The sequence below is a fragment of the Catharus ustulatus genome, chromosome 2 (genome assembly GCF_009819885.2).
Source record: "Catharus ustulatus isolate bCatUst1 chromosome 2, bCatUst1.pri.v2, whole genome shotgun sequence".
In the NCBI taxonomy this organism is placed as follows: Eukaryota; Metazoa; Chordata; class Aves; order Passeriformes; family Turdidae; genus Catharus; species Catharus ustulatus.
The window spans coordinates 25814416-25956482 of NC_046222.1; the positions used below are offsets into that span (position 1 = coordinate 25814416).

The 142067-nt window shown below is 47.5% G+C and overlaps 2 protein-coding genes across 3 annotated transcripts; one reads left to right on the top strand and one right to left on the bottom strand.

The window, feature by feature from the left end:
* The first annotated feature begins 6759 nt into the window (after positions 1–6759).
* On the top strand, positions 6760–54606 carry VANGL1 (VANGL planar cell polarity protein 1). Of its 2 annotated transcripts, none has more exons than XM_033051863.1 (8): positions 6760–6860; positions 13430–13711; positions 15481–15607; positions 18821–19428; positions 41205–41338; positions 44629–44761; positions 45922–46156; positions 48900–54606. In XM_033051863.1, exons 2-8 carry the CDS (start codon positions 13629–13631, stop codon positions 49158–49160), a joined length of 1581 nt encoding a protein of 526 aa, XP_032907754.1. In that variant the 5' UTR covers positions 6760–6860; positions 13430–13628; the 3' UTR covers positions 49161–54606. The 2 variants fall into 2 exon arrangements, with proteins under 2 accessions (XP_032907754.1, XP_032907756.1); XM_033051865.2 differs by lacking the exon at positions 6760–6860 and adding an exon at positions 7166–7267.
* Positions 54607–72578: 17972 nt separating this feature from the next.
* On the bottom strand, positions 72579–104469 carry CASQ2 (calsequestrin 2). Its single transcript, XM_033052310.1, has 11 exons — positions 104056–104469; positions 90245–90329; positions 88714–88814; positions 87566–87677; positions 85547–85620; positions 84965–85095; positions 80909–80954; positions 78143–78197; positions 77417–77517; positions 76956–77030; positions 72579–73186 (listed from the first exon to the last, which is right to left on the bottom strand). The coding sequence occupies exons 1-11, from the start codon at positions 104287–104289 to the stop codon at positions 72974–72976; spliced, it is 1227 nt and encodes a 408-aa protein (XP_032908201.1). The 5' UTR covers positions 104290–104469; the 3' UTR covers positions 72579–72973.
* Positions 104470–142067: the final 37598 nt, after the last annotated feature.

Genomic DNA, 142067 nt, shown 5'->3' on the forward strand with positions numbered 1-142067 from the left:
TCTCTTCTTCCAAATAAGATATTTTTGCAGCAAAAGAGCTGAAAAGTGGCACCTTGTGCATTTCTGTCATTGCACATTTACTTAAACTTTTGATGTAAGTTGCTGGAGTGAGGTCAGCAGCTGAGAGCACAATCATGCACAGCTCAGACTGGCTGTACAAGCAGTTTCATCAGATAGGACCTATGAAGTGACGTCCAGTCGCAGGAAAAAACTTTGCACCCCGTGCTGGAGGCTCCAGCTGATGCTATATAAAAGCAGGCTGTAATTCCAAGTGAAATTTATACTTATGTTGGCTCAGCTCATGCTTATGTTTCTTGACACAGCACTGCCTCTGATTCTCAGGACATTATGCACACAAATTTTGTCTTTAGTGGCCTGTAACTTGAGAACAATCTTTCCTTTCTTTTCAGGAAGTAGTAAAAACAATAGCAACCTCAGAAATTAATCAGGTTTTATGGACATTGTAGATATATGATTTTGTCTCTGAATTTTGTCAGAGACAAAAATTATCTGCATATGTCATTGTGCGTTGGGGAAGGTGGAGCCTGGATTTTGAGGAAGGAGGAAGACTGGTTTCCAAGGTGATGGAGAAAATCTCAACCTCAAATGTCTTAACAAAATTCAACCTCAATGTCTTAACAAAAATATTGCCTTTGTGTATCTCCAAACAAAGCAGAATCTGACCCACAAAAGTGATCAATAGAAAAATACAAGGATAAGGAGATTGATTCATTTAAAAATAAGTGAAGCCAAGGTCCTTGGAGGAAAAAGATAAGCAAACTTTTGAGCTGGCAGGTGACTTAAAAGTGTAACATACATGTCAAGTTGTGTGAAAACTCCTACCACTTTACAATACATAATCCTGGAAGAAAAAATGTAAACCTTTATTCAGATTATTTCAGTGAATAGCAGTGTTGCTCATGCACTGTGATCAGCAAATCAAAGTGTAAGACAGAATGATTCAAAACCCTAATGGATTTGCCATAACAAAGGATAATGTCCACATTTCAGAAAGTGTTTCATCTCTTGCTGGTTTTCTGTCCAATGCATGCTTTTCACAATGAAAAGTCCAAGCCTGAGGAATGCAGTAGATGGATTAGTGGAATTACATATGAGTGTCTTCTCTAGAATGCAGATCTCTGTATAATTTTGAATTTCCTGCAAGTGTGTGTATTTCATGTTGGACTATACCATCCACCCATCTTGGCCCTAGTCATATGATGCTTTTTTGGTGGGAAAGCATGTAGACCCTTCAGAAAATGGGAGAAGACAGGAGCTGTCTGGGTCCTCATGTTTCAGGCAGGAAGAGAATGTTCCTGCTTGCACTCGTAATGTTTTCCTGTGAGTTTCTTCAAAGCTAAGGATAGAAAAAACCCCCTCAATGAGCTGTGTGAAATGAGATTGCTAATCATGTTGCTGTTGAAGAAAACAAATCAACAGAGAGTTAAGACAGAAGTTGCTTTTTGTAAAATCTGAAAAAGGCTCAGGTTTTGGTGGCTTAAGCAGAAAAGAATTCTTAACTTACTTCCTGAAATAAGTGTAGGGCATTTACCAGCCTTTCTCTGCTGCTCCCAGTGAATTTGAGGTTGCAGCATTGACATTCACATGATAAAGATTGGGGTTTTTTTCCAGAGAAGAGAGACAAATTTGGAGCAAATAAAAGGTATCTATGATCTCATAAATCTCATCAAATGACCTCAAGTCTGCTGCAGAAAGAGATTACAGTAATTTCACGAATACAAGCCGCACCAATTTGACCAAAATTTTGGTGGAAACCCGGAAGTGCGGCTAATATTCCGGGGCGGCTAATCTATTAACAAAATTCTAAAAGCTGCCAACACGGAAGTGAGAGCCCGCGGCAGCCCCAAGCCAAGCTGGAGCCCGGCCGGCCCCGGCAGAGGTGGGAAAGCCTGGCAGAGGCGGGGCCAGCAGTGTGGGGGGCGGGCGGCAGAGCCTGAGCCAGCAGGGCGGGGCAGGGGGGCGGCAGAGCCTGAGCCAGCATGGCGGGGGAGCCCGGGAGAACTGGGGCTAGCAGCGCAGGGGAGCATGGCAGAAGCAGGAAGGCCGGCGGGTGGGGCTGCCTGGCAGCGGGGGAAGCCCAGCATAATCGGGGCCAGCAGCGTGGGGGAGCCCGGCGGTGCGGGGGCCTGCAGTGCCGGCCAGGGCGAGGAAACGCGGCGGCGGTGCAGACGGGAGGGGGCGGCCCTGCCGGCGGGGCGAGCGAAAGCGGCGCTCGCGAAAGCGCCGCCGCGAGCCGCGAACCGCGAGCCGCGAAAGCGCCGCCGCGAGCCGCGAACCGCGAGCCGCGAACCACGAGCCGCGAAAGCGCCGCCGCGAGCCGCGAACCGCGAACCGCGAGCCGCGAACCGCGAGCCGCGAACCGCGAGCCGCGAAAGCGCCGCCGCGAGCCGCGAGCCGCGAGCCGCGAACCGCGAACCGCGAGCCGCGAACCGCGAACCGCGAACCGCGAAAGCGCCGCCGCGAGCCGCGAACCGCGAGCCGCGAGCCGCGAGCCGCGAACCGCGAGCCGCGAACCGCGAGCCGCGAACCGCGAGCCGCGAAAGCGCCGCCGCGAACCGCGAGCCGCGAGCCGCGAACCGCGAGCCGCGAGCCGCGAGCCGCGAACCGCGAGCCGCGAAAGCGCCGCGGGGCGGGCGCGGCGCTCGCGAGGCGCGGCGCGGGGCGAGCGAAAGCGGCAGCGGGGCGGACGGCGAGCCCGGCGGCGGCAGCCCTGCCAGCCGGGCGAGCGAACGCGGCAGCGGGGCGGTGCTGACGGGAGAGGGGGGCCAGCGAGCCCGGCGGCGGCGGCAGCACCACCCGGCCAGCCCCGCCGAGCCGTGGCGCTGAGCTGGGCCACCCGGCCCCGTCGGCAACCATGAGCGGGCCGAGCCTGCCTGGCCCCGCCCCGAGCCAGTAAAGCCCGCTATGCCGCGATCCTCTTACTAATTGGCCAATTTGTGAAAGCTGCGCACGGATTCTCGCGACGAACGAAAGTGCGGCTAATATTCGGGGTGCGGCTTATCTATTGACAAAGACAGCAACATTGTCGAGGCACTGGGGGTGCGGCTTATAATCCGTGCGGCTTGTATTCGTGAAACTACTGTAATAATCTGAAATCATAGCCCTTTCTTGTGTGCCACTTCATGAAACAGTTGGGGCCTGGCTTCACATGAGTGTCCTAGCTCCTCATCTATTTGTGTGTGCATCTAAGTTCATGCCATAAAGCAGTGCCAGACCGTATACACTATTTTCACGACCGTAAGGCACACTGGACTATAAAGTGCACATCCCGGGAGTCGGCAAATTTCACAACTTTGTAGATCATATAAGGCGCACTGGACTATAAGGCACACTTTTTTTTTGCCGCGAAGATCCGTGCCGTGCGCGACAAAGGAACTAATTAGTAACGGAATCCCGCAATCGGGGAGTTTACTGGCATGTGCTCAATTTGCAAACGTTTTTCACAGATTGGTGTAGCCTTTAAACGCAGCCCCAAGCGTCCTCCCTGTGCGCGGGGCCTGGCACTCCTGTCCATCCCCGGCTGGCAAGGCGGGGCTCGGGGCGGCCGTGGCTCAGGGCAGCCACGGCTGACACCTCGGGGTTGCTGTGGTTCAGGGCGGCTCGGGGCGGCGCGGCACTACCTGCTCCCTCTCTCCCTGTGTGGCTCCTGCTGGCCGGGGGCTGTGCCCACTCCCTCTCTCCCTGTGCGGCTGCTGCTGGCCTAAGGCTGCCTGGCGCTGCCCAGCCCATGTCGCAGGGGCTGGCCGGGGGCTGCCCACTCCCTCTCTCCCTGTGCGACTGCTGCTGGGCGGGGGCTGGCTGGTGCCTGGCCGGTGCCGCCCAGCCCGCGTGGCGGGGGCTGGCCGGGGGCTCGCCGGTGCCGCTCAGCCTGCGCGGCAGGGGCTGGCCGGGGGTGCCCGCTCCCGCCCCACCTTGCGACTCACGACTCGGCGCTCCTGCTGCACCACCCCCCATTGCAGCTCACACTTCTGGGTTGGCAATTTTTGCAACTTTGTAGATCATATCAGGCTCACCAGACTATTAGGTGCACTTCTGGGTTCGGACCAAAATTTTAGTCAGAAGGGTGCGCCTTATAGTCGTGAAATTACTGTACTTGACCACTTGCAAATCCTTCCTAAAATATCTCCTGGCCACTGTTCCACCAGGAACAGGAAAAGATGAAAGCAGAGGAGAACGGAACAGTGGAAGTGTCTTGCATTTCAAGCACGCTCTGGACCAAAGACTAACTTTGTTTGACATGGACATACTAGAGTCCACTAACATGATTCAAGAATTGGTGCATTGACACACCAGGAGCTGGAATTTTTTAGCTTTGAGAAGAAGTTTCAGAGTTGAGTTGATTGTGTAAATGTGTATATCAGTTGGAAGGGAGTAAAAAAGGTGGAGCCAGGCTTCTCAGTGGGACCTAGTGAAAGGAAAAGAAGGAACAGGTGCAAACTGAGATATACAGAATTACATTTAAATGTGAGAAAAAAGCAATTTTTACTCTGCATGTGTTAAACACTGGAACAGGTTGCTCAGGGAGCTTTTGGATTCTTTGTATTTGGAGTTGTTCAAAAAACTGCCTGGCACAGCCCCAAGCGACCTGCTTTAGTTGACTCTTTTCTGAATGGGGAAACTGGACCTCCAGAGGTCCATTCCAACTTAAACAATTCTCCTATGAGATCCATTTAGGTATCTTAAAGAAAGCCCTAATAAACTCTAATTTTACCGATTCAGTAGTGTACAGGAGCAGAGCTCTTCAGAAATTTCTGAACTATGACCCTACTACACAGGTAGTTTGACTCATACAAAACATTTCCTCATGTCTCAGAGGTTTAAACAGATGATGAGAGATAAGCATGTAACAGTATCTCAGATTCTGCCCTGGAGCCCATCTTCAGTGTATTCCTCCTTTGCCAGTCTTCTGTGTAAGACCTTGACCTAGTTAGGTGTGAGGGGCTTCACTGCTGAGTCTAACAAGTATCTGCACCAGGTCTCGGCAGGGCATGGGTGCTGGTCCTCACTGAGGTTTGTATACACCCTTAGCTTAGATCTTTTAGCAATCTCATTGCCATGGGGTACTGCAACAAGTCCTGCTGCTCGAAACCATGAAACGAGTCCTGAGAATAGATTGATTTAGCAGAGTTTCTTTGTTGCTTTGAAAGTCTAATTAAAGACCTTTGGTAAAGGCCTCTTGCCCTTGTTGATGCTTTCCTGAGTTTCCATAGCTTTTCAGGCAGGGCAGTATCTCCCCCACATGGCACGGGTAAAACCTTCCTCCTTATGCCAAGTCTCTCCCCTGCTCCAGCTGTGTGTCCTGCGTAAGCTCAAGCCTGTAGTCTTTTGTCACATTTCACCCACCTCAGAGAAGGGAGGAAGCAAGCCCATGAGCCATGGAGAGCCCTTAGCAGGCACTGAGACTGAGGCAGGCTTTCAGCAGGGTGTTAGACACTTTTCAGGATAGAGATAGTCCTGGGAATGCAGCAAAGTACTCAGGCCTTGGGCAAGTTTAGACACATGTTGATGCATAATACAAGATGGAGCCCATCAGTTGATATCAGACTCTTCCAATCAGTCACAGGGTTGAGTAAGTATGTATGCCATGCAATATAGGAGGTAGTGTAGCTACCAAATCAGAATGATATGGAAAGGTTTCTTGTCATTCCTGGTTGACTGTTTCACTGTGAAGTCATTCTGTGGGCTATGGGTGTTGAGTAGGGGGCAAGCACCACAAATAAAACTGTGGCATTATTTTGGAAAGAGGGAGTGAAGGAAAAGTGGAGGGAAAAAAAAAAAGGATACCATCCACAGAAGCCACAATAATGCAAAATATACACTAACTAATAGGAATAACTTCAGTTTCTTCTGCATTTGTTCCATTTGTGGCCTGGGTCATTCCTGAGCAGTTCAAAGTGCAGGACTGGAATCTAGGAGGTCTAGATTTTCTTCATACATTCCCAGTTGCTAGCTCATTGTATATCCTGAAAACTTAGATATTTTTAAAGGGTAAGATAACCTAAAGGTGAGATGAAATAGCAACATGTACATGTAGAAAAAGTGACTTGTGCTAACACAGGAGTCTCCTGCCCAGAGCAAGTGGTGCCAGGAATTTGGTGCCCAAGGCAGGCTTCAGGCAAACCAGGCCCTTCTCCCTGGGCAGCAAGAGGTCCCTCCTCATGGCAATTCTCTTGTCACCAGGGGAAAAGGGCGCTGCAGCTGCATGCCTTGGGTGAAGGAACAGACCAAGCCGTTCCGAAAGCGAGGCATTAGAGTGCCTGGCAATACACTCAGCCTTAGAGGAAACCCATGGATACCGTAGTCTGGGATGGGATAGCTCCAAGAGACTGATCTTCTCCTGGGGGAGACGGTGACGGCATAGGTCAGGTGGAGGAGAGCTGCAGAGCCTTGGAAGAGCTGCGGGCGCTGAGGGTGGGCACCGGGAGCAACGAGGGGGACGATGGGGAAAGCAGCGGCAGATGTGAAGGAGCGTGTGTACGCCCCGAGGTGCAGAGGAGGCTGAACTATGGCGAGAGGTTCAAGGGTCAAATCAGGCCTCGGGGCCGGAGTAGCGGGTCCTGCCGCAGAGCTCCACCAGGTCCGCTTGCAAGAGAGCCGGGCTCCGGGGAAATTTAGGGCCGGAGCCTCAGTGAGGGTGAGGGCGGCCGCTCCCCGGGCAGGGAAGCCCGCCCGGGGGCGGTGGCTCTGGCGGGGGTGGGGGGAGGGAGTGTGGGGCGGTGCTGGGCACAGGAAGCGGAAAGCGGTGGCGGCAGCAGCAGGAGCGACGACGGCCGCTGCCGGGGAAGGTGGTCGGAAGCAGCGCGGCGGCGGCAGCGGCATGGGACGGCCGTGGGAGGGAGGTGAGTCCGTCCATCTGCCCGTCCGTCTATGCGGGGCGGAGGGGCGATGCCGCCGCCCCCACCACGCCCTCCCGCCGCCGGGACCCCGGTGCTGGGGCGGTGGTGTGGCAGCCGCCGGCTCCCGCGCCTGGTCGCAGGGTCCGTGCCTGGCCAGGGAGTGCGGCTGGGAGTCCCGGTGGTACCCGCTGCGGGGCCAGCCCGCGGCGTCCCGCTGCCCTGCTTGGCGCTTTCCGGGCTGCGCGATGGTTCCCATGCCTGGGCGGAGGTGGAAGATGGGTGGCGGCCTCCCTCCTGCCGGCCGAGACTCTTCCTGCCCGTCGTGAGGCTGCTGGGGCGGCGGATCCGCGATCTCGGCATCCCGGGATGCCTTTCAGTGCCGGCAAGGGCCGTGGGCGCAGCCCCGCTCGGTAAGCAGCGCTGTGGCTGCCAAACCTCCCGAGTAACCCGTGCGCTGTTCGTGCGAGAGGCTCCACGCTGGTGTGAATGTTGTGCTGATGGTGCCTTGCGTGCCTACGCCGTTTGAAACAAACTGCTCTGTGTCTGGGCTCATCCCGCTGGACAGCACAGAAGGGGAAGCAGAAGTGACAGGAAGGAGACCTGCTGCGAAATAACGTGGCAGGGTTTTGTTTTTTTATTCAGAACGTTGTCAAGGTGGTGAACTAACTCTCTTATGCCAAGGGTTGAACTCTTTGAATTGCAGTCTGTGAAAGCGTAAGTGACTTGATGGCAGGGTTTTCGATCTGGGGAGGCAGACTGTTTGGAGCAGTGGGATTTTTTTCACCCAGGTTTGTCAGTAATGAACTGCCCACAAGATCTGTGCAGGTATAAAGAGTTAAGAAATGGAGTCACGCTGTCTGGAAGTGCAAATTAGGATGTTATAAAGTATGTTCTGTGATATCATTGCCTGTGAGCTCAGCCTGACTTCAAAGAGGAGAGTAGGGGAGAAGGGAGCTTCAGCAGTGCTTTGAAAAGCTTCGTTTGACTATGCTTGGCTCTTTTCCTCCTGGGGTTTGGCTATTTAGCTGGCCAAACGAGCTACAGGGCCAGTGTTGGCTCTGTGATCACTACAGTTGTTAATTTTGAAAAATAATTGTGAATGGAGTCTTGTAAAAAGCCTCCTTTAAAAATGTTCCCTATAGCTGAAATTTTGGAATAATCCCAGACTATACTGGAACCAGCCAGGCAGATATCTAACTGCTCACAGCCACTGACCAGCAGCTCTTGGAGTCAGCAGAGGACATCCTCCAGTGAAGCGCTTTGCAGATGGGCCCCATGTAGAGAGCTTCCAGCTGTGTAACAGGGAGGCAAGGGGCTGGGGGGGGGTTACTGTGATGGTTTTGCCTGGGTATTTCTCTTGGTTGCTGTGTCGTTGCACATTCTGATGAAACAGTGGATTGCTTCAATAAGCCAACTGGCTTTTCTTTCTGAAATATCCATGTCATGGACTAATTGTTTTCAGCTTTGGGGCTGGAAATTCCAGGGGATCTTGAAATCTTTCTGAGTAGCCTCTGAGAAGAAAAGAGAACCTATTGCTACAGGGCTTGAATTTGCTGACTACTAAACAGGGTTGGTTTTTTATGAATGACGGGCATGCAAATCAAGAGCCACCACCATGGCCTGGTTTAGTTGTATATATATTGAAGGCCAAAATTGACCTTATTTAATGACATGCAAAAATAAAGACAAGTAATTTAGAAAAACCTTGGTTCCCAAAGCTCATTGCCCATTAAAACTGCAAGTCTTGGTTCTGCGAGTAGACTAATATAGATGAACTTCTCTGATCAACTTGCTGGATTAGGGCCTGCTCAGGAAATTCAAAAACAAGAGGTTCCTGTGGCATTGCTCATAGGTCTTGCTATGGCTGCAGTTGAACATAGCAAATTATGCAACTTCTTATTTTCCTGAAGCAAATAATGGGAATGTCCTGCAGCAGTATTATGTAGCCAAGCCAATGCCAGAGTTGAAAAAGCTTCCTCACTGCTTAGCTGCCTTAATTGTTTTTACTTTTGAACCCGTAGCACCTAAGGTTCAGTGTGCTTGATTTGCGAAACTCTTCGTTTCACTAAATGATGGAAAAAAAGATTTCTCAGTGCAATAGCTCATGGGAATCCATTACCGCATAGACAGCTAGTGGTGTTTAACAAGTGAGGTCGACAGCATTTGGAGCTGAATTGTGCGCACATCCTCGTGGACACCTGTGGCTGCCTGCACTCCAGATGGCACTTCCAAATATAGATAACTTCATGAACTGACTGGTAAACCAACTCTAATTGATTGCAAGTTTTAAACAGCAAGATTGAAACTGTGTGAAGATTTCAAACACAAACTGCTCTGGAGTTATTTGCCTTAACTTCACTGGGGAAAATCCATTGGGAAAGCATGGGACGTGAAAGGGAGCTGTTGTTTGTGTTTGCCCTCTTTCATTTAAAGGTGTAACTTGCTCTTTTAAATTTCTCTTGGGCTGGGAGCCAAACTGCACTCCGTTGAAGGTGATCATAACGCAGACTTCATTGGAAATAGGATTGGGCTTCCAGTGTGGAAAAATGCAACTCAAAAGAACTCTTTTTGAGATTTATGAGTATATGAAAGGAGGGAGTTACAATGAGTTGTGTAGCTGCGTAGAAACTGTAATTACAGTGATCTCTGAGGTATTTAGGGATAACTACATTTCTTCACTGTCATGCAGTCCTTCTTGCCAGCACAGGGTCCCAAAATTTACTTTGGGGTGCGTTTCCATTGTTTTCCATCTAATGCTTGGCTTCTTTCTGTTGTCAGTAAGGGAAAGGCGAAGTGAGAGTGCTGACCCTGCTGGGAGCAAAGTTCTGGGTGTACAGTTTATACAATTGTGGAGCAGAGGAGGCATTCCCATCTCCCCTCTAGCTCTTTGCTGGTGCTGCTATTCACCCTGATGTCGGTTTTGATGTTTTGAGCTGTACTGTGAACTAGGTCACGGAAAGGATCCAAGACAAAAGCATGGCAGGGGTGAGAAAAGGGATTTTTTTGTTTTGTTTTCCAGCAGAACTGTTTGCATGCTGAGAATTGTGTTGACACAACCAAGAGTGGTGAACCGTGGTGCAGAGGTGGAAGTTACTTACACCAACTTTCTTGTCAATGCTGAAATACAGTGCAACTTTACCCTCAGCCATAAACTCTGCAAACAGACCATGCCTTCAGTGTAGTCCTTTGAGATGTAATGATCTTTTTTGCAGCCATGTCATTTGGCTGTATTGGACTCTGAATTCATGCTTTTTTGTGAAGGGATGAGGCCCCAAATGATGGGGCTGCTGCTTTAAGCAGAACGATTGTTCTTGCCCAGAGGGGTAGGAATCATCATTAACAGTGATTTAGTAGTGGAGGTGTGTTGTCAAGACTGCGTAGTTTGGATATGGTTGTGTTATGAGGATGCACATACAGCTTGTCTTCTCTAGGTTTCCACAGGCTCTAGTAGTGGGCACTCTTGGGATGGTAGCTAATCCAGGGTTGACTTCTGTCTATGCAATTGGAAGAGCTCCAACCCAGAGATGTAGTTTAGCATGTTAGTTGTCTTTTGGTACCTTCCATACCTCTTCCACAGAAGAAGCTTTTCTGGTGTTAGGCTGCCCTGCGTTCCTGCTATGAAATACACCAGGAGGTGGATAGCTGGCTTGGCATGGCTATTGAGGAGTGTGTGTTTGGGCTGTGCTTCTCCCTCCTTCACTGGGAATGTTGTCTGTCTAGCAATCCAGGCTACCCTCTGTTGGACAAGTCTAGGAAGCCTTCTTGACAATCTGTCTCAGTTGGGCACCAGGCAAAGCTAGTGGTCTTCTGCTTTTTCCAGCTGAGGTTGGGCAGATAAATCTTGTTCCTGACAGCCCTGTGAGTGCCTCAACAGGAAGATCTATTTAGCCACTGGTGTATCCTACAGTCAGGGCAAGGAGGAGATGCGGGGTCCCTGAGTTCATGGTAGTATAATTTAGGTTGGAAAATACTTCTGGGATTACTGCTTTTGATGATGATCCAGGAGACTTGATGGTTTTTGGGGACCACCTTTTTGACTTTTTACAGAACTGTGTCAAAACCATTGCTCTTGCCTGCACAGAAAAGAAAGTTGGTGTGATCCAGCCTGCCCTGATGTTGCTGTGATGGTCTTTTCTGCCTGGTTCCCAGCACTGCCTTACTTCACTCATCATCAAATGCGCACTACTTGTTCATGGGTTCTTCCCTGTGCAGCCTGTGCACTTCCACGGCAGCTTCTACCTGCAGAAATGTTCTCAGAGGCCTCCAGAGAAGTATGATCCTGTGCTTATGGGGTGAGAGAGGTCAAAAGAGGAGCTCTATTCCCTGTCCCCATCTCAACTCTGATTCTTCTGCCTGGGATATTGGAGAAAATTCTTTTAATGTGGTTAGAGGAAAAGGGTGAGAGTTTATGCTTTCCTACAGGGCTTGGAAAAATATATAACCCTTACTGATTTATGCCAGAAACTCTCCTTGCTTTTCCTATTTCTGTAATGTAGCGGTATGTACCTGTGAAGGTTATGGTTATTCTCAAAGGGACTCCAGTGACACCACAAACAGTGGTTTAAGACTACAATAACTTGTCATCTCTTGTTCAGCTGAGGGTGTTTCTGGTCTGTGGTGCCTAATGACTGCAAAGTCCTGTGCAGCCATCTCCTTATGGTGCTTTTTGAACGTAGCGGGGTCGTGGCCTCACCCCCATTTATCAGAGGAAGATAAACACAGAGAAAGGTTTTTCTGTGGTTGCCTAGCAGGACAGAAGACGTAAAAATCAGCTTTAATGAGTCACAACCTATTGCTGGAGCAATAAGGTACAGGCTGTGTGCAGATCTAGGGAGATAATGAGTCTTAACATTGCATCTTAGGCTGGGAGGTTTTTATTCTTGTTACAGCAATTATGCCATTTTCCAAACTGTGCTGTGCTTTGACTTTATTTTACTGTGTTTAAATCCATCCTCATTCCTTTCCTCCTGAAACCAGGCCTTATGGTCCCATCCTTATTTGTCCATTTTGTATACCCTGATGCCTTAAGGTTTTTCTGGAGGCACAATATGCCCTTAAAGCTTGGGAATCCTGTCCCCATACCGTTTCTGCTTTTCAAGAGCCCTGGAAAGCCCAAGTGTTGTGCAAATACCTGCAGCTCTGGATGCAGTGGGGGTGCTGCTTACTTTGTTGCAGATTGCATGACCAGCCAAGGAACCCTGTGGGGAAGAGGCTTCCTTCTTTGGCACACCTTGCATGTGGTAGAGCTCACTGCTTCTGCTATGAGCTTTTGCAGAGGTGTTAGAGGAGGAATCTTACTGCTGGCAAGAATAGTTGGCCAAACAGGATTTCTGTTGTTGTCCCTCTGTCTTTGGGGAAGGAGAGGGTTGAGAGCAGTGGTTGCCTGTTTTATTGCTAACAGCTTTGAAAATTGCTGTGTCCAGGAAATTACAGCGGGATCTAGTTTAATTTTAAAGTGGTCTTTTGCCCACTCTGAAAGCACAGCATGGCTTTAGTCCTATGTTTGCTGGAGGCAGCAGTTGCCTGGGCACAAGGCATGTGAGAGTGCTCCTTGTGCCACAGGAGTGCTGGACTCTGCCAAGATACCTCTGTCCATAACTACAATCCTTCCCCCTTCCCTATTTGCATATGTTTCCCCAAACCTATGATAACTCTTTAACTCCCCTCCTTTTTATTTCTCTTATCACCTAATGCAGGATGTGGATTTGGAAAATGGGATGATGTCTATCCTTCCTTCCACAGGGCTCAAGGGTTTTGACACATTACTGTTGGGAATTGTTCTAGTGTTTGCCCTGCTCCTGTTCCAAAAAACATGAGCCTCTTCTGCCCTTTACACTTGTGACTTCAGCTGCTGTTCCAAATGGAAGTACATTGTAAGAAGTTTTGGCCCATATAAGCTAGACGTGATCTCTAATCGACTCCCCCCAGTGTTATTAGTGTGTGTATATATAGATATGATTTTTAATAAAATTAAGTTCTTTGAGGCCTGAAGTAGCTTCTGAAGGTAAAGGTTACAAAGAGAGGAGGTTGTTCATAGTGCCATTGATTGTATAGTAACTGATGTGCCTGTATAATGGGCACTCCTTGCAGTTGTGAAAACAAAGCAGGTTCAGACACAGTGGGCTGATTCTGTCCGGCATTTTCCTAGGAAAGTTACCTCAGTCTCACCTCTTCCCCCTGTAAACTAGGCTATAATGCTGCTTTCTGAATCTGGGGTTATTTGGGCTGTGTCTCACACAGGAGAAGAGATGGTGGTGTCTAAGCCATGCATGGTCCTTTTCCTGTGGGTGAATTTTGAGGCTGCTGTGCCTTCTCCAAGTCACTGTCTCCTACCAGGTGACCTTGACAGTCTCTTTCAGATTTTTGGGTGAATGGGCTAAACTGCAAAACAGGTGCTTTGAGTTCATTTAAAACTCTTCAAATGCATATATTTCACTAGATTAAAAAAAGAGGTGTTGACTAGGACAAGCTTGATAAGTGTGATATGTGGCCAAAGTGAGGGAATTCCTGCAGGAGGAATGATGTCTTGCTCTGCGTAGAGTGCACTTCCATGCCTGTTTCTCGTTTCTTAGGTCGATCGTGAGAAGCCAAGCCACCTCCCTCCCCTCTGATCAGATGACTTTTAAGTGGAGCTCACTCAGTCTCTGAGGACCAGATCTCACTGATGACTGGGAAGCAAAGAGTACCCAGGAAAGCACTTTTACCACGGACTCCACCTCGGGAGCACCAGGAACGCATCTTCTAAATCTGTGCCCCTTCTGTGCAGACCTGATGTCTGCTGCAATGGATACAGAATCAACATATTCAGGATACTCCCACTACTCAGGTCACTCCAAAAAAGCTCACAGACAAGGGTAAGGAAATGTTTGGTTTTAATTACTTACTGCTCTAAGTTAGGACATGTCCTATGGAAATAAAACTTTAAGCCAGGATAAAATCAGTGGTCCTACGTCTCTGGAGGAGATACACGTGGGAAGTCCTCATGGGGAACACAGTGAGGAGACTTGAAGCTGATAATTCAGTGATATTCAACCTGTTTGGTTGCATGCTGGGGTTTTGTGTGGCCAAAAATATTGGGATAGTGCCAGCAGAAAGAAAAGATCACCTAACTCCCCTCTTAAAGGGTGGGGGATGAGTACAGCATCTGGGGAGAAGACTTGGTAGACTTCCTAAAGTGATAATTGCTAGTTGTCTTCTGATGCCATTTCTTTATTCTGTAATAATAAGGTTTCCTGCCTTTCCCCACCTTCCTTCAGGCTAAGTCTGTTAATGTTCTTTTTTAAACAGAATTTGAGTGGTACTTGAGTCTGCAGCAAGTCCTTTATCAGAATTGATTGGATTAGAAGTCAGGCTTTCCTGAACTTGAATAGCAAGTCCTCTCTGTTGTGGTAGTTCAGTAGCCTGAAAACCCATCTGCTCTGAAACTTATGATTGTTTGGAAATATTTTCTTTTCTTTTTTTTTCCTACACCAGCCTTAGTTTTACATGTAAAATATGTGCCACATAGTTTTTGCAACTTACTACAGAGCTGGTCCAAAATAATTTTGCAATTCGGAAGCAAATATCCTGTGTTGTTGGAAAAAGAATTCTTCCATGAAGTCTCTTAGTTCACAGTCCAGATATTGAGGAAAATATCTCATTTGCCTTTTTTCCCTTCCTTAACATCCAAACCCCAATACAGATTGCCCATTCAAACTTAGGACTGCTGCGTGGAAAGATGCCTTTAGAGTTCCAAAACCAACATAAAAATCCTAGAGCCTTAAACTGGAAAAAGTGTAATCCTGTGAAACCTTTGGGCTTTGGTAATTCCAAGAGAGAGGCAGAGCTGGGATACTCGAGAGGGTTGAGCCAGTCCCTGAGCACAGTGTGGGTTTCCAGTGCAAAGGCTGCTTTCCTGTCCATTTGAGAACAGGGAGGAAAACCATTGGGGAGCAGATTGGTAGGGCTTAATTAATCTTGAGATTTTCTCAGATGAGAAGCTCTGAGGTTTGCAAGGGTGCTCTGGAAATAAAGGCTGGCCCTGTACCATTGATGCTCTTGCTTTCTTTGTGAGAGTTTAACTTGAGGTTATTAACCAGTGGAAATATACTTCACCAATTGTCCTACAGTGTTAAGGTCAGAGATGACAAGACTCTTGTTTCGCAGGAACTAAAGCTCTGTTGATTAATTCCTTGTGTTAACTGGACATGTCCCTGCAAGTCACTTCTTGTAGGTGGAGAACTGTGTAGACCAGTAAATTCCAATGGAATTTCCAGTTGTTTGGAGAATGCTTTCCTTTGTTTTGGAAAATGCTTTGGAAAAGGCTTTCCTTTTAGGCACAGTACTAATGGAAGCTGTTTAGAGAATATGAGGTGGTGGCATGGATCCCTGTCCTTCCCTCTGCTATGACTGAGGGGGTGGTCTGTCCCCGCCTCCAGGCTTGTGTGCTTGTCTGGCAAGGTCCCTTTCTACCTCCTCCAGATCTTGTTTTGTCGCAACCTGAGTCTGTGTTGATCAACAGATGGAAAAACTTGACTGATCTAGTGCTTGGAACACCTGTTGCAGGTAGAGGTTCAGCACATTTCAGGCCCTGCTCCATAGAATAACTGGTAATATTGTTCTCCTCCTCCTCTGTTTGAAAAAGGAGTCGGGACAGACACAAATCTCCCCGAAGCAAAGATGGCAGTCGGTCTGAGAAGTCAGTCACTATCCAGACACCTCCTGCAGAGCCACTGCTTGGGAATGATGCCTCTCGGGCAGAGGAGGGCCAGGTAAGGAGGGCGTGAAAACAAACCTGGAGTGTGTCTTGTGGGACAGAGCATGTGGCTTACTGGCCCGTGAGTAGGAAGAAAGAACTGCTTGCATGCTGTTTACTAAGGAATCATGGCTTATGGGTGCCTTTTATTATACAGCCAAGGTCCCAATCACTTCTGACTTGTTCTGAGGATGTTATTTCTGACAGCACCATAACTGATGTGACAACTCCTTGGGCACTAATTTGCCTTTCTCTCTAGAGTTCATCTGCCAAGCTCTAATAGAAACATGTTTCCATCATCTCAGTGATTTACTCCAGGTAACCATGTAAAGTACATTAGAATCAGGATTCCAATAGGGAAAGGAATCACGAAATGTAGAACTAGTGTGAAATAACTGTGAAGGAGGGTGAACTCAGAGAAAGCTTTTACATAACAATGGGTTAAATAAAAAGTAGAATAGTGCTGCATTTAGATTGTACCTAGGATGCATCCAGTGCTCTGCTCTAAAAGGTGATGTGAAGGTGCATATTCATTTTCAAAGAATGACTGATGCTGCAAGACATAGAATGCAGGATGCTTCAGTACCTCCTGGGCTGGATTACAGGTTTGTTAATCCTTGGCTGTTGGGCTCCACTTCTGCCTTTACCAAAAAAAGAAAAAAAATAAAAACGCAAAAAAACCCCCCCTCAAAACAATAAAAAAACACCAAAAAACAAAAGACACACGTGCACCAAAAAAAAAAAAAACACAAACAAACAAAAACCCCCACCAAAACTGTGTGATTTCCAGCCAAACTTGTAACAGTATCATGTAGCTACTGGTGTGCTCATTTTATGTCCTGTAATTTGGTATTTTGTAATCATATGCTTGTTTTCATGAGTCCCGGCTATTATTTCAATAGTTCTAAAGGCGCTGGTGAATTCCTAAGTCCTTGTTTTCATGCAGATCTCCTCAATTAAAGCCAAAGCTAAATAAGTTGATGTGTGAGCCAGACTTCTCCTAGGGAACAGAGTGTCCTCAGTTAGTTCCAACAAACCGTGTACCACTAGAGATGTAGCCTCATATTTCTCCTCATGTGAGGAAGACTTAGGCAGGTGGGGTTGTTCAACCTGGAGAAGGCTCTGAGGTGACCTTATTTTATGGCCTTTCAGTATCTGAAAGGAGCCTACAGGAGAGCCAGAGAGTGACTTTTCACAAGAGCATGCAGTGACAGGACAAGGGAGAATGGTTTTAAACTGAAAGGGGGTAGATGTAGATTGGATATTAGGAAGAAGTTACTTGCTGTGAGGGTGGTGAGGCACTGGAACAGATTGCTCAGAGAGGTTGTGAATGCCCCATCCCTGGAAATGTTCCAAGGCTGGGTTAGATGGGGCTTTGAGCAGCCTGGTCTGGTGAAAGGTGTTCTTGCCAATAGCAAGAGGGTTGCAACTGGATGATCTTTAAAGTCCCTTCCAACGCAAAGCATTCTCTGAGTCTGTGGTTCCATATAAATCCACTGTTTTTTGCATTAGGCTGTGGTCTACTTTTTCAAGTGGAAAGAGTTGTAAGAGCTAAACTGTGACTAGGCCTGCCTATTGTCTTCTGGGATGCAGCCTTAAGTTGCTCTGCTGTTCTTGTCCTTTCTCTTTTCTGCACAATTCTGCAGCTCATCAAATGGAGGAAACGATGCAGAACTATTAAATGCATAAGCATGAAATAGTTGAAATGCTTAAATTGCAGAGACACTGTTAAAGAGGAAAATGTGGTAGGAATATGCTGCCTTTCAGGACATACTACAAGGCAGATATCTCTTCTAAGGCCTCTGCTTTGGTGAGAAATTACTCAAAAACCCCCTCATATTAATTCAAGATGATGACTCTTTGTGGTTGGTCTCAAAACCCTACTGCTGTAGGCATGGGAGGTATTCATGTCTTGGAGAAGTTTAAATCACTGGAGTTGGGAATTGTTCAAAGTAGTTGTGCTGTTTCAGTCTACTCCTTTCCTGAAGACTCTTTCCTCTAACTCTTTAAAAGAAGTGAATAAAGGTTTAAAATTATGCCTGTCTCTTTCAAATAAGCTGTTTTGCTCAGCATATGCAGTTGGAGAAGTGAGAGGAAAGTTGTAAATCCTATTAGTGACACAGGCTGCAGGAAGATATTCTCAGGAAGAAGAGCAAAAATGTGGTTCTGAATGAGCATTTTTACTACAAAAGGTGCCAGATGCCAAGCAGCAGAGCTATGTACATTGCCATTCTTTGGCATGCGTTTGTGGGAAGCATCAGGAGCCTCCATGTGCATGAGTCACTCCGTCAGCAGCTGCGAGTCAAATCTGTACATATCAGTGTAACTCTTTGGCTGTGCCAGCACCTGGAAGGAGTGACTTGAGACACTGTAGCATGGGGGAACCAACATAGACATTGTCTGATGTTAACTAGGGAAGAAATGAGACTTTCAGAACACTTAATGTAATCTGAAACTTGCCTATATGGTGACTGTATTTCAGGTAAACCTCTTTGTAAGTGGCTTCTGACAATGGCCTGGATTGTAATACCAGAGCTACTTGGCAGTCTAGGATCCTCTAAACTTAAAAACTCTGTACTGAAAATATCTTCCATGATCACCTTGCAATATGTTGGTTTAACTAAACTTTATTGGATTGTCAGCTACTGAGGGCAGTGCTACTGTAGAGGAGAATAAAAGACAATGAAGTGGAGGAACTTGCTGGAGGTGTGGTTGCTTCTGTTACGGATGGAAAAATAATGTGAGAACATGTTTTTGATTGTGTAACAACAACTGTCTTGAAACGCTGAAATGAAAATTTTCCTTCCAGGTGCTTTCGTGGTGCAGTTGCACTGCAGAATTTGTGGGCTGGAAGAATACTAGTCCTTGCCCTGGACATGGGAACTGATGATTACTACAGTTTCCAAGACTTATGTCATGTTACTCATTAAATGTCCTGGAAGAAGAATCTCTGGGGGTACAGTGAGTGGCACAGCAAGCTGAGCTACCTTGTCTGTAGTTATGGGCTTTTAGCACCTAATGTTTATAGTCACTGGTTTGGACAAGTTGCTGCTGTTTCCAAACCTTTACTAATTGTCAGGGTTGATTATTCACTATGTTTAAGGTGTTTTTGCTGTATATTTTTTCTGGAACTGAAGACTGTCATAGCAATCTTTCCAGGCAAGAAAAATAGAACATGTGGAAGGAATAGCCTGATGGTTTCAATGTTATTTCTATCTTCCTCCTTCAGGATGACAACTGGGGTGAGACCACGACGGCAATCACAGGCACCTCTGAGCACAGTATTTCCCAGGAGGACATTGCCCAGATCAGTAAAGATCTGGAAGACAGTGTTGGGTTGGACTGCAAACGTTACCTGGGCTTAACAGTGGCAGCTGTTCTTGGACTCCTAGTCTTCCTTACCCCCATTGCCTTCATTTTGTTACCCCAGATCCTGTGGCGAGATAATCTGGAGCCGTGTGGTACTGTCTGTGAGGGACTGTTCATCTCTGTGGCATTTAAACTCCTCATTCTCCTGATTGGGACCTGGGCTCTTTTCTTTCGCCAACCCAAGGCAGACCTACCAAGGGTGTTTGTGTTTCGGGCCCTTCTGCTGGTCCTCATATTCCTCTTTGTGTTTTCCTACTGGCTCTTTTATGGCGTTCGTATCTTGGACTCAAAGGACACCAACTACCAAGGCATAGTGCAGTACGCCGTGTCTCTGGTGGATGCCCTGCTCTTCATCCACTACCTGGCCATTGTGCTGCTGGAGCTACGGCAGCTGCAGCCCATGTTCACCATCAAGGTGGTTCGCTCCACAGACGGGGAGTCACGATACTACAGCTTGGGACACCTGAGGTAGGTGCAAGCCCTTGGAGTCCAGTGGTATAGATAAATGTGGATCTGCTGTGGCGTGACGCATCAGCTGCATTTGAGTATGTGTTATTGCTGGTTCCTGAATCTTCCCCCAGAAGAATTCCTAGAGTTCCTCCAAAGTTACCAAACTGAATCTCTCTGCCCCCTCTCTGAGTGTGGGAGAGGCTACATATGCCTCAGGAGTCCTGCACATTTCAGTAAATTAAAAAAGCTGATGTCATAACTTTGGGGTGGTCAGTGGGTGATGCCTGAAGACATCTTTAAGATCCTTCTCTGGGCTTCTTTACCTGTCTCCTTATTGGAGGAAAATGGAGATCTCTCTTTGTGTAGTTGGGGCTGCCTTGTGCATTTTGATTGTATGGGTCAGGCACTGCTTTGGCAGCAGCCCTTCAGGCCATGCTGAGCTTAACTACTCAGCCTCCTGACAGCAGGTCAGGCCATGTGGCAGGGGATGAAGGTTTTATGGCATGATGCTTTTTTTGCCATTAGATATGGATCAGTTTACAGGGTTGGATGTATCTGGCAGTATTTGGGAACTGTAGGCATGGCACATGCATGCTGCTTCCACCCTCCTGCTAGCATTAGTGCTTCCCTCAGCAACGGTACAAAAAAGGACAGGTATCTGAATTGCCTTAGTTCCTGTGTCCTGCGAAGCTCTCCAGAAATGCCTTGATTCCTGTGTCCTGTGAAGCTTGCAGCTGAGCTCTGGAGATGATTCCCCAGGCTGAATGTGCACTTAAACATCTGCTCAGCTTATCCTGTCCAGACCCCAATGGCATGTTTATCTGTGGAAGATGAAGAGATTAGCATCTGCTGGTTTAAATGGATGTAGGAACAGTCTCCTGCAGCCATTAGCTTAGCAGTGGAATTGCTTTGTAGCAGTTTTAGTGGTTGAAGCTGAAGTCTAGGAGTTTTCTCCTGGATAAAGAGGAACTTGAGGCCTCTTTGGTGAAGTCAGTCTGGAGTCTGCTTTTCCTCCTCTGAAAATGTGAAGGGGAGAGCCCCTCCTCTGTAATGGAGACACACCCATTGACTTAAACGTCTCTTTCAGGATTTCAAAAATGTGCTAATATCTGTTGGTTTTCTTGTGAAATCAATTTTTTGAGCTTAATTGTTCTGTAGTCAGTGATCCGGCATAACCTATGAGAGAGATGGAAAGATGGGTACTGGAGTTTCCCTCTGCTGCAGTATCATGCCTTGAGATATGATGAGGCAGTTCAATCATAAGTGAATTCTGCAGAGAAAGTTTGGTATGTGTCTGTATTTACCCATATATACACACACAGCAGATTTGGTTTGAGAGAGTTTGCTTGGTGGTAGATTGTGGATTTGTGTTCAGAGGAATTGAGATCCTACACCTGCCAAAGTCTGCATGTCTAACTTGTCATTGGAGGCAAAGAATTTGCTTGAGAATCAAGGCCAAAATATTTAATAGCGCATGTGTTAGAAGCAGTATTTTCTCCAATTCTCTTTTGCATCAGGGTTTTGAAATTTCTTGGGTAGCAAAGAGTTGTAAAGCCTGAGATCTATGAAAACTTGTAACTTCTCGTTTGTTGGCAATCTGATTTCAGTTTGGTTTGGTATGTTGAATGCAAACCATGCAGCACATGGATGCTCCAGTGTCTTGTGTAACAGAAGAGTCTCATCAAGTGTGTCTGATAATGCTAAACTAGTGTTGCTTTTTCCTTAGTTTGACAGATGAGCATAGTGTGTTTTGAAGCTTGTGTCTTTCCATATTTACTGCTGCAAAGGTAAAGCTGTGGGTTTGATTAGGGACTCTCCCAGCTAAGGAAGAGTTTGTCCTCTGTGTTACTTGTGTGCAAGTGGTAGGAGCTTCTGATCTTGATAACGAGTGTGGCTCCAATGTCACAAACTGTGTAAAAAGTGAATGTAGTTAATATATCCTTCAGCTTCTAAGGGCTTATGATTATGAGATGTTTGTGAAACATGAAAAAAGAGAGAACTTGATCATCTTCACAGCATAATTTTGCAGAGTTTTCATTACGGTAATGCTTGTTGATGAAATGTAGGTCACAAGGTGCTGCCTTCTGCCCCTGATTCTGTGGCTAAGACATGGGGCTGGAGCGGGAGGTCTGTTGATGGGAGAATGTGAAGACATGCATGGACATTCTGGATTTCAGGAAGTCTGGAGAAGCAGCCTTGTGGATGTGCTGGAGAGGTGGTTCTAACTGTGATGGAGTAGGCATATACCACTTGCTGCTGCCTTTGGGCTCTGTTTGCCACCTTGCATGCTTGCCTCATTCTAACACTTTTAAAGGAGTCCTGGAGAGGTGGTGAGCTGCCACCTGGAAAGAGCAGCTTGCTTTAGCAGGTGTAGCAATCTGTCTCCTGAAATCAAAACCTTTTATCCCTTTACGCTGTCGAATATCTTAAAAGTTTTGATCACCAACAAACCATGCAATCTGTCTCCCTCAACAGTCTAGTGTGCTCTATAGAAGCTGGTGGTGAGAAGGGACTTGAGACATCTTATATTGTTCAGTGTTGCTTCTTGGAGTAGTTCTGGGGTTTTTTTCATCACAGCAGAATTGTTGATATCACTAATTTTTAATCCAAGATGGAACATTTCCAATTATAGGTCTTATCTGGTGAGGCAGAGAGAGCTGCTATGTAAGTATGAGAGCAAAATGTTTTCTGGGGGAGAAGGAAAGAAAACAATAGCTCAGCTGCCCTTCTGGCAAACCATGTTTTTGAGAGGCAGGGTACAGACAGGATTTTCCACCCTCCTTGGCTCCAGATGCAGTAAAGAAGTTGAAAGTGCTGAGTTAGGTATTCTGCTCCACCCCTGAGAGCCCTAGGTCCAGGATGGTAAGCATATTTGGGAGTAGTTCCCCAAATTTACATTATAATCAGCATATTAATAGGCTGGCTTGGTCCCACCCCCAGCACCTTGGCTATAACTTTTCTTCTGGGAGACTTGACTGCCAAAACAAACATTCATTTTGGCATTGATTCAGGAGCTTGGAGTGGGGAGGTAAAAATTAAATAGGAGTCTTGATGAGTGTGGTGCAAGTCTCAGCTCACTGACTGCTCTGCTGCTCGTGGTTGGAAGGGTTGCTTTCCGGTCATATGTGTGGGTAAAGAGCAGGGAGCAGCAGAGATGGCAGGAATGGTAAAGCCTAGAAAAATGCAGGAGGTTGAGTGAGAATGGTGGTGAGACTTTAAAAGCAACAACAAAGGGAAACAAAGGTAGGGGGAGCACAAGAGTTGATAACTTCTCAGTTGAAAGGCCAATACATTTGTAAGTGGAGGCTTGGATTTGCAGAAACTTTGTAGGAAGGATCTTGCTGGAGAAACCCCTCCTTTTCTGTAGTTAGTGTGCTAACCATGTTGCCTTCCTATCCAGTGAATACTCTTTCCTACCCTAGAGCTTTGCTAGTCTAGACAGTTCAAGAAAGTGAATGTCTTGTAATACAGGTGGTAATTACTGATCTCTCACATAGGCAAAATATTGGGCTGAAGTGTAGTTATATAATTAGTATGGTCTTAATGAGGTTAGAAATGTTTGGGAGTGGGTCCTTCTCCCTTTTGCTTATCCTTGCAGAAGGTATATGAGGAGTGGGGCTTTGATAGTTCATCTTGTGTTGGGCTGTTTAAAGGAGTAGGAGTTTGTCTTCTGTCTGTTGTCGTTTACCCCAGCTGGCAAGTACCACACAGCTCCTCACTCACACCCTGCTCTGTATGGATGGGGGCAAGAATCAGAAAAATGGTAAAACTTTTGATGGGTTGCGATAGGAACAGGTTAATATTTTAATTAATGTAAAACATAATACTAATTATAGTGACAGTGATAATAGTAATTGTAACAAAGAGGGGAGAGAGGGAAATAAAACCTTGTGATGCTCAATAGAGTTGCTCTCCACCTGCTGACTGATGCCCAGCCCCTTCCCAGACAGTGATTGGTGGCTCCTGACCAGCTGTCCTCAGTTGATACACTGAGCATGATGTTCTGTGGTATGGAATATCCCTTTGACCAATTTGGGTTGGGTGTCCTGGCTGTACTCCCTCCCAGCCTGTGCAACTTGTCACTGAATGGCACTTCCAGGGGAAGCTGAAAAGTCCTTATGTTAGAGTAAGCAGTACTTAGCAACAACACAAACATCAGTTTACTAGGAAGAAAAGTAACACAATCCCGGAGAAAACCAGGACACTGTCCTTTCTGTCTGGTGTGGGCTTACCTTTATGAAGCAGGTTGCTAGGAAGGTGGTGGGGAAGCCTGTGTACACCTTTGGAATCAGGGTTCAAGTTTTGCAGATGGCTGTGAACTGGTCAGTGTTCTCTTGTCAATCTAATCAAGAGAAGCTTGATACTCAGGAATAGCAGTTCCGTGTGGTAAAAGTGTGCTTGAACATTCCCTGTACCCCTGTTACCCATTCCATTTGCATGGGTGTTTGCTGAACTGTGGTTTAAAAATTTAGGAAGGAAACAGCTACTTCCTCAAAATAAGCACCTGTCTCTGGAAAACCTGTACCTTCCCTGCAGGAATTAACAATACCTTACAGAGAGACCTGGTGGCTTGCACACACAAAAGAAAGGAGATGCAGACATGTTCTGTGGAAGGGGAGCGCATTCAGCCTGTCTCCTAGCTGCTTTGGGTGTTTGTTGGACCTGTTTTTTATAAAGCTGATCTCTATGTTGTCAGTATTTACTGATTAATCTGATGAGTGTTCTCTTGTCAGGCATCCCTTGGTGCCACTGATACTTTGTTCACTGCTTGAGGGAGTGTGTGGAGGGCTAAGGGGGGCTCCATATTTCAGCCTGCATTTATAAGCCTTGACATCTGATCTTGCTGCTCAAATATGCCTCCCCATATCAAGGGTGCTAATAAAGAGCACGAGATCAGGGTTTGAACTGTACAGAGTGCTTTTGTCTGGAGTTGTGTCAACACTTACGCTGTTTTAAAATCTTAGTAGTCCTCAAAAGGAAAGCTTCCATGGAATATAGACATCTTGGTTTTGTCTCTAGTGTGGTTGTAACCATGGGTTTAGGCAGTTGGATCTATTCCCTCATCAAGAACTGCTGAAATCTTGCTAGTTTCTGGTGAAGGACTGACCCCACACATACACTTCTGGGATATTTCCAGTAGGGCATTCAGAAGGGACTGCAGGACAAGTATTGGTGCACCATAGTGCAGTGCTGCACCTGCCGAGACATTGTAAATCTTGCTGGAGACATTCCAGTCTTTTCCTTCTCCTCTGCATGCAGTTGGTTTGCTGTGTGTTCCCAGGGGCTTGAGGAATTAGACAGACCCATCTTTCTCCTTGGGGTTTCTTCAACCTCACCATCTTCTGTAGTGATGCACACTGATGAAACAGATTGAGCTGGTGAGTTTTTACCTTGTTCTGTAGCAAAACATATTATTAACTGTTCTGCTGCTTTGATTGCAGGAGCTTGCTAGAACAGTATGTTACACAGAATTTGCAGACCAGCTCTGTTGCCAGAGCCTCTGGCTGTGTGAAATTAGCCTTGTTCTTGAATGCATTTTCCCTGTTCTGAAATCTCTACAGGGTGTCCTAATGCCCATTTGTGTTTTTCCTGCCCATCACCAATGAGCATAAACATTGATGAGTCTACTCTCCCACGAAGTTCTGGTATAGCCAGCTAAATGGGTGTTAATTGCATCTACAAGTGTGAAGCTCCTGGGGAAACTAAGGGGTCTACCCCAGAGCAGCTTCTTTAGTACTGAGAGGTGTCAGACTTGTGGCCCCTAAACCACTGTCTCTCCAACAGCACTTCACAAAACTGCATTTACAACCACCTCTTTGCAACTCATCTCCACAACTTCTGGCAGCTCATCTGAGCTGCTTTTCCATGCTCCCAGTCCTAAACTTGCAGAACTTTGTTCACAGTGGGCAGTTCAGCGTTAGTACCTTTCAAACACCCCATGCATGAAGTAGTCATGGAATAGGGAAGAAAGGTCTGACTTGTGGATGAACTGATAATGACTTATATGGGAAATGATTTTCAGCCACATTCTTAACCATTTTTAGTCACAGGCCATACTTTTCCCCATACTTTTCCTGTGTCTGCTGCCTTGCTTCTGGAGGATAGTGCTGCAGTGATATTGATTGCTCTAGCCAGGAGGGTACCCATGGAATTGCAGAAGGGAATTTTCCAGTAGCCTTTGGAAAAAAAAAAAGTTATGTTCCCATGCTGAGTAGGGACCTGTCTCTTTTGAAGTTCCAGCTGAGTTATGGGAATGGTACCTTGTTTTGTTTTGCACGGGTCTGTTTGGTGGTGCAAGGGGTGTGTTGTTCCAGTGAAGTTCAGCTAGGACTTACAGCATGGGTCAGAGCAACATCTCATTAAGAGCCTGCTTGTTGCAACAGAAGCGATCAGCAAGCTCCAGCAATGCCAGGTACTCCTCATGAGAGGTAAGGGGAAAGTCTAGGATGGACTGGAAGTATTGACAATATGCACAACTTGTCTGGGAGTTTCTGATGCGGTAAAATCTGTCCCTGAAGCCTTGAAGGGTGTGCTTTTCTGAAAAGAGCAGTTTTCTTGGCCTCTTACCTTTCTGCACACAGTTTCCAGATTTTACGTATGACTTTTCATATGGAACTGTTCCTCCTTTTGATAAAGGGGAGAGAGCTGGGGGAAATGAAGTGCTCACATGTTTGTACCCTGTTCTCCTCCCTTCCTTGATCTTGATCCCTGATCACCCCCAGCACCCTCTGTGCACACACCATCTCTCCTCTCCTTCTCACCCAGAGCAGTGTGACCTGAGTGCACCAGACACCAGGCCAGGTACCAGTCTTATTTGTGCTCCTGCAGATGCACCAGGCAGCAAGGGCAAGTTGTGCAGGCTCATTGTTATACCCTGGAGCAGTCTTACATTTTTGAAATACTTAATACTTTAAAAGTTTACAAGCCTACTTGCAGGTGAAGTGCCTGCTGTCAATTATTAACTCACATGGCTGGTATAGTGTTACTTGCTCCTTGGTGAGGAGCAAGCTGCTTGGCTTTGTCTTTCTGAAAGAGATGGTGTGGAGTAAATGCCATTGGGTCCATCTGTAGGGATTTCGTTTCTTGTTTGCTTGTCTTTCAAAACTGACATTGCCCAGAACTCCAAAAACAGTATGCGCTCTAGTCTGCCCTGTACTTGGGGGGTTTGTCATGGAATTTCTGTTCCACTGCTGTGTCTGCCCTGTGAAGTGCCTATGTGTACCACCCACAGAGACAGATGGCCTCCCTAAGCTGCTGAACAAATTTTGTGGCCATTGAGGTACATTTATCTTCAAATGCTGCAAAAAAAAAAATCCACCCCTTCAGGCTTTGATGTCTTTTTCTTGTGGTGGATGATGAAATACAAACATTCTGCAAAGAAGTGAGTTTTCTGCCCTTTGGGGGAAAAGAAGAGGACAAAGAATTGTGAATTTACAGTTCTCATATAGCACAGCAAGTAAAGTCCAATAAATATGGAAGCTAATTCCTGACTCTGCTGAAGAAGTAAGGAAAAGTTAATAGGGAACTGTGTGGTAGTAATATAATTTTTTTTTTAATTAATGGCAATGAAATTGAGGACAATATTTTCACTTACCACTTGATTGCCCCTCCAGTACATGCTTAAATGAACTTCAGTGCTTAAATTTCTTTTGTTCGGTGTCGGTCAAGTGGGGACATCAGCTGACAGCGTTGGGAGAGCTGTTCCCTGGCTGACAGGAAAACAGATTCCTGGCACAGCTGTAAGGACCTTGGCTGTGGTTTGAAGTTTCAGGCTGCTGACTCTGGCTTTCATTACTCTAGACCTGGTAGAGGGTTATCTGCATCCTTGCTGGGGCTGGATATTTTCTCAGCTTGGAACTGCAGGTCATGTCCCTGTGGCCCCAGTTTTGTACGTAGGGTTGCTGAGTGCTGATTATAAAATCAGGTGGCTCTTGCTTGTGCAAAGCTTGCTCTGGTGGAGCTTTGTGAGGGATACTGTGTGGTGGAGGGATGCTGTGCACGGAGGACTGTGCTGTAGTTTGAGAGCTGATACCCCTCGGTGTGCAAAGAGCTGCTAGTGGCTAACATGGATGCCGCCTCTTCAACCTGTCTGTGTAGGTTTGCAGGAGAATAATATTCCCAGTGTTTGAGAGGAATCCTAGAACAAGTAAAAGCTGCTCCGTTGACTCAAAATACACCATCTTTCAAAGTCTTGCCACATTAATCCCATCCCCACCTGGAAGTCAAAGAAGAGATGGTCCTCTTTCCGGAGAGAGCATGTGGCCAGGCAGTTGTACAATCAAGAGCTGAATGCTGATGTTTCATGGATGCAGCATCTAAATGTAAAATCCTACTACAGCACTGGAGTTCAGCTGCCAGTAGAAGCTTTGAACACTTTATTTCCTTGGAATTCAAGTTGTACTTTATAGCTTTGGCTTAAAAGAAGCACTTTAAATCAGCAACTAACCCTTTCTCCCACTCTCAAAAAATTACTAATAAAAAACCCCATCCTTAGTTACTTCAAAACTATTAATGTAGCTTGAAGAATTCCTTGGCTGAAGACTGGCCTTATTTGAAGCACGAACAGACTTTAAATTATCTCATGTAAATGCAGACTCTTACAAACTTTTTGCCGTACCTACCAGTTCCTGCATATACTTTTTTTTTCTTTTGAGCTCAGACTAATCAGAGGCATAGCATGCGTGTATGCTGGGAAGAGGAAATACATCGCTGTCATGGATTATACTGCTTCCAGGAACTGGTAATGGCAATCCAGGGTTCCATACGTTGCTGGCTTCTGCAGGGTTCCTGGGTGCTTGAGCAGGACACAAGCTTGAGCTGGAAGCTGAAGGGTGCCCTGTAGCTCAGGGCTTGGGGGTGTCTGGTATTTCATCTCTTGTGTCTGCACTAAGTGCCTGTCTCAGCTCATCCTTGCATGCAGGGTAAGCTCATGGTCTTGTTCCTACCTCCTGTGTTCAGAAGGTAAAGTACACCTTGGTATTGTTCTGTCCCCCTGACTTGTCCCTAAATCCTAAATACAACCTACAAGTCTGTAGAAACCTTTTTAAGAGGTTACACCTCCCTCAGAAATTCCTGGTACACTCCTCAGTTGCATGAATGTTTGATGATAGTTCTGCATCACTTCTTAAGCTAATGCTGCTGCAGAAAAAAATCTTGTCAGCAGCCTGATCCTTCCTCACCCCTCCCAAATATCCATGTAGCTTTGCAGCTTATGTATGTATTTTTCTACTTGGATTATTTTACTCAGCTTAATTTCTGCAGTCTTCTTACCTATCCTTGTGGTGTTTAATGGTTACAAGGGCTTTTGGTGGCAGAGGAAAGGTTTGGTGGAGCTGAGGAAAAGATGTGGGATAGAATTCTCTCATGACCATGGGCTGATATTCAACTTGACATTGGCCAGGCCCTCCAGGTCCCTTTCCGTGGCACTGCTTTCCAGCCTCTCGTTCCCCAGTCTGTCTGTATATCCAGAATTACCCCATCCCTTGCCACTTTCCCTTGTTGAACTTGACACAGTTGGTAATTGCCCAGCCCTGCAATTTGTGCAGGTCTCCCTGCCTTCAAAATTGCGTAGTATCCCTTCCAGTCCTGTATCCAAGGCATTTATGAAGATGTTGAAGAGCACGGGGCTGAGGATGGAGCCCTGTAGAACCCCACTAGTGACAGGTCTCCAGTCTGATGTCACACCTTTCACTCTAACTCTGTGTGCCTGACCCAGTTGCTCACCCATCACATGATGTGTTTATCCAGCTGAATGCTGGACATCTTGTCCAGTAGGATCCTGTGAGAGACAGTATGAAAAGCTTTACTGAAATACAAAAAGATTGCACCAACTGGCTTCCCTTGATCAACTAGCTGGGTTACCGTGTCATGAAAGGAAATGAGGTTTGATAAGCAGGACTTTCCTGTCATGAAGCTGTGCTGGCTGTGAGTGATGAATGTTACCACACTTTCAGGTGTTTTTCAGTATCTCCCAGGATAATCTTCTCCGTCACTTTACCAGGCACTGAAGTGATACTGACAGTATCTCGCATCCTACTTCTTGCCCTTCTTGAAAATTGGGACAGTGACTGCTCAAAAATCCTAAAGAGAGGCTTACAATGACATCTGCCAGCTCTTTGAGGAGTATTGCATGGATACCATCAGGCCCCATGCAGTCTGTGGGAGCCCTCCTTGGTGGGAAAGAACTTTGTCTGCAAAAGTTTGCTCCTCTGCTGAGCCTTGGGGAAAGGAGAGTCTCCAGTCCTTGCTTTTCCTCCCCAGTCCATCTGACCTACAGGGGACCGGCCTTGGCCCAAACATGAAGGATTGGTCTTGAGCACCTGAGGTCATGCCCTTGAAGATTGAGAGCTGGACATGGTACACAAATGGATGGCAGCTTACTTCTGTGGCTTTGGTTTATAGTCATATCTCTAGCTGTGAGACTGGACTTTGTGAATTATTATCTTGCGTCATGCGGGTCTCTTTCCACAGGGCTCATTTGCCTCAATAACCTGCTCAGCTGTGTAAATGTTAACAGTAAGATTGACTTCAGCAGTGTCCCTGACTCTCAGATTGGTCACAGGTCTGTGTCAATTTGGGTGTGGACAAGTGGATCCCTTTGTACTGCTGGCAGCTGGGATGCAACACCCACAGTGCCTGGGGAAACCAACTTGTCCTGCTTTGTCAACATCTGTGTATTTCTGGGATGCCTGTGTCTACCATGCTGTGCAAGTTTGTGGGGAAAACTCAGCAGCAGCTTCTTCCCATCACTTTTTCACTTAAGTTGTCCCCTTTGTGTTCTTCTCTCACTGCTTTCCTTCCCAAACTGCCAATTTGCTCAATAGATGAAGAAAGCCTTTCACAGCTTTGGCTTTACTTCAGTGTGAGCAGATGATAGCTGATGGTTTGCTTGTGTTTTTTTTTTTTCTCATGAATAAGCAAGGTAGTATTCTCATTAGCTCCCTTGAGGATACCCCCACCACTTGGCAAAAACATATCACGGAGACAAATGTTTGGTGTGCTAGCAGTGCCCTTGGTAAACTCCTTTCTGAGCTCTAGCTCCTAGATCCGGTAGCTGCTGCTCTCCAGGTCCAGATAAATTACTGGTGGCTCCTGAGGGTGCTGGGCTGGGCTTGAGGTGTGTATGTCTGACCAGGTGTTTTGGTTCACTGCAGGTGTCTGGGACATGGCAGATACATGGCAGGGCGTAGGCAGCTCCTTTACATCTCATGTTTCTGTCTGTGTTGCAACAGACCCTGGAGCACTGAGATGCTGGGAACAAGTGTTCTCTTTCTGTTTGATGAGAAGGTAGGGCCTTTGTCTGTTTGAATGTGTTGTATGGCATCAAAGGGAAGTGGTTGTCTAGTCTGAGACCTGTTGGGCCATCTGTATGTGGTTATTGGTGTCTGAGGGACTGGCTGAAATGCAGCCCAAACTGTGAGTGCCTGAAAGCTGTTGTGATGCCCTGGCTAGTCCATGAGCTATACAGATTGGATTTAGTGGTTCTGCTAGGTGTCTGTGTGGTAAGTGCTTGACAGCACCGCCCCACACATGCTGCTCCCCTTGGACAGTCTTGGCTTAAGAGGATCTGGACAGTTTGCAGTTTGGAGCCTGCTTTCCTGGCATCTGGCTTCCTCAGTCTTCTGTGGGAGTAGTTTGTTGCATCACATGTTCAGGCTTTCACAAGGTGCTCTTTCAGATGCAGCTCCTGAAGTTGCTCTTGTTGTACACGCACCTATCCCGTGGATAGACTGAGGCAACTGGGGCCACGTGGCTTTGCCACACATTGAATGTCTGGCAACGTTTAGGTCTTCATCCATATATAAGCCGCACCTGATTATAAGCCACACGCTCATTTGCAGCAAGAAAGCTTGCACAACTTTCACAAAGTTGCCAATTAGTAACAGAATCTGGGATCGCAGAGTTTACTGGCTTGGCTTGGGGCCATGCGGGCTCGGATCGGCCTCACTTTTCCCCTGCTGGGGCCGTAAAGGCTCGGATTGGTCCCACCCATCCCCTGCCGGGGCCATGCAGGTTTGGATCGGCCCTACTTTTACCCTGACGGGGCCGTGTGGGCTTGGATCGGCCCCGCTTTTACCCTGACAGGGCCGTGTGGGCTTGGATCGGCCCCGCTTTTACCCTGATGGGGCCGCGCAGGCTTGGATCGGCCCTACTTTTACCCTGACGGGGCCGAGCGAGCTCGGATTGGGGCCACTTTTCCCCTGCCAAGACCGGGCGGGCTTGGATTGGCCCCACTTTTCCCCTGCTGGGGCCGTACGGGCTCAGATTGGCCCCGCCACCCCCCCGCCCGGCCCATGTGGGCTCAGATCGGCCCTACTTTTCTCCAACCAGGGCTGGGCAGGCTCAGATTGGCCCCGCCGCCCTCTCCATTTTGGCCGTGGGGGCTTGGATCGGCCTCGCTTTTCCCCTGCTGGGACCAGGCAGGCTTGGATTGGCCCTGCCGCCCCCCTGCCGGGGCCAGGCGGGCTTGGATTGGCCCCGCTTTTCCCCTGCTGGGTCCGGGTGGGCTTGGATCGGCTCTGCTTTTCCCCTGCCAGGGCTTGGTGAGCTCGGATCGGGACCGTGTGGGCTCGGATCGGCCCCGCTTTTTCCCCGCCGGGGCTGTGTGGGCTTGGTTCGGGGCCGCTTTTCCCCCGCTGGGGCCGGGCGGGCTCTGGCTTGGCTCGGGGCCATACGGGCTCGAACTTCCGGGTTGGCAAATTTCTGAACCTCATCAATATATTAACCGCACCTGATTATAAGCCTCACTTCTGGGTTCGGACCAAAATTTTAGTCAAAATGGGGCAGCTTATAATTGTGAAATTACTGTACTTATGCTGACCTGTTGTAGTAAAGTCTCCTGGAATTGTCTACAGGGAACCTGGCAAGAAGCTTAGTCTAAACAAGGGACTAAATCTTGCTGGTTTTTTTTCAAAGAGAGTTCTCTGCCTTCCATAGGAAACTCTTCTGGTCCTCCAGAATCTCTATTGTTTCTAAAACTCATGTTAGACTTTTACAGTTTATTTTATTTTCTGTCTGTAGAATATGATATCGGAGGTAACAAGCGTCCTTATGGTCTTTGTGACCCTTGACTCTGCACATTATGAAATGAGATGTTCACTGTGTTACTGAGGAGGGAAGTGTGGTGGTGTCACAGCATCTGCCCTCAACACAGTGATTGTCCTTTCCTGGCAAATCATATTGGACCTATTGCACCACTCCTTGAGTGAGAGGACTGTGCTCTCCTCTTCCTCCTCATTACATATTGCCAAATCCTCATTACACTATTGCCATAGTGTTCTGGGGTTTTTTCCTAGTCTGCTATGCTTGCTGCCAACTTCAGCTGTTGGAAGTGGAACGAAGGGCAGTGCAGCTGTTGGGAAAGCATTCATCAGGTTTTGAGGTTCTACCAATGAAGGTGACTGAGGAAAACATTCAGGCTGTGTGCTGGTACCCTAAAGACCAGTTAACTTCCTGAGGTATCAGGCTTGGAAGTTTCTCAGGAGGAGAACTTCAGTGGGAGCATGCCATTTGGTTTACTGAGGTTTTATAGAAGCTGGCTAAGATTTTGTGCTCTGTACTTCTGTAGCTGGCCTTTGTAGTGCTGACATGGAAGTGCTTTTATAGGATTCCTCAGGAACACTTAAGTAAGTAGCTTGTTTGGTTTGTTTAAGATAAAGGAGTTGATTTCCCCCCACCTCCCAAGTTTGGTCATGCCCTCCTGTGTAATCCTGTTTTTTAAAAATACTCACAGCTTCCCTTCAAATTAAAACATTCCAATGTAACAGCAATGTTAGTAGTAGACTTGCAGGGGTCTTTTTCTTTTTCACCTGTACTGGAGGGTTTGGACTAGGCTGCTTTTGTGGGTCAAGGAAAACAAACCGAAAACCCATCCTGAAAATGAATTCTACTCCTCTCTCTCTCATTCAGAAAATTTCTATGTTGAAATCCTGTCTACATCAGCAGTGAACTATTGTATTGCTCAGCTGATGTGTTGATTCTGATTTTTGTCTTGCAAAAGATGAGACTTAAATTGTCTCTTGGAGTGTAACGTGTCTTGGGCTGTACAGGGCAGAAAAGGGGAGATCTGCAGTTAGAAGATCTGGACTGGTGCTCTCCTTAAAGTTATAACAGTTCAGATGTTCGGTGTTGGATATAGATGGGGACACACTTTGAATTCCTATCCTTTTCTTTGCATGTTGTTAAAAAAGGTTGTGAGGGGAGAGAAAAGATGGAGATGGGTCACTGCAAAAGCGGGGTAAACCTTGTGTGTGTTTGGGTTCCATATAAATTACAGTAAATTCACGAATACAAGCCGCACTGAATATAAACCGCATCTCTGGGTGTTGGCAAATATTTCGGTTTTTGTCCATAGATAAACCGCACCCGAATATAAGCCGCTCTGTCGTTCGCAGCGAGGACCCGCGTGCAATTAGTAACAGAACCGCGGGAGGGCGGGGTTTACTGGCTGAGCTAAGGCTGTGCAGGCTCGGCCCGCTAGGGGCCGCTGACAGGGCCAGGTGGCCCAGCCCGGTGCTGCCGCTCGGGGCCGGCCGCCGCTGCCACTGGGCTCGGTCACCCCGGGTCGGCGCTGCCCCGCGGTGGCAGGCAGGGACGGAGCTTCCCCCACTCCTATGGCGCCGGCGGCGGGCGCGGACAAAGCACCCCGCCTCCTCCCCGGGCCACGGCCATGGCTGTGCGGGGCTCCCGTCGGCTCCCCGAGACGCGGCAATGGCGGCGCGCGCTTCCACCCGCCTCCCCGGGCCACAGCAATGGCTGCGCGGGGCTCCCGTCGGCTCCCCGGGCCGTGGCAATGGCGGCGCGCACTTCCCCCCCCTCCCCGGGCCGCGGCAATGGCTGCACAGGGCTCCCGTCGGCTCCACCCCCCCCGTCCTCCCCGAACAGCGGCAATGGCGGCGCCCCCCCGCCTCCTGCCCTGGGCTGCAGCAGAGGAGGGAAGAGAGCTCTCCTGCCTCTCTCCCCGCCCCCCGTGCTGCCTGCAGGGAGCCAGGGCAACACGGTAACACTGTAACAATTGCGAAATGCCGGCTTTTATTGACAGGTGCTTGGCTCGGCACTCTGGCTGGCACGTCTGGGGTTGTAAATGTCAGAAAATTATTCACAGATTAGCCGCCCCCGACTATTAGCCGCACTTCTGGGTTTCCACCAAAATTTTTGTCAAATTGCTGCGGCTTGTATTCGTGAAATTACTGTACACTATTAGCGGATGGGTGTTCACTTCCTTGGGTGCAGCACCTGTGCTGCAATCATGCTGACAAACTGCTACTATGATGAGGTTTTCTTCCCTTCCCTGATAAAGGTTTGACTTTGCAAATTCTTTTCCCTGCCTCACCAAATGCCAGAAGTTGGGTATCTAAAACAGTTGCTGTGTCCCAGTCGCCCGGTGCCTGTTCCAAGGGAGGGTGAGGATTGTGCTTGCCTGCCTTAGCCAAGTGGAGATCTCAGTTGTGGTTGTCTGGCAAGAAAATATGGTTTTTCTTTGTGTAGGAACTGCAGTCCTGTTCTCTTGACTGTACCAAATTGAAATGCTCTTGTAATGATGATAATCAAAAGGCATTTTTCTGCTCTTGTTTCTTTGGCCACAGCTGCTGGAGAAGTTCCTTGTCTTGGCATCTCTGCTGAGATCTGATTCGGTCTCTGTTTACTGGAGAGGACAGAACTATAGCCAAGGCATTTGTGCTTCTGCCAGCACTGCAAATGGCTTCTGCATGACTTTGGTGTTCTTGGGAGCCTTGCTCCAAGGTGTTGCTTGGGAAGGACAGAGTACCAAATCCCTTGCATCGTGCCAGCTCATGGCTCCTGATGTGACAATGCTGCCCAGGGTCATCTATCTGGGCAGCCTGTACTAGCCTCATCTGTAGCTATAACAGGCAGAGCAGGGAGACAAGTCTGCACAGAGGATGGTGGCAATCCCTTCTGTAATCATCTTCAGCTGGGATGTTGGTGTGGGAGGCATTTTTACTTCAATTGTCTATTTCCAGTTTTATTTCTAGTTCTGGTGACTTTGCTCTGCGAAAACAGTCCAACAGGGTGAAGGAACTGTTGCATGGAAATGCCGTTTGTGTCCTGATTTTTGGGCTCTGCCCATGGTGGGGATGGAGGGGAGTGGGATTAGAACTAAACCTATTTTTAGGGTCCTTTCCAACCCAGACCTTTCTACGATGGTTTCTGTGATTCTGTGATACAGTTTTTCTGCGTTCTGTGGTTTGCTACAATGCCTGGAATATGCTGGGCTGCCAGACCCTCTGGATGGGATGTGAGAACGATCCTCTGACCTCTTTCATACTGGCGATTAAATATCGAAACTCTCTGTTCGTTTTCTTCCTGCTCCTCCCCATTCTTTTCAGGCACTGAACAAAAGACAAACCTCAGCCCAGCTTGCTGAAATCTGGGATGAATGAATGCAGTGACTGACATGGTGCTGAACTCTTCCTGAGACAGTGCTACAGGGAGGCTGCCCTTCCAAGAAGGCTGCCAGTTTCCATCCCTGCTGGAGCTGCCTTGTAGATGGAGAAGCAGTTTCCTGCAGCACCTTCACCTTGCTTGCAGGGCAGTAGAGGGTCTGCCCTGAAGTGGGAAACCCAGAAAGCCTGGATTGCTGGTGGGAGACGTATTTCCTTGGTGTTTGCTTCGCTGCTGCTGGCTCCTCCAGGCTGCTCTGGGTGCTGCCATGCCTTCGGTTGCCCACCTCCTGGTGTGTGGTGCTGTGCAAGAGTGTTGGGTGCCCTTCTGCCGTGCTCAGGGTGCTGTGCCTGCTCAGGGCGTGGGTTCCTGTTGCTTAGTAGCACCTGTGTGGGGCAGGGCTGGCCATCCTGCACAGGGCAGGGTGAGGTTTTCCCTTGATGTGGATGAAGAGGTTGAGCAACACAGCCCAGGAGGCTCTGATTCAGCCTTTTCCTTGCTCTTGTGAATGTTTGTGACCCTTTTAATTTACTTGTCTGCAGCTTCCATTTTTTTGGGGTTTTTTTTCTGCAGCAGAGAATTTGAAGAGCTGTAGCTGTATCTGTCTTCCTAACCTGCCACACTTGGGATGGACTACATGGGAGACAAAAATGGGCTGGTGGAAATTCAGTAAACTGATGTTTATAACATTTCTCTTCCACAGAGAAGACCCCTCTGTATGACTGGAGTATCTCATGTGGGATTTAGCCTGGATTTGCATTAGCAACAAATGCCTGGGCTTTAATTTTCAGGGCAATGATTTTTGCTTGCTGCAATGTAAAAGCTTTGTTGTTTGGAGTACACGTGCCAATGAATTGGTGGGGAAAGTTATTTAATGAGGGAATGGAAGGGATGTTAGGTGGAAAAAACTGGCATCCTGATGATAATGCTGTCAGTGGAGTCCAGGGAAAACGTGTATGTGTAAAAATAGATTATTCTCTGCTCTGTGCTTTGTCCTAATAGAGCTAGTTGGGTCAGTGGAGCTCCCAAACATTTCCCACTGTTGGGATGGAATGTTGGGATGGATGCTGTTTGAAATGAGTACAGAAAACAACTGTGCAATTTTTACCTTCCTGTTTTGAGTTGGTCCTGGTTTTCCAAACACTGTCTTTTGTGATGGAACTCTGTGGGATTTTATCTTCCTGAGAAGTGGAGGTGGAAAAACTTGATAATGTTTCAATGCAGTCAGAAGGGGGAATATGTGCTGCTGCCACAGGATTACTTTTATGAAATTTTGTTTATAGGCTGCAGCAAATTCGCAGTAGAAATCAGAAACATGGCAGGGAGAAATAAAACGGCGTTCACCTGTTCTGTGTCAACATCTATGTGTGTCTGGCAGTGGGTCAGTCTGTACTACTTTATCCAAGGAAAATTGTTTCCTTGTTTAACTAGTGGCTTTTTATCACAAACCACTAGCTAAGTACATAAATGGAGATGCTTTTTACCAAATGTAAGGTGAGGAAATATGAAGGAGTGGCACCTGGAAGGTAAAACTTAAGACACTCTAGCTGGATCCAAAAGACCCCTCCAAAGAATCCTAAGAATGGAATTTTCTTCAAAAACTAAATTTATCATCTCAAAGGTACAAAGCAAATGAATGGTGATATACTGTAATACTGACTGATAAAGCTACTCAGTGAACAAGTCTGGGATTGTTCTTCTTTCTCAGAATCTCTTGAATGGGTTGGCATCTGTGCTTAATTCACTGATCAGTGGGAGTGTGGCTGCTGTAGAGTGAGGATGGTGGGGGCGGGTGTATGTGTGTGTGTTTAAGTTACTTGGGGTGATGCAGAAGTTTAATATTAGCTGTCCTGGTTTGAAAGACAGGTGTCTACTAAGAAAGGCAGGAGCCTCTCTTTGAAATGGAGACTAAACCCCCTCCCTCCAAATGATTATAATTTTGAAATTAAGGGGCTCTCAGGCCAAGATTTGGGAATAGGAATAACAGTTCTTTACTAGGAAAGTTAAAAGATAAATACAGTAATTTCACGACTATAGGACGCACCCTTTTGACTAAAATTTTCCCACGAACCCAGAAGTGCGTCTTATAGTCCAGTGCGCCTTATATAATGGACAAAGTTGCGAAATTCGCAAACCCGGAAGTGTGAGCTGCAATGGTGGGGCGGTTCCGTGGGAGCGCCGAGTCGCGAGCAGGGGCGGGTGCGGGCAACCGGCAGGAGCTGTGCGGGGTGGGAGGGAGCTGCCCCCGGCCCCGGCTTCGGCACAGGGGGAACGAGGAGCCACCGGGCGGTGGCGGCCGTGGCCCAGGCGCGGGGAGAACGAGGAGCCACCAGGCAGTGCTGGGCGCAGGGGGAACAAGGAGCTGCCGGGCAGCAGTGGTGCTGGCCGTGGCACGGGGAGAACGAGGAGCCGCCGGGCAGCGCCGGGTGTGGGGGGAACAAGGAGCCACAGGCGGCCGCAGCCTGGGCATGGAGGGAAGGAGCTGCCAGCAGCTGTGGCGGCTGAGCCGCAAGCCAAGCTGCACCAGCCAGCGCCGGGCGGGAGTGCCTGGGCCCACAGCAGCTGCGGCCGCCGGGCAAGGGAAGCCGGGAACTGCGGCCGTGTGGTGGTAGCCAGGAGCTGTGAGCCGCGCCAGCCGGTGCCGGAGGTGGGTGGGAGTGCCGGGGTCTGCGGCACGGGGAGGGCACCTGGGGCTGCGTTTAAAGGCTACGCCAGTCTGTGAAAAATGTTTGCAAACTGCCGGTAATTCGTTACTTTGTTGCACGCGGCTCAGCTCCTCGCTGCAAAAAAAAAAAGTGTGAACCGTGAGCCGAGCCGCAAGGGTGGGCAGGAGCGACCAGCCCCCGGCCGGCAGCGGCCACGCGGGCTGAGAGGGACCACCCAGCACCTGGTCCCAGCTCCCGGTCCCAGCCCCCGGCGGCCATGTGGGCTGAGAGGGACTGCCCTGCCCCTGGTCCCAGCCCCAGTGGCTGCACGGGCTGAGAGGGACTGCCCTGCCCCTGGTCCCAGCCCCTGGCAGCCGCGTGGGCTGAGAGGGACCGCCCGGCCCCCGGCCAGCGGCAACCACACAGGGAGTCAGGGGGCGGGCAACCCCTGGCCAGCAGGAGCCACACAGGGAGAGAGGGAGCGGGCAGCGCCACGCCGCCCCGAGCTGCGGACTGTCCCGAACCGCCCTGAACCGCAGCAACCCCGAGGTGTGAGCTGTGGCTGCCCAGAACCACTGCAGCCGCGAACCGCGGCCGCCCTGAGCCCCGCCTCACCAGCCGGGGGTGGGCAGGAGTGCCGGGCCCCATGCACGGGGAGGGTGCTTGGGAGCTGCGTTTAAAGACTACACCAATCTGTGAAAAATGTTTGCAAATTGAGCACATGCCAGTAAGCTCCACGACCGTGGGATTCTGTTACTAATTAGTTACTTTGTTGCACGTGGCACGGATCTTCGCGGCAAAAAAAAAAAAGGGTGCGCCTTATAGTCCAGTGCACCTTATATGATCTACAAAGTTGCAAAATGTGCCAAGTCCCGGGGTGGGGGGGTGAGCCTTATAGTCGGGTGCGCCTTATGGTCGTGAAATTACTGTACAGTATTACAAAGAACAAACCCAAATCACTGACAGAGTCAGAACACAACCCGGCACCCTGTCAGTGTGTTGGTAGCAGCATGATTCAGTGGTGGCTGCAGTCCTCCTGGAGTGACAGATGTGATTCAGTTGAGGCAGTGATCCTGTAGAAGGGTGCAGTTTCCACCCGAAGATCCAGTGATGATGTAGAAAGGTCTGATTTTCCTCTGGTATCCAGTGGAAAAAAGGCTGCTTTGATGTTCCAAATCTCAGTTTTTATCTTGGTAGGAAAGGCTTGGCTCCTCCCCCTGGGTGGAGCATCTCCCAATGGGATGATGTAATTTTATCAGTCCTGCAGTTGAACTCAATGGGCCATTAGCAGAAGATACGTTCCTGGGGGAAGGATTGGTTGTGAAAAGATAAAGGTGACTGCCCCACCTGGTTTTGACGGATGGTCCATTAGCAGAGAATATCTCCCACAGAGATAAGGATCACTGCCCCACCTGGTTTCAACAGATGATGATAGAATAGATACTTTTGGTCACATCCTGTATTGTAGCCTAAGACATTAGCAGAAAGCACAGGAAAACTTAAATTGCTCCTCCGGGAACACATGGCGGAATCTGCGGTAGTGCTGAGCACTGAATTTAGGGCTTATTTTGTAAATGTCTTCTTTTCTTACCTTATGATCCTTATAATGTTTTCTTCCTATGTTGTAACATATGTGTGAGAACACTTTGTTGTTTTTCCTTCCGAGAGGTCTTGGTAAGTGTGACCTTTCCAATTCACTGGCAACAAACGTGTTGGCAGTTGTTAATTTTGAAAGCACAGAAACTATTTTTAGTGTGGGTCCTTGGCAAACTCCAGTTGGCTGAATGGGTGATCTTGGGGATTTGCTGAGAGTGCCGCTGCCAGGTGCATCGAGTGCCATACTGAGGCACAGAGCCAGAGCAACATGGAGAGAGCTGTGTCTTACTCCCTCATTTTTAAACACCAGAGCTTGGGCTTGTTTTGAAATACTGCTCTATTTGTTGGTAACAGTGCCTACAGACATCTCTCTCTCTCCGTTGTCAAAATGATAGCAAAGGAAGATACCTCTGGGTTGAGCCTTTCCTGCTGCTGGCACGTGTGTTTGTTTTGCTCCCATGTGTCGTCACTTCATGTAGAGGCATCCCTTCAAAGGGATGGAGGGAGTGTCACTGCTCCTCATTCTGTCCCTAGCCAGAGATTTAACAAGCGATACTGAGGTAATCCTGTCTCTGGCAGCCATACTCTTCAGGAAGTGATCTTAGCTTGCTGTGAAAGCTGAAGAGATCACACTCTTGACAGTGCTGGGATGGAGGAGGTCTGAGGAGCTGCAAGGTGGAGGTGTGGCTGGAAATGACACAGAAGGAAAAGCATCTATCCTGAGGTGGTCCCTCCATCCAGGTTGGCCAGTTACAGCAAAACCCATGTGGTGTTCTGGTCTTCAGCCTGAATAAGGTCTCTGCAGCACAGTGATTATATGGTCAAGGTGGGCTGAGCTCTTGTTCTGTAATTTCTCGTGCTGCAGGCAGCCTAGTGCTTCACTTTGTGCTGCCCTTGTTTAGGGATTTCTGAAATTAGGGATCCTTGTATTGAGCTGAGGGCAGAGATATTTACCTTGCATTTCAAATGAAAGTTCAGGTCCTGGGGAGAGTAATTAATATTCTGTGTATTGCACGGTCCTGTAAAGCGTGACAACTGTGTTCAAGTAATATCACTATTATACCTTCCTTTTTTAAATATATTTTATGGAAACGAAAGAGTTTGTTTTGAACTGAGGAGATTTGTCTTATTTTGTTTTTTCTTCCCCCCCAGCATCCAACGAGCTGCACTGGTGATTCTGGAAAATTACTACCGAGATTTCACAGTTTACAACCCAGCCTTGTTAATGACCTCCAAAACTCGAGCAGCCAAGCACATGGCTGGCCTGAAAGTCTACAATGTTGATGGTAGGTGGGGTAAAACCTAGTCTCTGAGACTGGGTGGGATGAGGAAGGGCTGGGTTTGCTTTGTTATGCACACATTCTCACCTTTTTGCTTTGCCAAATCCTTGTCTCTTGCTGGAAATCTTCCTAGCAGTGATGCTTTTGCCAGTTCCAGATGATTTTACAGATGTGTTTAGCCCACAACAAGGCTTTTGTCTTTGCCAGGTGAAATGGCTACATTTTGAGTCGGCTTTAATTATCATGTAGCTTGGCACTTTTCAGCACCACTGCTTGTTTCAAGCAGTCTCTGCTTTTTGTCACCCTTGGGTCATCTCTTTAGCTGTGATAGTACAATAAACACAACTTTTAACTTAAATTATATCCCCAGTGGTTTATTAGGCTGCTTTCACATGCAGCCTTCAGGTAAGAGAAGGAGCCATGGTATAAGCAGCAGTTGCTGATGAAAGTGATGCTCATCAGCCTGCAGCCTCAGCATGCTATGCCTGGCTCACCTATGGCCATGGAAATTCAGACACGGGTAACAATCCCCACTGAGTTTTGCTGTTCTACAAACTGTTTTCAGTTTTTGAAAATTGGATGGATGGATGGATGGATGGATGGATATGTGGATGCTCAAAGCAGTGAAAACTTAATAATTTGATACTCTGAAGCTCTATCAGTGAAAGCCACGATGGTTGAAGTAGGGTATGCCCGGCAGCCTTTACAGAAATGCACATTGCTTTGGAAGAGTCAAAGTTGAGTAGCAAAGTTTTTATGGTGTAGTTTTTATGGGGAAGGATGGCTGAAGTTGAGTGACAAATTGTGGTAAAGGCATATCCTGCCCATCAATTTGTTAGTAGTGAAGGGCTTTGAGAACTGGGAAGAGGAGACTGAAGGGTCTTAGCTGGGCAAGGTGGCTCTGTGTGCATGGTGTGGAGGCTAGAATATGAAGATTATCTGTCATATGGAAAAACATGAGATGTGATGATTTTGCTTTCAACGAAGTTTCAGTGCCTTATGGGTGTGGAATATTTTGTTTTCATTTTCCCTTTTGGTTGGTTGGTTTGTTTGTTTGGATTTTTTCATTTTTCATGGGTTTCAAAGACCTTATCCTAAAGGCTTCTCCAACCTCATGCAGCACTCCTGAGTCCATAACATTAATTGGAGGTTTAGATCCTTACAGTGAAATATCCCCATCCTGACAGAGAAAGAGGGAAGTGAGGGAAGAGGTAGGACAGGTTGCCCATCATGTGTCCTTTGCTGCCTAGAGCGATGCTCTTGTTTAAGTTGTGTTGGAGAGGGGAAGCAATCAGATATGCAAACAGAAATGCCCTGCATTTTTCTAAAGGTGAAATCCTTCATTCCAACTACTAGGTCTCAGTGAGGCCTGGTGTAGGAAAGGTGAGAGCCTCCCAATCCCACAGGTGTTTGCACACTATTCAGGCCCCACAGCCTGCCAGGCTAATTCTGATTACTGACTTGTCTTCTCCTCACTGCAGTATCTCTTCAGGAGATGGTGTGTTCTCTTTTCCTGCAGCACCTGCTGGGACAGTGGGACTCCCAAGCTCAGAGAAAAGACTGTCAGTCTGGTAGTGTGAGTGACTCAAAAGCTGCTAGCTCGTGAGGCTTCATTAGAAGAGAAGGAACCAGAAGCAGACTGCTGGCATGGCTTCCAAGTGTCAAGCTTGTGAGCCTGCCAGGGCCGGGAAACTACTGCCTTCCCTTCTGGGGCAGTACTGGTTGCCTGATCTGTTCTGTATGCAATGCTGCTGCCTTTGTGAACATGGAAATCTCAGGCTTAGAGGCATGTCCTTAAAAAGATTCCATCCATCTTACAAAGCAGTGTAGTTCTGGCTGCAGCTTACCCTGGCAGCCTCACAGTCTCTTCTACTCTTCTTGTAAAGAGACAGTAATGCTATTAAGGAGGCCTCATTTGTTGACAGCTTTTGTATTTGTTACAGCAGCAGCCAGGAAAGAAAAACATATTGCTGTAACCTCGCTTATGAGAGTGAGGAGGTTCATCTTCAAAACCAGGATTTTCATTGCCAGGCATAATCAATGGGGCAAATTGCAGACGTAACCCGAATTTGGGAGCTAGCGTCTCCCTTGAGTCATATCCTCCATTTCAGGGCTGTCAAACAAAGTCTGAAATGTTTAGACTCTTAAGAAGCTATTTGTGCGAGTGCTTGATCTTTCCACTGCTGAGTTTCAGGCTTCTGTCTTGGAATCTGGTTTGGGTTTCTTAGGGAAAAAAAAAAAAAAGAGTTGCCCTTGCTTGAGCAACTTGCTTGAACAACTTTTAGCATGTCTGTGCAATTGATTGGCTTTAACCACTGCCAACTGGGAGTGTGGGCTTTCAGAGCAGTTTGGCACAAAAGCAGCTCTTGGTGGCCTGGAGGCCTAGACTACCACTTCTCTCTGGGTAGACGCACCTCTGCCCTCTATGTGGATAGAAGGATTTGTAAGCTTTTCTGGGGCAACCTTTTTCTTCTCATTATCTGAACAGCCAGAGCTGAGGGTTTCATGGGAGACCTGCAGAACCTAGGACTGTGTTCTAAGGTCAATAGTTAACGTCTTGTAGTAGATAGCTCTGTGGACTGACTGGGTGTTATAGAGCAGATGGCAGCTTCCCTTTTCCTGTGGCTGTGTAGGATCTGTTAGCAACAGAAGCTCTAATGGCAGGTGTTGCTCAGAGTGCCATGAGAAGCTGCTACACATAGAGACCTCATCTTACCCTGTTGGGGGGCTTCTGTTCTGACAGCATCTGCCCTTCTGGGAAACTCTATGCTTTGTCTAAAGGTGACCCTGCTGTGCCTTGCATCTTGTTTCATCTTTCTGTGAATAACTGTCTGGAGTTTGGCTTTCATTTATTCATCTCCATGTCTCATTATGTTCTTGTGTTTGTCTCTCTCCTCTTTCCACTTTCTCACTTTTTGTGTTCTCACGCTGTCTTGATGCTGAAATGTGATATGCTTCTGCTGCCCTTGCCTTCAAACTGAAAGCATATAATAGTGGAGGGTAAGTTGCATCCTTGGCATGTTCACCTCACTCTGCCTTTGTGGATATTGTGTGAGACCACCCCCCATCCCAACTAACTTCCCTTGTCCACGTGCCAGAACACCCTCTCTAAGCCTGTGCTGCCTTGCAGGGTTTCTACTGGAGCTCCTGAGGAATGGGGAAGGGTTTATAGCCCTGGCTGGGAAGGCTGGAGCCCCAGAGCACATATGACAACTGCCTGTGCTTGTCTGTCCCAATGGTAGCCCTGTGGACTAACACTGCCTTTGTCTCCTTTGTGCCCATCCTGGCTCCTGCAGGCCCAGGTAACAATGCGCTGGGACAGTCCCGGGCCATGATCGCAGCCGCTGCTCGGCGCAGGGACTCCAGCCACAATGAGCTCTACTATGAGGAGGCTGACCACGAGCGCCGTGTGAAGAAACGCCGGGCAAGGTAAAAACCTCCCTGTCCTGGGTACTGCTGTGATGCTCGACCGCATGGGGCTTGCCCATCCTGGAGGGTGCCCCCAACTGAAGGGCTGGCACAGGGAGGAAGCTTATGAAAACCAGGTGCATAAGGGATAGTGACAGCTTGAAACTGGAATTATCCAAAGAATGTGCATGTGGCTGAGCTCATGTATATGAGGCTAATAAGCTAATGCAGTGTTGTGGGTTAGGGAACAGTCCAGTGCTTGACAAGTGTGTAGTTACTTGCTGTAGGAAATCCCATTATTTTTGCCCATACCCGGGCTTGTCAGCTGAAATAATCTAGGGACAGGATCAGGAGAATATTTGTGTTTGCAGGCTAGTCAAAGACAGTTTGACTGGCTTTCAGTGAATTGAGGAAGAAAGACTTGACCACAAGCAATTACATTTTATTTTTGCACATCGTTATGTCTTCTGCCAGTCATGCTTAGGCTGCAGAGTTGATTCTTTGTTGAGGTGATTCAAGACCCAAGCCTCTGTTTGCTCAGGAGCTCCATTGCAGTCTGTGGTTAGCATACCTAACAGTTTAAAGCAAGTTGCTTATGAGCAGGCTACAGTGTTAGGAGTGAAGGTGGAGGAGTGCTTTCACCCTTGCTGTCCAATGGAGCGGTGCAGGGCAGTCATTGGGTAGCACGAGATCTGCTAGTGTAAATGTGAACAGACACCAGCTTATGAGCACTGAGCATCTTGGAGCAGGCTGTGTCCTGGATCACACTGGGGTGTGGTCAGCCTCCCCCTAAGTGCTTGCCTGGCCTATGCTTCATGATGCAGTCCTGTGTGCTGAGACCATTGTATTCAGACATATATTAAACACCTGGGCAGCTGTGTCTTGTTTCAGTCATGTAGCTGATGTTTATGCTGAGCTGGCAGAACCAGGTACAGTGCTCAGGGCTTAATGATCTTAATTCTGATTTATGGCCCTCAGTTGTTTCATGGCTTGGGCAAGGAAGGAAAAGCTGCTGTCTACCCCTCCGTAGAGAAGATTTTGTGTAAGTTGGTGGCAGGCAGTGACTTGATGGCAGTTGGGAATAGGAAGCTTGTAAATCCTGGCTCCCAGGCTCTCCCTTAATGACAGACCCATTCTAATTCTTGTTATGATTCTTGCTGTCCTGATTTTTTTTGCTGCAGGCTTGTGGTTGCGGTAGAAGAGGCTTTCACTCACATCAAACGCCTCCAGGCAGAGGAGCAGCAGAAGGCTCCAGGAGAGATGATGGACCCCCGAGAAGCAGCCCAGGCCATTTTCCCCTCCATGGCAAGAGCTCTGCAGAAGTACCTTCGCACCACCCGCCAGCAGCATTACCACAGCATGGAGAGCATCTTGCAACACTTGTCCTTCTGCATCACCAACAACATGACACCAAAGGTAATGAATGCTTTCTCTAACGCTGCTGCAGGAGGGAGAGGGAAGGTGATGGCACATCTGTGTGTGCGAGCAGAACAGAAAGTTATCAAGGGAGGTGAGTGAAGGCTTTTTCATAGTTGCTCCCTGTGAATTGACCAGTGTGGTGTAGGTTGCATCAAGTCTTGAAGGGGAGTAGTATTTTCTCTGCAGCATCTCTTATCTACAAGTGCCTCTGAGTTATTTGTTCTTGAATCCAATTCAGAAAAGGGAATGCTTGATAAATGTTTGAAAGGGTGGCTTTGAGTCACAGGAGTTTTCCCAGCTGGCTTGTAGCGGGATGATGCAGGTAGCAACCTGCAAAGGTCTTTGTTGGTTTTTTGCCCCTCTTCCTTGCTGCATTTTGGACTGCTAATTACAGTAATTTCACGACTGTAAGGCGCACTGGATTATAAGGCGTGCTTCTTTTTGCAGTGAGGATCCGCATGCAACAAAGTAATTAATTAGTAACAAAGTAATGAATTAGACAGCTGTGCTGTCTTGGGTTACAATACAGGATGTGATCAGATTCTATCACTATCTGTTGTGACCAGGTGGGGCAGTGATCCTTATCTCTGTGGGAGATACTCTGCTAATGGGCCATCCATTGAAACCAGTGGGGCATTGTTCTTTATCTTTGCACCCCCTATCCTTCCTCCAGGGAGTTATCTTCTGCTAATTGCCCGTTGAGTCCCACTGTGTAACTGATAGAATTACTTTATCCCATTGAGAATTGCTCCAGGCAGGGGGGGAGAGCCAAGCCTTTCCTACCTAGATAAAAACTGAAATTCTGGGACACCAAGTCGCCCTCATTTCTCTGGACTCCAGAGGAAAACCAGACCTTTTTCCTTATCATTGCTGGATCTTCGGAGGGAGGCTGTGCCCTTCTACAAGACCACTGCTTCAACGGAACCACATCTGTCACTGCAGGAGGACTGTAGCCACCATTTAATGGGACTGCTACCAACATCCTGACTGATGGGTGTCACCCTGACGGGGTTTCAGGTTATGCTCTGACTTTGTGTCTTAGTTTGGAGGACAGGTGTCTGCTAAGAAAGGCAGGAGGTTCTCTTTGAAATGGAGAATTTAAACCCCCTCCCTCCAAATTATTACAATTTTGAAATCAAGGGGCTTCCAGGCAAAGATATGGGAATTAGGAATAACAGTTCTTTAGTAGGGGAATTAAAATAGAAATACATTACTACAAAGAAACAAACTCCAAACCCTGACAAAGTCAGAGTACAACCTGACACCCTGTCAGGCAGGGTGTTGGTAGCAGTTTGATTAAATAGTGGCTGCAGTCTTCTTGCAGTGACAGATGTGGTTTAGTTGAAGCAGTGCTGCTGCAGAAGGTGCAGTTTCCCTCCGGAGGTCTAGCAGTGATGTGAAGAAATCTCATTTTTTTCTAGAGTCCAGTAGAGAAAGGGCTATTCTGTGTCCTAGAATTTCAGTTTTTATCTAGGTAAGAAAGGCTTGGCTCTCACCCCTGGCTGGAGCAACTCTCAATGGGATAAAGTAATTCTATCAGTTACACAGTGAGACTCAATGGGCCATTAGCAGAAGATAACTCCCTGGAGGAAGGATGGGGGGTGCAAAGATAAAGAACAATGCCCTACTGGTTTCAATGAATAGCCTTAACAGAATATCTCCCACAGAGATAAGGATCACTGCCCACCTAGTCACAACAGATAGTGATAGAACAGGTACTTTGATCACATCCTGTATTGTAACCCAAGACACTTTGCCAGTATTTGGGGTTTGTTTCTTTGTAGTGGCTCGCAGGTCGCACTTCTGGGTTGGCAAATTTCCAAACTTTGTCCATAGATAAGGCGCTCCGGAGTATAAGGCGCACTTCTGGGTTTGGACCAAAATTTTAGTCAAAAGGGTGTGCCTTATAGTCATGAAATTACTGTATTGCCTAAATCTCTGTCTCTCTGACAGTGTTTCTAATTCATGAGCTGCTTGATCAAACATAGTTTTCTGCTTCATGCCCAGACTGTGAGTGTTGACTTGCAGACACAGGGAGGGACTGAACGATAAGGGAAACAGGTCACACGATTTCCTTCCCACTCTCTACCTTCCCTTCTAAAAACACCCCACAGTCCTAGGGAAGGGTTATTCTTGGACATTCACCCAGGACTTACTGCAGCAAGAGCAGAAATGCTGTCAAGAGATGAGACTCAACACTGTCTCACTGTGAGCCACCTGGGACCTTGCCTACATGTGGAAGGGGATTTCTGTTGCCCTTAGTATTGCAGGGGGACTTTAAAATACAAACAAGGTCAAATGGCATTTTACATTGTTTTCAGTTTTGCACCCTCAGGCTGAAAACATGGAGACAACTGTTTACTGCCTTAACTTGGCGTGAAGGAGAGAGCCAGCTATCCTGTCTGACTGTCTAGGACTGTAGTTTGGGGATGGGTTATGGGGCTGGTAGGGGAGAAATGACCTCTGCTGTGCTGAGCTGCTGCCAAATGGCAGTGCTGATGGCAGAAGTCAGGGCTATAACTTTGCAAACTTGCTGGGATGGACTGAAAGAGGATCTCCTGATGTTTGTGTCCTGGGTCTGAAAAGCTGAGAGGGACTGGGGAGAAGATGTCTTCTGAAGTGTGAAACCTGAAACAATTTGCATCGTGGCAAGCCCATGCTCGTGGAGCTGTATTTGGGGATGGGAGGAGAACAGGGCTGTTTGTGAGACTGGTGCTAACCTGTGTCCTGCTCTTGGCAGGCATTCCTGGAGCGTTACCTCAACCCAGGCCCAACCCTCCAGTATGACAGGGATCGCTGGTTCTCCAAGCAGTGGATGCTGGTCAGCGAAGAAGCAGTCACAAGCGGGTTACAAGACGGCGTTGTGTTTGTCCTCAAGTGCTTGGACTTCAGCCTTGTTGTTAATGTGAAAAAAATCCCCTTCATCAAACTCTCGGAAGAGTTCATAGACCCTAAATCTCATAAATTTGTCCTCCGCTTACAGTCTGAGACTTCAGTCTAAGGGATTTTGAGGGTGGGTTGTTGGGAGATTCTTTGGGGTTTTTTTCCATATTGTGCTTTTGGGTTTAATTTCCCCAATGCTGACTGAAACTGGCAGATGATGGACCGGTAATATTTGACCATCTGCACTTTATTTGGAAATGGGAGGGGGGGAGTAGAGATATCTTATCTAGAAAGAAGTATCTTAAGAGGCAACAGGGTGACTTGGCTCAGTTAGCTCAGCCTTGGAGACAGAACAGATTTTTTTTCTTTGCTCCTCTTTCTAGGTATCCTGTAAATCTCATGCTCTTTCTCTGCATGGTTACGGTGTCAGAGTTGTTGTTGGAGCGCTGCCTTACACAATGCATGCCTGTGCCCTTGTGTCTCTGCTTTTGCCACCTGCGGCTGCTCCTGAGGGCTCATTGTTCACCTGTCCCTCACAGAAACGTCCTGGCACAGGGTGCCACAGTCTCTGCTCACTTGGGGAGGCAGGGATATCAAATGATGGGGGTGTGAGGGGACTTTTTATTCTTTCTTCTTCTTCTCCTCCTCTCCGTGTGCCTCTTGTGTAAGTGCCAGACCTATGGGCATAAAGGGATGGTTTCACCCTCTGTGAAATTGCTTGTCTTGAACTGGATCAGCCCATTTGCAGGTCCTTTTTTTTTTTTTTTTTTCCTTTTTCAATTCTTGTTAGTGATGTTCTTCATGTCGCAGCTCCCTGTTATCTTTCCTCTGCTTCTCTCTTCTCCATCTTTCTCAGGCATGCCCAAGGCTTCCTGTTTCTGTCTCCTCTGTCTGGCTTTCTGAATGTGTTTCTCCAGGCACTGCCGCTTCCTTTTGCATCTGCAAGGGCTGTGTATTTGCACTGGGACAGGGTCAGTAAGTAGATGGCTCTTCCTCAGATAAATCACAGACCCTCCCTACATCTGACAGCCTCTTTGAAGGGAAAGGGGTGCAGGCAGGAATGTACCCTTCCCTCTCTAGCCAGCTTCAAGTACATCTGGAGAAAAGACAGGCAAAAACACTTCACTCTTTCAGGAGAGCAGCCAGGGGAAAGGCTGACCTCTAGCCCATCCACTTGCTTTGGAGAACTGTTGTGCTCTGGAAACACTGCAGTGAGTCCTTCCCCACCGTACGCCTTCAACTGTAGCTAAGAAATATCAAACAGCACCTGAATGTTGAAAATCTGCCTGCCTTTCTTGGCCTTGCTGTACTGTGGGAGTTTCTGCTCAGCAGTGGGATCTGCTTCTGAGAGATGCAGTTTTGTTTGTGAGGCTGCCTTTGCCCACAAAGCATGCAGCTTTCATGTGTGAATTTAGTAACGTGAGTTACTAAAGATTTGTTTTTAATGGTGAGCCTAAAGCAGTGTCTAAAGCCTAATTGCCGGTACAGAGCACAGTGTGACTGGAGCCAGCTGCAAGGCTGGCATCGACCTGAAGGTCCCTTGAGATCCATGTGAATGTAAATGATTAATTCATTCTTCTCAGTCTTTTGCCATCCAAGTATCAGGCAGGATCTGGCCTGCCCTCCATGCAGATGTCTTAAGAAAGAAGGCCCTAGTTCCAGCAGTGTGTAAATCAGTGCCTTTCATTGCCAGCCTGCACAGTCTTCTGAGGAGGGCTGTGTCAGCCCCTCCTGTCTGTTTTGGTCTTTCCCAGGCCTTTCCACAGCAGGCATGGGCTGGCTGGTGCCCACCACAAGCTGGTGGGAGGGAGCAGCCATCTTAAACAGGGATGCTGGGGATAGGGCAGGAGGGTCCATCCTCTTTCAGCTTCAGCAGCAATGCAGATGCATGTCAGACAGCACGTGTGGGCAGTCCTCTTGGGATCAAGGCACCACCCTGGGGAGTGAGGGTCCAGAGTGATGATTCCCCATCCAAGTGACACCTGCATTTTCCTGTGCCTTTCTTACAAGCATATGATAGTCTCCTGGTTCCTTCTTAGTCCATGTAATGTGCCAGACATGGTTGTAAAGAAACTGGCATGGCACAGGATGGGATTATGCGCTTTGCTTTTAAAGGATGGGAAGTAGGTACTGTTTTCCCTTCTCTAAACTTAATGTTTGGGTTTTTTGGCAGACTAAGTTTTCTGGTAGCCTGTGTGGGGGCTCCTTTATTGACTTTGGCCTTTGCAGTGTCTTACTTTGAAAAAACAGATTGGTTTATTTGTTTAAAAGAAAAAAAAGTAGGAGAACATATAGTATATTACACTTGGCTCTCCTGAAGATACATGCACCTGGCTTTTATGATGTGCATAACCAGCAGGGTGGGAGAGACTGGGAGTAACTTGGGAGACTGTGGAGCACTTAATACCTGTGTGGAGGCTACTGCCTGTGGCTGAGTTGGCTCATTTCTGTGAAGCCAGAACAAGAACTACCTTGCCAGGGGCTTGGGTGTGCCATGTATGTGAGAGCACCTTGTCACAGGCACATCTGCAAAACTTATTTATTTTCCCAGGATTTCCTTCCCCTTTCCTTTTCCTTGCCCCATGAGGAGGGGTTGCCTGACAGTATCTGCTCAGGAAATTAATGTCTTAATTTTGTTAAATCCTGTAACACATGGAGAAATAGACGGAAGCAGCATGTGCTCAGTCTGAGTCTGCTTCTTCATCTTTGTGCTGTGGTTCAAACACTGCCTTTTCTGCCTGCTGCCAAAAAGGACACTGTCAACAGGGGCCAACTCCTACATTAAATGCTCTTCCATATATCAGCAGCATGAGTGCTGTGCCTGATGAAATCTGAAGGAGAGGACTGTCTCAAATGGTCTCTTTAGAGATGCAGCCTGCTTAGAGCTGAGGACAGACTGAAAGAGGAGTCATGATTCCTGGATGTTTCCTGTTCTGGTATTTTTAATGATGTTTTTCAGGGTCTCTCTTGTTTCCCTTCTCCATGCAAAATTAGGGGACCACTGTCACACCTACCTCACTGGAATGTTGTGAGGCTAAACTCAACTTGCTTTCAAGTGCTTTGAGATCCACAATTGGATCTGTGGCATCTGTAGGAATTCAAACTGTATAAAAAATACTGAGCGGTGAGTGTGGACTGGTTTGTGTAATTCTGTTTATAGCCAGCTAATGAGTAAGAATGGAGTCATAGAGAATAAAGCTCTGATCCAATTCCTGCAGCCCTTACTTCTGCTGAGCTTGCCAAGAGCAGAGCATAAATACAACTTGTAGGGTTTGCCAGCCATGTGCAGGCTGTTCCTCCAAATGCCTCTCGTATCCTGCACTGTCTCCTTGCACATATTTTCCTTACTCTGTACCTGGTTGGGAATTGTGGGGGGTTTATTAGAATTCAAGGGTTTTTTTAAGACAACCCTTTTGGTAATGGAGTGGTCAGTGTCCCCTTTGGAGATGATCCTTGCACTGGACGTCCTTCACTGGAAGCTGAACCTGATTTAGATAGGGTGCTGTGCTGCCCAGCAAGGAGTGGTGGTGACTCACTGCTCTCTTCCATGTTGGTATGTTTCCTGCAACTCAAGTATGCTGCTCAGAGACTTTAAAGGCTTTGGGTTTTTTTGGTCTCAGATTTGTTACAGTCTAAATCCAAAGCCGTGCCGAGATCTTGCAAAACCAGATGCAGCTGAGACTTTCAGGTACTCTAGAGCAGATGGAAATGCCTGTGGGTTTCCATGAAGGCTGGCTTTCTCTTTCCTGGATATAAACTGAAAGATTTTAATTTCTTGCAGCTTCCAGGAGTGTAGGGGGAGATATTACTCTTGGCACTTTGCCTGTCCTGTAACTGGGCATGCGCAGGTGTTACTGTCACATCTATTGACCTCTCAATGCCTTGTGGCTTCATCCACTGGTGCAGATTCTGTGAGGCTGCCCTGGGTCTCAGTGTCCTTTCCCACACCTGGAAGTGAGTAGGCAGCACTCTTGGAAGTGTAAACTTAAATTGTAGCACTCCCCGCCATAGTGTATCTGCAGGGCTGGGTGGTGCTGAGGCTGCATTTGGAAGCTTGGAGGCAGTGCACAGTGAGGCTCAAGTTTGGAGATCTGAACAAATCCCAACCCTTATGAAGCCTCCATACCTTTTCCTTTGGGATGGGGCTCTCTGTGCAACACCTTTGGAATCTGCTGAATGCTGAGTACAGCCAAAAGCTGTAGGGAAGGAATATCTGGAGCTGGTCCTGCCCCACAGAAGTGGCTTTGAAAGGTCTCCTTTGATACGTGCTCACTTCTAACACTTGCTGCTGAAGAAACTGAAAAGATCTATAATTTGCTAAACATGGAAACCTATTCAAGCCAATTTCATCTTGCTCACCAAAACTTATAATTCTACCATTTTCAAAGGATAAACAAAAGTCTTGGAGTCTTTTGCAACAGTGCTGTAGTCTGCTCCCAAGTTGGCTTCTCACTTGGGCTCTGCTGCCCAGCCTTGTGAGAGCTGTTCATAAGGAGTGTGTGCGCAAGTGTTTTCTCATTCAGCTTGTGTGTGTCTGTGCTTTTCCCCCTCTAGTGTGCACGTTATACATGTTTAAAGCCTCAAGCCAGACTAGGTGGCTCTGTTTCAGCTGTCCTTAAGAAGGAAGTGCTCTTGGAATTGAGCTGGTTTTAGAAAACAAAGAAAAGAAGGAAACCCCCCCAAATTTCTGTTCTGAACAAGATTGCTTTGGACCATGACGTTACCTACAGGAGTGTGCATCCTCCTGCATTCAGGCTGCTGCCTCCCATCGATGATGACCAAAAGCTGCCTTTTCTGACAGCTGTGAGCAGTGCAGGTCACTTTGGGTAGGTCCCAAGTGGGGTCCCTACTGTGCCAGCAGTACAGCTGGTGTTTCCCGCCTGTCTGCATCCCTCCAGCAGTCAGAGCTCTGTGGGCAGCAGGCAGCCAGCCCTGCCCTGGGTGTTCTCTGCCCAGGGAGGGGAGGGGATCCTTCATTCCCTCTGGCTGCTTCCAGACACCTCTCACCAGCACTGACGATGCTTGGGGGTATCTCCTGTGTACACAGTGGGGAGATGCTGTGGCCCACTTATCTGAACAGGCATAACTGTGAAGTAATCTTACACTCTTCTGTGCCTGTTTTCTTTGATTCAACATTATTGTATCTTAGGGAAGGGGGTGGGAGCAAAATGCCCTTCCTCCACTCTCCTTTATCACTGTGTAATACTTTTTTCTACACACACTGTGTATAGTAAGAAGGGTTTTGCCAAGGTTTTCTAATTAATAGACATTACCAGCATTTCTTTTCTTTTTTCTCTTCTTTGCACATGCGACTTTAACTGCAGTGAGTGGTACATAGTCTTTCTATATTTTCTGATTGTGAATTTAAGTAAGCAAATTCCTGGTGTCTGTGACATTAATGCACTGTGGGTTTAGCCTTGTAAATTGTTCTGTTTCCAAGCTGGGTTCTCTTAAGTTATAGCTGGATGGGGTTTTGTTGTTTTTTTAAACTGAAACATAAAAACCGTTTTACACTTTGCATATTTTATGTACACTGAAATTCTGGGAAATAAACTGAAACCAGATTTGATTGTCTCACTCCTTTCTCACCCTTTCAGATGAAATAGCTCTTCTGGTCTTCAAGCATTCCTTAGCTGTGGGCAGGAGGGGCCCTGCAAACATATGGTTTAGCTTTTTTGAGGTTGTCTTTTTGTTGCCCTTATTCTAGCCTTTCTGGTCTGCTCTGCCACAGTAAAATGCAAACTCATTTTTCATTTCTGAAGGAAGACTGGTAAGTGACTGCCTTGAACACCTGTGGAATGAGGGGGAACAAATGCAGCTGGGGTAAGTGGAGGGACATGACTGGAATGGGAACAGGTTTTTTCTGCCTCCTGTGTTCGCATAGTTTGCGCACAAAATTACGAAGTGCAGGATTCACTGCCAAGTTCCTTATTTGGCTCTGGTGGGGAGGAGGAGTGGTGAGGGGCAGAAAAGCCAGTGCTCCTTGTTTGTGTGGATGCAAACCTGTGCTCATGCTAAAAAAAGGTGCAGGGGATCTCACCTCAACAGCATCGCTGGGTGTGGTTTTCCCCACCAGTCATTTTCCATCTCCAGCACACCAAGAGCCCAGAAAGATCAAGCAGCTGTGCCCAAGGAAATATGGGAGCAGCTTTTTTTGTCTAGATGTTCTTGGTGCCCACTCTTCAGGCAAGCCCAGCCCAGCAGATCTCCTTGGTGGCTTCAGCGGCTGGAAAAATCCAGAGGGTACTGCTCTTCATTAAAAGAGTGCAGCAGTTGTGAAGATAAGCAGCATAGACAGAAGTGCTGTGGAGAGGAGAAGCCATGTGGGGTAAATCTCTGCTTGTGGGGAGGCAGATGTATTTGGGCTAGAGGAGAGTTGAACTAGGGCCTGGGAGGAAGCAGGAAGAGGTGGGGTGGGGGGTGTGTTCTGTTCTGCCTCCTGCCTTCCCTTGATCTCTGCTTTTGGTCTGTCCCCCTCATCCTGCTGGTGCTTTGGCAGTGCCCAGCCCTGCACTGTTTGCAGGTCAGCTCCCAGAGATGGCCAGGGAAAGGAAGGAGTGCTGCTGCTGCCCTGCAGAGCGTGAAACGGGGGTGTAGCTGTTGCTGCTCCCCTTCTGCCCATCAGAGGAAGACCTGACTTGGGCTGGAGGTTGGATGGAAAGGCCCTGTGGGAGTCTGCCACAGATGTGTCATGGGAAGGTGTAAGCAGCAGGAATTGTCATAAACAAGATCCTGCGCTCATCAGCCTCGTTCCAGGCTCTTAGCCCTGAGAGCTGTGTCTTTACATGTAAGTTCAGCACAGTTTCATTTCTGGGATAGTGCTGATACCAAATCAACACCTGACTGCTGCTAATTGTGGCGCTTTCTGTCCTGCTGTAGACTGTGGAAGCTGATGGAATGAACAGGCTTTGCTAGAGGGACTAGTTCCCTTGGCCTTCACCCAGAGCTCATATAGGCCTGTGGTATATAGCTCAGCAGAAATTAGAGCTGAAGGAGCTGATCTGGTTTGGTCAAGTGTTGGGGGTTGGGTGAGTTTTAGAAATTTTTCCCATTATTATGTTAAGCTGGCTGGGTGGCTCCCCTTTAGCTGTTAAGTGCTCAGTGGCTGGGCTGGCTCGATTGGCTCGATTGCGGAGGCGTTTTTGAGGGGTGGGGAGGGCGGATGGTGGGGGGCACTCGTGCTGGCCGGCCCAAACACAGAGGAGAGAACTCCTTTCTTGCTCCGTGGTGCAACCAAGCCCTGCACTCCGACACTGCTACAGCTTCCTGCTTCTGAGAACAGCGCTGAGAACCGGGACGCAAATGGTGAGCCGAGGTTTCTTTTCCTTCACCCGTCTCTCACCTGGGACGGCCCTGCCATGGCCGCCTGCCTGCTTCTGCAGTTCCCGCGACTCAGGAAAACAAGCCACTCCGGCCCCACTCCACCGGGACCGTGTGGCCTGACCGGACAAAAGGACTGAGACTGAGTTTCGTTCTGCTTTGTCACTGATCTGTTAATAACTGATGTGGTTCTTGTTTGTCTTGTAGATATATCAGTAAAGAACTGTTATTCCAAATCCCATACCTTTTGCCTGAGAGTTCCTTAATTTCCAAATTATAGTAAACTGGGAGGGAGGGAATTTTTTTTTTCACTACCCATTTTGGGAAAAAACTCTCGCCTTTTTCTTTTTCTGGCACTACTGTCCCTTAAACATGGACGTCAGATCTTGGTGCCCAACGTGGGGCAGAGGTTAAGGAATAACAGTTCTTCAGTTGCCTAAGATTGTGTTTTTGTGTGCCAGCAACATGTGGTCCAGCAACATGTGGTCCAGTTTAATCTGGTTTGGGCTGCACGTGTTCATATATGTATCTCTCCCATTTGCAAACCCTTACGTAAACATGAGCCCTATAACTAAGGCTACTGTGACTGTTACCGAATTGGCTTTATGGCTTGATAAGGTGAAGAATTCATGGATTTTTAACTTCCTGTGAAAGGCGGGTACATGTATTCAGGGATACCAGACACTAACTGCATGGTTTTGGGGTTACTTTAATAATGGCACCAACTGTGAGGGAATAACACCAGGGGAAATTTTCTCCCAACCCTTCACCCAGATTTTTGGGTTTACCCCACCAGTTTTTGAAGGGTTCAAATCTCCTCTGAATGCTAATGATATCATACAGTGGCTGGTGTTACTGATAGGCTTGTCTTACTTAACATTTAGAAATAAGGGGGGATTGAGCTGGATAACAACCCTGATACTTAACTCCAGGAAGTAGGGATGGTGCTGCAGACATTGACCCTGCCCCAGAGACTAGGGATGCTGCCCCACAGCACACCTCAGAAAGGAACCACCCAGAGTGGGTAGAGGTTCTAGTGAAGCAGATGAGTAAGATGAGCCAGATGATGAAGGAGTACCTCTCCCCAGCTGGTGAGAAGCCCTGCCTTAAAGGGGGAGAATCCAGTGATGCTGTAGTGGGACCCACAGGTGTTACATTTGCCCAGGTTCCAGCTGAATTGCAAGGACACACACAGCCAGCAGCAGTCGCCCCTGTGGAAACTAGAAAGTCTAAAATTAAAACAAGGCACCTAAACAAAGAGGACCAGAGAGGAGGGCCCTCACAACCAGCAGGGGAGCCAGAGGTTGAAATCATCACTGAGTCCCTGTCTTATGAAAATCTCCGCAATCTGCGGAAAGATATTGCACGATGGGGCCAGGAGGCTTTGACAACTTGGTTACTTTGGGTCTGAGACCTCATGGGTACAGGTGTGCACTTGGATGGTACAGAGGCAAGGAATTTGGGATCCTTGTCCCAGGACTCAGGTGTGGACCAGATATTCATAAGGGAGCCAGGCCCCCTTCCCCTCTGAGAGCAGCTTTTAATGAGTGTAAGAGAAAGGTTTGTCAACAGAGAAAGAATGCAGGAGCACCACCATAGAATGCACTGGAAAACCCTTGAGGAAGGAATTCAACAGCTGAGAGAAGTGGCAGTACTGGAGGTACTCTTTGGGAGGGATGGACAGCATGACAATGACAAGGTCAGGTGCACAGGGCACATGCTGTGGAATCTGGCAAACCTAGGGCCATCTCAATATACCACCTTCATTGCAGTGATTAATGCTGATGAACACCGAGAAACAGTGAGCTCTGTTGCTAACAAGCTTAGGGATTTTCACAGTATAATGAATGGCACAGTGCAGGCCCAGGTTTCTTCCGTGGTCAAGGATTGCATACAGGGGATAAGAGAGGAGATGAAGGATGTGAAGGCAATGAGAGGTGACATAAGTGAGATGAGGGAGGAGATCAGGAAGATCAAGGCAGCACCACTTTGAGCCTCATACCGCAAGGTTACAGCCCAACGCCCCCCAGCTAGTGAAAGAGGGTATACCACACGAGCTGACCTATGGTTTTTTCTGTGTGACCATGGGGAAGACGGGAAAATGGGATGGGAAACCCACTTCTACCCTGGCAGCACGGGTGTGTCAAGCTCAGGGAGGGAAATGCTAACCAGAGGAGCTACACTAAAGTGAAGGTAGCCTCAACCTCCCATGACCAAAGGTGCTGGGCATTACAGAAGGGAGGATGATCTGTCAGACCCACTTGAAGGAACCTCCACTATGTATGTTCAGGAAAGGAATAATAGCCAGGGCTAGAGGGGCCCTGCCTCTAGCCAGGGAGAGGCACGGGATAACAGAGTCTATTGGATGGTGTGGGATCCAATGGCCTGGCACATCAGAACCACAAGGAATTACAGGGTATTAGTTGATACTGGCTTCACAATGCACCCTTATACCATCAGAACATGTGGGGGAAGAGTGTGTTTCCATTGTTGGGGTGACTGGGGGGATCACAGGAATTGACTTTGCTAGAAGGCTGAGGATGAGCCTGACAGGGGAGGGGTGGCAGAAACATCAGATTGTAACTGGCCCAGAGGCTCCACGCATTCTAGGCATAGACTTTCTCAGGAGTGGCTATTATAAAGACCCAAAGGGATACAGGTGGGCTTTTGGAATAGCTGCTGTAGCAGTAGAGGGCATTAAGCAGTTGAACACCTTGCCTGGACTGTCAGAAAACCCATCTGCAGTGGGACTCCTGAAGGTGGAAGAGCAACGAGTGCCAATTGCCACCTCAACAGTGCACCGCCGGCAGTACCGACAAATCGAGATGCCTGTGATCCCCATCCACAAGATGATCCGTGAGCTGGAGAGCCAAGGGAGTGGTCAGCAAAACCCACTCACCCTTCAACAGCCCCATCTGGCCCGTGCGCAAGTCTGATGGAGAATGGAGAGTTGACTGTGGACTATCGTGCGTTGAACTGAAGTGACTCCACGCTGAGCGCTGCCGTGCCGGACATGCTGGAGCTCCAGTACAAGCTGGAGTCCAAGGCAGCAAGGTGGTATGCCACCACTGACATTGCCAACGCATTTTTCTCCATTCCTCTAGGCAGCAGAGTGCAGGCCTCAGTTTGCCTTACATGGAGGGGCAGTGCAGTACACGTGGAATCGTCTGCCCCAGGGGTGGAAACACAGCCCCACCATTTGCCATGGACTGATCCAGGCTGCACTGGAAAAGGGTGAGGCTCCAGAACACCTGCAATACATCGATGACATCATTGTGTGGGGGAACACGGCAGTGGAGGTATTTGAGAAAGGAGAAAAGATCTCCAGATTCTGCTGAGAGCCGCCTTTGCCATTAAAAAGAGCAAAGTCAAAGGACCTGCCCTGAGAGATCCAGTTCCTGGGAGTAAAGTGGCAAGATGGACGGCGCCAGATCCCCACTGAGGTCATCAATAAGATCACCACAATGTCTCCACCAACCAACAAGAAGGAAACACAAGCTTTCCTAGGTGCCATAGGCTTTTGGAGAATGCACATTCCTGAGTACAGTCAGATTGTGAGCCCTCTCTACCGGATCACTCGTAAGAAGAACGATTTCCACTGGGGTGCTGAGCAGCAGCAAGCCTTTGCCCAGATCAAGCAGGAGATCGCTCATGTAGTAGCCCTTGGTCCAGTCAGGACGAGACCAGAGGTGAAGAATGTGCTTTATTCTGCAACCGGGAACCATGGCTTGTCCTGGAGCCTTTGGCAGAAGGTGCCTGGGGAGACTCGAGGCCGACCTCTGGGATCCTGGAGCCGAAGCTACAGAGGGTCTGAAGCCAATTACACTCCCACAGAGAAGAAGATCTTGGCTGCCTATGAGAGAGTCCAAGCTGCCTCAGAAGTGATCGGCACGGAAGCACAACTCCTCCTGGCACCCCGACTACCAGTGCTGGGGTGGATGTTCAAAGGAGAGGTTCCCTCTACCCACCATGCCACTGACACCACATGGAGCAAGTGGATTGCTCTCATCACGCAACAGGCCTGCATCGGAAACCTGAATCGCCCTGGGATTTTGGAGATAATTACGAACTAGCCAGAAGGTGAAGATTTTGGTCTTGCCGATGACGAGGAGCAAGAACAAGTGAGCTGGGCTGAGGAAGCCCCACCGTATAACCAACTGCCAGCAGATGAAACACGCTACGCTCTTTTCACTGATGGCTCCTGCCGCATCGTGGGGATGAACTGGAAGTGGAAAGCAGCCGTATGAAACCCCACATGAGAGGTTGCGCAAGCTACCAAAGGAGAAGGTAGATCAAGTCAATTTGCTGAACTCAAAGCTGTTCAGCTGGCCTTGGACATTGCTGAAAGAGAGAAGTGGCCAAAGCTCTACCTTTATACTGACTCATATATGCTGGCCAATGCTCTGTGGGGTTGGCTGGAAAGGTGGAAAAAGGCAAACTGACAACGTAGGGGAAAACCAATCTGGGCTGCTGATGAGTGGAAAGACATTGCCACATAGGTAGAGAAGCTGCCTGTGAAAGTCCATCATGTGGATGCCCATGTCCCAAAAAGTCGGGGTAATGAGGAACACCGACACAATGAGCAGGTAGGTCAGGCCTCGAAGATAGAGGTATCACGGATAGACTTAGATTGGCAACACAAGGGAGAATTGTTCCTGGCTCGATGGGCCCATGATGCCTCAGGTCATCAGGGCAGAGACGCCACGTATAAGTGGGCATGAGACCGAGGGTGGATCTAACCATGGACAGTATTTCTCAGGTTGTCTGTGACTGTGATACGTGTGCTGCCATCAAGCAAGCCAAGCCGGTGAAGCCCCTCTGGTATGGTGAACGTTGATCCAAATATAAGTACAGGGAGGCCTGGCAAATTGACTATATTGCACTACCTCAAACTCACCAAAGCAAGCACTACGTACTGACCATGGTGGATGCCACCACCGGATGGTTGGAGACCTACCCAGTGCCTCACACCACTGCTCAGAACACCATCCTGGGCCTTGAGAAACAGGTCCTTTGGAGGCATGGCACCCCTGAGAGAATTGAGTCAGACAATGGGACTCATTTCAAGAAGAGCCTCATAAACAGCTGGGCTAGGGAACATGGCATTGAGTGGGTGTACCATATCCCCTACCATGCACCAGCAGCTGGGAAAGTCGAACGGTGCAAAGGCCTGCTTAAAACCACCTTGAAGGCACTTGGTGGGGGGACTTTCAAGAACTGGGAGAGTAATCTACCAAAGGCCACATGGTTAGTGAATACTCGAGGTTCCACTAACCAAGCAGGCCCTGCCCAATCTGAGCTCTTGGGAACACCAGATGGAGATAAGGTTCCAGTGGTACACATGAGAGGTATGCTAGGGAAAACTGTTTGGGTGAACTCTGCCTCCAGCAAAGACAATCCTGTCCATGGGGTGGTTTTTGCTCAAGGACCAGGTTGTACCTGGTGGGTGATGCAAAAGGATGGAGAAACCTGATACATACCCCAAGGAGACCTTGTTCTAGGGTGAACTATCTATGATACTGTGTCTGTAACTGCATGTATGTATATAATTTAAAGGTTCTAATTTGATGTAGTATGTTAGCATGGAAAAAAATTGGGATGGATATTGTTGGGGGTTGGGGGAGGTGTGGAAATTTTTCCCGTTATTATGTTAAGCTGGCTGGGTGGCTCCCCTTTAGCTGTTAAGTGCTCAGTGGCTGGGCTGGCTCGATTGGCTCGATTGCGGAGGCGTTTTTGAGGGGTGGGGAGGGCGGATGGTGGGGGGCACTCGTGCTGGCCGGCCCAAACACAGAGGAGAGAACTCCTTTCTTGCTCCGTGGTGCAACCAAGCCCTGCACTCCGACACTGCTACAGCTTCCTGCTTCTGAGAACAGCGCTGAGAACCGGGACGCAAATGGTGAGCCGAGGTTTCTTTTCCTTCACCCGTCTCTCACCTGGGACGGCCCTGCCATGGCCGCCTGCCTGCTTCTGCAGTTCCCGCGACTGAGGAAAGCAAGCCACTCCGGCCCCGCTCCACCGGGACCGTGTGGCCTGACCGGACAAAAGGACTGAGACTGAGTTTCGTTCTGCTTTGTCACTGATCTGTTAATAACTGATGTGGTTCTTGTTTGTCTTGTAGATATATCAGTAAAGAACTGTTATTCCAAATCCCATACCTTTTGCCTGAGAGTTCCTTAATTTCCAAATTATAGTAAACTAGGGGGGAGGGAATTTTTTTTTTCACTATCCATTTTGGGAAAAAACTCTCGTCTTTTTTTTTTTTTTCTGGCACTACTGTCCCTTAAACCAGGACGTCAAGTCTTTTCACTGAAGTTGCACAGACCTTTGAGGTGTGATGGAGCCTCAGGCACAATGTTGGGTTACATATTACAGACCCAAACCTGTGACAGAAAGGGGATGGAGGTTTTCACTGAAAAAAAACAACCACTTGGAGGGACCTGGCATCTTGAACCAGAGATAAGCATCTTTTGCCTGAGGGGCATACTGGACCTGAGGAGGAGATGCTTTTCCTGCAGTGCCCTTCTTGATCATATAGGCATAAGACACTGACTGCCCTGAAACAGCACAGCACCAGCCACTGCTGTGAGCACTTGGTGGCTGAGCTGTGGCTTGATTCATATGAAGATTGATTAGCTCTGGTAGGTGATGGGACCAGGCCTCACAGCTGTGGGCACTGAGCTCAGCTGTGAGGAATGAAATAGGAACAAATGGGGCAATAATTAAGAAAGGAATTCGTCATCTTCAGCAATTGACTCCAGAGCCTTGCTCGAAGCACTAGCAGCGCCTCACCATATGATATTGTTAGCTAAATTAATAGTTCAGTGAGACATTTGATTGTGGAGGTCGATGGGGCTTCAAACTCAAACATCTGGTGCAATGAACTGGCTCTGCTGTCTCAGCCCCAGGTCTCAACTCCTGGGAAGTACAGGAGGGGTTGAACTCAAGGGCTTCCAAGGGGTCTTGGAGATTGGGACAGGTGGGGTAGGTGCAAGGGAAGGGGATTTCTCAGCAGGACATGGTGTCTCACAACAGCATCCAGAAGGGAAAGTGAATTGGGAGTTGGCCAAGCAGAGTGCTTTGATTTGTTTTTCAATTGCACTCCTGACTCTATGTTGGATTGGGGAGGGGAGGAGTTTCAGTTTTCAGTTTCAGTCCTTTCCTGTACTGACAGATAATCCACTGGAGCAAGGGCATCCATTCCCTTTTCATGTATGCATCCATGGACTGCTGGGGTCAGGAGGTTCTGAGAGAAAAGAGAGCACTGAGCACATCGAGTCTGCAGAAGTAGGGATGATGTAGTGGGGTGATGGCATACATATACATCATTAGCTGTGAGCAAGATTACCTGAGTTGCTTTGAAAAGCTGCAAGTTTTACAGCCCTGCTGTGAGCCTTACATGCTTTATATGTTGACATGGTGCTAGGGGAGTACCTCAAATGGGAAGAAAGCTGTTTGTCCCCATCTCCCTTTCCCTCTCCATAATGAACCTGTAAAAGGTTGTGGGTTGTTTGAGTTTGCCCCCCCCCACCTACTGCTCACATTGTAGTCTGTGTTCGGGTTGGGGCTGTGAAGCTGCCAGCCTACTCCAAAGCCCTGAGCTGATCTTCCTTTCCTTCAAAATCTGAATGAAGAGTCTGTACAGGATTTGGGGCTTGCTCTGGTTCCAGCTCAGTTAATGTGAACAACCTGGGGACCCCAGGAGCCCCTCCCACTGTGGCCCTGCTGCTTGTTGGCCTCCCGAAGCCTCCTGAGTGGGTGCTGCTGGTAGGAGAAGGAGAGCAGGTTGTTTGCTTCAGAGACCACAGCCAGGACAGAGGAGACAATCAGTCTTTGGGCTCTGTGTAGGCAGCACTAAGTACAACTTAAAGAGGATAGAGGAAGAAAACTTTTATCTTGTGGATGTGCATTTGAGCTCAATGCATCCACCTTGCTTATGTATCTAAATATGGAGCAAACAGCAAAGCCTCAAGAGAGACAGTAACACAAGGCAAGGTGGAGTCAGTGGAAGAGACCCTGGAGACTAGGGTGTGGGTTTCCCCTCTAGGATCCTTAGGAGCATGGAGACAGATTTAAAAAAACTGAGACACCACAAAATGCTCTAGGCATGAAGCTACTCTGTAAATTGAAACATTTTAAGTCTCTTCCAAAGGCATGACTCAGGCTTACAAATGCTTAAACATCTAGTCTTGGCTATCTTTTTTCCCTTTTTATTTTTTTCCTTATTTAAAAAGGTAGCATAAATGAAAAGTGGATGCATGGGGAGAAGGGAGATGTGTTTGACAAAACACGTTTGATTCAGCTTCTTTGAAAGTTTTAAGAGACATTCAGAATGTTACAGCTCTTTGGACCTCTCTTCAGCACAAGTCAGATACTGTGGGCATGCTTTGGAAGAGGGAACAAGAAGGAGATGATTACAGTAATTTCACGAATACAAGCCGCACCAATTTGACCAAAATTTTGGTGGAAACCCGGAAGTGCGGCTAATATTCCGGGGCGGCTAATCTATTAACAAAATTCTAAAAGCTGCCAACACGGAAGTGAGAGCCCGCGGCAGCCCCAAGCCAAGCTGGAGCCCGGCCGGCCCCGGCAGAGGTGGGAAAGCCTGGCAGAGGCAGGGGCCAGCAGTGTGGGGGCGGGCGGCAGAGCCTGAGCCAGCAGGGCGGGGCAGGGAGGGCGGCAGAGCCTGAGCCAGCATGGCGGGGGAGCCCGGGAGAAACTGGGGCTAGCAGTGCAGGGGAGCATGGCAGAAGCAGGAAGGCCGGCGGGTGGGGCTGCCTGGCAGCGGGGGAAGCCCAGCAGAATCGGGGCCAGCAGCGTGGGGGAGCCCAGCGGTGCGGGGGCCTGCAGTGCCGGCCAGGGCGAGGAAACGCAGCGGCGGTGCAGACGGGAGGGGGCGGACGGCGAGCCTGGTGGCGGCGGCGGCAGCCCTGCCGGCGGGGCGAGCGAAAGCGGCGCTCGCGAAAGCGCCGCTCGGGAAAGCGCCGCCGCTCGCGGCTCGCGAAAGCGCCGCCACGAGCCGCCGCCGCTTGCGAGCCGCCGCCGCGAGCCGCCGCCGCGAGCCGCCGCTCGCGAAAGCGCCGCCGCGAGCCGCCGCCGCGAGCCGCCGCCGCGAGCCGCCGCCGCTCGCGAGGCGCGGCGCAGGGCGAGCGAAAGTGGCAGCGGGGGCGAGCGAAAGCGGCAGCGGGGCGGGCGGCGAGCCCGGCGGCGGCAGCCCTGCCAGCCGGGCGAGCGAACGCGGCAGCGGGGCGGTGCTGACGGGAGAGGGGGGCCAGCGAGCCCGGCGGCGGCGGCGGCGGCAGCACCACCCGGCCAGCCCCGCCGAGCCGTGGCGCTGAGCTGGGCCACCCGGCCCCGTCGGCAACCATGAGCGGGCTGAGCCTGCCTGGCCCCGCCCCGAGCCAGTAAAGCCCGCTATGCCGCGATCCTGTTACTAATTGGCCAATTTGTGAAAGCTGCGCACGGATTCTCGCGACGAACGAAAGTGCGGCTAATATTCGGGGTGCGGCTTATCTATTGACAAAGACAGCAACATTGTCGAGGCACCGGGAGTGCGGCTTATAATCCGTGCGGCTTGTATTCGTGAAACTACTGTATATCTTGGCCACAGATGTGAAACAGATCTTTTAGCTTCTATTTTGTAAAAGCTCATTCTTGAGTACTCATAATACCAGATCCTAGAGTTGATTATAATTTTGCTTTGTAAGTGGTTGTAGAAACTGATTTAGTAATTCAGTAACTAGACTGTGGGAAGCTGCGCTTATTCTTTCAGCAGCTTCATTTTGTGGGGACTAAAATGTTCCACAAACATTTAGCTACTTTTGTTGTTCAATAACCTCTGTCTTTCTCACTAGCAAGAGCAGGACTTTGAATGTTGAATTGAATTTTAAAGCAAAAATCAAAACCTGACACCAGGCAAATTCCAGGGATGCTCTCTGGTCAGAGATCACTTTATTTTTCAACGGTGTTACTTGAGGGAGGGACCCGATTCAAGCTGGGCTTTCTCCAAAACAAAAGCACATGAGATTGCCTATGCCTATTTAAGTGATTTACCACCCATGATCAAGGGAGGGCTCAGTCAGGACAGCTGCTGGTAGTCTCTGGCAGGGAGGTGGCTCTCTGGCTGCTGTTCAGTGTGGGATACCCTCTCCAGCAAATTAAGCTCCTTCAACCCTCAAGGCTTATTTCTTCTGTGTGAAGCCATAGCATTTGTCTTCTGCTCAGATGGTGTGGTAATGTGATTGCTGGTGGCACTGGGTGTTACTGGTCTCTTCCACAGTGACAGCAATCAGGGCTTGGTTTCAGAGTGGGGTGGTTCCTCATCTAGATTTTTGAGATAGTGAGAAAAGAGGTCCCACCAAAAAATTCTCCCGCTTCTGCCCAGGCTGGTGAAATGGCTTTTCCTTGAGTATGTCCCACCTCAAAATAAGAGCCAGTGACAGCATTGTCTGGATATCTTTTTCCTCAGAAAGGAAATGTTGTCCCTCCTCGTGTTCACAGCTGTGGAGATCCAGCTCAAACAGTTCGTGGCAATGATGTGAGGGAGGCTGCTGTCTCCCTGGGCTGGGGAAGGGGCAGTAGGGCCAGAGAAGGGCTCTGTTCTTCAGTGATCCTCAGTACCATATGCTGTGGGGTGGGATGAGAAAAAAGAGAAAGATGGACTACATAGAAATGGAGAGAGAAAATAAGTTCAGTAAGGGTCAGAAGAGTAGTAAGTCAAGATGCATGAAAAGAAGGTGAAAAAAGCCATTTTCTTGTTTTTCATAGCATTAGGGACAATGCCCTTTGTTATGGCAAGAGAAAGCGCCATGGGGGGAACAAGGCACCAGAAGGATCTTTGCTTCCATCCCAAAGGCAGTTTGTAATCTGATTCCTGAAATGGGTCTTCAAACTGCAAGGAAGCTCTGTAGCTTTTTTTCGCCTATAAATAGCTTAGTATCTTTTAAACCTGGCAGAGTGGTCTGTGCTGGGCCAAGACTCTGCCCCAGACCCTGCCCCTTGGTCCCCCATTCTCATTTAGATGCCATCTTCTGCCAAGAGGTGTGAGAGTCATCTCACAGCTGTCCCCCAGGAGTGCTGACCAGCCAACGGCTGCTTTGCTAGAGGTCAGTGGTACAAGGGATGGGGAGAAGGCAGGGGATGTTGCAGTGCAGTGGGTTTACCAGAGTCTTAGGTCTTAGGTAGGACACAGCCCCTGCTGGCACAGCCTCATTACCAGCGTCACTTATCCTTCCTACTGTGCTCTGCTGTTTCAAATTTCTAGCAGCTGGTCTGCGCTGCATGGCATGGATTTCACACCTGGGATGTGAAAGCAGCCAGAAGGTAGTGAGTTTTGCCTCAGAGGGCTGGGGTGCTTCTTGCCTATTTGCCCATCCTCCTTTTCAGCCCCGCTGAAGTCCAGGCATTGGTGTGCAACTGGCTGTGTGTGAGACTTCCTTAAAGCCAAAGGTTTGCTGCAGTGCAGAGGAATCCACATGCAATCTTGGCCTCTTTTCACTGAGACTGTAAGTCAGTGACAGGTAGGAAGCGATATGTTTCCTGTCTAATTACAGTAATTTCACGAATACAAGCCGCAGCAATTTGACAAAAAATTTTGGTGGAAACCCGGAAGTGCGGCTAATAGTCGGGGGTGGGCTAATATGTGAATAATTTTCTGACATTTACAACCCCAGACGTGCCAGCCAGGGTGCCGAGCCAAGCACCTGCCAGTAAAGCCGGCATTCCGCGATTGTTACAAAGTGTTACTCTGTTGCCCTGGCTCCCTGCAGGCAGCACAGGGGGTGGGGAGAGAGGCGGGAGAGCTCTCTTCTTCCTCCTCTGCCGCAACCCAGGGAAGAGACGGGGGGGCCGTGCGCCGCCATTGCCGTGGCTCGGAGAGGAGCGGGGGAAGCCGCGCCGTCATTGCCGCAGCTTGGGGAGGACGGGGGGGGTGGGCGCGCCGCCATTGCCGCGGCCCGGGAGCCGACGGGGGCCCTGCGCTGCCATTGCCGCGGCCCGGGGAGGGAGGGGGGGTGCTCTGCCCCCGCCCTCCGCCTGCATGGCGGGAGCAGGGGGTGCTTCATGCCCGGCCAGCGCCGCGGCGTGAGCGAGGCGTGCTCTCCGTGCCCTGGCCAGCGCCACTGCACGAGCGGGGCGCTCTCTCCGTGCCCGGCCGGCGCCACGGCGGGAGCGGGGCCGGGGCGAGCGAACCCAGAGGCGGCGGCCAGCCCCGAGTGGCAGCGCCGACCTGGGCCACCTGGCCCCGTCAGCAGCCCCTAGCGGGCCAAGCCTGCACAGCCTTAGTTGAGCCAGTAAAACCCCCCGCCATGCCGCGGTTCTGTTAGTATTTGGCAACTTTGTTGCATGCGGGTCCTCACTGCGAACGACAGTGCGGCTTATATTCAGGTGCGGCTTATTTATGGACAAAAACCGAAATATTTGCCAACACCCAGAGATGCGGCTTATACTCAGTGCGGCTTGTATTTGTGAATTTACTGTAATTATTTTCCTGGGAATAAAAGGTGATGTTTTCTATCTGGTCTCTGTAATGAATCCATCATTTCTTTACGTACAAAGTGCAGACAGACATGGAGAAGCAGCCATGTCCTCAGCTCTGTGTTCATGTTGGTGTCTGGCTGAGCTTCATTCTGAGATGGGAAGCAGCTGAGATCTCTGGTTTCGCTATTGGGACTGTTCCTTTCCCAAGGGAAACAGGAGACTCATCACTCCTCGGAAACACCACAAAAACTGCTGACCCTGAAAACATGGAGTAATCTGTGATTTCCAGAGTGCCTTCCTTGTCCTTTCCTCCTGCAGCTGTTTCCCAAATCATTGACATAAATTCTGAGCAGTTTTGGGTTCACAGAGCCTCTACATCAGTGACTGCTGCAAAGCCAGAAACTTTCTTCTTCATGCTGCAGTATGAGAGCTGCAGTGTGTTGCTCTTGATGGGTCTCCTTCTCCCTTAATTGTTACCCATGAGTAGCCCAAGGTGTGCTGTGGTACAGCACCCCAAACAAACCCTTCAGCTGTACCCTCCATCCCACTGTCTGGGGACTGGGAGGAGGTGCTGCATAACTTGGTGTTCTTGCCAGATATCTCATGTTAGGAGGGTCCTCACTGTCATTGGGGACAGATAGGACCAGGTTTTGGAGTACTTTGGGTAATAACTGGACGGTGGTGGGTTAATTGCCAGGCTTAATGATCTTAGGGGTCTTTTCCAACCAAAATAATTGGATGATTCTGTGAAGAAACTGATCAGCTTGAAATAGTTGTGGTTGGATGAGAGCATAATACAATTCCCATCTTTATCTGTATAACGATCTTTCCAATATTTTTAGTTAATATGCTGTAATATTTTTTTAATAAAGGATTTTTTTGCAGATTCCTCATCCAAATGTGCTGACTTTTTCTTCTCAGTGTATAGTGGGCAGAGTTAGGCTGGCTTTTCTCCTCATGGCCACCAGTGCCTTTCAAATGCCAGTTGTTCCTACTTGGGACAGAGGAGCCCAGGAGTACCTGGGCCTGGGGTCCAGTGTGTCATCCCCATACCACTGTGTTACCCATCCCTGCAAGGAAAACACTCAAATTCAAGCTGCCATCTCCTTCACAAGGGGCATTGCAGCATTCAGCAGTTTGGTTGTTAGGATCTTGGGGCAGATGAGGTATTATGGGTAAATGGGAAAGGCTTTGCTGCCTATCCATCCTCATTGCTGCAATTCTTCCTCTGTGTCAATGCTTTCCTAACTTTTTATGTGATTGTCCTGAAAGCTAACACTAAACAATTCCTCTTTGTGGGCAAAGACAATGATGAGAACTGTAATGGCAGACTGAGGGAAGACAGAAAGGGCAGCTTGGCACCATGAAGGAGTGGCAGCTGTAGGATTAGCTCTTTCTTGCATAACTCAAGGGAAACTTTCTATAAACCACTGGCACCATGCCCCAGTATGAGTTCAGCCTCTACCCTTCTACATTATTTATTTATTTTCCCCCTAGAGGTCTATTGCTTTGAAGTGTTTAAGTACCTGTGAAAGTTGAACATGTCCCTGGTGCTGTTTGCAGGGTCTGCCTGCTCTGCTGGGGTAATCTGTGCCTCTCAGAGCATCTAGAGTGTGGCACTTCAGAACAGAGAGGCATCTACAGTGGGCAAGGAGCACACAGAAAGCACTCAGACAATTGGCATGTCTGGAGATTGTGCCAGTTAGGAAAGGCAGTAGAGAAACTTTTCATTATTCTTCATGTTTGGAGTGACTGATGAGGAGGCATGCGGCCAGTGCAGGCTGCTGTCTTATGCAGGGTGAAAGTGTGCATGTTTTGCTACTGAGAGTAGCCCAAAGGTAAAGATAAGCTCGTTCTTTTCTCAAGTCAGTAGTTTTCCCTTAATCACAGGCCAGGAGACTACCAGAGGGCTACTTCTGCCTCTTCTTGCTCCTTACCAGTGCAGATAAATGAGACCTTGAGACCTGCTCACTCTCTTTCTCAGCTGGGTCCTCCAGCAAACCTCTTGAGGAAAAAGCAGAAGGAAAATGCTGGGCACCCTGTCAGCCAGCAGAGAGTAGGGTATGAGTGGAAGAGAGGAGGAGACCTCCATGCTGAGAGCACTCTGAATTTCAAAACTTTTGGAAGTTGTTCATCACCCCAGAGCAATAATTTGATTATTCTCCCTGAACAAACTTGGTTCATCTTCCAGACAATCATAAGGAAGCATGGAAGAGCAAATGGTTGATGTGGGGGATTTGCTGCCTTGTCTTTGCCTATTCTTCTAACAGGCTGTATCTGAAAAGCATATGTCGAGGGTTTGGTGCTCAGCAAGGAGCTAAGTTGGCCTACAGTCATTACCATGTTAGCACAGTATTCATTCAAGTGCATAGAGACAGAAAGAAATCCAGCTATGTGTTGTTCATACTGGCATTTTCCACCAAGGCAATATGGCACACATGGGAACATATCAATACTTCAGCTTTTGTATACCAGTAGTTTCAAAGTTCTATTTCAGCTAACATGGAGTAAAAAAAATTGATCAACAAGCAGGAGAAAAAAAAATAAGATCTATAAAATCTTGCTTTGCAGTTTGTGTGATAAAGGAAATATATAGTGGGTAAACCTTGTTTCTCATCAGGCTGATTCACATTTGTGTCGCTCTGATTCTTCTGTCCCTCACACTGTTATTTCCCCTCACATCACATCCTAAGCCAGTATAAGGATGGTCAGAACAATGTTTTTGTTTGTAGCAAGAGAGGAGATGTGTACGCTACCTATGCTAGCAACTCTGAACAACTGGAGAACATCTTTATAAATGTATTCATAAAGATAAAGCCATCTCTGAACTCTCCATTCATTGCTCTATTACCAAAAGTAAGAAGCTAAGACAATTGCAATCTGCCAGCATGGGAAAACAGACAGGTGTAATGCTGCCACAGTGACCTGCACATGGATAGTGCTGCACTTGCCAGGACCATGGTATGGACCCTTGGCTTTGTGACTCACCCCCTTGACTGCAAACTGGTATCTTGAGCTCCTTCTCTGCCTGCAGTCAAAAGAGGCTTCTCACATGAGATATCTGAGTCTCTAAATAAAGAGCAACTGTGCAACTCAAAAGCCAAGCAGAATTCCTCTTCTGCTCACACCCCAAAGGACCTCATCCACATATCTAATATGTTTGGATGGATGTGTTCCCTCCCAACACCTTGGTCGTGGCAAAAGATGCTGCACAGGCTTTGGGTGAAGGGTCAGAAAAGCTGGAAGGTCATGGGAAATAGAAGTGCTTCAGGGACAGCGTCTATGGATGTTTCTATTGGCTTGGTTCCGTGCCATGATCTTCAGGCTCAGTGGTCTGGACTCCCATTGGGCTCAGAACTGGACCGACCTGTCCAGCAGTTCAGGAACTCATGAGCTTTGTGTCTCATGTCAGGCCCCTTGCACTGACTCCATCTGTGGCCTGAGCTTTCAAGAAGAGAGAGGTTCAGACAGGGGACCCTGTGTTTGGTTTTGCATTGCACTGCCAGACAAGAATATCCTGTCGTTATGTGGAATCACCGAAAACTTTAATAGCATCCCTAGAACCTCCCTCCCCTCCCAAAGCATTTTTCTGGCTCTCAGCATGTTAAGGGAGTACTTATAGGCTCCCACAGCAGAACTTGCAGGATTGAATGGTCTTGGCAGAGTAGCTGCAAAGGGCATTGTGTTTAATAAAAGGGATAAACTTTACAGTTAGGGTATTCCCTATGTCTTGTAGTGAGATTTGGTCTTTGGATGTTAAGTGCTGGGCTGATGAACACAAAATACAAACTGACTCCCTGCGCCCCTCTGGTAGCAAGCAGGCAGGCACTTTTCTCCTGCCCTGGGACACTTGGGGCAGATTCCCTGAAGATTCCTACTGTCCTTACTAAGGAGGCATGGTTTGCAGCGGTGCTGGGCACCTGCAGGTGCTGCCATCCGCAGGGGCAGTCCTGGTGGCTCAGCAATGCTGGGAATCAGGCGAGGGCATCCCAGCAAGGGTGAAGGCAGGGGGAGCGGGGCTGGGGGAAAAGGAGGAGCAGCGGTGCTTGCTGATGCTCAAACATAGGTCTTCCAGTGGAGGGACCTGCTGCAGGGTGAGGGCTCTTGGGCCCTACAAGTCAAACTGCACAGTTACAGTTAGTCATCATCATCATCATCATCATCGTTATCGTCGTCATCATCATCATCGTCATCGTCATCATCATCGTCATCATCATTGTCATCTTCATCATCATCATCATCATCTTCGGTATTTATCTTCCCAGAAAGCACATCCTCTATCCAGTCCTCCAGCTCCTCGGCTGTGGGCAGGTCATCATCATCTCTGATGTCCATCCAGATGCTGTCAGCCTGTGGGGAGAGGTGATGAGGGGTAAGCTACCCTCAGGGACACGGGGAAGAGGCAGTGGTACATGGCTATTGGGGGGGGTGAGGGTTGGAGCACAAGTGGGATGCAAGGCATTGTCTCCCTCTTTCTACAGCCTGTGGGCAGGCTCAGCCAGAGCATCGCTCTGCCCATGAATTGGGATTCCCACTTCCCCCAGAGTGCTGCTGTGTCTGACCAGGGGCAATAGGACTGCTCAGCAGGTTTGCAGAAGTGTGTGGTGCTGTGTGCCCTGATGAGATGAGATATGTGCCCGCTGTCTATACCTGTGAGCAGGAGCATTGCCCACCTGATGTATTCCTCACTCTATCTGGACAGTTCTATAGACTCCAAGTCTACATAAAGATATATCAAGGAGACCTCTGCTGGCACCCACTGCATCACCCCACTTTGCAAGACATCACAGTGTTTCCCTCCTTCTATCCAGAGTCCTGGGACGTCTTCCTTGGAGACTTCACAACTCCCTGGCAGCACCTTTTTCCCCCAACTTCTTTTACAATCACCTTTGCCTCAGGACCTTGCTCTGGACTCTCCAAGTGTGATAATGGTTCCTGCTCTTGGAAGACCCTTCCCTTAGATCATCTCAGCCCTGCTCCCATGCACGGCTGAGATAGCACACCATGCATCTCAGCTGAAGAGCGAGAAACAAAAATGCCCTGGACTGCAGATGCCACTGCTCTTTCCTTCCAGCTGCCATTACTTCCCATTACTTCCATAAACCAAAGGGGATGGGAGAATTCAGTAAGAAGACAATGAAAAATTTGTGACTATTACCCAGGGACCCAGCAAGCTTACATGATCTCTGAGGTCTAGAAATGAAAGTTTTCCTCTCTGCTTTGCTATAGGTACCTTGGGTAAATGGCTTTCTGTTCACTGTCTCCTCTCCCTAAAACAGGATCAGCCTCCTATTTCACAGAGGCACTGTGAGGTTATCTCACTCAGCATTTGATGTTGCAGAAGCATCTTCACATATCAGAAGATAACTACCAGCTTTTGCAAATGCATCCAACTTCTTTCCCTGTCTGCGGTACCTAATTATCTTTGATTTATGGCTTGCTAAAAAGCCAGACCAATTTCTGCTCAAGGAAAGCTGTGTCTCCCATACAGTACTTTCCTCCTAAATCACGAAAACTGTAATATAAAAGAAGCCTGGAGAGGCATGCAGCTCTTGCTTCATTCAAATGTTCACGTCCCTAGCCTCAGGACTGTTTGTGTGGCAAAAAGCAACACTTTCAAATAATGGGAAGAAGAGTGGCTCTGTTTCACCTTGAGAAGGTGCTGTGCAAATAAAGCAGTGATATTTTGCAGGGCATCATGGCCCTAGTCCTGAGCCACAGTCATCACAATGTGATGAGCCAGTTGGAGCTGCTGGGAGCTCTGGTGTTTGCATTGGCAGGATTTTACAGAAGTAATAGGGTCATGAGGGTTATGTCCAGTGAAGCCAACAGCAGTGTTTATTTTCACTCTGTTGTATAAGTCCCACTTTGTACCTGTGTAACTTGGCTGAATGCAGTGATGTAACACTGAAATAACATAATGAACTCAATGTTTGTTTTAGATATCACCCGCCAACCTAGAACGTTCTTAAATCTCTCTTGAGAAATAAAAAAAGGACTTAAGAGGAATGAAATAAAACCTGCAAATACTGTAATCAACAGCCTGAAGCATTTACTATATCAAAGCCAGATAATGCATGAATTTTTACAGGTCTCTGAGTGACTGCTGAATAATAAGGCATATGTTCTTACCTAATTCTGCTTTCTATATGATTCTCATGCCGCTGACAATCCTACTTTTATGAACTTTCATCGATTGCTGTTTAATGTAGCTTTGACATGACTTAAACATGAACAGTCACACTAAATATAATGAAGGGTTGCACTAAGGGCTAGTATTAAGGGCAAAAGACTGGAAGACTTGGGCACTCTTTCTGGCTTGTCCATTCATTACTCCCATGATCTTAGGTGATAGATGCTATTTTAGCCCTTTTTCCTTTTGTCTCTCCCTTAACAATTCTGCTAAGAAGCATTAACTCACTGAGTCTTCACTCCCTAGATGTCTAGGTGTCTGCCCCATGGTCTGGTAGAGTACTGCTCTATTACAGGCAAAAAGCTCATATGCAGCCAGGGCTGCAAACTACTCTGTGACTCCCAATTCAGCCTCTCAGCCCCCTCAGAGGGATGAAAAAGATCCAGGGCCTCTGCTTTCTTCATGACACCAGTGCTTTGCTTTCCTCACCAGGTCTTCCATGTTATAGCCTTGCAGCATCTGTTATAACAGAAGGCACAACCAGCCAGTACACCCTCGCTGTCCCTCTTTTTCTCAAGCGATACAGAAGAGAGAATGTGGAGACTGGAAGCAAGGTCAGTGTTGAGCCAAACCAGCATCCAGCTCCACACACTTGTCCAAATTTTAAATCCCTCACTGCTGTTTTCTGATGAAACATCAAGTTCACTTATGACTCAAATGTCAAACATTAAGTCAAACACCAATTTACACACATTTCTTTGGTGGAGAGATTTCTGCTTCCAGAGACACTTACATAGTCACAAAGGTTTATTTTAGAGAGATTAGAACAAACACCCAGCACGTAAAGATTAAACTAACGTAATAGTGAGCCAGGCAGGAGCATGCTGCATGCTGCATTACAGGCTCTCTGATAATCTGGACTGTTATTGTCAGAAAGAGGAAAGAATGGTTTCTCTCAGTGTCAGGGCTGTGAAGCAAGTTACATAGCACTCAGCAGCTCTCCTGAAAGCTCTACTGGTGAGAGTCAGACACGTCCCTCTCCCACCTGCCTTAAAAGCTCACAGTGTGTGGGCAACATGAGATCAGTCCCATTGCTTTATGGCTTGAAGGCAACCACAATGAAAACAGTAGCTGCTGGAAAGTTGTCCCAATAGCACAGCTGTGGGTGCTGTGGGTACTGTTGCTCCCTCAGCTGTGCCAAAGTAGCACCTGCCTCTGCAGGTCTCTCCACAGCTGCTGCCTGTGGGATGGTGTAGAAACCTTCACTGTTACCAGGTGTGGGGCAGGCAAGTCTCCTCTTCCCACCCAAATCCCTCCAGCACTACCTGCACAGCAGTGGCTGAAGGGAAGGGTGCCAGTGCATCCTCCTTACTGCAGCAAGATCCCTTGATTAACAGTTTATGCTGTACTTTGGTTAAAGCTGTGTATTCATTTAGATTTTTTCAAGCTGTGCAGTTTCTCCCTGTCATCTGTTGGGGACAATCTTTCCCTCCTACACTCAAGCTATGCTCTATAGCTTCTGTAGAAAAAAACAACATTCTTTTTCTCCTCTTCTCCTCCCCTAAGCATGGCTTTCTTTTCCCACTACACTTACTTTTTCTTTACAAAGCCACCCAAGCTGTTGGAACAGGGAATGGCCAGCGGTGTGTGTTGTGAGTCAGAGTGGAAAGGCAAGACCTTAAAACCAAACCTGGGCAAAGCCCTGAATCCCAGGCCACAGAAGTTGGTGCTATCCTCAGCAGCTGTGGTTTGTATGTGATTTGGCAGCAGAAACACACTCAGACTAAAGGCCTTGAGCCCAGCCTTGAAGGTGTTAGAAACCCTGTGGCAGGTGTTACAAACCCCTGGTGAGTTCTTCATACTTTTTCCCTAGGGGGAAAGCCTGTTCTACCTGCACTTGACAGTAGAAATTCTGTATGTCAGGGCCCAGCCTTTCCAGCACCCTAATTTTGGGATCACTGAATTTTCTGGGCACATGCTACTCACGTCTGTGACGTTCACCACTCCGATCTGTGGTCTGAACAGGTCAATCTTGAAGGTCTTCTCCCAGTAAGTGATGAGCTGCAGGAGTGAGACAGAAGGCTCAGACAGGGTGCTTGAAAGACCCCATTGCATTAGTCCAGTCAGCTGGGCTGGGGAGTGAGGAATGTGCATCCATGTGTGCACAGGAGAGAGGAGAGGCTGAAAGCAAGCTAGGGCCGCCACACATGGCGAAGGAAAATGCCGACTCCAGGACTGTTCCCAAGACAATGCCTTCTTCAGAAGCAGACCCAAACCAGCAGCTTTCAAGGGGATGGCCTGTGATCCAGTTTCCCATCCTTCCCTGTCCCAGATTCCCTGGGGCAATTCCTGCACTCGTGTTTGCACATGCACACCCCCACACACTCCCTCATGCCCACCCCATCCACAAATTAAACCAAGAAAGGCAAGGAGCCTCTGCCGCTCACCAAAGGAAAGTCATCAGGGTCAATCCAGACAATGCTCAGGTCGGGATTATCGGTGTTGTCCCTGGCAACCTGCTTCAGGATTTCCAGGAACTCAAAACCATCTGAAATGATACATGAACCACTGCAACTCTCCTGCAAATGCACAGGTACTTCTTGCTTGTGGGATTTCCAGCTTCCCTGGCTCCCCTATGCACACAGGAGTTGTTTATAGTTCTCATTAAAATGCTGTTTCCTAGCACTTTCTTTTGATAATAAGGCTTTTAATTTCAATCATCCTCCTCAGGTATTGAAATTAGTTACACATGAATTAAGCCCTGTAATCCTTCTGTGGAGTGGAATAATGTCACTGTTTTAGTGGTGAGGGAGGAACTGAGTCCCCAAGAGGCCAAAGCTTTTCAATTTGCTGATAGCTCTGAGAAGCACTCATGCCACGGCTTTTCAGGAGTTGGTGGCTTCAGGTTTCCCGCATGCCTATCCCACACCCAGCCCTCAGCACTCTTTCAGAGCCACACAGCAAGATGGATGCAGAGTTGGGGAGCGAATCCTGGTACTGGAGTGGAGTGAATTACTTTTTTTTCCCAGGCAATCATCCATTTCTATCCAAAATTTGAGTCCAGGCTGGCACACCTGCTAGCATAAACAGGTGTTTACAATGCAAACAACACACATGAAAATACACTTTCTTGAAGGATGAAGAGCCACACAAGGAAGAAAATGGTCTCCTACCTGGGTCATCTTCTTCAGCAAAGGCTACGATGTGGATACCCTCCATGTCATCCTCCTGGAAACAACACAACTATTACTGAAGGTCTAGGGAGGGAGGACAGAGTCTGGGTGGTTGCTGGAGATGAGGAATAGTGGGATGCCTTCAAAAAGGACAGTATAAAGGGAAACTTGACTAGAGTCCCACTGAGAAACCATAAATGGGAACTGAGGTGAGGCTGACTCATAAAGGTATTTAGTGCTGAAGAGAGTAGTTTGGATAGTATTGCTGAAACTCTTCTGATAAAAAGGAGGTAGGCACCATGATGTCAATGGCAAAGGGAGCTTCTGACAATGTGAGGCAAAAGCTTCTCTGTAGAAAAGGTCAAGGGCTCTCTAGCACAAAAATAGAGGCTCCACCTTCATGCCTGTGGCCACCTACCGTCATAAATTTTCAACTCCCAGGAGATGGTTTGCAAGGAAACAAATGTCTGCCACCATGCTCAACCCCAAAACATGCTCCTTCGGGGCTCACATTTGCCACACACTATGAGAGGCAAGTTGGTTCATTTGGGCCCCTTTTTGGAGGTAAAATGTCTCTGCTTTAGGTGAGGGTCTCTGTAAGCAGTGAGGGAAATTGAGTGGGGGGCTCATTTCAGGGCTCCAATGAGTGGAGGGCAGAAATTACAGCCTGGTGGATTACTCTTCTCCATGAAACACGAGTAATGATATTGGCAAAGGCCAATGGATCTGCTGGCCAGTTCATCATGTGCCTGCTATGAATGTCATCTCTGAATTACTTCATGGATCGGTTTCGCCTTCCTCACTCGCTGTTGGTCCCGGCTTCCATTTCATTTGGTTTTAATGCAAGAAAAAATTCCCATCTAAATGCTAATTTCTTTTCCCTTCTGAGCCCAGAGGTGACAAAGCCACCATCAAATACTGAAAGGGGAAAAAAAACCCTGAAAGATTAAGTGCAAAACATTATCTTTAAAATAATAGTGGATGCTCAGGCTTTGTGGACATCTTCAGGGAATACGTTTTCACCGGGACATTCTAGGCAGATTTACTTGGGACTCAGACCACTTACACTTGGCAAAATTTACATTGTTGCTTTTTCTTCATATTTGCCAGCAGCATTGTCAGACAGCAAAATAAAAAAATATGTGTCTATATGCCATATATAATTACATGTATATATAGATATAATGCAGTTCTATTCTGGCCTACAAGGTAGCAAACAAAACTGGACCAACTCCAGCGAAGTCAGGGAGGATGTTATGAACTCGTGGTGAGATCAAAATCCAGTCCCCTGTCTTCTGTAGTTATGAGTCCACTGCTCATAGCAGAGGTCAGCTCTGTATTCCCAGGCTGCTGGTTGAGCAAGCATCCCACCAATGGGAATTCACACTTTTCGTGAGGCTGTTTTAGAATATGGTCAGTATGAAAGTGAAACCACTGCATGTGTAATTTGGGACTCACTGAAGTTCCATTAAAAACCTTGGAGGGGCTATGTTGGATCTTGGAAACTGTATTCTATACAGAATTTGTATTTAAAAACAAAATGAAAAGCTGTTGTGCCTGACTCATAACTCCTGGTTCAGTTTTATTACCTCTTGTTTTGCTATATTAAAGACTTCCACGGTTTTTGCCACTTTGGAGTCCCATGGCGTTTCATGTTACACAGCCAAGAAGGGGACATCTGAATGCTGTTATACATGTGTTGAGCCTTTTGGAAGACTGCATCTTCCTTACTTTCTGTAAAGCACCTGTTCAGCTTTGTTTTTCAGTGTTCATCTGGCACTTGAGACCCTCTGACTAGCTTTTAACACCATATTCACTCACAGTGTAGGGATAATTCATTATACACAATTTTTCTTTCATTTTCACCCTTCTCTTCTTCCCCACCCCTGCAGACCACAAGAGTCCTCTGTTTGTGATAGGCCCCAAAATGTGTTAGTTCTTCACAGTTGCTGATTTGCATCTTGCTTGCACTGTGAGAAGTGCAGTCAATGCACAATCTGCTTTGAAATCTGTAAAATTTACTGTACTGCCTGCCTTCACATCCATTTTGAATTGTACAACTGCTCTGTTACTTTTGCAAGGACATGTAGAGATAGGATAGGGGAGAATGTCTTTAAACTGAAAGAGGGTAGATTTAGACTGTATATTAGGAAGCAATTCTTTACTGTAGGAGTGGTGAAGCACTAGAGCAGGCTGACCAGAGAAGTTGTGAATGCTCCAGTCTCTGGAAGTGGGCAGGGTCAGGTTGGATAGGGCTTTGAGCAACCTGGTCTAGTGGAAGGTGTTCCTGCCACATCAGGGGGTTGGAATCAGATGGTCTTTAAGGTCCCTTTGAACTCAAACCAGTCTATGATTGTGAGAGTTTCCACGAGACATCTGTACAACCTCCACAGCTCACACAACGAGCAGGCCACAGAATCACTCCACCAGCAGCACTGATGTCCCTTAGCAGAGATAGAGCATCCTTGGGTAGGACCACTACACAAGCCCCACACCTGCCTGGCCCACTGCTTAGTTTTCCCTCTTCCTTCTGTGAAGCAAGCAGGAGCAGCTCTCCATTGCTCCTGTGCAAAACATTTAAGCACCCTGTTAGAACGGAGACTCTAGGCATCACAGCCAAGGCTTTCCCTTTTTCCCAGAAGAGAGAGAGTAGCTTTGCAGGGAAGGAAAGGTAATGTTTTGCCCAGCCAGAGGCTAGAGCTCTTGAGCAGCAGTTTCTTGTTGGAAGCTGGCAGAGGACACAGAGATTCCCCACCACGTGCTTACCCATGTCTCAAACATGTCCTCTGGGCGCAGCTTCCTCAAGGTGGCCCTGAAAGGAAGACAGAAGTGCTCTTTGAGGACATATCCAGCACTGCCACACATGACATTATCAGCATCATGGGAAAGGTCACCATGGCATGTTTGGCTGGAGTCGGCCACCACATTTTGAATGCAAGAATGGGGGCACTGTAGGTCCATTTATGCCTCTATTTATGGTGATAAAACCCTGCCCATGCCCCATTGGAGTCACTGCAGCCACTGTTTCTGCTTGGGAAGATGAGATGCCTCTCTTTGCTGGGATGTGCTGATGCATTAGTCTCACACATGGCAAATTGTTCTGTCTGCTGATAGCATGAGACAACATTCACTTTTGTTTTGGAGTCCCTGGGACATTCCTAATGGGCTCTGTGCCCCCTTTCTTCTGGTTTCACCCCACATAATTTCAGAACAGAAATCCTTTCCATCTCTGCTGAAGCAAAGGCGACAGAATAAACTCTGGGAAGAAAATTTGGATGGTAACAAAACTAAACCGTAAGACTGGTCAAAGCAAATTTTTTTGAGAAGTAGCTCATAAAGCAAAAAAGATTCATAGCAAATAATTTTCAGACACATCTGTAGCAGGAAGCCTGCCAGAGAGCCTGGCAAGCTGAGAGTTGACGGGGGTATTAGAGAGGTACCCAAAGAAACACAAAGCCATAGCAGACAAGCACAAATCATCCTTTGCACATCTGCTTGCTGTGGCATCAGCTGTTTGGGGAGGATCCCCCAGCAGAGCAGGTCTCCCTGGCTGACCTGCCCCAAGACCTGCTGCAAAGAGAAGTGTCAGTCTATGAGGTTTTAAAACAGATTGGTAGGAGTGGCAGTGTGTTACCAGAACCAGGCGGAATAAGTGAGATATGTAACCTGTTGCTTCAGTTTGTCTCATAAACAATGGAAACAAGAGAACAATTTTTTAGAGGTTCCTAAAGGACCTGAGGAGCTACAGAACTGAGTTTCAATTCGATCAGAAGAGGAGAATCTCCTGTGGATTAATAATATTGAAGGGTGGAAATGAATGGTTAGTATTAATGACAGAGGGAATTGACCAAATAAAATTCATAACATATTCTTTGACATGGTCATATACATAACATATCCTCACATAATTTGAAAAAGATGGGAAATAGGAATATGGTAGCCTTTGCTTATGATATTCAATTCTTTGGCAACCCACAAAGGCCTGACTATGAGTTGATACAGAGGATCTCCTGAGACTTGACTGTCTGCGTGATAGACAGGCATATAGCAAGTAAAACACTTGCAGAAAACCAACCCTGATTGTACAGGTGCAGCACTTGGTTCTAAATTAGCTGTAATTAATTATTGCCTCTCAGGAAATGGGCCCAGGCATCACAAATTGAGAAAGAATCAGCTCCAAAGGAAAAAGGCCAAAAGAAGGTCACAAACAGTTGGGAAATGGCTAAGTAGTAAAACATATTATTATGGCAATGGACACTGTGAGCTTTTACAGTGAAGTTATATGTGCTCGGTCATCCTATTCCAGAAATTATGTGGACAACTGAAAAAGGCACTTGGAAATGTGGGAGTGGTGAGTGAAGGTATGGGATTACCTCTATTTGAAGATTTAATAGATAAGAATTCTTTATCTTGTGAAAGAGGTGACTGAAGAGGGTTTTGGCAGGTATTCTAAAAAATGGGAATGGTAAAGAAAGTGTGAATAACTTAAAACATGGCCAAGGTTCTAATAACATCAAGGTTGCAGATTTGATTCCTGCACAGGCCATTCATTTAAGAGTTGGACTTGATAATTGTTGTGGGTCCCTTTCAACTCAGAATATTCTATGATTCTCTCCCTATAGATAACCTTAAGTATAAATCATTGCTGATCATAAGAGTTAGTAGGTGCCCAGAGAAATTATTAGGTAGCAGGTATAAACTGAAAAAATAAGATGGTATTTTTTTTGATACAATGTGTATTTTAGCTGCTGAATTCATTACCATTTGGTACATTCAGCATCAAAACAGAAATAAGGTAAAAACAGCTACAGAAATTGAAGACACGGACACTAAACACAAGATCAGGGATACAATTTTTGAACCAGCAAGTCCTTTCATTGTTGACGGTCCAAAACTAGGGATTAAATCAGGTGAGTGCATATTATGTATTTAGGCATATTTATACCTGGCTTTTAAGATAGTTTCCCTGTCTGTTCTCTGGGGGAAGCTCTTGAAGAAAGGAAACTCAGTGGGAAGGATCTGGCCACCAGTATGGATTGCTATGTTGACTCTGGATACTTCCCTGTGTTGGAGGAGTGAGGCAAGTGGGGTTTGGATAAGTAAGGGGAGCAGAATTCAGCCCTTGTGTTGCTACACCACAATTGCAGAGAAGTGGGGGTCCAACCCCAGCTTTTTGCATGTGAAAGAGGTATCAACTCAGAGGACTGCACCATATAATTTGTACTTGTGCAGCTAAGAGTGAAATCTGGGCTGAGACCTCGGAGTAGCGGTGACCACCGTGCCCAGCTGGACACCTACCTGTGCAGCCATGGATGTGTCACCCCACAGTGCTGAGCACCAGCTTCCTGACCTGCTGTGGAGAGGATGAACTTGCCCACCACAGCCTGCAGCTGCACTGGGAAGCCTCAGCTGGGAGCCTGTGCATGAGCTTCTCCTGGGCACCTGCTTCAGCTCCAGCCTCGAGGTTGCAATGAAAGCTCAGCAAATCCCAGTTTTCCATGTTGGATTGGAGGAAGTGGCAGTGACTCCTGCCTGGGCACAGCAGTGGGAAAGCTGTTTTTGAATGGGCTATTTAAGGCATGCCAAGGAGACTGGGTACAGTTGACTAGTGGTGGCTTTTCTCAGTGATGTGATGGGGCTCCTTCAGTGGAATAGAGAAATGGGAATGGGGCTTTGCATATCCGAGGAGGGACAGTCTATGTCTAGGAAGAGAGAAAGTCTGCTGCTTGAGGGGGAGAGAGCCGCTGGTACTCTATACCTTCCTGCAGGAAATGTCTGCTGAGCTGTCTATAAGGAGCCAGCACATGGCAGATGTTGAGGTTGCTTCATTTTAATCTACAGATCATCTCCATGTCTGACTAATTCCAGCCTGTGGCTTTAGGTCTTTTACTGGTGGCATACTGAGAAGCTCAGCATGAACTACTGATACTATATCGCTGTCACTCCAGTCTTCTTCCCCTGCTATGGCAGCACCTTGACAGGTTTGGGATTTCAGACATATGGTTTTATGGACTCCTTTTAATTATTTTCTGAGCTTTGGCACTTGCAAAATACATGGCCCATCCCCTTGCTTCTACCAAGTACCACAAAACATCTTGATATGTTTAAGACTCGGGGGAATTCCACTGCAATTTTGTGGTGGTGAAGAATTCCTTATTAGAATAGCATTTATTTAGATGGCTGTGTTAGTCAGCCTTCTGATGCTGCTGCTTGACAGAAAGAGCTTGGGGAAAAGAAAATGGGAAGGACTAAGGCTGAGAAGCCTAGAAGGTCAGCAAAGTGAATTGTGGGTAGATGGAACGTAGAGGAGCCCTTCACATTTCAGAAAAACCAGACAACAGTTTCTGGTGAGTCTCAGATTCTGGAGATGATCTCCTGTCTGTGTGAACACGGACCTCCAGCTGAACCTGGTTTGAGATTCCCGCTCTAGATGAGATGGTCTTGCTTTCCTCAAACTCGTCTGGTACCTTGAATGTCTGCTGAGAAATTCAGTTGTAGGACCAGCAGGAAGCCTGTGTCACTGTCCTGAGTGGTATTTCTATTTTTGAGTGAGGACTAACCAGGGAAAAGGAGGGCAGGAAGAGGGAAGCTGTGTTATCACAGCTCCGTTGTTGTGAACTATGACTGCTGTGCAGATACTTGCACCTCTGGGAGTAGGAAAAAACCAGCAGATTCACAATTTCAAACTTGTGTCAGAAAATCATCCAAAGTGGTCATCGTCCTAATTTTTTTTTTGGGAGTGATGCCCTAGAGAGGCAAGGTCACAATGACAGACATCTTAATCCACTTGCCTTGTCCAGGAGCATCCTGTATGCTACATACCTTCTGTGCTCTCTCACAAAATCAACCAGTTCCTCTTCTGAGTAAGGCTTATCAGGGATGTGAACAGGCTCATCCATAAAGGGTTCATAGAAGTCCACCTCGTTCATTTTTAGGCCTAGCTTCTTGGCAACCTGTTGCAGTGCAGAAGTCACAGGTGAGAGAACCTGATGTGCCTCTTTGCCTACCTAGAGTCTGCAGGTGGCAAGGTGCTTGTTCTCTCTCTCAGAGCATGAACTCTTAGGGGTGGTCCACAAAATGGACTGGATCTTTCTTTGTTTAAAAGCCCACTGATGTACCCTACACTACTGGTGTCAAATAGTGGTGTAGAGCAAAGCCACAGCCCAGGGCCCACAGACCTAGAGGGGCTGGGTTCCAAACCCACATCAGAACCTGCCTCCATGCTGCAGAAATGGCCGTTTATCTTGCAAAAGGGCCAAAATATCAATGCAGACACCAACATCACAAAATCCAGGAACACCAAAAACAAGAAGCTGAAACCAGAACAACAGATCTGGCAACATCCTGAGCTCTCAGCAAACAGATGGTGGCATATGTGAGCTATGAAGATGTGTGGTTGCTTACCCCTTTGTCAAAGGTGGCGAAGAACTTGATGTAGGGCTGAAATTGTTCAGCAGCTTCTTCAAATGCCTTGAAATCTAGAAGGAGAAAAGGGGAAAAAAGAAGATATTTCACGGACAGCTGGCCACACTGATCAGCCCCGAAGGCATTGGAAAAGAACAAATACAAATTACTGAAAACTCCATCAGGTGCCCGATGTTTCTTCCACCCTTACAAAGAAGGATGATTTCATGTGCCACAATGTTGTAATCCACTATCCAAGATGTATTGAGATTGTATGGCCCTTGACTCCTGTAACCCCTGTAATACCTATGGTCTAATCCTATCTCCTGTCCTTTGTCCTATTGGCAGGATGCCAATTCCCCCCACCTCTTCCTGACCCTAGAAAAGGTCCCCGTCCTTGGGAATCTTCCTCTTTTGCCCCGTGGACACCATGAAGAAATAAACCATGGAACCCCGAGGGAGAAAACAGCCTCTTTTGTATCTTTTACCCTAGTTCATGCTGATGTCTCAGGCTTTCCCTGCTACAGAGTTACCAGGGGTGCAGGGTAAGCCTCAGACATTTAGCAACTGGCACCCAAGGTGGGGCTTTTCATTTCAGAGCCCTCACGTGTACCTCTGAGTCCTATTACAGGGATTCAGTAAGCCCAAGGACAGGGATCTTTTCTAGGGTCAGGAAGAGGTGGGGGGAATTGGCATCCTGCCAATAGGACGAAGCACAGGAGATAGGATTAGACCATAGGTATTACAGGGCTTACAGGAGTCAAGGGCCATACAATCTCAATACATCTTGGATAGTGGATTACAACACTGCAACATGCTATGCAGTCCCACAGTGTTTAGGAAAGCTGCAGAGCCCAGCATGCCACACTTAACTGGGGCTGAAATCAGCAGCTCTGTGAAGCAGGTCCGGGGGTAGTTCAGCCTGGGAAATACATAGAGTTACTCCAGCATTAAGGATTGCTGCCATTCCCTAACCAGTCACCAAATGTGATTAGGCATGCTTCTCCTGCTGCAGGAGAATGGGGCAGGAACCAGGTAGTTTTTTCCTGTAACTGCTACCAGGTCCTCCTGAACCTCAGGGTTCAGGAAAGATGGTCTCAGCCTGCAGGGTATTTTAGAACAGGTATTTCTCACCTTTCTTCGAAGTAGTTATTACTGAATGGTGTTAGGGTCACAGCCCTGCCCAAGCTACCTTGCAGCCCAGTTTGAGAAAGATGAAGGGAGAGGTGGGTGGGCCACTGCATTGCAGACCTGGTGATACATGGCTTGTTTATACAGAAATACGTGTCTTTCTGCTAAAGACAGGACATGCCAGGATGGGGTGTAAGCTGCTAGCACTGCCAGAGAGCAGGGAGAGCACTTGGGGCTGGCAGACGAAACTGCAGGGCTTGACAGGGAATTTCTCATGTGAGGATTTTTCTAGGCTTGTGCAGGTTACGTTTGCTCAGAATGGTCCCTGGTTGCACATCCCTCAGGGTGTGAGACTAGCCTCTTCCCAGTTTTGGGGGATCAGCAAGGAGGAACAGGTCAGTGCCTCTGCCAGGCTGCCCAAAAGGGCCCTGCTTACTGCTGCTGTATGTTTGCCACAGTAGTGGTACTATTTAATGTGTGACCCCCTTTCCCTTCCGCACCCCCTTCCCTCCTTCCTTCTTTGATCCTTTGGGCTCACTGTTTACAGGGGGCACTTAGCTCCTTTTTGTTGCTCTCTCAGTGTAACTGTAATTTCAGCTGGTTTTTGGGCGAGGTAAAACTCACTTTACTGTAGGAGCCCCTGGTTTGTGGCCCTCTTCTCTTGCCAGCAGACACCTTGCAGAAAAGTCACTGATGTTGGTGTAGGACTGGGCTCATGCATTGTACCAGCAGAAACTTGCCTGCAAACACACATCCTCCAGCAATTTTCACTCTATCACAGGTTGCCATATACTACAACACCCTTCATGTTCATGCAGAACAACCAGTGCCCAGACCCTAGAGCTCCCAGGCAGGCTCCAAGGCCCATGAGGAACATGTTTATCTTACGTTCTGAGTCTTCTCCCTTGAAGTAGCCGATGAGTTTGATTTCGTCGTCAATCTGGTCAAAGGCCTGAAGCTCCAGCTTGCTGTTTATGACCTCCACGGGGTCCTCTAGCAACTGCCATGACAAATGCATGTGGTAACGCAGTGATTAGCAGCACCAACCTATGCCTGGCAGGGTGTGTCACAAGCAGCCTAAGCAGGGAGAAAGAGGTCACCCAATTTCTCTGCTGTTGGAAACCCTATTTAGTGCTCTCTACCATAGTGTGAGGAGCCAAGAAAAGCAGGTCACCTTCAAAGGGAGATGGTAGTGGGTTAACTGCAGAGGTGGAAGTATTAAGAGGGGGGCTGATAGAGGACTGAGTAACCCAAATGAATGCTGAGGAACCTACTGTAATGAAGGTTGAGTAGTAGTAATTGCAGCTGGCTTTAAGGAGGCCAAGAAAAAAGAAGAACAATTGAAAGGAGCTGGTATCATCATTATGAACATCTGTGAATGATACCTGTGTATCTAAATCTATATATACTTTTTTTTCAAGTGTCATTTGCTGGAAGAGGTCATTGCAAAGACCTTGCTTTTGAAAAACATTAAAACTAGCATGCTAGAGGGTGGCCAAACAGTGGTTTGGACCAGTAGCAAGTCTAGATTTTAATTTTCCTGGCTGATCCTCCTCCTATGCAAAATAGTTTAAACCTAGTCTTTGGTCTTACACACAGTACAGTGTTAATAAGGAAGTTGGAAGACCTGTCTGGCACTTTAGAATGTCATTGATTCAAAGTTTGTTTCTCTTTTCTTAACTAGTCACTGCTGGTGAAAACGTTCAGTCTGATTATTTTGCCCAACTTAAATCAAGTGTGTTTTCACTAGAAGTTATATAGATTATAGCTGACTTCCATTCAAATACTCTGTAAATAGGAAAGAGGGGAGGTTGTCTCTAGGATATAATAAAGTGTTTAGTGGCATGTACCACCTTTACTCATGGGAACTCATGGTCAGACAGGTATGAGGGAAGATGTCAAATGCCATCTCTACCAGTGAATAGCAAACAGGGATGAAATTTCAAACAAAGGTAAACTCGGTTTTTTAGCAAACTAAGTATTTGCAAAGTCTTCTCTGAGAGGTTTTATCTAGCTCTGAGTTTATATGTGCTTACATCCAAGAGGAATTCCACCAAGACATCTGCAGACAGTTCTCCATCAAATTCAACCAACCGTTCATCCTTAAAGACATAGAGACTTCCCTCTTCAAGTAAGCCTGAAAGAAGGAGAGAGGAAACAGTAAGTGGTTAACATGTTGTTAAAAGAATGTTTAGTGCAGAGTGTCTTGCTTGTTATCCCAGAAACTCCTCCTGGAAAATTGCAATTGACAGTTTGCTGTGTTGGTCTAGTTAGAAACAACCTGAGTAATGCCCTGACTGATGTTCCATGACATAGGGGACAGACTTCAGCCAGAACTGGTGTAAACCTCTTCTCACATGCTGAACTTTTGATTCAGGTCACAGTTTGGTCTCAACTGGAAAAATTCTGCACCAGGAACTTGTTTTAGCTTGTCTGTCTATCTTGCAGTAAATACTGGGCTCCAACTGTCAGCTCAGATTTTAACAACCTGTCACTATATGGAAATTGGATTTTGTTAGGGTTGTGCTCACTGTGCAGAGAAGGCTGAAGTATGTGAGTGTCACCAGTGACCTGAAAGTGAGCTTCAAACAGTCTGAGGCTTAGCTGACCTTGGCAAAAGGGTTAGAAACCAATGATAGAGATACCACAGACTGCAGGGTGACCGATGCCAATGCTATATCACTGAACTGAGGACTGAATATCACAGAACCTTCCAAGATCAGCAGCACTGGCCTCGTGCAATACAGGATGTCAGGGTACCACTGGCCAAGGAGGTTGGTAATTCATTCCTTCTTGGAGAGGCAGAAGCTCTTGTCTTTAGCCCCACTAGCACTCACAGCCACTAATTTAAAAAAGAAAATGACAGTCCACTATGCTTAAACCTTAGGTTTAGTGGTATCTTTGTGTACTGTTTTATTAATGTGACACAGTATTTCCTCATTGCTTTGTGGGCTAAAATATGAAGAGACAGCCAGACCCTGGAAGGCAGCTGTGTCCAGGGGTGGGCAATGCAGCAGCCTTCCACTTTTAGAGCAGATTTCCTCTTTTGCTCTGGGGAACAAGCCAGAATGATTAGCACCTGACTGACAAGCCATTGCAAGGCTATGGCTGCCCTAGTTGTTGACAGGGGTCACTGTGTCATGGGGCTGATGATATTTGGGGGACGTAGTGTTTTCCCCATATGTTCTGGTTCTGCACTGTTGTGTTGGTCTTGTCTCTGTGTAGGAAGAGCAGGAAGTTACTCCATGGCACCTATTTACTGTTTCTGCACAGAAAGCTGTGAACTTACGCCCTGTCTTCATTACAGCATGACTTGCCTTTCTTTTTCACTTGGTGTGGTTTGTTTAGGCAGACACACCCTTTTGCTGAAAGCCCTTTTTGTGGCTTGTCTCTCTCATTCTTACTCCCCACCCCTGCTGGGGTGGGCAGATAGTCAGTGTGCAAGTGCCACCGTCATCCTCCCCATCCTGGTAACAAGGATTTCGTTGTCCTGTCAGGGGCTGCCTGTTGGACATCACTCCCACAGTCTCTCCAAGCTATTCCAGAGATGTCAGACCTCGGACTCACCTAACTTTCTGGCAAGCTTGGCATCCTTCTTGGAGTCCACCATCCCAAAGCCAATGCTCCTGGGCTCCAGGACCTGAGCTGCCAGCTGTGGGAGGAAGCAGAGAACCCAACATTAGTAGTGTTAACACCACAGGGTAGCTAAAGAGCATCACGCCCTGTTAGAATGACATGACAGACACAAGTGACCCATATTCTGCTGTTGAACAGCACCAATGGGTGGGATGTGTCACATGCTGCCTCTTTGCTGAGATAACCCAGAGGTCACAAGGGTTGGGTTTCTTCCCATTGTGTTTCAGCAGGGAGTTTGCTGGCACTGCCATGTGCTGTTCACTGCTGTTTGACACTGGCCTCAGGAGAGGGCTCCTGGGTGAACTGGGGACACCAAAGCAGGGGGCATGGCTGGAAGAAAGTCCTGTGCCACCAACACAAAGCAAAACCTGTTTCTTCTGTGGTGCCTTGGTGGCCTCCTGCAGGGGAGTGCAATGTGGGCACTGTGGACATTTTAACTATGGAAGGGCATGGTGCCAGACAGCAGTGAGTGCAGGACTCTGCAGCATCATGTTTTCTTCATGCCTGTGATGGGGTGGCCAAAGCAGTCTCCTTTTCCTATGAAATGCTTGAAGTCATGCCTCCTGTCCAGGCTTCAGTAAGCCCCCAGATCCTGGTCCCCTGTTTTTACTAAAGAAATGCACCTAAGTCCAGCCATGCACATGTTCACCTTTTCACAGCTTTGCAAAACCACTGCACCCTGTTCCTGCTATTGATGAAGGGGCCTCTTGAAGATATTGAGTTCCTGCCTGTTTTGTGAAAATAGATATGTGAGGAAAGGAGAGACGCTCTGGAAGGGCCCTGTGGTGAGAGTGATCCCAGGTGAGACCCTGTGAATTCCAAATTGGCTCCTAGAGATGCAGTGACCCTGGTAAATGGATCCACTTATGCACTGGATGATTGACAGCTCCACCACAAGCATACAAGGGACCCTACAAGGTAGTAATGATATTCTGAGAACCACCAAACAGCTGTAAGAGTTTTCTCCTTCTTCTCCCTTCCTGCTGCACAAATGCCTCTGATGGTGATGGTCTTCTGGCTGTTCGTCCTTATAGCCTTGCTGGATGGTGGGGGATGATAGAGATGAGGGGTCAGGAGCCTCTGGGGCAGGAATGTCCTTATTAGGGCACAACTGTCAGTGCTTGGCAGCAGGAGGCCGGAGGGGGACAGAAGAAAGCCATGGCCAGAGAGATGGTGGGTTGATTTATGAGGAAGCTCTCCCCCTGCCCCACCTCATTTTGGCTCCCTCCCCCAGACTGAAAGCCAGTTTGAATGTCATCCAGCAGCACTGCCACCATGGCCATGTGGCCCCTTGCTCCCCTGCTATAAATAGCTTCTGCCTGTGTAAGGCCTCTGTGAGAGTGAGCGGTGATTAGAGGCATTGGGGAACAAAAGTGGCAGGGGAGCCACCTTGCCTGTGTCATGGGCCCAGCCAACTCCCTGTGCTGTCATCACACAGCCTGACCCTGAAATTCTAGGGGATGGTGGCAGGTACCAGGTCATCAGCGCTCAGGGACCTTGCTTGAGCAAAAGGGAGAGATGGAGAAGGTAGTTGTTTTCTCCCTTCCACAAATTACGCATCCTCAGGCCTGTCCCAAAGCCCTCCAGGAGGACAACCACCACAGCACTGCTGCAACTTTGATCCTCCTGCAGCCACCTGCCCTGTTGTCTTTAGAGGTAAATCGACCATGTGAGGCAAAAGGAATGTCTGTGTAACACAGGAAACAGAGGCGTCAATGCTCTTTCCTTGCTCTTTGCCAGTGCTTTGAAATGAAGGTAAGGCTGCACATTCAGGGCTTGTGCTTACAACGGACAATGCCTGAAAAGGTCAGAGCACTGATTTCTGTTTGCACATCCATTTATTAGGCTGATAAGGCACTGGTCTATCAGCCTTCCTTCTGGTGGCTCAGGCCACCTTAGAGCACCTGAGAGCAGCTGGAGCTACATATTTACAAGGAGAGGTGGACACCTCTTGTGAGGTCTCTACACATCTGCAAGTGAGTGGTGGTATGAGAAGCGATTTTCTATTTTCCATTATGGGGATCTGCCCTGACTGGACAAAAGGATAGAGCCTATAGGATCATCAGCTTTCTGGGACATTGTTAGCATGTGCCTGCTTGTTGGTGGTTGTGTATACCAGCAAGAGGTTCCTGAGAATCACCACTTGAGACTCTGGCTGCTCTGTGACCGGAGGAAAACACAGAATGGCCATAGGAAGAAGACTGTTCAGTCATGTCCAGTGCATACTTGATTTAGTTACTTACAGTTATATCAGCCAATGTGCCAACAAAGTCAGGGCAGTTTAAGCCCAGTAGTTCTTGACTCCTGAACACAGGAGATATGGTTAGGGTTCCTTGTGGGTTTTAGAAGGTCAAAAATATGCAGAAAAGCTACAACACCTGCTACAGACTAGTGGCTGGATGTGAGCAGGGATGTGTGCAAGAGAGGAGGCATTGATCAAGAGTCATGTATGTCAGCATGCAGCAGACAAAAAGTGTCTGCTCTTCAGAGTGGTGTGGCAGAGTGGCAGCTCTGTAGCTATGAGCATGAAAGCTTGCTAAAAAAGAGTAAAAGTGTCAGGAAAGCCTCTCTGTGTGAGACTATGGGAGTGCTCAGTAGTCTCAGTGGTCTCAGCAATCCTGGAGGTGTGCCTGTTTGAATGGCAGGGCTTGTGTGACTGTGTCTAGCAAGACTGTCTCCTGGAGGTGTATGTCTGGTGGGTGTGACTGTTCATCCCCAGAGATGTGCAATAGTTTGGGCATATAGGAGAGTGGTTGTGTATGGTGTGTGAGTGTGCCTGTGGGACAACTGGGAGCTCAGTGGGCAGCCTGCTTCCTCTGCAGGGACCTTCATGCCAATAAGACAAGGAGGAGAACAGTACAGCCTGAACTCCTCTCCAGAGCAGGGTCTCACAACAGGGAAGTCTTTGTGCAACATGAGAATTTTGGGAGCCCATCCCACTGTGGCAAGAGCCTGGAGGCAGGAGACTTTGCAGGGTGTTTATGGTGTCTTTTGCAAGTGCAAGCTATGCAGGGACTGGGCACTGCTCCTGGCCTTGCTTTCCCTGCTTTCCACTGCAGCAGGTGAGTCTAACCCCTGCATAGGTGATAATACATTCCCACACCTATATCTGAACCCCAAAAGGCAGCAAAATATGGAGCATGCCAGAGGCGCAGCAGTTTGACTAATTGTCCTCTACTCATTACAGTATCAAGCATTTATATATCCTCTTACAGTATTTTCTGATTCCATAATGCTAGTGGGTTTTGAATGCAGATAATGTTTCTAATCTTGACAATCCTCTTGGCTCAGGACCTTGGGACAGAGGTATCTGTAATCTAAGAGCACAGCCCCTCCTCCTCCTCCTGCCTTTAAATTCATATTGCTCGAAGTCTTGGCCAGCCAGAGCCCTTGCCTTTGTGTCAGCCTCTATCTCTATAGCATGTAATTTAGCTTCAACAGCTGCACGGAGTCATGGAGGGTAAAAACTGCTCTGAAAGAACTGGACATAACAGATCATGCAGTCCCTGAGGTAGGGCAGGAGCTTTAGGTTGTCAGAGTTGGCTGAGAGCATGAGCAAAGAGCCCAGTAGACTGTAAGTTCATGTCCCATGTACATTTTGCAGACTTATTCTCATGTACATTAAGTCTTTGCAATGCATACTTTCTACCCATAGGATCCTAAGCTGTGCCCTGTGCAGCACTGGGAAAAGGAGGTGTGAGTTCAGCAGCATTCTTCCTTTCTCCCATATCCCTCAGGTAATAACCACACTTGAATTTGGGTGAGCATGAGAGGGTGAATGACCCTCTGGGATGTGCAAGAGGTCCAGCCCAAAGTGAAGTTTGAGTACTACCAAGTATGCAAGAATCCTCTCATTCTAGATGGTGTCAGCAGTTATAGGCACTCAGAATAATGGATATGGAAAGGCACAACACCCTGCCCAACATCTCAGCTTCACACTCCCGTACCTATCTGAGCCTAGGTATGATGCTGGGAAGTTTTGGGAGATTTAAGAAGTCTCAAAGGGTCATTCTGAAATTCTAGGTTATGCAGCAGCAGAAACGTCACTGTGTGCCTAACCATGTTCTTATTCCAGCTGCAGACAGCACTGATTGTGCCAAAGCTTGCATTTTGGTGTTAGTTTTGCTGCTGCATGGCAGACAAAATCCCTCGGAGAAGGTTAAAAATAAGGGTGGGAGGAAATGGCTGTCTCAGCATGGTCAGTTTCATTGTGAAGTGACATTATGGCATTCTGGCCTGGATTTTCTTCACACTTTTCTAGCACCTGCCCAGAGCTCTCACAGACAGTAAGGCCCATCTTTGCCAGCTGCTCAAGCTGGGAGGAAGGGGGCTGGTGTCACTTGGGTATCTCTGAAAGCCATCATGAGTACACTTCTTGTGACCGTGGGGAGCTTTTCTGTTTTGCTGTTAACAGTGGAGGAAGAACAAAATTCCAGCAATACAGGGAGAAGGGCAACAGGAGATTATGAGGAAACATCCCTCAAGCAATCTACACTCTTCTGCTGCTACTCTTCTACTCTCTTTAATGCTGCAGTTGATGCTGATGGTCAGAACCTGGTTGATGAAATGATCATGATTGTATATCCTAAAATGTTAGGTTTTTATTTTCAGAAACAGCAGGAGGAGATTGCAAGTTTTAGTGTATTCCCCCAGAAGTTTTGAATCCTTGAGCAGGACTCCTGCACGCTATAGTTGGCTACTTGTTTGATACATTGGGCAGTTCTTGGAGAATAAAGGCTGTTATTTCTCATTCCTAGTGCTGTGCTGTCCCCACTAGCAGCCCCTTGGATACCCACATGAGCAATGTCTTAGGCTCTTCCATAATTCAGGCTGTCCTGAAGCTCTGTGGTGATTAAAGAGCAGGACCAGGCAGTGGGGACTGAAGGAGAGTATGTTGGTCCTACCTTACTACGTTTTTACACCACCTGAGCTGCTTGGAGAGGCTGAACCTCCTCTCCTAGGGATCACTGCTCCTTGGACTAAAAGGCAAGTCCCCGGATATGGAACATGCAAAGGTCACTCCCTCAAGCTGGCTTTCACAGCTAATGTTTCAAAAATGCTTCCCTGGAGCCTTTAATTGTTGCACCAGCCACTCGGCGTGGGTCAGACATACAGCTACGTGCTCTTTGGCTGCCTCTCTAAAGGTTTCACATAGCTAGGGCTGTATTTTTATCTGCTCCTGGCATCCCTAATTTAGCCAGCTGCAAGCCAAAGCACAGCCTCCCCAGCCGTGAGCTAGACAAGGCTGGTGCCCGTGCCACCGAGCACCCATGGGCACAGGGGCCACCTGCCACTGCTCCCAGCCAGTCCCTGCTTGGCGCTACATCACAGATGTTTTGATAACTCAGCTGTGCAACTTGCATGTCAAGGGCACACAGGGATGGGTGTGTGTCTCTGTGTGTGTGTGCTGCCCTGAGTCTGGGGACTGGGCAGGGGCCACACCACTAAGCTGCCCTTTCCAAAACAGAGACTGGCAGTGTAGTTTGGGGGCTATCCTTGTCAAAAGTGAGGCTGTTGCTTCTGCTCTCAGAAAAGCTTTTTTGGAACTGAAGGCTGGATGTTGCTGTGAAGCCCATGCATGGCAGAAAGCTGGGGCTTTTAGTGGGTACTGGAGGAGGGAGGCTTAATGGTTATTAAGCCTGTTCACCTACACAAGCCCAGGTAATACCTATGCCTCTGGCTCTCAGGAACAGTTTTCTGGCTCTCCAGTTTCTGACCCAAGTGAGTGTAAGCCAGAACCTCTGAAATTCCAGAGAGTCCAGGATGCTGCAGTGAGAGCTGGGTAGCTCCCATCCTGCATCCACAGGAAGGATCAGTGAAAGCAGGGACCCTGAGGGGAGCAGAGTGGACCTTGACATAAGAAAGCCCTTTCCCCCAAGGAAGGTGAGCAGAGAGAAATAAGAACTGAGGAAAGCTTTAAATATACACAGCCCTCCTTACACCGGGTTTGAGTGGTCAGAGGTTGGCTAGCTGATGGCAGTCTCTCCTGCCAGGGCCCAAACAGGGTTTTCCAGAAAAAGAACATATCATGTCCAAACAGCTGGCCTTCACTGGAGTTGTGTCAGAGAGCATGCAGGAATGAACTCCATCAGCACTGCTCAGGAGGAGTGTTGACCCTCCAGGATGCCAGGTGGGGGGAGGAGCGACTACCTGGGAATTGAGTCTTGGTCACTGTTCGCTCTATTTCCTTGGGTAAGTTTTTTTTTTTTTTTTTTTCTCATGTATGTAGGTAAATCCCAGTGTGGCAAAGGAAAAAAAAAAATTGGACCTTGCTAAGTCACTTCTTTTCCTAGGCCATGGATTTTGTGCCTAGTTGCCTATTATTAGAGACAGAGGATGCAAAAGGACATCTTGTCATCAGACTCAGAATTGTGTCATTCAACCTCTGTCACAAAGCAGTCCAGTGTCCATTTAAAACTCATTGGACTGTTCTCCCCCTTCCTCCTCTGGTGATTAGGGACTTTGTAGTTCCAGGTTTGTTTTTATTTATAGCCATTTGTTTTAGGCTTTGCACTTAAATAGCTCTTCTCCCTCCCAGGTGTTTAGAAAGAATGATCAATTCCCTTTCCATTCTTCCACAAATGACACCCAGGCACAAAGGAAGGGCAGTCATAGGCTTTGATTAGTATGGTTTTAGATGAAGGGCACTGGCAGACCAGGCTCTGATGTAAGGTCAGGGTGGGTAAGCATGGTATGGCCTTCCCCTACCCAGTCTGCCTCACAGAAGCAACAGGGTTGCCCCCAGCCTCGTGGTCAGCTCCTTGAGAAATATCCAGGGCAAAGAACTTGAAATGGTAACTACAAACACCACACATGTCCACTGAGTAGGTGAGTGTGAGCTCAAGCTAATCCTTTCTTGGGCTCCTCACTCAGGATAAGGCCAAGGAAAAAAGAATCTCCATTGTGTAGCCTGGTGAGACACCGGAAAATGTTGCCCAGAGGAAAACGTGGGTGCTCCGTGTCTGGAAGTGTTTCAAGCCAGGCTGGAGGAAGCCATTGAGCAACCTGGTTGTGATGACCCACCCTGACGAGGAAGGTCATACCTCATCTAGTGGAAGGTGTTCCTGCCCATGGCAGGAGGGTTGGAACTAGGTAATCTCTAAAGTCCCTTCAAATCCAAACCAATCTGCATTTGTATGAAAGTCATCTCATTATACAAAAGTGAGACCCTGCCTCCTGAGAACCAGCCCCAACACAAAGACACTGGAACCCCTTGCTGGCACTTTTAGGTGAACCCAACTGGCAGCATGGCAGGATGCGGCGAGACCAAAGAGGATGGAGTTTTCCACATTTTTTTCCTCAATTGTATTTTTGAAGGGAGGAGAGACTCAGAAAATTTCTGAGTCGCTATGCATCTCAAAGTCTTGCATAGAAATGGCCTCAAATTGCACCAGGGGACGTGGAGTCACCATCCCCTGGAAGTATTTTAAAAGACATGTAGATGTAGCACTCAGAGATATGGTTTTGTGGTGGGCTTTGGCTGGGTTAATGGTGGACTCCATGATCTTAGAGGTGTTTTCCAATCTAAATTATTCCATGACGCTGTCACACCTACAGAGGTTTGTTGCAACAGCTAGACTGTGATAAGAGCGCCACACTTCAGGGCCAAGAAACTGACCAGACTTGGCCTTGCACTATGCCAGCAAAGCAAGTCCAAGCTCTCAGGGGTCTGCCATGTCTCCAGGAGACATTTGCATTCTTTAGATCCTGGAATTACAGCTGGTTTCTGCTCATGTCAGAAGAACTCATGTCAGTACAATCCTCTCCCCTAATCATAATTTAGCAGATGAGAAAGGTGCATTTTCAAAGCACAGCTATGACTGTGAAAGTGGGGTCTTAGGAGAGATGTTGCTCATGCAGCCAGCCAAAGTCACTACTGGGAACTGACAGAGGGACTTCAAAGAAAGAAGCATGGCAATAATAGGGTAATTCAGCCTTGGAAATTATTTTTTGCCCACGCTTATACAGAAAGACCAAGGCACCACCGTTGTCCCTAGATGTCAATGTGCCCATCTGTGAAAGGGAGATTTCTGTAACCTGTTTTTTGTGACTGCCATATCAGCGAGTGAAATCCTCCTGGGTGCTGCTACTAAAAATCAGTAGTCTGCTGGCTGTTGATGAGTTGAGACCTACTTACATGGCCTCAAAGGGGAAGTGATCAATGCACACTTTGCCTTTCTTCCCTTCCTCCCTTCCTTATTTTTTTTTTTTTATCTTATCTGTAGTGGAAGCCACTTCTTTTGTAGACGTAGAAACCAAAATACCTCTTTTATTACAGGCTCTTGCACTGTAAGCTTCTGCACATACCTATCCAGCCAGATGCCCCTCATCTTCTCACCTTGAGTAGTTGTTCTGTAAGGACCCAGAGAACTGGGAATTTCTGTGACACTCCTTGAACAATGTCCTATATATCCATATTTATACCTCCAACACTAAATTATGTTGAGGCACTGTCCCATAAACATGGCCCTTTCAAAGAAATGTCTGAAATCTGAGTTTGTGAAACAAACAGCAAAGGATGCTTAAAGAAAGGGCTTGGGTTTCTATTTCTATTTTTAATTCTATTTTGTATTTTTTAAGATTTATATTTATATAACTGGAGATGGGTTATAAAGTAGAATCACATCTCCTGGTTCTTATGGATTTTTGGGATAAAGTATACAGACCTAAACTGGTAAACTTATATTCTGTGTTGCATGAGAAGCAGAGGAGAGAGACCTTTGCTATGTATTACATGGCTCTGAACTCTTATGGGAGTATCTGCCTCTCAAGAGAGATGAAGATCATATGACTGAAACTACCCCCAAACCAGCTGATCTTGTACTACTTTTTCCATCCTGAGCTGGAAGCTGCAGCAGTTTCAGCACTTGGAAATAAGTTAATTAGCAGGTAGAGCTTATATACAGTTTAATCCTTGCCTTTTTACTGGATTCAAAATCCTTCTTTCCCTTTTCACACCACAGGGAGATACTGGATATGTTTCCACGTGTTAGAGAATTAGCCAAATACGTTCAGGAGTTTCACTTTGTTCTGCTGTTTATGCTAGAGGCTGGTACTGATCATCTGGAAAGAAGAGTACCACATCCTTTTTCCTCTTACCAGACTGGTTTGCACTAGGGCAGTTCTCCACAAACTTCCAGTCCAGGGGTACTGTTGCATTGAAGGGACTAAAATATCGGGGCTTGATGAGCCTCTCTTTTTTAAGGATATTACACATGCACACAGATGACAAGGGAAGAATGGCAGGGGAGCCAGGACTGAAGGAGTTTCAGCAGAAAGAGTGCATTGCAGGCAGTCTGCTTTGATAGTGAGAAAACCTCAGCTGCTGAAGAGAGCTTCTGAAGTGCAAAAGGAAAACCCCTAAGACCAGTGCTCATTTATTCTTGCTACACGATTCCTAGAGATAGGGGCTGGCCCACTAGAAGGCCAAACTACCAGGACATTCAGAGATGAGATGGGAGAAGATCTAAGAATGGTGTGAGACAGGCAGAACAGGTATTTCTCAGCTTCACTGCTTCAATCTTTTCCTCTCTTCTTCATTAAAGTTGAGACCATTTAGGACAAGTAGATTTTTCTTTTACTTGTCTGTTAAACAATTATTGTGATTGCTTGGCTGTTTCATCTTCTTCACTGTGTTTACGTCATGGAGAGTGCAGAGTTCTTGTAAACATCACCACAGGTTAGGAATGGCCACCGTTATCTCTGGGACTGCCTGGATCAAACTCTCTATTGCCCTTATAGAGGGTATACTGAAGGTGCAGGTGCTTTCCAGTAGCCAGTGGTGCAGAGTGGAGTAATAGGAGAAAGGTACACAAAGGAAAGGAACCCTTAAAGCTGAGCTGTGAAACAGCCTGTGCACATGATATCTCTGCCCAGGACTGTCTTAGAACAATACTTCCCCAATTCTCTTCCATCCTAGCCAGAGAGCAGTAGGTATCTCTAATCAATCTTTTGGCTATTTTTCCTCACAGACCAACCCAACAGCCCCTATCTTTCCAGTCTGGACGTGAGGGGCTGGCAGCTGTTCTCATGAGCAAATGATGGTCCAAAGAAGATGCTTTTGCTCCCAGAGGGGTTCAGTTGTCCCTGGACCCTGTTGTCACCAGGTGGCACCCAGCAGTGTAGGTAGTAAGAGCTGTTAGGACTGCTTCATAATGACAATCACCTTCATTCCCCTTCTAAACTGGAAAGTGACCCTGGGTGATGTGAGAATTTGTTGATCCAGTACACCTGGATACAGGGAGCTGAACACCTCATGTGCTCTGCCAAATGCAATATCAGCTTGATCACATAATTCCTTTTCTGGTGACAGTGGGTGTGCACCCTCAGCTTTTGACAGTGTCAGCCAGTTCTACACGCTACTCTTCTTTCTTGGGAAGGAAATTTTTCCTATCGTATCACTTCTTGGTCTGCTGTTCATAGTTATAATTCAGTAAAGTCCTTAAAAAGGTGCTTAACTTTACATATGTGCTGTCCAGTTGTCAGTTTGAGAGCCTTGTGACTCTCTTCTCTCTCCTCTATTTATCAGCTGCCTTCCCTAATAAATTTTCTAGCTATTGGCCCTTTTCAACCAAATTTTCCAGTCAACAATCTCAAACATAATGAAGCTATTGCAAGTTTTGTGAAGAGCAAAGACTTGGAATGGAAAAGGCTAAAGTGCCCTAAAAGAAAGAAATGTTGCCCTATGAGCTCAATTCCCATGGAATTTCAAAGGACCCAGTTAAGAGAGAGTTTCATGTGCTCTTCACTCCTGGGAGAGGCCCCAGTCAGAGCTTGTTCTGATGAGCTACGTATTTAAAGGGGCCATGGCAGATGTCTCTTGCTCTTTACCTTGGTGTCTAAGGTAATTCTTCATATCTTTGGAATTGTGTATTTCTCATAAGGTACATGTCAGAGAAGCAGAAAGGGTGAGCTATTTGGGGGTTTTCTGGACTTAAATTCATGAAGCCCATGTGCCCACCCATGCATGTCCATGAGACAATCTGATGTAGCAACCCTTAACCACCAACTCAGACCTTTGGTTTTCTCCACACCTGACTTTGTATTGGATAGAGGCTCACTTTTATTCCTAAAATGGAGACTGATGACATTGTACGGAAGGGGGCTAAAGACACAATATATTGCCAAGCTGTGAGAGCAGCATGTCTCAGTGAGAAAGAGCAGGAAAACTGTCTTTAAGTAGGACAGATAAACATGAGGTGCTCTAGAACGGAGCGTCTTATCACAGGCAGGACCCTGTCCCAGGAACCTCACAAGCCAGCTAGCAGGGATTTGTGAGGACTGGAATGTTTACCTCTTTGATACCTCATTTCAGGTGTAAAGGACCTTCATCACCCAAAGTCCTGATCCTTCTACTGAAATTAGATATGTAAAACCTTTCTGAGTGAACTTTTCTAAGGTTTGGCTGGAAGGAGAGCCCTGTCACAGCTCCTGTGCCTACAGAGCAGCTCATTACTTGCTCAAATTACAAGAGAGCTGGGTTCAGCTGCTGCCTGCTTCTAGGAATACTGATCCCAGGCAGTTTATCTCACAGGTGAACAGTTCCACATCTCACTCAAGGAGCCACTGCAGACATTTCTTTCCTCCTTTCTGTGCTGGTGAACATGCGGTGAAGTTGGAAGCTGAATGAGCTTGCACACGGATAATTAAGAGTGACCCCCTATGGCACAACACATTATGGCTTGAACTGAGGGAGTTGATTGCTTTCACAAGAAGGAGCAGATTACAGCCTTTCCCACTCCCTTCATGTGTTCCCCCATGGTTGAGTTAGTACAGAAATTGGGAACAGTAGCACCATGCTGGCCTGTGTCTTATGCAGAATAGAGCGTATCTTCTCTGTTGTGTTGAGACACCCTCCTCTTCTGATTCCCTCTGGGTGGCAGAAGCAAAGAAGTGCTCAGTCTGCAGATTTCTCTTATGCTTGGGCTGTCAGATTGCTGGTGCTGCAGTTCCCAGTCCAGGGGAGGGACTGTTCTGAAACTGTGATACATGCACTGAATCAGCACTGCAAGTGCTTTGGAAATTTTGAGGTCAAAGCCACAAGTGCCAGTTGATGTGTGGCACCATTAATTGGAGCTGGAGCAGTTATGTATACAATTATGTAAAGTCTGCTGCAGGTCTAACCCTCAAGTCTCTTGCCCAAGGTCACATAAGAAGTCCATAGCAGAGAGCAACTGGAAACTAAATAAATCACCCAAATCCTAAGCTAATATACTCACAGCTGAAATGCAATCCTAAAAAATAAAAGCTTAAAGCCAGTTTGTATTGCAGCTGTTGTACTGGATATGGGTCATTGTTAGCATGGATAATGGTGTCATGAGGACTTAGACTAATGGTAGACATCAGACCATAGAGTCATGGAAACATAGAATGGCCTGGTTGGAAGGAATCTTAATCTAGTTCCAAGCCACTGCCATGGACAGGGACACCTTCCACTATGCCAGGCTGCCCAGTACTCCATTCAACTTTGCCATGAACATTTCCATGGATGGGACATGCTTCAGTCAGGTTTCTATAAATATATATTTAGTACTGTTTGACATCAATCAAGCACAAAAGAGCTATCCTATTAAACAAAAATGTGATAATACTACCATTCAATACTCCTTTCAGCTGGAGTTCAAGCATTACTTTTTTCTTTTCTTTGCCAAATGTTATTTGATCACTCACCTGCAGAAAGTAATCATTGCTTGACATATGAGTAAAACCTGGTTAGTTTTTGGATCTTTCTTTCTGGCAGGCATCAGGTTTGCTGAGGAGGTCTGCAGGCCTTGAATTTGACACTGGACTTTTTTGGGTCCTAGCCCTCAGCAAGCATATTTTCTTATTCACATTTCCTGCACTATTAGGGGTGCAATGCATTTTCTCTCTGGATCTGATAAATAAAGCTGAAGTGTTTCTTCTGCAATTCTGAATTCACTTTTTTTAATATATGTCTTTTAGTTAAGAGGGAATATTTGCAAGCCCCTGGTAAGAAACATGCACCTAACAATTGAGGCTTGCAGCTGTACAATTCCCTACATTACAGCTACACTACACGAAAGAATGCTACAAATCTACACTGTCATTTTTACCATGATTTATTTTACTGAGGATTAATGAATCATTTGTGCATGAAAGAATTAACAACACTTTTTTTCCAGCACAGAAGTGAATGGTTGCATTAACAAGCATAATATAACAATCAGCTATAGACTGATTCCAAGCAGGCAACCAAGTGTCAGAAAAACAAAAAGGGATTTAATGCACCAACAGGGAGGTTTTGAGATGGGGAGCTAGGACACCCCTTTGCTGCACAGCTTGATAAGGTTTCTTGGCTGACTGCTCTTAGTGGGATTAAAAAAATGGGACTCAATCCAGAATACAAGTAGGATACTGGCTTGCATAGAATGAGAAAGGATCAAAAACTTTCAAGCTACGGACTCAGGTGCTGAGATTTGGGAAAGCTTAGCTGAGTTGAGTTCATTTTTCTGAGGTTCCCAAAGTTACTTGCTGTTGCTTGAGTTTCTGACAGACAATCCAGAAAAACTATTTCCTAGCAAACTGAGAAGAGCCCAAAAGAGTCTTTTTCCTGAGCTTTGGAGAATTCAGGCAGGAGCTAACTGAAATCCAACTAAATAAACTTTTGTATGCCCAACCTCCCCTGCATAAGACCATTTGACTGTCCTGTCTTGTGACTCCTCTCCACGACTCTAAGCAGTGCTATGGTACTGACCCCAACTGGGACATGCAGTGGTACTTACCTCCAGGACCATCTCTGTCATCTGGAACTGCTTCTGGGAGACCTTGTCAGAACTCACAGGCTCATGGAAGAGCAGGCAGAGCATGTCATACTTCTTCAACGCCTGCTTGTAGTTCTTCTCGTTCAGGTCAATCACTCGGTCTTTCCCATCATAAGTAGGGAAATTCAGTCCCTCTTCTGCCTTGCAGCAGAAAAGCAGGTAAAAACCTGCCACGATCCAGCAAATTGCCTTCATAGGGGCACCCTTGGAGTGCAGCAAAGGGTGGGTAAATATCCCCCTCTTTCTTAATTTAAGAAGAGAGAGAGACCAAAGACTCCAGGTGAAGTTTGAACTGAGTTTTTCTCAGTTTCTCTCTGCTACTTTCCTAGTGTTGAGCCCACACACTGCGAGGCTGGTGGGGAGCAACAATCTTTGCTGTCTTGTACTCACAACAAAGAGGGAGACAGACAGGAGAAGCTGTCAGGCCAAGCCCTGGATACCTTACATAGCTGTGTCCAGCTCCCGTGTCATTAGGAACTCCATTTTTAGGAAGCAGTTGTTTCAGGCTAAAAATAAACCCTGCAATGAATAAAAAGGACAGATATGACACCATTGAGGGACTTGCTGGCACTCTGCATCATCTGAGAGAGAGGGAGTGGGCAAGAGGGAGGGCGTGGAAGATGTCAGTTCTGGGAATATGCAGTCAGGGTTTGAGAAGGGACAGACTTTACTTGTGCAGGGGAACCAAGACACGGGCTGTCCTACTAGGAATTGACAAAAATAGAAGGTATTTACTGCAATCTTTAATAAGGGTATCTCTCTTTACATCCTTTTGGGCATCACAGTGATTAGGCTTTTGATAACAGATCTCAGGTTAAACAGTTTCAGAGCCTCATCTGCACCACTAGAGGAAAAGTCGTGTTTCCTCAGCAGCAAAGGAGGTGAACACTCCTGGGACTTCTTTCTCTTCCCCAGAGCACCATTTGGAGCTGCTAGCTGACATTCAAGGTGCTTTCTGAAGCACATTCTCTGCTTGTGGGGCAGCAGGAGAATTGCTTGCCCTTGGGCCTGTAAGCCAAAAGCAGAGGGAAGCTTATGTTGCAGGCTCCCATTTTCACAGCAGTTCCCAAGCTGCATACATTGCTGATGAGTAGTTAAACCTTATCATGTTGAGGGGGCTGACACGTGGGAGGCATGTGCCCAAGCCAGTGTCTTGGGGCAAGAGTCAGGACTCTCCTCAAGAGGATGGCCAGATGGCACCATCACTGCCAGCTGCCTTTTCTGGGACCTGCTTGGACTGGAGCAGGTTTTTCACACAATTTTCTTGCATTTTCCAGCAAGTTGTCCTGCATACTTCTCCTTTTTCATGTCCCAGGGATAGTGGCCAGTTCCTCCTTCTGTGGGATCTCAGCACCAGCACCAGCTGCTGCTTCACTGTATCACCTGCACAGCGCTACTGGGGGAGAGTGGTTCAGAGGCACAGTTCCTCAGCTCTTCCCCTCCTCTGACCACAGTGTCACCTCTGACCCATGACTGGCAGCAACAGGCAGGTGGAGGCAGGCCAGCTGGCCACAAGCCAGCCCTGGGGCTAGCATGGATCCACTGGAAAAGGCCTGCTGAGGGGCTGGCAGAGAAGAGTTTGACGGGGCACAGCTCCCTTCCCCCTGTCAAAGTGATGTGTAGACAAGTGGCCTTATCAGGTCTTTTCTTTGCATGCTGTTCCATCACAGCTTTTCTCCATCCACCCCAGAGAAGAGACAATATCCCTTCTTAATGCAATTGTTTCCATTTAATTGTATGTCTGGGATTATTTCAACATTTCTGGCAAAAGGTGAGCATTACTTAGCAATTACAGAATCATAGAATCCATAAGGTTGTAAAAGACTCTTAAGGCCATTGAGTCCAGACATTAATCAAACACTGCTAAGACCACCACTAACTCAAATTGCCCAAGGATGGTGACTAGAACACTTTCCTGGGCAGATTTAACACATCTCCTGGGTGACTTAGGAGCACACATCCTTTCACTTCTATGTCACCTTTCACTTCCCACCTGAAGAGCCCACAACATACTGATTGAAACCCTCTGGGTTTCAAATCTACCTTATTTCCAAAGCCTTTTCAGAAGTTCAACATTTGCTAGCAAATTAAAGTCCTAACGACAAAGCCTGAGGAATCTGGATAAAAGCCAAATGGGCAAGACAGCCTCCAAAATACACTTCTTAGGGGCAATCTTCAGGGGCAGTCATTTTTAGAGAGAATGGTAAGTCTAAATAAGTCTGATTGCTTTTAGTGGGAAACACAAGACTTGTCACAGTGGGTGGCAATGTCTGGTTAGGTTTATGCTGAGTGTTTAGGATGTAAAACACAAAACCAAGTTTGTGGGATGATTAGACATACATTAGGCTGGTTGCTTGCCTTTGAAGGACCCCCATGGATCTAGGGTGCAGGAGCAGGCTTCACTGGTGTCACAATGTATTTTAAAGCAGGAGCACATTAGACAGGGTGTGAAAATGAAACTTCGCAGCTACTTCAAAAACTGGCTTATGAGGCTCCTGACCTCCTTTATTCCTCCTCCTAATTCAGCAATTGCTCCACTTTGATATTGCTCAAGATATTTTTGATGCACTTTTTGTCTAATCTCGTTAAGTTTTTAATCTACCTAAAAATAGAGATAATCCAATTTTCATTTCCCCTCCCTTTTTTTTAAATCAAAAAAGGAACAAAAATGCTTTTTATTCACAAAAATTTTTGCTTTCTTAGCCCCACATAAGTCTTGTTTATCTGCTTGTGGCATGAGTAGCAAACACTTCTGATTGTTAGGCTTCACCTCTGCATCAAAGGGAATTCTTCCAGCAGACCAGCCCTGGGTGTCATGGTCACCAGAGAGTCTGTCTCTTTGTGTCTCCATTCAGAATCTCAGTGGGGCTGCTAGGGCAAAATCTAGTGGACATTTTCTGTGGTCTTCTAGCTCTAGCTGCATCTATATGAAATTCAAGACACCTTGTTGTCCTGGGGTGATGTTATGGTGCTTGTATCCCCAGTCGTGTGTTCTGTTTAAGAGAAGGTTTGTTTTGTCTACTTACCAGTTGGCTCCCCTCCCCCATCGTCTATGCTTAGGGGAGGCTAGGTTTGCTGGCTCGGGCTGGCTTTTGCTTTTGCTTGCTTGGTTTGCTGGCTTTGGCTTTGCTTGCTTTTGCTTATTAGTTAGTTCAGTTAGGCAGTCCAATTTCTCTCCTTGGACTGTTTTTTTTTGTTCTTTCTTTCTTTCTTTCCCTTTCAGAATACCATCTGAACCTCTTCTGGACCAGGACCTGTGAAACACCAAGGAGCTCCGGGAGTCTGCAATTTGTGATCTGCAGTCATCCCCAGCGCCGGAGACTGATAACTGGCCGACCACTCGCAGGAGAGATTTTCTGAGTTTGTCATCCTCTCAGAGCAGTGAAAGAGTTTTTTTTGTCATCTGGGGCTGTTCATTTTCTTTTCTTATGTTGGGGAGTGTTTTGTTTGTTAAATAAACAGGTTTTTTCCACTTTTCCTCTGAGGAAATTCTTCCCGAACCCGGTGGTGGGGGGAGGAGTCATGGGGGTTTTGTTTTCTGGGGGCTCCTTCTGGGGGTTTTCCCCAGATTTGTCCTAAACTAGGACACTTGTTCACCAAGGCAGAAGTAACAGTGAATTCCTCAAAGTCGGAACAACTACCTCAATCACCTGAAATTCTTAATTCCAATAAACTTTAGTCAAAGCAGATGTTCTCCTTGCAGTCTGGCCAATACAGATCTGAAATCCTGAATTCATGTGTTTTGGGATGTTCAGAACAGCAGTCAAATACTTGAATCTGAGCAGAACTGCTTTGTTTGTTCCTGAGGAGTAACAGAGCTGGGACTGAAGCAGACACTCCCACAACCTGACAAAGGTCATAAGTATTGTGCCTCTCTCTTCATCATGGCTCTTAGCTAACAGCACCACACTGAAATGTGCTCATCTCAACCCCAGAAGCAAAACTCCTTGGAATTTCAAAGTGTGTCCATCCACTCTCAGATAATGTTTTAAATTTGGAATTTTGGGTCAGGCTTACTATCAAGAAAAGTACAGTGTGCAGACCCCATCCATTTGGAAAACCTGAGTTTTGTTGAAGGTCCATTTTAACAGGACACTGGCATAAGTTTTCTCTGTGTGTCAGTTCCTCTTTCATAGGGTAGAAGCAATAGCAGTTCCCCACAGGAAGGAAGGACGAGAGGAGCAAAGAAATTTCACAGGCTCTTCTGTGAAACTTCAGATTTTGCACTCCTCTGTTCTCTGCAAACACTTTGTGCTCTCTGCATAATCTAGTGTCTTCCTGATCCCATTTAACTGCCCATGGTTTCAACATGTGTTTCTGTGGGCAGTGTCACACAAAGGAATGATATAGGCTGAACTAAATCCTGAGACGTTTGCCTTTCAGCTCAGATATTTCCTGGCAAAGCTGGCATCTGTTAGTCTCTAAGCTGACTACAAGGTTCATCCTTCCAGCTCTGATTACTTAACCATTGACTCCTTCTTCCATTCTGTTGCTGCATCTCTTAGCCCTGCCTCAAGAAACCAGCACAATTTTCCAGCTAACTATCCCAGAGATGTTTCCCTGAAAGCTTTCTGAGGAATGAGCTGATAGGGCTCACTGCCTGTCCATCACGACAGGTGCCCATGTTGTTCAAACAACCTTCAGAATTGGCCCAAAACTTGAGGCAAAGAAAGAGATAATTAAGAGGAAATGCTATTGGTTTATTCACTACTGTTGGCTTTCTGGGTTCATCCATCAAGCAAAATCCTAGCTCCAGGGTTAGGTTACAAAACCACCCCTGAAATTAATTAAAGTAGGATTTTACTTTATTTCTTCCAATTTTGTGAGGATAGGTAGTCAGTAACAGGGCTCAAAACAGTACAACCCATCACTTCAATTCAGGATTGCAGAAGTGCAGGATGGGGACACAGGATAAATAAAAATATCCTTCTTCTTGATTTTTTTTCCTACTTGTGTCATAAATTAGGAATATACACTTGCTGTTCCTCCCTCCTGCCCATTGCAGCTGTACTCCATGCTGTTGTTCTCACCTTCACTGTTCTTTCCATCTCACATAGTAAAAGATATCCCTAGCCACTGCTGATCCAAATGCTTCAGTGAGCCTTTTTTCCAGGGCTTCAGGATATAAGATTCTGCTTTAGATAATCTCTTCTCAGGCTTCTAAGACCTTGTATGTTTTGCAAGATAGGAGTATTCATAAAATATGTCTTTTGCCACCAGCTAGCCAAGCAATGTCATAGCAGGTAATACTTTTTAATGTACTGCTATGACCAGGGTGGGAGCCTCAGAGACACACTGAACCTTCCTAAAGAGACCAAAGGGAACACTAACATCCTGAGAAAAGCTCTGCAGTGTAAAAAAACCTAATTCTCTCTCCCTTCACTTCAGCCCTGAAAGGTGATAAGTCCTTCGTGGTGCTTTACATTGCCTGTACTCTAATGTAATCATGCCAGTGATGGTAGGCAAGTACAAGGCAGAGGAACTGTATCATTTGCACTCTCTCCTTTTTCTACCCATTACAAACTGCCAGAGATCGTTGTAGTACCTGCCAGTACTTTGACTGGGGTGTCTTGAGACCTGCTGTGTGATAAGATGCTGTAAACCCATTCTGACTCACAGACACTGGTTTTGATAAGGAAAAACAAATGCAGGACAGACAAAAGCACGTTGTCGAAATTGCATAGAAGTTGTAAAGGGAAGGTCAAGAAGATAATCCAGGTGTCCTAACTCATTTTCAGACACATAGTAATTTCAAAAAAATCTTGTGTTTTTTAGGCATTGTGTTCCCCAGAACAAAGTTGCTCTGTGCCACCTTAGGAGGATCATTGCACCTCTCTGCCTTTGGGACCTCGTTTGGCACTGTGACTTGTATGTGTCAAAAAGTAGTTTAGAAGGTCAAAACTGGGACTGTCCCAGAAGAACTGGGATAGTTACCTCTTTATGAGCTAATAATCCCTACACAGCAAGAAAGGATTTAACTAAGACATCACTGTGGCCAAATGGAAATGTGCCCATTGGCGTATGTGGAAATGGGAGAGAAAGAGAAAGAAATTACAGTAATTTCACGACTATAAGGCGCACCCTTTTGATTAAAATTTTCGTCCGAACCCGGAAGTGCGCCTTATAGTCCAGTGCGCCTTATATATGGACAAAGTCAGGAAATTTGCCAACCCGGAAGTGCGAGCCGCGGGGGAAGCCGGCAACGGCCCCCAGCCCCGTTGGGCGGGAGAGGCGCCCGGCATTGCCAAGCGGCGCAGGCTCCTGGCACTGTCGAGCAGCAGAGGCTTCCGGCACCACTGAGTGGTGCAGACGCCCAGCACCATGGGGTGGGAGAGGCTCCTGGCACCGCTGGGCAAGAGAAGCACCCGGCACTGCAGGGCAGGACAGGTTTCCAGCACTGCCGAGCAGGAGAGGTACCCAACACCGCCGAGTGGGAGAAGCACCCGGCGCGGCCATGCGGCTCCGGCTTCTGGCATCGCAGCGCAGCTTCAGCTGCCGGCATCGCGGCACGGCTCCGGCTTCCAGCATCGTGGCACAGCTCCGGCTGCCGGCACAGTGGGGTGGCACGGGCTGCCAGCACCATCAAATGGCATGGTCTCCCAGCACCGCCGGGCGGCAGTGGCGCCTGGCACCAGTAGCAGCCCTGAGCGGGGCCGAGCCCGCCCGGCCCCAAGCCGAGTCAGTAAACCCCGCAATTGTGCGATTCTGTTACTAATTCGTTACTTTGTTGCACGCGGCTCGGATCCTCACTGCAAAAAAATAGTGCGCCTTATAATCCGGGTTGCCTTATAGTTGTGAAATTACTGTAATTGAAAATGAATAGCAGAGGTCTGACAAGGGACATCTGAGGGCAATCTGTTGTGGTGGTTAGGGAACCCATCAGGTGGACTGGAAAAGGTGGCAGATAGTTTGCCAGAGGACACAGAGGCAGTGACCTGTCTACCCCTCCCAGCTGGCCTGGGAGCTCTGCCAACCTGTGGGAGCAGGGTTGTATTTGTCCACATGCAACTCACCCTGGAAAGGGTGGAGGGGCTCCCTGGAGGGCTTCATGCATGTAGCATTGGGATGGGAGAATTTTGTGCCTGTGACAGCCATAGACTGGTTAGTAAAATCTTTGCTTTGCTGGTAATCACAATGAGTTGGGGCCCTCCATCTGTGACGCAGAACTATTCCAGTCATGCTGCACAAAATAGCACACACAGAGCCCTGGCCACAGTGCCTGCAGTGGGCTCCTGCTCATCTTCTTTTCCACAGCACCTGGGAGCAAGAAGGGGTTGGGCACACTTCTGGTGCTGGAACCTTCAACCTTTGGTATATAAATCCCTAAAATACGCTGGTGCCACTGCAGATCCCTGAACAGCAATTTTAAGCTGACTGATGAGAGGTGTTTTTTTTTTTTTCCACAGATACCTCCAATGCACCCTGCTTCAGAAAAACCACTCCACCATTTCACTGTCACCCTGCCCTGTATAATGTCACTTTCTTCTGCTAAGATATCACAACTGATGAGTTAAAGCAGTTGCCCCTGAGACAGTGGTATAATCTTCCCTCTAGGGAAAAGGTGTGGGCAGGTGCTTTACGAGGGACAGGAAGTGGCTGTGGGTAGGAGATGGATGTTCAAGTTTTCTACAGTCACAGGTTTCCCACAGGGCTTTGAAAAAACCTTTCCAGGCCTCAATTCTCCATGTGAACTGTGCCAGCAGGCTCCAGGGATAATATGATGCACATAGTGATTAGTGCTTTAGGCAGGCAGGGAGCCTGGGCCAGGTCTGGGCTCCTGAAGGTTTTGGCATCATGGAGAGCTGGAGAAGGAGATGCAACTGCTGCTGACCATGTTTTCAGGACAGCTGGCTCAGAAAACAGCCCAGGCGGGTTCCTGTGAAAGGGGCTGAGATCTCTGTGAAAGCCCAGTGATCCGCAACTGAGCTGTGAGCCAGTGTGAAAGTTTGGCCCAAAGATGATGCCCCAAGAGCTAGAGTGTGAATGGTGCAGACTCAGCTCTGACCCAGGGACCTTAGCAATTACAAATAATATCATAATAATTTAATAATTAGTAATAAAGTAAATAAAACACATGATCTGATGCAATATGTTCCTTTCTGAAAAACCTTAGGGCACATACAACCCAGCCATTTCCATCAGTCCCCTGCCTTTTTCTTGGAGGAGATGGGATCGCTGGACTCTTGCCCAGCTTGGGTCATGATTGGTATGTCCAAGCATGTGTCCATGTGTCTGTCTGCACGCACCCATGCATGCATGCATTAACCACTGGCACTGCTTCCGCCCAGCTCTGTGGGGCCAGACTCGAAAAGAACAATCCCAAATGAAGCACACCCATTTAGGGTGGACAGGTCTGGGGTGACACCTGCGCCTCAGGTTTCTTCTAGCCATGAGAGTATCAGCATATCTAATAACAGCTTGATGGTTGGAGGGATGTTTCATTTAGTGGCGTGGCGCCTGCTGCTGCTGACAGAGCTGTTCCCAGCAGATTTACACCTGTTTCAGTGGAGTGACTGCTCAGCTCTCCTCTGCTCCTGGCCTCTTGTGCTGCCGCTCAGAATCTTCCTCCTCTCCTGCCTGGACAGTGACGCCTGTTGGGGCACAGCTGACAGGTTGTGAAGTGCTGGGGTGAGCTCACTGTGCCACCAGGAACCTCATTCCTTTTGAATGACGAGCCCGACAAGCTTAGCATGCTCCTTAAGGATACAGAGAGAATTTGCTGCTCTTAAATTTCTTCTCCATTTCTACTTTCTTCTTTTCCTCTAATTGGGTTTCATATTGTCTGGAAAGGCCTTTCTAAGGAGTCTTTCTAAAAGGTTAATTCATCAGGCCCTTACATTTCTGGGGTGAATAAGTTTCCAGGCAGTCCAGATGTCTTCCAGCCTGCCCATTATGCATGCTCTAGGCATGCTTTTTTCTTTGGTGGCAGGCAAAATTTGCAAATTTTTCCATGTGAATAAGTCCTATTGTCAGCAAACACACCATGAATATTGATACATGGCTGGGATACAGATACACAGTGTTCCCAGGAATCCAGAAGTAATTACAGTAATTTCACGACTATAAGGCGCACCCTTTTGACTAAAATTTTCCCCTGAACCCGGAAGTGCACCTTATAGTCCGGTGCGCCTTATCTGATGTGCAAAGTTCGGAAATTTGCAAACCCGGAAGTGAGAGCTGCGAGCCGCGGGGCGAGCCGGCAGGGCTGCGGCTGCTGGGTGGAGGCGGGGCCACGGGGCTGCAGCTGCCGGGTGGAGGCAGGGCCGAAGGGCCGGGACTGCCGGGTGCCCACGGGGCCAGGACTGCCGGCTGCCTGCGGGGCCGGGGCTGTTGACTGGAGGCGGGGCCGCGGGAGCGGGGCCGCTGGGTGGAGGCGAGGCTGGGGCTGCTGGGTGCCTTCGGGACCGGGGTTTCCGGGTGCCTGCGGGGCCGCGGGACCGGGGCTTCCAGGTGCCGGCAGCACCGGGGCTGCTGGGTGCCCGCGGGACGGGGGCTGCTGGGTGCCTGCGGGACCGAGGCTGCTGGGTGCCCACGGGGCCGCGGCTTCCAGGTGCCGGCAGCACCGGGGCTGCTGGGTGCCCGCGGGGCCATGGGACCGGGGCTGCTGGGTGCCCGCGGGGCCGCACACCGGGGCTTCCAGGTGCCTGCGGGACCGGGGCTGCTGGGTGCCCGCGGGGCTGCGAGGCCGGGGCTCCTGGCTGGAGGCGGGGTCGCGGCTGCTGGATGCCCGCGGGGCCATGGGACCGGAGCTGCTGGGTGCCCGTGGGAGCGGGGCTTCCAGGTGCCTGCGGGGCCGCGGGACCGGGGCTGCTGGGTGCCTGCAGGACTGGGGCTGCTGGGTGCCTGCCCGACTGGGGCTGCTGGGTGCCCGCGGGGCCGCGGCTTCCAGGTTCCGGCAGCACCGGGGCTGCTGGGTGCCAGCGGGGCCGGGGCTGCTGGGTGCCTGCAGGACTGGGGCTACTGGGTGCCTACGGGGCCGCGGCTTCCAGGTGCCTGGAGGACCGGGGCTGCTGGGTGCCCGCGGGGCTGCAAGGCTGGGGCTCCTGGCTGGAGGCAGGGTCGGGGCTGCTGGGTGCCCGCGGGGCCATGGGACCGGGGCTGCTGGGTGCCCGTGGGAGCGGGGCTTCCAGGTGCCTGTGGGGCCGCGGGACCGAGGCTGCTGGGTGCCTGCAGGACTGGGGCTACTGGGTGCCCGCGGGGCCGCGGGACCGGGGCTTCCAGGTGCCGGCAGCACCGGGGCTGCTGGGTGCCTGCAGGACTGGGGCTGCTGGGTGGAGGCAAGGCCGGGGCTTCCGGGTGCCCGCGGGACCGGGGCCGCTGGATGCCTGCGGGGCTGCAAGGCCGAGGCTCCTGGCTGGAGGCGGGGTCGGGGCTGCTGGGTGCCCGTGGGGCCGTGGGACCGGGGCTGCTGGGTGCCTGCCCGACAGGGGCTGCTGGGTACCCGCAGGGCCGCACACCAGGGCTGCTGGCTGCCCGCAGGACTGCGGGACAAGGGCTTCCAGGTGCCTGTGGGACCGGGGCTGCTGGGTGCCCGCGGGGCTGCGGGACCGGGGCTTCCAGGTGCCTGCGGGGCCACGGGACCGGGGCTTCCAGGTGCCTGTGGGACCGGGACTGCTGGGTGCCCGCGGGGCCACGGGATCGGGGCTGCTGGGTGCCTGCGGGGCCGCGGGACAGGGGCTGCTGGGTGCCTGCAGAACCAGGGCTTCCAGATGCCTGCAGGGCCATGGGGCCGAGGCTGCTGGGTGCCCGTGGGGCCACGGGACCGGGGCTGCTGGGTGCCGGCAGCACCGGGGCTTCCAGGTGCCCGCGGGGACACGGGACAGGGGCTGCTGGGTGGAGGCAAGGCCGGGGCTTCCTGGTGCCCGCGGGACTGGGGCTGCTGGGTGCCTGTGGGGCTGCGGCCGCTGGGTGCCTGCGGGGCTGCGAGGCTGGGGCTCCTGGCTGGAGGCGGGGTCAGGCTTGCCGGGTGGAGGCGGGGCCACGGTGCCGCGGCAGCCGGATGGAGGCGGGGCCTCGTCCAGCAAACACGCGGGGGGAGCTGGGGGTGGAGCCTCGCTGCAAAAAAAAAAAAGTGCGCCCTATAGTCCGGTGCGCCTTATCTGATCTACAAAGTTGCGAATTTTGCCGACTCCTGGGGGTGCGCCTTATAGTCCGGTGCGCCTTATGGTCATGAAATTACTGTACTTAAGTATCCCCTTCCCTTGGATCATTAAGTCAGCTTAGAAATATGGAGATCTGAAAAGTGTCTTGCTTGTGACATCATTCTCTGGCAACTTCAGGGTGCTTCTGGTCAAGCTTTTCCTGCAGTCACAGAAGAGAGAAAAGCTTCTCTACAAAAGCATCTCTTTTTGAAAATTGCAGTGGAAATATTTGTGTAATAGCATGAAACTTGTCATGAAGAGCCACGGAAGGATCTGGAAATCACAAACTATAGGATGATACAGTGCAAGTTTAGCAAAAACTTGGAGATCTCGCCTCCCTGCTTGGGATGGCTGAAAACTGCTGCTAAAGCTGATGGTTGGGAAGAGGCATGTCATAGAGTCATAGAGTAGTTTGGGGTAGAAGGGACCTTAAAGATCATCTGCTTCCAACTCCCCTGCCACGAACAGGGACACCTTCCACTAGATCAGATTGCTCAGAGTTCCATCCAGCCTGGCTTTGAGCACTTCCAAAGATAGGGCATCTGGAGCTTCTCCGTTCCACCCCCTCACTACCCCTCAGAGTAAAGAATTTCTGTCTAATGTGTAATTTAAACCTATTCTCCTTCAGTTTAAAGCCACTATCCCTTCTCCTATCACTACATGCCCTTGTAAAAATCTCTGCCTTGAAAAAATGTCTGCCATACTGAAATGAACCACTACTCACAATTCATGGTGGTTAGCAGAAACACTTGGCAGCAGAAACATTTTGCAGCTTCCTCTGAATCTTTTTTGCCCCCTCCTTAGAAATGGCCACCCACTCTTGAAGAAACATTGGCTTGCCTTGATGAAGAGTCTCTTCATCCCAGGACAGTGCACTGGCCCATTGGCTGCATCTGCTGTGGGAAGCAGAGGCTGGGAAGCAGAGGCTCAAACTGGGTATGCTCAGAGGATCCCTGCTTGAAGGAAGATACCTCAGAACCAGCCTCCTACACCAGATCTGTCCAGAGAAAAAAAAAAAAAAAGCCCAACCAACCCCCAAAAATATGTGGCCAATGCTTTCCTGGAAGAAAAAGCAGTAGCTGTGACTCTCCAAACCTGGGGCTAGCAGGGTGTTATGCCAGAGCATGGTTTGGCTTTTCTTTCTAACCTGAGGTTTCTAGTTAAGTACCACCTGACAGCACCCCTGAGCTGCAGCCTGGGTCATGGTTTCCATAAAAGGCTGCTGGGTTCACTCATAACTTTCCCTGGCATGGTGTGTCAGCTTGCAGAGGTCAGCTCTCCCTCCCACCCCCTGGCAGATGGGGTCTGGGAGTGACTGGCTGAGGGGCATGGCAGAAAAGTCTGAGGGGTAAAAAACACGAGGAAAGATGATGCCCAGGAGATACAGTGCCTGGTTTCTAGTGTAAACTATAGGAGGTAGATGTGTAACTTTCTCTAGTGCTCCAGGGAAAGTGGGAACCATTATATCCCTGTGGGAGACAGGCTGTCTGCAGCCAGGTGAAGAGTTTTCTTCCTCAGGTGCATTTTAGTAGGTACTGTGGGTAAGGAGGATCACAAAAAACTAAGGCATGGCTCCAGCTTGGTGCCTTCTTCTCAGAGTTCGTCAAAGCTGGCTTCAGAGTGGCTCTTAGAGCTGCTAGCTGTACCATATGGTACACTCCAAATGGAGTCGTACCAAAGAGAAGATCAGACTACCAGATGCCAGCCTGTGGCCAACATTGAGATATTCCTCATGACTTGGCAGCAAGCCATGACATTGCTCTCAACAGGTCCCTTGCTGGGTGCTGTGGTCCTAGTGAAGGCTGAAGATTGTTACAGTAGTTTTAGTTGTTCCATCGGTTGGGCCACAAGGGTTGGGGGAAGGTGTGGAAGGCAGTGGAGAGGGTGCTCTGTTGGAGAAAAAGATAGGGTTCACTATAACAAGATTTAAGCAACTTTATTGTCTGTGTGCTCCCTTAAATAGGGTCCTTGAGCTTTCCCGGGCTCATGTGGTTGATTATTATTTCAGTTACTCATTTCCTCAACCAGTGATATATCAGCACTTAGGGTTCAATAGATGAGCTGGGATTTTCACCCAGGCACCTGCCTGCTTAACAGGCTGGCTAGGTTTCAAATCACATCTTTTAGTAAAGCTGCAATATACACTGCCACAGAAGATCCCTGACTGAGGGGTATTTTGATGGGCAGGAGACAAAAGCCAGCTTGGAGGATGTGACAGGTTTTAGAAGTCAGGCTGTATGCTGATGGTGTTCTTCATCCTCTTGTGTCTCAGAGCATGTGCATGGGGTGAGGAACCAGCTTGGCTCTTCTGTCTCTCAGGAACTGCACATCACAGATGTGTGTAGCACCCGCACACTGACAGCTGGAACTAAGTTCCTACAAAGTTCCCTGGATTAGCAGGTGTGGATATACAGGACAGGCTTGCAGTAATTTGACCTGGAGTAGTTAGTGCAGTCAGGCAAATGTCATATTTAAAAAGAGGATCTAAAATTACCTAGCACAGCAGTTTGTCAGTTTGTGCTCAGTTCTTACTGGCCAGTAGCAGAAAACCAAGATACCTTTATTTTAGTAAATATAACTGGTCACACTTGGTCAATGTATTTTTCTTATTGGGCTTTTTTTTTAATTTTCTTTTTTTGTTTTTCATTTTTTTTTTTTTAATCTGTGGGGGTTTTTTTTCTTTCTTTCCATTTCAATCCAGTACAGAGGAAAAGATTTCCGGGAGGATTACAGAGCTTTCATTATGCTCTCTGAGATGCTTTGACACAGACAAAAATATCTGCCTCACCATAAAGTGTTGTTTTCTGGACTACTTATATGGCTGTTTTATATGCCAGAGTCAAAGCCTGCAGATTTATTAACACAGTGCTCTTTTAAAGACCAATTTTAAGCTGCAGTCATTTCAGGATCATTATCTCATTTGCGAGTAGCAGATTTTTGGGGTTGAAACAGCTGATTAGATACTTAAGGCTAGTCTTGTGAAGATGTGAAACTCAAATGTTTTTTTCCTGCTCCTAGAGCTTGTTCTGATTGCCATTTGTCCAGATCAGAGCTACACAAGAGAGATTTAGGCACCTAGATGAATCAGAACAGGGCCTGAGTTGTTGATGCATCTAAAATTTTTCAAATCTGAAGACCCTGAATATTTAAGACCCTGAATATTTAAGTTAGTCCTTTTGATGTCCATGTGTTGTGATCATATACAGAACTATGTGGCTGAACAGCATCAATTATCCTGACAGTGTCAACCCAAATAACTGCACATGCTGCAAAGGGGAAGACTACCCAGCAATCATCTCAGGAAGGCTTTCCATGACATTAATTGAAGTGGTAATTGAAAAAACCCAGCTGAAACTCCCCAGTGTCAGAAAGAAAAGATCCTGCAACACAAAGGACTTTAAAAGTGTATTTTAGTTCAAGAGAATGGTTTGGAGTGAAAGTATGCCTTTCAATATTTTGAACTGCAATATTTTTGTTTTTACCCGAAATTCCCTTCCTGTACCTAAACTGTGTCTCAGATGAGAGAACACTGCTTGAGGATCAGGCCCTAACATGCACACACACACGCACATACACACATTTACTGGAAACATTTTGAAGGTGTCCTGGTTTGAAAGACAGATGTCTGCTAGGGAAAGTAGTGCTTTCCTTTGAAATGGGGAAAGTAAATCCCTCCCTCTGAATTAGTATAAATTTGAAATTGAGGGATCTCAGGCAAAGAGATGAGGATAGGAATAACAATTCTTTACTAGTATATAACAAGGCAAACAAAACAACAACAGCTATGGAATTAACAATAAACAGAACAGGAACCCAGTTCTAGTCCTCTCGGCCGCAGACACTTTTCCCTTTGATGTAGTTACTGTCACAGCTGGCAGTGACCGCTGGCAGGGTCCTGGTGGACAGGGTGGACAGGTGCAATCCCATGCAGCTGCAGCAGTGCTGGGGTGATCGTGGCTGTGTCCCAGATGGGGGAGGAGAGGCAGGATGCTTAGAAAACAGCAAGCTGAAAGTAGAAGGGCATCCTAGTAGGCCCAGGGATGCAGGGTCCAACAGCAGAAGAGGCAGTTCCCAGCATTGGGATGTTGGTGTTTGGAGCAACCTTCCTTCTCCAAAGCCAAGAACGAGCAAGAGCCAGCAACTGTCTCCACCCCTCCCTGAGAGAAAAATCCCAAAAACTAGAGAGGTTCCCCTCTCCCCCTTCCCCGCCCCCCCTTGTTTCTCAAGGACCTAGCCATCAGTGTATGTCAATGGGAAAAAATTTTGACAGGCAAAGAGGAAAGGAAAAACCAACCCCCAACAGAAGAAAGCCTGAGGAGCCTGATATTCAGGAAGAGGTTGCGAGAGCAGTCAAAGTGCCCACAGTTATCCAACCCTGAGAGACTTCACTTATTAAACTTTAGTAAACCAAACACTATGACCAGCTGCTGTCTTGTAGCTATCCAGTGACCATAACTTGGCTTTTTTTTCTTTTTTTTTTGCCTGTAAATTACTGTATACAGGTGAGGAATTTATCAGCAGAAGTAAAATTAGGAAGCAGCACTTCATCTGTCTCCCCACTGACATTGGCAGGCTGTGAGATGTCCACCTTTTCTGAAGTATGTCCATATGGCCCTGAAACCAGGGTAAACACTTAGACCTCTGCCTAATTTTGCATCCCATTAGGTCTGCCCCTCTCTAGAAGTTAAGTATGTGAGTCACTGCTTTCCTGGATCAGAGCCCAACTCCTGAAGGTCCTTCAAGATGTAGTTAGATAGACCTTCTTAAATGATATGATACAATTAATGTAATGGGATTCTGCTCTCTTTTCTGTTAGTTGGCTGATTTGTGGATGGGGAGGCTGGGCTGCACAGAAGTATACAGCCAGCCATCAACAGTTTTTCATAGACTATCAATTATAAACACATTCATAATTTTTAATTATCAAATTCTCTGGGAGATCAGCCTTTTTGTAGCTGATAAAGGCAGTCTCTCCTTGCAGACCCAGCATCCACATCCCGAACTCTAAAAAAGAGCCAAATTCTGAAGCTCAAACGTGACTTTGCTTTAGCTAGGAACTGTCAGAAATACTGAGAGCAGCTACTGTAGGATGATCAAGTCTTCAGACTGAGCTGGTGGCTCTTGAGTGGTGGGATATAGCCCCCTATATCACATGTGGTGTGCCTGGCATGGCAGGAGACAGGGACTGATCTTTCCATCTCCTCTGGCAAAGGCAAAGGAGGAGACTGTGACCTAGAACCATAGAATCACAGAATGTTTTGGGTTCAAGGGACCTTAAAGATCATCTAGTACTAGGGATTTGAGAAGTTTCTTGCTCATAATACTTCCCTAGCATGGCAGCTTCAGGTGCCTCTGGTCAAGCTTTTACCTGCAGTCACAGAAGAGAGAAAGCTGCTCTACTAAAGCATCTCTTTTGAAAATTGGTAGTGGAAATATTTTGGTAATAGCATGAAACCTGTCATGAAGAGCTACAGAAAGATCTGAAAATCACAAACTATAGAATCATATGGTGCAAGTTTAGCAAAAAACTTGGAGACCTTGCCTCCCTCGTTGGGATGATTGAAAACTGCTGCTAAGTTGATGGTTGGGAAGAGGCATGTCATGGAATCAGAGTCATAGAGTAGTTTGGGGTGGAAAGGGCCTTAAAGATCATCTGCTTCCAACACCCCTTGCCATGGGCAGGAATGGCCTTCCACTAGATCAGATTGCTCAGAGCCTCATCCAGCCTGGCTTTGAGCACTTCCAGAGATAGGGCATCCTGGAGCTTCTCTTGGCAACCTGCTACAGTGTTGTGTTTTTGAGACCGTCAAAAGATTTCCTTCAGCTTTAGATACTGTGGTCCAGCCAGTCCGTTTTTCTCCCCCTCCCCTGCGGCCACTGCCGTGCCCGCCGTCCGTCCCCGGCCGGCGGCCGCCGCCTCACAAGGAACCGCCAGGTGGCGCTGCCGCTCCGCGTGGGGCGCTGCGCACCCCGCCCACCTTGTCCCGGAAGCCGCGCGAGGCGTGAAGGGGGCGCGCGAGGACGGCCCAAGTGATGAGGGGCACCCAACCGTGGGACAGCAGGGCAGTCTGCTCCTGATGCCGCTTGTGCCGTGCCCTACGCATGCTTCCTGACTCGCACGAGCCCCATTCAGAGAGCGGGTCCGGTTCTAGAAGCACCTTCACCGTGTTTGGCTGATGGTGCCAGCAGTGCACACTTATGGCCAAGAAGTCCAGGAGTATCCTGGGATGCTTTGGGAAGAGCAATGCCAGCAGATTGAGGGGAGTGATCCTATCCCTCTGCTCAGCCCTGACGAGGCTGCATTTGCAGTGCTGTGTCCAGTTCTGAGCTTCTCAGGACAGGAGACATGGACCTCCTAGGGTCCAGTGAAAAGTTGATTAATGATTAAGGGACTGGGACCAATGTGCCTTGTAAAGAGTGGCTGAGGGAGCTGCACTGGTTCAGCATCAAGAAGAGAAGACAGAGAGAACCTTATCAATATACAGTAAATTCACGAATACAAGCCGCACTGACTATAAGCCGCATCTCTGGGTATTGGCAAATATTTCGTTCTTTGTCCATAATAAGCCGCACCTGAATATAAGCCGCTCTGTGGTTCGCAGCGAGGACCCGCGTGCAACAAAGTTGCCAAATACTAACAGAACTGCGGCATGGCGGGAGGAGTTTACTGGCTCAACTAAGGCTGTGCAGGCTCGGCCTGCTAGGGGCTGCTGACGGGGCCAGGTGGCCCAGCCCGACGCTGCCACCGGGGCTGGCCGCTGCCTCTGGGTTTGCTCGCCCCGGCCCCGCTCCCACCGCGGCGCCCAGCTGGGCACAGAGAGCGCACCCCACTCACGCCGTGGCGCTGACCGGGCACGGAGAGAGTGCCCCGCTCCCACCACGGCCCCGGCCGGGCAAAGAGCACCCCCTGCTCCTGCCACGGCGGGGGAGGGCGGGGGCAGAGCCCCCCCCCTCCTCCCCGAACCTCGGCAATGGTGGCGCGGGCCCCTCCCCTCCTCCCCGGGCCGCGGCAAATGGCGGCGCGGGCTGCCCCCCTCCTCCCCGAGCCAGCGGCAATGGTGGCGTGGGGTCCCGCCATCTCTCCCCCGTGCTGTGGCAGAGGAGGGAAGAAGAGAGCTCTCCTGCCTCTCTCCCCGCCCCCCGTGCTGCCTGCAGGGAACCAGGGCAACAGAATAACACTTTGTAACAATCGCGGAATGCCAGCTTTTACTGGCAGGTGCTTGGCTCGGCGCCCTGGCTGGCACGTCTGGGGTTGTAAATGTCAGAAAATTATTCACATATTAGCCACACCCGAGTATGAGCCGCACTTCCGGGTTTCCACCAAAATTTTTGTCAAATTGCTGCGGCTTGTATTCGTGAAATTACTGTATTCAAATATCAGATGAGAGGATGCCATTGTGCTCACCCTGCCTCAGTGGGGAGGTTGCACCGGATGATCTACAGAGATCCCTTCCAGCCTTACATATTATGAAATTCTGTGTTTTAATGAGGACCTATACAGAGGTCTGGGCTCCAGAGCAGTCCCCATGGACAGTGTTTGGGCAGCTGACAGGGTGTCTTCAATGTGAGGAGTGGTGGGGAGTCACAGGACTTCAGAGGTCACTGCTAGAGTGAGATTCAGGTCTTGACTTTCCACTTAAATTCTGAAGCTCCCCCTGGCCCCCAAAGTTGCAAAGGGCAGCTTGAAACCATGACCTAGGTCAGGGTTTTAAAGGGTCAGAAACCAAAATGTAAAAATTCTCACTCCTTCCCAAGCAAATACACACATAAAATCTATTTATGTAAATTAAATCTTATTATTTAATAATGATAATGTAGCTTTGACAGCTGTGATTGTTGAACAGGTAAAGATGGGTCTGTTGTGTTTTAGGGGTGTGATAAACTCTTCCTCCCAAGGCTGAATCCAGTGCAAAGGCACAGCCCCACCTTCCCCACAGCGGGATGCTTTTTTTATGTTCTTCCAGCACTGACGGAAACAAAGCTACATGACCAGTTGGGCTCAGGTTTAGCCTTGTCTACTGGGGCCCCTTTTCACACCAATTCAGAGAGCCTGGCATCAGTCCCCCTCTTTGTGCACCGCAGAGAGGGGCAGGTCAGGGCACACAGCACAGCGAGGAGCGGTGGGGTCTCCAGGCAGCACTCGGCGAGTGCTGGCGGGCACAGATGGTGTTATTTCCCCCTGAGGGCTGCCGTGTGCCCACAGCGATGCTGGTGCGTGGCTGAGTGGGGCGCTGGGATTTTCATGTGCCCTTTGCGCGCCAGGTGCCGGCTATTTAAATGACAATGGGGCGAGGGGCAAGTTAGGTATATAGAGAAATGTTTGTCTGCATGGGCTGCTGCTGGCAGCTGCAGTCCAGCAGCCATCCTCACCTCCCCTATCAATATCCTCTCCTCTGAGCTGGAAAGACTAAGCGATAATTTAGTCTTTATGCTAGTTTGGACTTTGTCTGATTACCAGCTGAGCCTGATTACACAGGCCTTGCTGTCCCTTCTGGGAAATAGTCCAGACAGCACAGAGGGGCCACTGCTCCTCCTGCCAATTTTGCCACTGCCAATTCTTCTCTTTTTATTTTGGATTGCAGGAGGGGTGGTTTGTTCTCTCTGTTGTCCTCCCTGTGCACCCAATGTCAGGCACCAAAGGACCTAGTTTTTCTTGAGGACCATAAATCACATGGACACACAGGGCTTGAATACGAACATGTAGAACCAGCTGGTGGGGAGTTGAGCTTTTGTGACTGCTGATGACATGGAGTTGGGTCCTGCAGCAAGCAGCAAAGTGGGGCCCATCTTCAAGTGGGCCTCCTTACCCACCCGTTTCCCTTTTCTTTCACAATTTGGCACCTCAGTATGTGTCAGTGGGTGCCTTGGATATGTGTGTAACTAGGAGAAAGAGTGATCTGTCAGGTAGAAACCAGTCCAAGCAGCAGAGCTAAAGATCTGTTCCAGCTGAGCATCCTAGCTCCAGCTATTTCACTGAGAATAGAGCGAGGGTCAGGCCAGGCAGTGTTGAAGTACTGGGAACTAACAGTAGCCAGCAATTGCAGTCTAGCAGCCAGCCCATCCTCCCCCACCACTTGCCACCTAGGAGCACTTGGATCAGCCAGACACAAAATTCAGATCCATGTCTACAGTTCTACAGAGTTCAGAGGAAGTGAAGTTTTGGCTTTGGACTTGGGCAATTTTCAACGCTAATGAACAGATGGTGTTTTACTTGCTGTCTCCAGCCCCTTTGTATTAGCTGTGATCCAAGTCTAAATACCATAGATGAATTAGGATAGTCATGTTCCCACATTCACTTGGGAGATGTGGGACATAATGTGTGGGGAGACGGAGGGATATAAAGCAAAAGAGTCTTAGAGCCAGGACCAGTTTAAAAACCTCTGCACAGCTGGAGCAGTCTGTGTTGTGCAGAGGAGTTACCACAACTTCTGAAGCTCAATGAAAACACTTGACTCCTGACTTGAACTAAGACCTCTGGTTATTGATCCCAGGAAAACTTCAGAGAGGGCTGCTGCATTCTGCCTGAAGTAGCTCTGGCTCCTGAATGGCTCCTCCTGTTTTTAGGAACTGTCACACTGAGCTCTCCCTTCAGCCTCTCTGCACTGTCTCCACACCTTGTGGATGACTAGGACTGTACGAGAGTTTGGCTCCATCAACTCTGGGGCTCCGTTTGAAATAAGTGTAGACTGCTCTTGTACTGCCTGATAGCTTCTCTTCACCAGAGTACAAGCCCAGTTCCTAAAACTTTTTCTCATAGGTTATGTGTTCCAGGCTCCTCACTATCTCAACTGATACTTCCAGGTTTTTCAACATCTCTCCGGAACCAGGGAGGTCTAAACAGAACAGACTATTTAGGCATAGTCTCACCAACACATAGGAGCAGATTAGGATAATTTCTCTCAATCTGCTGGCCACCTTCCTCCTGATGTAGTCTAGAATGTGGATAGCATTATTTGCAATGGCAACACTCTCCTTGGTCTCCCCTGGTACTTTTCAGCTGGTTATAAACAGGTATATCTTCACTTACAGATCATACAGGACAAAGGAGTGCTCCTAGTAGCATTAGTCATGGGTCTAGGTGACATTTGGGATTTCACTCCCTGAGTCCCACTGGTGGTGGCACCCTGGCCATTTTTTGGTGTCCTGTTCCATGAATCTGAGATAATATGAGAGCTTGGGGAACATCCAGCTGCAGGGTGTGTCCAGCTGCTGAGAGCTGATGCCAGCAGGTGTCAGAAGATGGAGCTCAAGCAGTGGTTTGTCAGGTGGCATCAGGGGTGCTGACCTCTCCTGTGGCACTTCAGGCTCAGGTAGCACAGTGCTGTCCTGTGCTCTGAGGCACAGATGGTCTGAAAGAGACTCTTGTACATGGAGTAAAACATCACATGCAATGTTGTGACAACACTATTGGACCAAAGAGCTGTCTGTCAGCATCCTGTGTCCAAGCATGACTAGCAACAGCTGTGTAGGGAAAAGGTATAGCTACCAGGAGGAGAATCATTGTCAGCCTACCTTTGTAGCTTTGGGGCATTTTGGAAATATTCACAGAGAGGAGTTTGATCAATCTTTCCATGACACAGCCTGAATGAAGCTGGATAACTCACAGCCCAAGACATTTGCTGATTTTGCAGTGGCACTCAGAGGCCCTTTTCATTGTGCACAGGCACATGTGCCCTCATAGGTAATTTAAAGGTGGAACATCTCCAAGTTATTGAAATGTTCTGTATTAATACTTCACTTTCAAGCAGCTTCTTGCTTAGACTTTCTTTAAGGTGAATTATAATGTTTTAATTGATCTGAAGCTCACTTTTTTGCAAAGAGTTTTTTCTTGAGGTGTAATTTCAAACTCCAGGCTTCTTTTCTGGTATGGGTTGAACACAAGAGCTGAATTTTTAGAATTGCCTCTGATGAAGAGACAGAGGAAAACTATGAAACCTTGATACTCTTAGACTCCGATTGACCCTTCTGTTAAGTTTAGGGGGATGAGTTTGTTGTTGTAGTGGTCTGGGTGAAAGCATTGCCCTTTCTTGTTAAAAAGAGTGCAAGCTGCTGAGCTGTGTCATGTTTGCCAAGCTGGAACTGCTGGGTGTTTTGCTTTGAAGAGTTTGGGGGCCTGGGTTGCCTGGTTGACTAACTGGGATTTTAGGAATAGAATCTATTTTCGATAAGTTATGTTATGTAGAGATGCTAATGGGTGAAGTGTCAGCTTCCAAATAACAATATTGTTCTTACAGCATGCTGAAAATGGTGGTTGGTGGTTTGGTTTCTCCTGCTAACCATTGCTTGTCTAAAATGCATTTAAAGCTCGTGTTAAGTTCAGTCCTGGGCCGGGAGCACTGGGAGGTGTGCTACAGAGATCTAAGGGTTTCTCTTGAACATTGCTCTGTTCCAAGTGATGTGTCCTGGCCCTGGCTCCTTTTGTCATGCTATTTGTGCAGCTCTGAGGAGAGCTGTGCTACACCTGCTTGCTGCTGATGTGGGCCCTCCAGGTTCATTAGCTGTGCTCTGCACTATGCTGAAGTGGTGCTGCTGCAGGACATGAGCTGTGATTCAGCTGCTGAGGGTAGTTGTGCCTGACCTGCTGTGTGATGGGGCTCAGTGCAGGGCCTCCACCTTCATGGTGCAGCTCATGTGCAACCTGGACCCACTACCTGCAAGTCTTTGGCTTGCTCTCTGTCAGTCTGTGGTTGGGTAGCAGGGGGCTGCATTTGGGCTCTGCCCCAGGCTGCTATTATTTATGAAAACTGTGGAACTGTTCATAGAAAAAAGCTGGCAGAGGGTGCCTTGCCAACCACTCTTCTGCTGGCAGTAACCTGCAGAGCACGTGTGTGTGGTGTTCAAAGAAGGTGTGCAGCTGTGGAAACCTGCCTCTGCATACCCAGAGAGCGTGTGAGAGCCTGTGAACAGAGGTACTAATGCTCCTCTACTTCGGCTCCCTTGTGATCTTCTGCAAACAGCCCTGCGGGGAGAACTACTTCATTTTCTGCTCTGCATTCCTTATGCTCACAAGACCTGGGGAAAAAATGACAGTTCTCTTTTCTTGAGACTACATGTCAAATGCCCGGGGCTGTAATGAAATATAGATCTACCTGATGCTGGACATAATACACGGGTTTCATTCTGCACTTGAGGAAAGAACCTGCCATATCTCCTGCTCACTGCAGCCTACTGCAGCTGGAGGAGAGCCATCCTCTAGCTTCACTCACTTTGCTACCAGAACACCTAAAGTAATAATATGCTACTCTTTAGGGTATAGTGAGGGTCCTTGGGAAATATGATCAACTACAAAGATCAGTTGGGGGCTTTAATCAAAGACCCTTATTGGGGAATTGGCTCCTGGCTATTCATTTCACCAGTGCTTGTTTCAGAGCCACCTCGGTGTCTGTCATGCTTCTGATCTGGGAGGTCCTTGTTAAGCACCCGCAGACATCTGGCACATCTCCTTTCAGGCCTGACCCATTTAATGCTGGGGAGGACAGGTGAACACAAGCTGAGCCAGAGCTGACCTGGGGAGGAAGGAAGAGGCAGGGAGACCTGAGTTGCCCAAAAATGCTTTCCACACTGCAGTGATGGTCACCACCCAGAAGGGGGAACAGAGGAAACTCTATCTGGAGGAGCCTGCCATACTCAGACAGACTCATTCTGCTGCAGCTGCAAGAATGGTTTGAGCCCAGTGTGTGGCTGCAGTACAGCAGCTTAATGCGTTGCCACATGTCAGCCATACTGCATTAGCCATCTGTGTGTGATGGATGTGTGGCATGCAGTGGGGTGCTGAGGAAACCACCGCACCTCCTCATTTTTGCTATTTCAAGTGGCTTTGAATTTTTCAAGGCTGTGGGCATTGATCTCTACTCAGCTGCTATGGGTTGTGAACTGCCAAGCTGCAGAGCTTGGAGCTGCTTGCCCTTTTCCAAAGTGAGGAGTCAAGCTTTGCTGGAAGGAGATGTTTCCTCACATTCTGTCCATGAAGACATTCACTGTGACAGGAGATCACTGAGGCCAATGACTATGCCCAGTTCAAAAAAAGCATCAAATATTTATTGAAGTGGGCCTTCCAAGTGATCTATCAGTAAATATGCAAAAATATGCAAGAGCCATGAGGGAAATGGAAGAACCCAGCTTTGAAGTGTTATAGCCTGCCCTGTCACAATGTTCATGAGATATTTTCAGTGGACCAGTAGCCCATCATGGAGGACAGCAGGTTTTTAAGCACTTTTTCCAGATTAGGCGGCCTTGGCCCATGCCAGGAGACTGAGCTACATGTCTGGCAGGTTCAGCCCGAAACCTCTTTACATAGCTCACACCAGACCAAGACAGAACAAATGCTCCCAGCTCAGGTGGTAAGCTGATTAATGACAATCTTTCTTTTAAAACAACCTCAACACCACATCAGTGAAGGTTATTTTTTAAATTGGGTGGCTGGGGGAAAAAACCAAACAACAAAAACAAAAAAACAAAATGGAATTACCAATAGGGACTTTTATTAAAAAAATTATTTTTAAATAGGGGGTGAGGAGTCATATTTGCTAAATGCCTAGAAACTGGCTCAATGTGGGTCTTCTGTCTGCTTTTGTGTGTGGGTACATATGGTCTCAGTGGATTGTGTAGAGTGGAAGCAGTCCTGTTCTGTAGGTCCCCTGTGCTCAGGTTTGTGTTTGTGTACTGGGAGCGTTAATGAGAACAGACTGCCTTTCTTTTCCCTTCGTTCCCCAATCCCATCTGTTCAAACAAAAGGCTGAAAGGGAGAGAGAGCTGAGACCCTGCTGGTCAAGAGGGGATGGATAATAACATATATCCTTGGGCTACATTTCAGCACATGCAACCCTTTCAAGCTGTGCTAAAGCTTTTATTCAGGCAAGAGAAAGAACAACCAATATAAAATAAGGATTTTTTCTTCTTTTTAGAAAAGCTGCATCAGGCCTGAAGGATGCTACATTTCGTTCTTTCCCTCTAATGTTTGATTATGTTGGATTATTAAAAAAAAAGGGTCTAAATCCATACTGATTATATATTTGTATGTGTACAGACAGAGCATGATATTGGGCTAGAGCGAGCGACATATGCAGAGGGGCCAGGAATGGCTTAGAAAGTCAATTTTCACTCTGTTTGCACATGGTAACAGTTCCAGATTCGTGTAATTAACTATACATCAAAAGAGTGTGAAGGAAGATATATTCCTCTCCACCTTGGGGATTTGATAGGTACTTTGCAATTCATGGTTAACCCCCCATTCACATATTTGTCATTATGGTCGTGCCAAACAACTCATCTGAAGATCAAAACAGCTTTCTTGGGGGCTGTAACAGCAAGAGAAGCACGAAAGATGGCATCTCAAATCCCAGAGCGGATACCGAGTGGCAGAGAGGGATGCAGCCCTGGACGGCGGCGCTGGTGTTCAGCCCTCTGCCAGCCATTCCAGGGACGTCATAATTGTTTACGGGAGAAAAATTGTCTCAAATGCCATTAGTTTAATGCTTCATAATGTCGTTGTGTCTGTTTTAAATGCAATCACCAAGCTCAGGAGACACCCAGGACTAAAATAAAAGAAGAGTAAAAGCCCTTCCAGAAATGTAACAATGGAAAAGGAGGGAGGGAAATCTTTGATGAGTGAAGAAATGAGATTCACTTGTTCTTTTCCACTGAGCAGGTAGCACATGAGTTATTGGTATAGGATAGCTAAAGGGATATTCATCATGAGAACTGATTGCACCCAGGTTGTAATAAATACACCAAAGTAGCATAATCAGTCTGGAAGCAGAGGAGAGTTTTGCAAAACACAAGACCTGATCCTGGCCAAGACTTTCAGAAAGAGTAATTTCAAGTGAGATTTCTAGTGCTGTGTTACTGTCTTTGCCTCTTTTTCAGAAGTGGTGCACAACAGATCCCAGCGAATGTGTCCATCATCCCCATCCAGCAAGTTTATTAATGTGTGTGTGTGCCTAACTCCAGGGTACACTCAAACAGAGGGAGCCAGAAAAAATGAAATATATCAAAACCAGTGGACAAGCTGAATCTGATCTGTTCACACTAATAGAAATGCAAATAAATAAATTGGAAAAACGGTGAGTACAAGCAATGGTTGTGCTTATGCTAGCTTTAGGAATCTTTCTAAATGTCTCATATCTTATTTCATTCACACAGGTGGAGCTGTTTCCTTAGGGATGAAATCCTCCCTTGGTTGATATCTCCCACTCCAAGTGAGGCAGGCACATATTCCTTTCAGACAGGAGCTGTTCAGTTTCAGCAGTCATCAGTTATTCTTCTCCAGGGAGGTATTAAACAAGGTGAAGGGATCATAGGATCATCTAGCGCTGCTCCTTTGTGTCTCTTTTCTTTGGAATCCTAGCAATTGGGGGCAACCTGCTTCTATGCACTAATGCTGGCAGCTAATCTAATGTATAAAATTTACATGAGCAGCACATTCCCTCTCATCTCTACACCTCTTCTCACAGGGCATCCATCTCACACATAGATTGCACCCTGTGTCCGCCCTCATGTCTACCATTAGAAAGCATACCCTTGAGCCTGGCCTAACTGTGCACCATTGATGTATTGCAGGCCAGGCCTCTGCTGCATTCATCCATCAAGCAACCACAGGAAGTGATTTCTGCGAATTAATGTGCTGGTAGGTGCATGCAGAGGTTGAAAGAGGAAAGGTTTGTGGTAGTAGCTGGCTTACTGAAAAGGCAGAGAAGTGAATGTCGCAGAAACAGGGTCCTTAGCACTGCAGATAGGTATAGATCAATAGATTGTTGCTTTCAGCTCTTGTATTTGCTGTCTGCTACACCTATTGACAGAAAGCAAGAAAAAGGAGTTTTTGACAATGCTTTCTACGAGGCTGGTTTTAAGTCTGTTCCCAGTGTTTTACAAACCAGCCAAAAGTAACTCTGCAGGCTGAGATTTGCCATGATGGATGTCTCTGTTAGTATGGGTTGAGAGAACTGAGTTTAATCTTGGAAGGATGTTAGAGAAAAAGAAACAGATGTATCTGTAGTTTAGAATTGACTAGCAGTGCCTTTTCTTTGAGAAGATCTAAAGTTTTTGTGGAGCAGAGATTAGAAATTTGGCTTGAAAGGAGCTCCACTGCAGGGCATGTGGCTTCTGTAATACCCTGAAAAACTGTCCCATTTTGACCAGATTGTGAGTCTCCAGAGACAACCAGATTAAGTCTCTCTGGCATTTAGCAATTGAGTTTTGTCAGAGTTTAACAGCTGAACTGCCTGTCCATCCTTGGTATGTATGACCACAATGCTTGACCCATCCCTGCGGAGCACAGCCCTGAGCTGCATTTTCTTTGGAATACCCTTAACTGTTTGGGACTTCCTTGGTGATGGGTACCACAAATGCAGACTGTGGTAATACAGCTGAGAGGCGCACGCACAAAAGTTTCTTTTGCATTTCATCATGGCTAAAAGTGTAGCCAGATAGACTTAGAGCATCAGGAATCACTGAGTAAGGGGAAAAGCCAATGAAGTAGCTATTTGCTGTCACAGATAAAATAGATAAAATTCTTCCATTAGTTCCTGAAATAAATTAAGGGGAATGTTTTTAACTATAGGCCATCAGAGACATTTTTTGTTGTCTTCAAATATATTCCCGGGATGCAATGTATCAGCAGGCTTCTAGCACAAGGCTTTAGAAAAACAGTGTTTGTTGGCAATGTGTTCAACACCCTTTCTAGGAGACATCCTTTCCTTCTTCTCATATTCAGGTCATTTCACATCTTACCCTGCTTCCTAGAAAATAACAGCAAGATTGATGATGTTAAGATACTTAGGTCTGCAGCAGTGGTGTTTGAATATGGAAAGGATCATATGAATAGCATGACTGGTGACTTGGAACAACTTTAGAAAAAGCTAGAGGTTCCAAATGAACTAGCAAAACTGTCTGTTTCTTATGGTGGAAATGGTGTGCCTGAAAGAGAAGTTAATACAGCCAGGTAGGCAAGAAAAATAGGTTCAAAGAATTACATCAAAGGTGTTCAGGAACTGAAAAAAATCAAAGAGAGGAGCCAAAGAGGTTTCATGCTGGCATCAGAAGGTTAGTGGCATCAAGGAAGCTGATGAAGCTTGTCAAATATCTGGGGATAAGTAATAGAAATAGTAGGATTACCATGAGTGAAATAGTAAGATTGCTGTAAATGAAATATGAACAAAAATACTAGTTTGTATGAAACCACAAGAAACAAAAAATTGAGCAAGGGTTGTTAGGCTGCTCTGTATTGAGCATCGAGGGTATGATTCAGCAATCAAACTGTAGACCCTGTGGAAGATGCTGTTTATGTCAGGCCTGGATAGGGCCCCAGCACAGACAATTCCTCAGCAGGTACCAGCTCTGATAAACAGGAGTATTGCAGCAAGGTTGCAGCAGATTGAATGTGCCATTTTTCTTCCCATTATCTCAAAAGGAAGGCAGTCAAGTAACCATGAGATGCTCAAAATTAGAATTCAGAGGTGTTGTGTGCCAGCTGTGCCTAGGGTTTATGATGGAGAGTGAAGTGAACAAGACTGTGAAGCAAAATCTGCTGATTCTGTTGACTGTGAAAAAGTATACAGGACCCATTCCAAAACCAGGTATTTGTCAACCAGCATGAGGGTTCCAAATGCATGGAAGAAATTTTTCCTGGATACAATATACCTGATGGCAAAATATCTGTGCTCCACAATCTATCAGATTGTGTACTAAAGTACTGTTGTGGGTTGGCGAGGTTTAGAAATTTTTCCCATTATTATGTTAAGCTAGCCGGGATGGCTCTCCTATTAGCCGTTAAGAGCTGGAGACAAAGGAATAACTGAAGTAACCTGATGGCCCCGTTAGGGAAAGGTGGAGCCCTGCTTTTGTTTTTCGGCAAGTAAGAGGACACTGGGGGTAGGGGAACTCTTACAGCTCGCCGGCCGAACTCGAGGAGAGAGGTTCTTTTTCTCCTGTTGGGATCAGGCTTCTTGGATTTGGACTGCTAAAGCTTCCTGCTTCCTCTGAACAACTGGGAACTGGGACGCCCACAGTGAGCAGAGTTCCTTCCTCACCCTTTCTTCCACATGGGGCGGTAAAGCCACCTCGATCCCCCCCCCCCGCCCCTGCAGCAGCCGCGACTGAGAAGCCGCCTGCCCTGGTCCATCGGAGAGCCATCGGTAACTGAAAAAAGGACTGGGACTGAATTCCGTTCTATTCTGTCACTGTTTTTTTTCTTTCATATAGCTGATGCTGTTTTTGTTTGTCTTATAAATATATCAGTAAAGAACTGTTATTCCCAACCTATACCTTTTTTGTGCCTGAGAGTTCCTGAATTTCCTTTTCCTGGTAATACTGTCCCTTTAAACCGAGACAAGTACTTACTGAGGATGGACACAGACCCAAATTCAGACAGATGATTAGCACCTAGTAGTACCTCAACAGTGTGGGTTGTCACATGGTCAGTAGGAAATGGACGAACGAGAATAATCCTGACAAGAACACTGGGAATCAGAGTCCCTGGTGACTCTAACATAGGAAAAGCCAACATTTAAAAAAAGTGGTATGTGATTAATGGACTCAGGGGTTGCTATAATGCATCCTTATAATCAGAGTTACAGTTGCAAATGGTGAGTTTAGCCCTGCTACTATGGAAGACAGGTAAATATATCCAGTGATAAATCAGGAGCAGCTTCTCACAACATGAGTGAAAATGAAGCTGGAATGATGCACTCTCTATTCTGGAAGCACCTCAGACAAAGACAGTAGGATCACAAGGAGGCAGTTGATATTATGTGACCACAATAAGCAGACTTACTATTGCTTCCCAGCCGTGCCATTGCTCTCTTAAAGGAGACATTAAGGCACAATAGACTCAGCATTATTGAATCAGCTAATCCATGGGCTCACTGGATATTTCTGGTTTTTATAGGTATTTTTTTCAAAGTTCTGTGCTGCAGAGATGTCAAGCAGGGATCCCATTATATGGTGAAGCACATCAGTAACTGGATTTTGTGACAATCAAAGCTGTGGTGCAGCATATATGGAGACTAAGGTCATCCTGTATCAGTCCCTCCAGGAGAGAATGATGGTAACCTCCTTGCTTCTGAGTGCCTGCTCAAGGGTGCATCCTTTTACTCATGCTCCGTAATTAGAGACAGTTCCTGCTCTCATAAAGCAGTGGCCAGCAATAAAGCAAGGCTAACTCACAGCTCTGGATCACAGCAGACTGGGATGTTGATCTGTTTGTAAGCTGGCTCCTAGTTTGGTGGATGAATTTAATGCCTTAACAAACTGGCTGACTGCAAATGGGCATACACAGGCTGCTCAGCTCACTTTTTTATCTCTTTCAGATCTCACTGCTAGGAATAGTGATTAAATCCCCATTATGACTACTCTTAATCAGTAAGAGCAGGTCTTGTTTCTCCAGAGGCACGTACCAGAATGGCTCAGTCACAACATGGCACAGAGAGAGCACCTGTGTTAGCCAAGGATTTAGATACTTCTCGTGGTGGGCTGAAGCTAGATGGGACTGCTCAGCTTCACAGACAGGGTGGGACTGGGCAGGTTGCAAATTGTCCTCCTGTGTGGGTCAGGTCCTTATAGTGCTGGCAGTCTAAACACATGAAGGGTGGAAAAGAGAACTTTATGTTGTCTCCTGGGAGGATGTGAGACAGAGAGAAATACCACACTGGCTGTGAGATTCAGAAATTTAGAAAAATGGCTTTGCTGGTGTCAGTCAAGCTAGAAGTTGCAAATCTTAGAGAAGATCAAGGAGCCACCATGCAAAGGAAGAAGACAAGGTCTGGACACTTATCTGAGTGTGACACTAGTATAACTTCCAAATGACAAAAATTCCCCCGCCGAAGATGCTATTGTTTTGAACGCAATTATCTTTTACAAGGTTCTTCCAATCCACCTAATCATCTTTGTCTTAATGTGCTTTTCCTTTCTACATCCATTTACTTAAAATCTATCTGCATCCAGATTACTGAAACTTGGACACATGGTAATTAAATGCAGTCGGTCTGACTAGACAGGCAGTGAATGCTATTACAGTTTGTTTATGCTAGCAAGTAATACAGGTTTCTCTGTGCCACCCCACCAGCATGGTTTAACCCTACCCTAGAGAGTGTGTGCTACGCCATGTGCGAGCTTCACCATGCATTTAGTCCTTGGTTCATGGAATGACATTGATGATTAATGCTCCTTGAATTTCAAATTCTGAGGTTTCAAAATATTCATCCCACTAGGATCTGCCTCAATAGTTCATCCTGTGTCAGTTCTCACCTGAATCTTTCTTTCTGGTGGGGGCATTTAGGAGACTGCTGAAAATAACTGCATGTTTTAAAAAAGATACAAGGGTTCTACCCTTTGGCTCTACAATGCAGCCTTGTGCTAGAATCCCTGTGTGACTGATAGGATTTGACCCTGGCCTTGGCCCCATATAACACTGTATTCTGGGAACTTGTTAAGTATGTACTCTGAATCCCATTTTATGGGAGTGTGGATGTCTTGAAATGATACAGAGGAGGGACTATGAGTATCTGTAGTTCAAGCATGCAACTGTAAATGAACCACTAGAGGTACTTTAAGAATGATTCAAGAAAAGGTCAAGTGAGGTAAATTCAGAGCAAGGTTACAATCAGTTAAAATCTAGAATACTGTTACAAGGCAAATGGAATAGGAAAGTTTTGTGCTAATTTACTTTGCACATTGTCAGAAGATACTTCACGGGTCAAGAAAGCTGGGAGGTCTCCCTTTGAAATACTTTGGCACTGATGAACCTTGTGTGGGGAACACTGAACTGGGAGAGACAAGGGGGCTGCTCTACAGTTTTTAAAGACACTTTGTTTGAAAGCAATGCTTTCTCTCATAGAGCCTGAACTAGAGACTGTAGCCTTTGAGACATATGTCATATGATTCTGTACAGCAAAGTGACTTTAGTGTTTAAGGATAATTTCTGAATCTCTAGATCCTTTTTGTGTTCTGTGTCCCCGTCAAAAAAAACAGATTGAGTGCCCCCAAACCACTTTTTAAGACTCCATTCCTACCTGATCAGCAGGACCTGGCTCATACTGGAGGTGGCCTCTGGTCACAAGATTTAAGCTGGTCTGTACTGGGATTTTCTCAATGACTGCATATGGGATCTGGGACTGTTTGTTTGTCTGACATCTTTCATCACCCAAAAAAAGTCCCAGGGGGATGAGCTTAGAAGGTAATTGTCCATTCCCCCCATAGTTCATGTAAACCCCTATTTTCACTCCTCCTCTCTTTGTTGCAATTTTAACTTCTCCTGCATTTTCCGTGTTTCTTCCTAATTTTTGAGGCTTGAATCTAATGTCAAAATTTACTAGGGTTTGATGACCACAATGGCTGAATCTAAATTCTTCAAGTCTCTCAACAGTCCTTTCTTCTTTCAAACACTTTGCTAGATCAGTATTATTTAAGGTCTCCAGAGCTTAGATCTTCATGGGGCAGCTCAAGCAAGATAAGGGGTGTGACCCCAACTAATAGGACCTACCTGTTCAGAAGGCAGTCCTGTCAAAATATAGTCTCAAAAATATGTCAGGATAAGGAGACTGGGGCTGGATTCAAGGCAGGCCCTATCCTACACTTGACCATCCTATCATACCGTGATTATCTTCAGGATCCTTCTTGGGATTGTTACTGTGGTAACAATCATAAATAACCCCTTTGAGATTATGGAACTTCTGTAAGCTTACCTTTATGTGTTTGACATGAAACTCCAACCCTTTGACTTTCAAGGAAACCACATTTGTTATGCTTATTGCCCCAGGGAACAAGTCCTCCTCCCTCCCTATCTAAAAACTCATATTTATCTTGTCACATTGGCCCACTGAAGACTCACCTTACAGGCAGCTTTTGTGGACAGCTTTTGTGTTCAGGTCCAAAGAGACCAAGGCTTGAAAGATGCATCTGCCAAAGATCTATTTCCTTCAGATCATGAAGATGTAGACTGAGCCAGACTGAAAATCCAGATATCTCAGTATCCCAGTGCAAATGGGAGGTAAAGCAGATGCCTGGGGAATATCGCAACAGCAGAGGTATATATGATACTTCCTGCTAAAGGTCTGCTGCCCTTCAGCCATTTGTGGTTTGAGGAGAGCCTGAGCTGGGTGGAACTTCTACACATTTAAAAGTCCTGAGCAGATTTCTATTTTGTAAGCTTCTATCCTTGAACCTGTATAATATTTTTGCTTTCACAACATCCCAAGGAAGGAGTTCCACAATTTTACTGCACGTGGTGTGAAAAGATACTTCCTTTTGTTTGTTTTGAGCCTGGCATCCAACAGTTTCATATGACACCTCCCAGTATCAAATAATAGGGGATGAGACAGGGAACAACCGATCCCTCTTGACCATCCCCTTGATAACTGGAATATGATGGCTTTTTGTAAAATCACTGCTGGCTCAGTCCTTTTCACTTAGTCATTTGCTGTATGGAAGCTATTCCATGCTTTGTATTACCCTTCCTGCCATTCTCAGATGCTTTTGGACTTTTACTTTGTTCTTACTGAAACAGAACCAGAGCTGCACGTGAAATTCAGGATGAAGACTAACTTTGGTTTTACGCAATGGCGTAATGATGCTCTCTGCCTTCCTCTCTACCTGTTCTGTTCTGTTCTCTCAGTGGTGATAATAATATCTTACATTTAATTTTCTCTTTCCATGACACAAAGACCCAAGCTGATGTTATCATGAAGCAATATATCATAGCTACAAGATCTTGCTTCTCTGCTTGGCTCAGGGCTGATCAGCTATATGTGAAGTTAGAGATGTTCTTCCCTGCATGCATCACCTTATCACTTTATTTAAATTTAATTTCTTGTGCCATTTTATCAGTCTCACACATTCCTTCTGCAATTTTTTATGGTCAGTCTCCTTGTCTTTATTATCTTGAATAAGAAAAGTCCAATACAGCTTTGTGGCTCTATTCTATAGGGATAATTTCTGGGATAGTCTTGAAGCCTGTCTTAAATCTTGAAATTGCTTGAATATTCCCATGGTATTGGGAATATTGGGTATGATATGTGGGAAAGAATTGTCTTTGAATGCTGTGACTGCACACACTGGAATCCTGCTTTTTTCTGCTCTCCTCTGTTCTGCGTTTCTTTTCTTTCTTTGTTTTTACCTTGTCTGTGAACCCTTGCTGAGCTCTAGAGTTTGCAAATCTTTCTGCCACTTCTATGTACACAATAATTTTGAGCAAGGAGACAGAGAATTTCTCTAGAGGATGGATGTTATATGACAAACCCCTTGTCTTTTGGTCCTTGAAAAAATGTTCCTGTGCCAATCCATCCCTCTCGCCATGACTAAAGTTGTGGTGATCTCTCCTGAGTAATTTTGAATGTTTAGTTAACAACTCCTTCCAGTTCCCTTCCTGCCTGGTTCTTGTCTGTTCCTGGACTGAACTCGCTTTTAAGCCCTGAGCGAACTGCTCCTTCTGATTCTGCTGGAGCATTTTCTCCCCATCCACCCATACCAGCAGATCTTCCAAGCTGCTCGTATCCTTCTCCTTCCTCACACTTCCTGCTGTCATCTTTTCCTGTTTTGCTGCTTGCCTTTTCAGATGCCTTTTTTTCCTCATTATGTCCTGGTGTAGACCCCAGGTTCATATGTACACCCCACCACCTACATGGCAAATCCTTCATGTTATGCCCAGTATCTGGCTGATGAGGCTCTTCCACCTATGTGACCTGGCTTCTGCCCTTCATTGACTCCATGCTACAATTGCTTTGATTTAAGCACTCCTAATAGCCCCTTTTTTCATGCCTTCTTCCTTCTCAGAATTCTCCACAGATTTCTTCTCTGATCATCTTGTTTTAGTGAAGAATGGTAGAACTGTCACCTGCTGCTTTTCAAGTGTCTCTGTGCCCAGCCACTCCAAGAGCAATCTTTGCATCCATCAAAGTGTGTGTGTACTCATACCTAGGAAAGTTTGGGAGGAAAAAAACAGCAAAAACAAGGTGGAGGGTGGGATGAGGTATGTAGCTGCCAGGGCTTGGGTTTTGCCCTGGGCTGCCACAAACAAGCCCAGATAAAACATTCCATATAGAACGGCTTTTCCTGGATGTTTCAGGCAGATTTCAACCACAAGGTACTGGGATGCAAGCAAGCCTAGAATTCAGGTTATCAGCTCTTTTTGTGATTTTCTGCTTCACTTGCAAGTACCTTCTTAGCCAGCAGAGAAATCAGAGATCAAGAATGCTGCAGGATGTTCCATAGGCACTTTATTTTCTTCCACGAAGGGATCCTCACCGCCGTCCAAATACATGGGGTACTAAAGGGGCTTTTATAGGGTTAGGATGCCTTAGAAAATGAACCAGTGATATCAAGGATTGAAAATTATCCAATTACTTAAAGGTTTTAGGTAAAAAGTGACCAATCACCCAAGGGATCAAAAAAAGGACCAATTAAAACACAAAGAGATTAAGCAGGGGTCTAAAATATTTCTAGCATTAGTCGTTCTAAATAAGCAATTTCTTATCTAAGGGATGATTTTCCAGGGAGGCCCTGTCAGGGTTTCTGCTCCTGATTGAGGGAGATTGAGGGGTAGATTGAGGGTCTTTTATTAATTTGCTAAGAATGCCTTAAGCAAATAGGGGATTTGAGAAGTGTAGGTTCTGTAACATTATCTCTCTCAGATCAGTTGAGTAGAAGTTTGCATGGATGAGAAGTGAGACACCAGCCCTGAGCTGGAGCACCAAGCAGCTCCCTGTGGGAGCAAGGACTGGCTGCACTGCAGGGCATGGGCTGGTGAGGTGGCAGAGGAGCAGAACCGCCTCTGCACAGTTCTGCCACTCTCAGGGAGCTCGAATGGCAGGGTGGCTGTGGGAAGGCCAGAAGGAGTAGCTGGAGGGAGGGTGCGGGAGCTGTTGTGAGAGCTGAGCTGTGAGGACTTGATGGACTGCAGTGGTGGGCAGAGGAACCTACTCTGAAGGGACAGAGGAGGTGACATCAAAGAGCACATCCCTACACTGAGAAAAACAGCAACTTTGTGCCTGCACTTGTGTCTGAAAGGGGACAATGTCCAAGCTCTCTTTCATTTTGAGCCTGAGTTATTCCAGCCCAGTGACTCAATTTCCTTCTGTCTCTGCTCCTGACATTTTTCTTTCAGGTGGCTGCTGCATGGTTTTGGGTGGGGCTGTGGGCTGGGGCGACTCGTGTTTTCAAGCTCTTATCGGCGTCAGTATGATGTTCTGCTTTGCTTTTCTGTCATACGGCATCCTGCTCCCCTCCCCTTCCTCCCCTCCCTCTGCCGGCTCCCAGAGGAGGCAACAGACGGTCCTATAATTTGGTTCCATTCGCTCGACTGGAGCAGCACCTGCCCCCCTCTCTGGGGACAGGAAGGTCTCATCCCTAACCATGCAAGGAGCCAAAGATGAATCTGAAGCTCACATGCAAATAGAGCTCAGGATAAAACAACATGGCCATTCTGGGCAGGAAAGGCAAAATCCGTCACCGGGGGAAGAGGCAGGAAAAACTAAATCGGCTCTGAAGAAATAAATAAGAAATATCAGGAGATTGCCTTTTCGTTTTGGGTTGATTGCTATTGTGGTTATTGATCTGTCCCACCCTGGAGAATAAACTGAGAGTACTGAAAAATAATGGCTGATTTTAGAACACATTTATTCACCCTAAAATAACTGGGTTAATTAGGCTACAGGATGGCTATATGGATAGATATGTGAAGAGATAGACAGAATGTCTCTGCTATTTCTTCACAGCTATATAATGGAAAAGATCCACTTCTTTGTTGTGTTTCATATACAACATCCTCTTCAGCTCCCCACCCCCATCTCTCTCTCAAACACACACAGAAATATAGCAAAGATACCAAATCATATCCGAGACCCTCAGAATTTATCTGCTGTAAGTATCAGTGGTCATATCCTACCTGGCTCACACACTTTTTAACACAAACAATAAGACACGACTTTGTGGCTAGGGAGTAATGTGATCCTGAATGCACAGTACCATGCACTTTGCTGGACAGTGATGGTCTATGCCTAGAAATTCTTCCTTTTGTATGTGCGTATGTAATAGCAGCATTAATTTTAGAATAAAAATTTTATATTTTGGAATATTTTGCGCTCTAGGTCTTTTAATCTGTATGATACTCAGATACAGTTCCCCCTTAGCTGTACAGTCCTGTCAAAACCATTATGTTTATTTGGAGGAGTTACTTTTGGCTTGCTGTCTATCCTCGTTTGCTGTATCAGGATCTATTTCCAGGGTTCAGATGAATGCATTAGCTGCCCTGCTTCCTAATGATACCATGTGAGTGTGTATTGCACCGTGTCCCTATGAGTCCATATAGGCCTGAAAATGTTTCTTAATAGGTGTTGTAACCTGATGTTAGCATGCCTTGAATATCCCTTGTACTGGGATATTCTAGGTTTATCCATTAGAAGTGCTTGCTCTCTAGACATTTCCATTCAATGCTTTATATATTTTATATAATGTTTTAAATGTTTTATATATTGTATTGAATTTGGGCCTAAAGTCCCTGTTTTAGAGTCAGCTAAAGGTCAAGAGGTAGTGCTCTGCCTTCTCTGTCTCTGAGTGCAATTTTTTTCATGGTTTGCAAGATGAGCTCCTCTTTAGTTGTGAAAGAAAGATATCTGAATATAGCTAAAATAACAGGAAATATTAACTTTGTCTCTTCGCTGCCAATTGTTGTAATAGCTGAGTATGATATAAACTTCCATTCAGCATTTCCAGCCCCAGTCCTCCTATAGTATTGTCATTCAAGATCATTCATTCCTTCACTGCTGCGGGAACATAGACATAGGCAAACTTTTATTATATAATTAGACTATATTGCTAACTAACCCAGACTTGCAATGAGATGGA

What these genes read in the sequence shown, in the direction of transcription:
- CASQ2 (XM_033052310.1), bottom strand. Translation starts at nt 104,289, where the DNA reads ATGAAGGCAATTTGCTGGATCGTGGCAGGTTTTTACCTGCTTTTCTGC. An exon ending in TGACAGAGATGGTCCTGGAG is followed by an intron (nt 90,330 to 104,055) that starts GTAAGTACCACT and finishes TTCCTCCCACAG; the next exon opens with CTGGCAGCTCAGGTCCTGGA. An exon ending in AGGACATGTTTGAGACATGG is followed by an intron (nt 78,198 to 80,908) that starts GTAAGCACGTGG and finishes TGTTGTTTCCAG; the next exon opens with GAGGATGACATGGAGGGTAT.
- VANGL1 (XM_033051863.1), top strand. Translation starts at nt 13,629, where the DNA reads ATGTCTGCTGCAATGGATACAGAATCAACATATTCAGGATACTCCCAC. An exon ending in AAAAAAGCTCACAGACAAGG is followed by an intron (nt 13,712 to 15,480) that starts GTAAGGAAATGT and finishes TGTTTGAAAAAG; the next exon opens with GAGTCGGGACAGACACAAAT. An exon ending in CTCGGGCAGAGGAGGGCCAG is followed by an intron (nt 15,608 to 18,820) that starts GTAAGGAGGGCG and finishes TTCCTCCTTCAG; the next exon opens with GATGACAACTGGGGTGAGAC.